The sequence below is a fragment of the Pavona decussata genome, unplaced genomic scaffold, assembly GCF_977016875.1.
Source record: "Pavona decussata unplaced genomic scaffold, jaPavDecu1.1 SCAFFOLD_84, whole genome shotgun sequence".
Taxonomy (NCBI): domain Eukaryota; kingdom Metazoa; phylum Cnidaria; class Anthozoa; order Scleractinia; family Agariciidae; genus Pavona; species Pavona decussata.
The window spans coordinates 1,196,018-1,315,268 of record NW_028145502.1 but is presented as its reverse complement, the minus strand read 5'-3'; the positions used below and the strand labels follow the sequence as shown (position 1 = coordinate 1,315,268).

Genomic DNA, 119,251 nt, shown 5'->3' with positions numbered 1-119,251 from the left:
TTTGCCAAAATCAAATATTCTTTTAAAAGCTTCCAATGGAATAAGTTTGTCCGAAAACCGCTTATGAATATTGGAAACAATAGAAACTTGTGAATGAGCAAAGGTGAGCCGGATTTTTAAAAATCATAGAGGTCGCTTTTTAACTTATTAATCAATTTCTATTGTTTCTTTATTCATAGGTGAATTTGCTCCTACAAAATGAGGATTTCTCCCACCGATTAACGCACATTGTATAGAGTATTAGGGCGTTTAACTTTGGTAAAAGTGTCAAGACTGGAGCTCTTTAAGGGCGGAGCAAATCGCCTATGAATATTGAAACAATAGAAATTTGTGAATGAGTAAAAGTGAGCCCGATTTTCAAAAATCGAAGAGGTCTCTTTTTAACTTGTTAACCAATTTCTATTGTTTCATTATTCATAGGTGAATTTGTCCTTCAAAAAGGGGATTTCTCGCACCAATTTACGCGCTGGGTCGAGCGCACTTTAATCTCGTACCCAGATCTCCCATGGGTACACTTCGAAACGTGCAATGAGATCTGGGTACGAGATTAAAGTGTGCTTGACTCCGTTTCGCTCCCCATCAAAGTTCGCTCTAAGCTGGGTGACTATTTCCTCGTTTACTTACTTACTCAACCGCCAACCGGTTAGCTCAGTTGGTAGAGTGCCGGACTACCATGCGGGATGTCGCGGGTTCAAACCCCGGCCGTACCACCACTCAGGATCTTTAAATAACTGAGGAGAAAGTGCTGCCTTTGCTCTGACATCTGCAAATGGTTAGACTTTCTAGTCTTCTCAGATAAGGACGATAAACCGTAGGCCCCGTTTCACAAACCTTGTTTGTAAATAACTCTGTGGGACGTTAAAAAAACCTACTCACTGTCCGCAAAGAGTAGGGGACGTAGTTCCCGGTGTCCCGTATTTCCCGGGTCCGCAGTAATTGGCCTTAGCTGTTGCGGTATCCTTGTACATGTCTATTGGACAAAGCCAATAACTGTAAATGTAAATGTACTTCTTTTAGTGGAGAGGAAAACTGTACCCAATAGGCCACTGTTCAAATGAAAATGTTTTTATTTATGTGCAAACGAAACTAATTTCACATGAAAAGTTTTGCACTCAGCCTCTCTTTCATGATGAGGATCAAGGCATCTCGGAAATGGACTATTTTAGACCAATATAATAAAATCTGTGAATCACTTTGAAGCCAAACCAGCTCAAAAATTGTATCCCTTGTGTCGGTACTTGTAGGCTCATGTCCCTTCTCCCTGGAAGCAGAAGACTCATTTATTCACTGTAATTCATTTCAACAAAGTTACATTTCTGTATAACTGCTCCCTTTTTTTCCAGATAGATGAAGGATTTAATAAAAAAAACAATACACAATAGTTTTATGTTGGCCAACGAGTTCAGTTTTAGAGACTTTTGAATTTCGCTTGGAGATATTTTGTACATATTGCCTCCTCTAAATGAAAAATGTGCAGGATCCAAGCAAGTAACTACCTGTTTCAGAATTTCTACATTTAAAACATCGATAAACAGTCTAGCACCTCTTAAGATTTCTTAACACAGCTTTCATTTGATTTTAAGAACATATCTACCAGTAATTATATCACTCTCTAGGCCGCTGTACCAGTTTTTTTCACAGTTTTTTTTCTTTTTCCCAAAATGTGACATTTTCCTTATCCTACTCCTCGTCGAATAGAACAGAAAATAACATGGAAAATGATTTGAGGCTTCTCAGCAATTTTTTATGAAAATTTTTATATACACAAAGCTTTAAAGGAATTATTCACAGTTTTCTCAATTTCAAAGCTTTTAGCAGATCTTTACGCAGATGCCAAAGACTAAATTTTGCGCCGTTGACTTTCACAAATCCAGTCAACATTTCAAGCTCTTCACAAATAGCATTTCGACGACAAGGGGCTTTTTTACTTTGTGCAAAGAAACTGAACGTTGTGGTGGCAAGATAGCTGTTTTCTGGCCAAACGTCTCCGAGATCATGAACAATATCTATGTCCGTTTCAACAAGTGGGAAAATGTTCCCAGCTTGTTCAAAGTTCATTTGTTTGCAAATGTCCTCGACCCAAATGTCTACTTCATCGTCAGCCATCACTGTCACAGCAGCTTGTGTTCCTGATCGCGACTCCTCTCTGCTGAGATCAACAATTACGTTAGAAGGAATGCATCCGGGCGGAAGGGAAACTTGGACTACAGTTTGACTGCTCGACTGTGAACCAGTGGCCAGCTTTTCAGCAGACAAGCCAAGCTCATCTTCTTCATTCTCCGAAGTGGATAATCTCGTTGGCGATACCTTCCACCGCGATTTCACCTGTCGGTAGAGCAATTTGGGTGATAGCCTGGCGACGTTGCTTTGGCAAGGTGATAACGTTTCACATGCACCAACAGGCTCTTCGTGGTCATCAAACCAATGGCATCGTTTGTACAACTCTTCCCTTGTCATTGGATATTGGCTGTGTTCAGGCTGGCGCACTGAAGCATCTGTTTTGGTATCCACTAATGTATATTCCACCAGTTCCTCATATTGTGCTATCAATTGCTCATTCAAGTGATCACTGTGCTCACGCAAGTGGGCCTGAGCACCATCCAAAGATCTGACACGATTCTGAATTTGGTGATCTGGTGAATGAGTGTTCTCTTGCTCATCGTGTACCACAGATGGGACGATTTGAAAAATATTATTGTTTGCCATGACTTAAGAGCAGTTCGTGAGCAATTACTCTATGAACTAAAACACAAACAAGACAGCGACGGAAAGAGAAACAGCAGTCCTAAAGTACAAATGTCACATGACGAAATAACTACCAATGAAAACTGCGGATATTTGAATATATCCTCAGATGGAAAATTTTGTTTGTAACGTTCAGTTCAGTTCAAAACAAATTCTTCGACAGAACAACATGTTGAATTACAATCAGGACGTATACAAATTAAGGAGAAATCTAATGCAGCGAAATTTAATTTAATTAATGACGACGTTTGTGCGCGTGAAAAATGCCGACTTTAAAATTTAACGTGTTTTGGCATGTTGAACTTCACTGTATGTAAAAAAAAAAGCGAACAAAAACTGATTCAGTTTGAAATTTGGTGTAAGAAATTATAAAAATGTTAAAAATCTGGAAATTTCAACTCTGCGTGTTCGCTTTCGAATATTGAGCTAATTATATCACTAAAACTGTTAAATGCTACTAATTAGAAAATTGGTCATGTAATTATAAGCGGCACAGAACAAAGGCGGTACCACACAGGTTACAAAAAGGGGGATTTGCAACCAAAATGTCATTAAGGAAATGTTTTGACCAAACACGAATTGAGTTGACTTCAAAACATAAAAAAAACCAACCTTTATTACTACTCCAGTCATGTATAGACCACAGTTCCCAGAAACAGTTAGAATTAAAGCGATATTTGCCTAGAAAAATGTTTACATGAAGAAATTTATTGTATATACAGTTGTTTTCAAATTGATCACCATATTTCACGCAGGTGTGGTGATCGTCGGCTTCGTAAACTTGAATTTTTGATCGTTGGTTGTGCCAATTCATCGATATTAATTAATTTACTAAGCGAAGTAATAAAACATTTGTAGAACATGTAATATCTGAAAACGTTTCTCAATACTAATAGTAATAATAATAATAATAATAATAATAATAATAATAATAATAATAATAAATAAAATAATGATAATAAAATTTATACAGGGTAACCACTTCAGGTCTAAAAATTGTTATCAGTGAACTCTGCAAAAAAAAAGTACAACATTGTTAACTTGTGATGAATGGAGCCATGTTGCTAGGACATTTTTGTGGTTCGAGTTACCGTAGCGAAAATGCCAATTTCGGTTACGTTAGGTTTGTACGGTCTTCTAAATGATTGCGAACAAAATACTTCGTTTTGATTGGTTCTCATAATTCCATTGACAAATCTTCGTGATGATTGGTTAGGATCGTGTTTGACTCTCTTACGGCTTCGATGAAAAGACCCAACAAGAACTCTTAATCAAAGGTAAAAAAATATTCTTTTGTAGATGTGAAAGTTGAACATAATCATAACTAAAAATAACATAATTTCGCAATATATTATCGCTATACTACAAAAATAGCAAGCAGGTCTTGAGCTCCGAATTGGTTTGGACAGCAAATCGTTTCGAACAACAGCAAGATGAATAGAAGATCCAACAGAGGTGTATGTGGTACTGGTTCCCGAGATGAGCACAGTTCTTTGGTAAGCGATCACCAGGAAGCGAGCAACGACGAGGTTCGAGTTTTGAGCGAGGGAGAAGCAGAGAGTGGCGAATTCGAAAGCAAAGATGGTGTATTCAAACGATTACGTAGGAAGCTATCTTCGTTCTCCGGTCATTTTTCCAAGGGCACATCTCTTGTGAGTACAATTAACTTGGATCCCGTGGAAGTAAGAAAAAATGGCATCATAATAGTACAATTACAAAGAAAGCCACTTTATCGATGCGTGCCTCTTCCTCCTGGTTACATTCCATCAGAGGCAATACAGATAGCAGAGAACCAAAATATGGCGTCTCCAGTTACAGAATATCAAGTTGCACAAAGGCCAAGAATCAAGAAACAAGAATCGAGAACCAAGAATCGAGAAAAATATCAACGTGAAACAGCGGTACCCAGAAGAACCTCAGACGGTGCGTGTATGGACGACAGTGGACAACACGATGTGTTATTGGATGTTTTGTATAATAACTGGGTGTATCCAGAGTTTTGATACTGTGTACATTTAAAGTAGAAGGCGGCATGGTGGGTAACAGCAGCAGACCGTAATGTATAATACGCATGAAAATATATGAGAGTTTTGCTTAGGAACCGTGGCGTTTGCAATAGTTCCTTTTACATTTGCTGTGACTAGTTGACTGTAGGCATTATAAATTTAAATCCACTTTGTACATTGCTATTTCAACGGCTAGGATTGATGATTTTCTGAAAAAGTGTCTTATAACAGAGAACTGAATGCTAAATACCAATTTTTTTTATAGTTAATTATTTTAAGAAGTTTTACATATATAGCACTAACTTTTGGTAATCATGAGCCTCAATGTTCGTGTTCCAAAAAGTGACGCAGAATAGAGTACTATTTGAGCCAAAGGTACACTCGTGCATAGAAAATTGTTTTGAACATTAATATTAAACGCTAAGCTGGAAGAAAAATTAGTTGTCTTTACCGCCTATTACTCGTTACTACGCTTCTCAATAGACCTTTTTCATAAATGGCAGCTGATTTATTATTCTTTTCAATATATGTTAATTAGCCCTACTAACCTCATTCCAGACTTGAAATTCTTTTGAATTTTGCACATGCTGACGAGGCTAGTAGGGCTAATTTTCATGAAAACAAAAGAATAATTTATCGGCCGCCATTTATGAAAAAGGTCTATAACAAACGGACTCTGAACTTCAACCCCAACTTACGATTTGCATATTTACTGCCGTCCATCATAATTACTCTGACAACCGACTGACCACAAAAATACAGAAAAGGAGAAGCGGATCGAAATCCGCCTTCCACAGCGCACGAACATGACCTTTTGACTTTGTTGATCCAAATGTTATTGTTTTCTAGGAGGATCGTTGCAGTGATTGGCAGTGAAAAGCGTAACGATTGGGTGAATTTTGAACGTCAGAGTCTGCATGTTATTGAAACGGGCGCAGTAAATCAAGAATGTTATCCTCTATATACAAGTTTTGCTGCAATATTGAAAGCAACTGTACTTGGTACACTACCTTTGAACGTAGTTTCCGCAGCCTTTTGAGGCAATTGTCAAGGTTAGTGTAAATAGTCCCTTTGAGAGGAAGCAAGGCTGCAATAGGCCATTTCCGAATTGCTTTCAACCTCGTTATGAAAGCGAGGCCTCTTTGCATAGTTTTTATTATAAAAGGAAGTTTTCATTCATATGCAAACAAAGCTAATTTTCACATGAAAAAAGCTTTGCCTTGCACTCACTTATGTACAGAAATGCACCTAACCCTGATTTTGGGTACTTTATATTAGACAGACCTTTTTGTCGTTTTCACATGACTTCATGTTTGACCGAATTAATTGTGTTTTAGTAAGAATTTAGGGTAGGGGACACTTTGTGATGTCTCTTATACAATTCCTGCATCTCATTAGCGTGCATTTCTGGACACATCTCCGCGCACTTAGCCTCGCTTTCAGAATGAGGTTCAAAACAACTCGGAAACGGCCTATTGACTTTGTTTTGATAAAAACCTCAATCTTTTCTTATGTAAATACAAACTATTTGGCCTACATATGAAACACATGATTGAGAGAAAGTCAACTTCAGCCTCGCTTTTGCACAAAGGCCAGGTCACAAAGCACACAACTGTAACGTGAAACATTCCCCAGTTATCAGAATCTGCGATCCGTGATCACGTGTTCCTCTAGCTACTGTGTTCCAGACGAGAAATATCCTGAACAAGTATAAAAAGCAAGAACATATTCTTATTAATAATTAATAATAACAAATTAATAATTTTACTTCAAAATAATATGATGAAATTCATAAATATAATTAACTGCCATTATATGTAGTTGATTCAATCGGCTATTTCCGAGTAGTTCTGAATCTCCTTATGAAAGCGAGGCTATTAAAGTGCAAATCGTTTCATATGGAAGTTAGTTTTGTTTGCACGTGAATAAAAACAATGCACGAAGCCTCGCTTCTATAATGAGGTTGGGGCCTTAAAATCTGACAACGTTTATTTTAATAGCTGTATAAATGTTCATGAAAGTGAACGCGAATTTCAAAAGTTCACGTCAATTTCGATTGTGTTTATTTCTTCGGAGCGATAATATTTCCATGACCTTAACGATGAAGACTCTCAAGGAATTTTTTAAGAAACAGAGTACAAAGCCATTAGTTAGTTTTACTGTAATTGTTTTCCGTCAATCCTGTTTCTGCTGTATAATTTGTAAAAAATTTAATTTGATTTATTTTGTAATTGTAATTATTGTAATTTAACAGGGAAGAGCCACCCAGTGGATCTGTTAATAAACCATTATTATTATTATTATTATTATTATTATTATTATTATTATTATTATTATTATGTGCAACGGTAAACACAAATTTCTGTGACGCTCATTTCGATATTTTTTTATTCCAAATGCTCGATCTTATTTTTAAATATTGGCAGTTGAAAAACTTAATAAAAGCTCTATTTGTTTAGTAAAACGCGATAATTGAATATATCGCTAACAACACTTCAGTATGTCTCTTTCAAAGAAGTCTTTCTCAACTTCCATGTTTTCAGGATGAAATGCCATTGGAAAAATCACCGTACTTTACGTTACTTTTCCTCTACAAAATATGACATCCCCACAATCGTGCTGGACTTGGAAAATTTTCGTTCTCATTCGCACTAACTTTTGTCATTCTCCTTCAATTCGAATTATTTCGAAATACCGTATGCGTAATAAACACAAGCGTTTCAGTTTCAGTTTATTTTTTTTGCCATTATTCTTGCACATCGTTACAAGATAAATATATATTAAAAAGAGAGAGAAACATATGGCGAGAAACCATCGGGGCTTATACGACCTACAGAATCCTCACAAAATTACAACTTTGAAATCAGGATTTTAGGTGTAGCTTATTAAACTTATCAATACATTTAGCTTAAAAAGCAAGGACACAATCAAACACACACAGGCAGCAAAACATAAAACAGCACGTTCGAAACAGGAGTAGTCCATTTAGCGTTAATTTCGTATAATAATGTACAATACGTGAACTAAACAAACCTGAATTTTTGTGCACAAAAACACAGAAGATTACAAGCATGAGGATTCCGACCGTAAAGAAAGCAACAGTCAAGCTGAGTAGTATGATAACTAATCCTGTTCCTACAAGACATAAAACGTACATAAGAGGAAACATTTGAGCGATTTTCGCCGGACCTTTAGCGTGCGGTCAAATGTGACGTCACACATCGGGAGGAAGCGCCCAGCGAGGTCAGTCCCAAGCCTCGAAACACAAAGCTCGGCTAATTCAAACAGCGCGATGAGGTCTGAGAACGAGGCTGTCTATGTACATTTGTAGGGAGGAGGGGAGGGGTGGGGCAAGAGAGGGAGGTTATGAACGTTCCTCCTTCACTTCCGGTTACCAACCCTTTCCTTTGCAGCTATTGGTATTGCCACGAAATGGCCAAATTTTTTTAAAATTTCTCAGCCTTAATGCTGTTTTACCCATTTTCTCCGTAAGCTTTTTTTAGCAAATCAAAAGACCAACCCAGCCTCATACCCACGCGTTAAAACGACAATCAAATAACGATAATCAAACGATATAGAGCGTTTTCATTCACGTGACTACCGGCTATATTGGTTTACTAAAACAAAAGAAAGTATTTGCATAAAAATAGAGTTCAATTCCCAGAGGTTTAGTTTGGGACACCAACATGGCCGCCATTTCTTTGTTTTGGGACGCCAACGTGGCCGCCGTGACGTCATGTGGAAACACTCTATAGAGTATTGTTATGTCGGCCATGTTGCAGGAGCTTAACAATAAGAGTATTTGCATAAAAAAAAAAATCTCGCAAAGGGAAATCATTCTATTGTTTCACTCCTCCAGTATGGCCGCCTTGAACAAACTCTATGACGATAATCAAGTTACTCACGTTTGGATTTTTGCGCGGCGTTTGTTCCGACTTCCTTGTTTCTTCTCTTAGTCCCTACACAAAGACAAACAAACGTAATCTTGGTAGGGGTACATTATCTCGCAGTAAGTCAGTGGTGAGAGTTGGGGGAGAAATAATTTCTCATTAAATAAGTTTTTAAAAATTTTTGTACACTGGATTCGCTTGAGATGACATAAAGCTTTCGGTTAGGCCTTTAATCCTGATCAATAAGTAACCTCGCCTCTGGAAACGAGGGTAGTAGATGCGTGAGTGAGATCCCTTGGCCCGAAGGGTCTTGATCCCCCTCTCCCCTCCCCCGCCCGTGCTCTGAGGAGACTGCTCCAAATCGGTGGGAGGTTGTATCTTATTCTATCCCCACACCGATCAAGGCTGGGACGTCTCGTCTGGATAAAGATTGCCTCCCTTACTCCTCTTTCAAACCACTTCGGTTCCACCGACAAGATCTTTGTCGTATTGAAATTAATGCTATGATTCGAACAGGCGGCGTTTATGTGTTGTGAAATCTCCTAGTAATGTAGCTTGGTCTCCGATGTTCATCGACTTGAATCGTGTTTAAACGACCGCTCTGTTTCTCCCCAACATAGCTTGTATCGCATGATTCACATAGAATGCAATATACAAAACTGACCACCCTTTCTTTTACAACAGAATCTCTTGTAATACAGTGAACAGAAGGTACCAAATAACCTACCTTTTACTTCCAGCTCGGCAGTTCGTGACGTAACCTGGCCTGCGACGCCGTTGTCTGCAAGACAGTAGTAATTCCCTCCATCGCCTTGCGTCACGTTGGTGAGATTCAGAATGGAACCCCATGGAAATGCCTCTTCACTCTCATTAAGTTTTACCCAGGTGATGTTCGGGTCCGGGTGGCTTGATTCTACAACACATCTTAACGAAACTGCTTTCCCTTCGGTTGTGGTATGATCTTTAGGATAGTTTGGATTCAGCTGTGGTGGATCTGGATTTAAGACGAAGAGATTGCTAAAAGATTGTTAGAATTCACAGCCACACGTAATTTATCACCTTCGAGTTACCACAGCCAGGAAAGCAATTTTACTTCTCAAGCATTCAAACCTTCGGCCAACATTTCGATTCTACTCAATATTTTATTCAATAGACCATTTCCAAGTTGCTTTGAACCTCATTATCAAAGCGAGGCTAAGTGCAAAGTTTTTGTTATAAAAATTGGTTTTCATTCATATGCAAACAAAACTAATTTTCATATGGAAAGTTTTGCACTTAGCCTCGCTTTCATAGTGAGGTTCACAGCAACTTGGAAATGGCCTATTTGTCTCCCCTCGGCGTAAGGTTATGGTATAATTCCTTTCATCAGGCTTGACTCCTTTTAACCAAGCCACAATGTCTACTTTTATCCCTGTTAGATATTTCTCATGGTGTTTTTTTTTCTGTGTAGACAGTAGCTTTTTCTTAGACACTTTCTTAAAATACGGCCACTGCTTCTTTCCAAGTTGGAAAAAGCAGCTTTTGGAATTTTTCAATAGCTAACAAACTGAAGCTACTCAGTTTGGAGGTTTTTGAGCAATTCAAAACGCTCGAAATTTATTGATTAGCACTTTTTAGGACTGATGCTTCGCTTAGAGTTGAGGAGTTTGCCAACAATAAAGAAAACAAGCTAGAACAAACAATCTACTCGTTCCATAAAATGGAAATTAGACGAGTTTAAATAGAAATTTTAGCCAGTGCTTGAAATTTATTTTTAAATGAGCAATTCTTCAGCATGTCCTGGAGATATACAGTAAACTCCTGACATCGTCCTCTCTGGCCTATGATTGGGTAGCCTGTGGTATTTAATGAGCATTTTTTGTGAGGAAAACAACAGGCTACTTACACTGCACGTCAACAGTACTCATCCGGGAAATCACAGCTGCACCGATGCCATTTGTAGCGACACAATAGTATCTTCCCGCATGAAATCTCGACACACTTCTAAATGCCAAACTGTAGCCGCTAGAGATCTCCGTGAGTTTTGCTGTCGCATTGTACCATGTAATGTTGGGTTGAGGATTTCCTGCTAACACTACACATTGTAGAACAAGGTCTTTGCCTTCAATAATTGTGTGATTGCGAGGGAAGTTCACATCCAAGGATAATGGATCTGTCAAAAACAACAAGGACAAGTGGTATTCAATCTTCTTTATGAATGACTTTACTTTAGTGTCTAAAGTGTTTAGCTTCTAGATCCATTAAAAACCTTCCAGTCCCTGAACACCCCCCTTTTTTCCTGGTCTAGATAGGGTCAAGTGATTGGCTTAGCCATATTAGGCTACCTGGTCTTCATAACTATTATGATCACGTGTCTACGTCGTTGTCTGAACTAACGGCAACCTCGAACCTTGAAAAACATTAGCCTAATATTTTTCAAGTTTCAATCCATACCGGGCTACTCTGTGTCTGGCCAGAGGCACTAATCAACGGTTTTATTGCACTGGGGTGATAATTTACAACAAACTTGACAATTATTTCGTTGTTTCTGCTGGCAGACAAACATTTTTGGGTGTTGAAATGACAGCAAATTTGCGTGATACTTCCCCTTTAAGGGCACCAAGGCTCGCCAAAAGCTTGACGTTTGGGTAACTGGAGCTCACAAGGAGAATAATGACTAGATGGCTGGCTCGCGGACCTTCAGATCAGAATGTGAGTATGAGATAGAGAACGGGTACAACTTTTAAATTTCAAATCAGTCACATCCCCAAAACTCTCGCTCCTTTCCGTTGTTTACCAGCAGATAAGGAGACCCTAGAAACAAGATTGGTGTGACAAGCGGTTCAGAGCGGAAAAACGCAAAAAGCATGCGCGAACTCTGCGTGAGGGCTGGGCACCAAAAGTTTAAAAAATGGAGGCAATTTTAATTTTCTTATTTTCAACAATTTACTATGCTACCGCAGATATCTCGGTAAGTAGCGATAATTATCCCACACAAGAAGATAGCTGCAGATGTAACCTTGCTGTGGTTCGATTTTCTTAGGGCTTCTTAGACTTTAAGAAAGATTTTCAAACCTTCATTGTTCCCGCGGCGTGTAAACAAATCGCCTCCAAGTGTCTGTTATTGTCATGGACCTTTTTACAAAAAGCGACTATATAAGCAAACCCCTGAATATTTAAGGTCGAGAGCTCAACTCTAAGAAGAAAAATAGTTAATCGTTAATTCCTGAGTTTGCCAAAGTATATAATTGTTTGCCAGAGTGGATTTTTAATTTTTTTCGCAAGGATCTAATTATCGGTGTCGAGGGAGCAATTTCATGCGATGCATCTAATACTTTCGATCTCTTAGTATATTGTACTGTTTTATTTCCTTTAGTTTAGTTTATGTCTCTTCAATATATTGTATATTTCTTTTTGTCTTTCACTGCCCGCCACGATTAGCTTTCGCTACTTGCGGTCCAGTGTAATCAGCTAAAAGTTGATTATGATAAACACAATAAAAAAGTTTGTTTTTGACACGGTGTGTGTTCATCTATCTAGTAGGCTCAGGTCAATTACACAATTCAGATGTGCAACAATATTTATCTGTACAGGTCAACTGAAGGCAGGAAAAATATCTTTAGTTACGGAAACTTCGCAAATAATCCTTTTTGTCATAGTGCCTAGCGGGGATTTTGAATTTGTTTCACAAAGCCTTCCGTAGTCGCACTCTTGCCATCATTCACTCGTCGCGCAATTTGTTTTAGAAACGAAAAAATAAATAAATGCCTCCAGTGAGCAGAGGTTGACCAGCTGTAACTTTTTAAATAGAATTTTATTTCAATTTCAGTTGTGCTGACGCCAAATATGAATTGTCTTGTAACGGAGAAACATAGAGAATTAAATAGAGATGAAGCTCGTGTAGCATAGTTACAAAAGAAGTGTCCCTTTGCTGTGTTTATAGTCATGTACCGGAACCTGAACCGCAAGTCCAGTTTTCGTTCTTGTCCTTACACGGTGTTGGTAAAATGCCCGGTCCGATTTTATAGCATATTTGATGAAATTGGACAAAACGTAGATGGTAAAATGTATTTTTACCACAAAAGCCACCGCTCAACGATACAACAGAATCGAACGGCAGCGTTTTCAGTTTACTTGCGCCCGCGAACGGATATGCGCAGAAAAATTGCGCAGAACGTTTTTCCGCTCTGAAGACAAGCGGTTATCTTAACCATGTAAACTAGATTTGAAAAGTTGTACTCGTACTCAACTGGGCCGGGTTGTTTAACGTGAGCTTTGATTCAAGTTTAATTACTAATCGGTAAAGATTCTTTCAAAAGATTTTTGGCCCTCAGTTTTGACTTAGACTTTTCTTTACCTTTAGCTTGAAGTTAGGCTTTAAAACCACTTTTAAAGAGCGAAATGAAAACCTCGAGTAACTTTTAATCATAGATTAACGTTAATCGGCTTTCGAACAACTCGGCCCTGGCTCGTACTCGTAGTCAACTATGAAGGTTCCTATTATCAAAGCAGGCAAAATCCTTTTCTTTTATCACAAACCGTTAAACCATGCCACTTATCACAGATCTGTCAAGTTATATATCAAACATTCGAAAGTGTGTTTCATCAGATATCCAAACACTGAGAAGAAGGTTGAAAAAACGAGGCGCAGCCGAGTTTTTTTTAAACGACTTCGAGGTGTTTGGATATCTGATGAAACACACTTTCGAAAGTTTGATATGGCTTCTCAAATGATCAAAAATTCTTGAAGAAATTCAAGGCTAAAGTTGGCAAAATTTTATGGTAATTAGGAACATATATCCAAACGATGGTCACAGTAGTGATTTTCTTTGTTTTCTCTTGATGAATTATTAACGAGTCTGAGAAACACAAATAAAGGTCACAGTCACTTTCTATCGTCGTTCCCGTGTGTTGTGACTTCTGCTCGCAAAGGACTGTGTGGCCATGCACCTAACTTCGTTCCCAGGAGAGACCCTGGGAACGACGTTGACAATGCACCCTAAAATACGACACTCGGAAACAACGTTAATTAGGTGCGATACTTACATAATACATCAACTGTAGAAATTCTTGATATGGTGGCTTGTCCGCCGCCGTTCTCAGCAACACAATAATATTGTCCTGCATCAGACCTTAAAATATTTTGAAAAGTAAAGTTTTCTCCCGTGGCTAGGGCTGTGCTGTTTGAGGAAGCATTATACCACGTGATGTTTGACGGTGGATTGGCAGCTGTCAATTTACAACGAAGAGTAAGATTCGTGCCTTCTACCACAGTGTGATCACGTGGGTAGCTAGCATTCAGAGAGGGTGAATCTGCAAAAACAAGAGTAATCAAAGTGTTCGATATTATGCTAAAATCTGTGAATATGATAGGCCAAACCAACTCTTTCGAGGCCTTTGAAGAATTTTCATTCAGTTGGTAACAAATAAAGAGGAAATAGGCCATTTCCGAGTTGCTTTGATCCTCCTTAAGAAAGCGAGGCTAAGTGCAAAGCTTTTATTATGAAAATTAATTTTCATTCATATGCAAACAAAACTAATTTTCATATGAAAAGCTTTGCACTTAGCCTCGCTTTCATCATGAGGTTCACAGCAACTCGGAAATATGGCCTATTGAATTAGTCACCTCCTATACTAATCTCCCTTTGACATTAAAACTGTCTCTAATATTATATCAGTAAAATATTTAGTGCCTTTTCGCTTCAAAACAATCAGGGCGCACTACAAAAGAGACTAGGTTCTTCCACACAGTATACATTTTAGTTTTGTATGTCGAGAAGTTTGAACTTTGTATAACTACCAAAGATTTGGCTACTGTAAGCCAAAGATTTACTCTAATAGACCTTTATCACACGGCGGCCATGTTGAGTCTCAAGAGAATAAAAAGCTTTGATTTTGCACGGCAAGCCTCGCACTGAATTCGCGTCTGGCCGAGGCTTGCAGTGCGAAAACAAAGCTTTTGATTCCCCCGAGACTAAACATGGCCGCCGAGTGATAAGGGTTTTTTTTTTTTTTAAGAAAACGTATTGATTTAACATGATTTAAACAAATGCTGTTTGCTCCGACAAATATGTCCAGGAATAAGGTTGAATTTCGAGGGCTTGCCAACGTTAGCGTAAACATGCACTTTAATTTAAATTATTAAAGATTTTTCCCTTCTTTTGATTGCTTCCTAAGAATTTGAAATCAAAAACATTTATTTATATGCTGTTAAAGGCAAAATCTTTGTTACTTAATTTGCTACCTTCTTAATAAAAAAAACAGCCAAAAATAGCATAGAAATAAAATTTAGCAAAAGTAACAAGGATCTTGCCTTTAATGTCATAACTGCACTTGGAGTCTGTAACTGTAGCCTGTGCAGGAGATCGTCACTTATCAGCAATGAAGTAAATAACGGTTGAATTAATAAGGGCAGCCTCACATATTCTTTACAATAAAAGGTTAATGTTCACCAACATAAATTACTTACATTGTACATCAACAGTACTGATCCTGGAGGTCACAGCTTTACCAATTCCACTTCTAACAACACAGTAATATTTTCCCGCATCAGATCTCGAGACGTTTATAAAAGTTAAGTTGGCTCCATAGGACAGCGCTGTATTGTTTGTTGTATCACTGTACCACGTGATGTTGGGCTCAGGATTGGCAGCTGTCACTCTACATTCAAGAGTGAGGTTCTCTCCTTCACCAATAGTGTGGTTGCGAGGATAGATGGGATCTAGTGATGGAGGATCTAAAAGAAATGGGAATCATTTTCAAGATCAGTCTACAGTACTCTACTGCACGAATGTGCTTGTTTTGTTTCTCCTCAAAATTTTAATCTCGAATCAGTTTTTAAAAGTTTTGCATTTCAGTTACATTAACGGACTTACACTGTACGTTAACTGTGCTGTCTTCTGATCTTACATCTTTACCAACTCCATTTCGTACAGCACAGAAGTATTTCCCCGCATCAGATCTCGAGATATTTACAAAAGTCAAGTTGGCTCCATAAGACAGCGCTGTATTGTTTGTTGTATTACTGTACCACGTGATGTTGGGCTCAGGATTGGCAGCTGTCACTCTACATTCAAGAGTGAGGTTCTCTCGTTCAACAATAGTGTGGTTGCGAGGATAGATGGGATCTAGTGATGGAGGATCTAAAAGAAATGGGAATCATTTTCAAGATCATTCTACTGTACTCTGCTGCATGAATGTGCTTGTTTTGTTTCTCCTCTTTAATCTCGCATCAGTTTTTAAAAGTTTTACATTTCAGTTACATTAACTGTCTTACACTGTACGTTAACTGTGCTGTCTTCTGATTTGACATCTTTACCAACTCCATTGGCAACAACACAGAAGTATTTCCCCGCATCAGATCTCGAGATGTTTATAAATGTCAAGTTGGCTCCATAAGACAGCGCTGTATTGTTTGTTGTATCACTGTACCACGTGATGTTGGGCTCAGGATTGGCAGCTGTCACTCTACATTCAAGAGTGAGGTTCTCTCGTTCAACAATAGCGTGATTACGAGGAAAGATGGGATCTAGTGATGGAGGATCTAAAAGAAATGGGAATCATTTTCAAGATCAGTCTACAGTAACCGCTTCTTTTTGTTTCTCCTCTTTAATCTCGCATCAGTTTTTAAAAGTTTTACATTTCAGTTACATTAACTGTCTTACACTGTACGTTAACTGTGCTGTCTTCTGATTTGACATCTTTACCAACTCCATTGGCAACAACACAGAAGTATTTCCCCACATCAGATCTCGAGATATTTACAAAAGTCAAGTTGGCTCCATAAGACAATACTGTGCTGCTTGCTGTGTCCCTGTACCACGTGACGTTGGGCTCAGGATTGGCAGCTGTCACTCTACATTGAAGAGTGAGGTTCTCTCCTTCAACAATAGCGTGGTTGTGAGGATAGATGGGATCTAGTGACGGAGGATCTAAAAGAAATGGGTAAAATTTTTAAGATCAGTCTACAGTACTCTGCTGCACGAATGTGCTTTTCTTAGTTTCTCCTCAAAATTTTAATCTCGAATCGGTTTGCAAAGTTTTGCATTTCAGTTACATTAAGTGTCTTACATTGTACGTTAACTGTGCTGTCTTTTGATCTGACATCTTTACCGACTCCATTTCCTACAACACAGTAATATTTTCCCGCATCAGATCTCGAGATGTTTATAAATGTCAAGTTGGCTCCATAAGACAGCGCTGTATTGTTTATTGTATCACTATACCACGTGATGTTGGGCTCAGGATTGGCAGCTGTCACTCTACATTGAAGAGTGAGGTCCTCTCCTTCAACAATAGCGTGGTTGCGAGGATAGATGGGATCTGGTGATGGAGAATCTAAAAGAAATGGGTAAAATTTTTAAGATCAGTCTACAGTACTCTGCTGCACGAATGTGCTTTTTTGTTTCTCCTCAAAATTTTAATCTTGAATTAGGTTTGCAAAGTTTTGCATTTCAGTTACATTGAGTGTCTTACACTGTACGTTAACTGTGCTGTCTTCTGATTTGACATCTTTACCGACTCCATTCCCTACAACACAGAAGTATTTCCCTGCATCAGATCTCGAGATGTTTATAAATGTCAAGTTGGCTCCATAAAACAGCGCTGTATCGTTTGTTGTATCAATGTACCACGTGATGTTGGGCTCAGGATTGGCAGCTGTCACTCTACATTGAAGAGTGAAGTTCTCTCCTTCAACAATAGTGTGATTACGAGGAAAGATAGGATCTAGTGACGGAGGATCTAAAAATGAACAAATAAATGACTTGAGTTTGAAAATTGTCCTTTTCTACCGAGATGCAGTTTATAGTATTTTATGGTAAATTTCCAGACGCTTGGGCTACTGTACACATCCACTCAATAAATTGTGCGGCAAGGGCAAAACGAGGCGACAAGGCAAAAAATGATTTTTAGGATAGTGCATATCACACTTCAGGCTTTTGGTGCAAGAAGCAACCTACTTAGAATTAGTAGCAAGAGAATCTCTTGTCAAGAAATAATCAGAAATTGGAGTCAATCACAAGAAAGATCACATTAAAAATTAGTCAGTAAACCAAGTTGGAGGTTCTGTCGTTAGATTACAACCATGAAAAAGGCTTTCAAAAATCGAAAAATTACAGACTTTGTATGGATTTGCCCGTGGGAGGGGGGGGGAGGGAGACCAGGGCCGGTTTTTGTTCGAAAGCCGATTAACGCTTAACTACGATTAAAAGTTAATCGAGGTTTTCATCCCGTTCGTTAAAAATGGTTCTGAAGGCTAATTTCAAGCTAAAAGTAAATAAAAGTCTAAGTCAAAACTGACGGCCAAAACTCTTTTGGAAGAATCTTTATTGATTAGTAATTAAACTCGATCAAAGTTTACGTTAATCCAGGATTAGTTTAATGGGGCTTTGAACAACTGGGCCCAGAACTGAAAACGGGTATGAATTTTAAAGGCTAGGTCTCAAAAAGGGTACCAGAAAATTACATATTCTGGTCTGAAAATAGTGTCAGGGTTTGGAGAACCGAGCTGCACACCCTTACCAAAAACTCCGACCCCCTCCCCTCTCCGGGATGACAGTACACCACAGGATCACTCCCAGCAATTGTGAGTAGAGGAGAGGGGAGGAGAAAAACGGGAGAAATTAAAGGGAGAAGGAGGTAGACGATGGCACGCTGTCGAAGTAGAAAAAGTTTGGCCGTACTTACACTGAACATCAACTCTGCTGATTGTTGACACTGCAGCTTGGCCGATCCCATTGTCAGCAACACACTGGTATTTGCCTGCTTGAGATCGTGAGATACTGAGAAATGTCAAACTGTCTTTATATGATATCACTGTCGTATTGGTGGAAACATTGTACCACGTGATGTTTGCCTCAGGATTGGCACCTGTCACTTTACACTGCAGAGTGAAATTGGAGCCTTCGGCAACTGTGTATTTACGAGGATGAGTGGCATCTAGTGACGGTGGATCTGCAGAAACGAAAATAATTTATTTTTCCATTTTTTTACCATAATTGCCTTTTTTTAGTATTTAGTCTTGTATACAAAAGATGTTTGATATCTTTTAAGCCAACACCCCAAAAATGTGATCAAAGTGTTCATGGATATGTTTCCTTATTCAGACAGGTTGCTTAATAACCAAATAAAGTCGTGACACCAAGATGCACAGAGTTGAGTCAGAGCGCTGTAACACCTTTAAATGTCTTGTGTGCGTTTGCCTTTTGCAGTCACCCAACCCTCCATATAGTCACCCTTACCTTACCATAAATTATATGCCCTTAACTTGACTTACGTTTGTGACAGATGAATAACTGTAGTGCCTGAAAAAAACCCTCAGAGCCAGGTTTGAACCAAAATGACGTGTAATTCAGAAAATATCTATACCCCCTTTCCATGGAAGGAATTTTTCTCTAGCCACCCCTCCACCTCCCCCCCCCTCTCCCCCCACCTCCTAACCCAACTCCAATTCCTCTGAGATGAGGATTTCCACCCTCTAAAACTCTGGATATTTTAATCCCTTATGTGGGGAGGGTGGATCATATTTATTTTCTTGAACTACATAGACAACTTCCAATTAACTCAGTGACCCACATGAATAAGTTCGTTATTTGAAGCCGTGCTTGACTGGTATGAGGCGAGGCCTGCTATCACTGCACTGTTCTTGTTCTCAATTAGCTAGAATAGGCCATTTCCGAGTTACTGTGAACCTCATTTGGAAAGCGAGGCTAAGAGCAAAGCCTTTCATATAAAAATTAATTTTCAAATGAATGCAAACTAATTTTCATAATAAAAACTTTCCACTTAACCTCGCTTTCATAATGAGGTTCAAAGGAACTGGAAAATGGCCTATTACTGCAGTACTCACATACTTACACAACACAGCAACATACACAGCAGGTGATTTAACGGACTCCACACCATTGGTCACTATGCAGTGATATTCGCCTGCATCAAATCTTGTGGCGTTGATGGTGAGGTTTACAGAAACCGGAAATGACGTGTTACTTCCACTGTTCGTTATCCAAGTGACGTTGAATTTGCCGGTATTCCCCAGAGGACGACATTGAAGAGTGAACGGGTTTCCCTCTCTAACTGTTTTGTTTCGAGGGAAACGGTTGTCCAGGGCTGGTAATTCTGACAGAAAGGAAAAAGTATGGCAGATCGAACTGAATGGGCTTTGGTTTGACATCAAAATAATTATGTTCACAAAAACTTCACAAGGAAACCCTGGACTTTCTCGTCTAACTCGGGAACGAATCCGAAGTGCGCTCTTAAGGGCCTGGGAATAGATCAGGTGTCTCTTGAGAACTCATTAGGCCTTATCACGGTTTTCAACGCCATTTTGACGAGTAGGCAAACACGTCTTGGTAAACAACAGTGTTTGTATGGAAATCCAATGACAAATAATTTTCATAAAACATCGCTTCTGAAAAATTCATGAATTGGAAACTTTTGGCACTAGAAAAAGGATTTTAAGAAAAAAATGTGGATGGATGTAGCTGTGCCAGAAAGCGTCCAGCCGTGTTTTGAACTTTCCATACATTTCCCTGTATTTTTTTCCCCTTAACTATTTTTAGTAGCATGCAGTTCAGGGCTGCTTCGGTATACAAACAAATGTGTTTGCCTTCTCGTCAAAATGGCGTCGAAAACCATGATAAGGCCTATTCCCCTCTTTGTATGCTATCTACATTTTCCTTGTATTCTCCGATACACTTTTTATCGGATGCCGTGTTAATTTGAACGCAATTTCATACGTGCCTACACAAAAACAAGTTGTATATAAACTCTTGTATATGGCTATAAGAACATAAACGACGTCTGCGTTTTCGATAGAGACAGGAAAAGTATATTCGAGATACAGTACCAGGGCCCCACTCTCGATCGAGATAGTGTTTAAAAACTACCAGCGGTTTTTTTTTAACATTTTGTCACGTGACTCAAACCACCTCAAGTCGCGTGACAAAAATTAACATTTTACTACTTGAAAAAGATTCCGCGAAAGAGTCAAAAGTTTGTACGCTACAATGTGTTTTTGGATCCTGAAAGCTAACTTGTTTTCTAAAGGAAAATACGTCATATACCTTGAGCAGGCAACCAATCAGATTGCTGAATTCTGTACATGAGAGTATATTAGAAAGGTTCTTAATGCGGTGTTACCCCTTAGCTAGTAGTAGTAGTAGCAGCAGCAGCAGCAGCAGCAGCAGCAGCAGTAGTAGTAGTAGTAGTAGTAGTAGTAGTAGTAGTAGTAGTAGTAGTAGTAGTAGTAGTAGTAGTAGTAGTAGTAGTAGCAGTAGTAGTAGTAGTAGTGGTGGTGGTGGTGGTAGTAGTAGTAGTAGTAGTGGTAAACAATAATAATAATTATAACAACATAAATAGTACCTCTTCCGTAGATCTCCACTCTTAAACACGGCCAAGTGGAGAACGTCAACGGATAAAGGCGGATGAATCTGGCGACGAAACTTGAGCTGTCGTTCAGTTTATTCCGTACCACAGAGCCACCATCAGCATTTCCTGGGAAAACCTACAATGAGTTGCAACTAAGGTTGTTCCACTTAACGGAAAAACATGACCAAGTTTGGTAACCACAAGACATGTTTTGGCGCCAAACATTTGAAGTTAACGTTTGACAGCAGGACGTTAAACGAGCTTTCGCATCCGCTGACGTAAGTGTTTGTAACTGAAGTTTAAATGAAACTGTGCTTATCCTTTGCTATGAGAAAGGTTTTCTTAACTCGATGAAAAAAATGTTTTTGTTAAAGCACCCGTTTCTGGAAAACAGTTTATATTTTGTACGAAAGTTTCCCGGATGTACATGTAAACTTGAGATGCTCTGTCATTAAAATGACAGAGCATGCCATATTTGTTACAGAATTTGGCTGTCTTCCTTTGTGACCTGACTGGTCAGATAAATATTGGTGTCATCGAATTTTATAATCCATGTCATCCGCGCGCTCTTATTGGACAAAACGTACCACGTGTTACAAAATCTACCAACGGTTATCAAGGGATACACCTCATCAGATTCGATATCCGTTGAATGATTTTATCTACGAGAACAAAACAAGCGAAGAAGTCATATTTTCGGTTTTGTTCTTCAAAGTGTAATGAAATAGAAAAGCAGAATGATGCAAGACATCTTACAATAGACAGACGAAAACGATACGAATTCGTTCGTGTAGACAAGAATATTATGCTACATTTTCGGCCAAAGGAAACCAGAGACTTACGTAAACGCTTACTTAAGGACGGTGCCTACTTTTGTTACTGCGCATACTTTCTGCGCATCTCGAGATATTCAGGTTTCCTATGGTTGGTGCCCATTAACACAGGGATATTTTTGCGTGGTTTAAAACAATGTGGAGAAAGCAGAAATTAGCAAGTGCTTTCGGCATCCAAAAGGAAAATTGGGGGTAACCATGCATTTTTCAGAGATAATAAAGCTTCAATTTGGAAAACAACGCCATACCGTGATTGCTTTATATTTTACTACTTTTTGGAATAATTGTTGCTTATTTATCTCTAAAAAAATGCCTGGTTACCCCCAATTTTCCTTTTGGATTTCAATAGCCCTTGCTAAGATCTGCTTTTCCCGCATAGTCATAAACCGCGCAAAAATATCCCTGTATTAGTAGGCACCGTCCTTAACAGTGCATCAATGTACATACCAAGACGGCTTTATTCTCCAGTGTCACATTGAACCAAGTCGAACCGTTCAAAGAATACGTAACCTGGTAACTAGAAACAAACCAAAACAGCGTGTGATGGCCTTGAGTTTCTACTGCGCAGACTCGGAAAGGCGTCGAGAGGTCGATTTGGATGAACTCGGAGCCAGCCGCAGCAGATGAAGGACACCACTCTTTGTTCCCGCGAATCTTTGCCATATATGGCTGGTTTAGCTTCGGATCGAGGACTGAAGACGCCTGAAAGTTACTGTTGGGCAGTGAAGCGGACAGAGGGACGTCGTACGGAGAGCAACCTAGAAATACATTGAACCAATCTTGTTCACAGTCATGCCTTTTGATCGCCGCAGTTTAAGGGATTTGCAAACATTGCTACTTAGCTCGCAATATGCGTAAATTGTCGGAAATTGGAAACTCTCTGCACAACTCCCAAGTTTCCAAACGCTGGCGACTAAAGCTTACGACTCCCGCAAAGTTTCTGATTTTTCAATATATTCGGATTTTGAATTAAGTACTGTAGAAGCTTTTAAAAAGGAATGATTTTACTGCTGATTAACACCTTGAGTTAACTTTAAAAAGAAAGTTAGTTTTCGAGGTATGGTTTCAAACCTTGGCACACTAAAAAAAGTGCTCATAGTGTTATTTCGAGGGATAGTTATATTAAATATATGTCATAATCATAGCAATCTAAGATTTTTTATTAAAGGTTGTCAAGAACTTATATGAGAACTCTAATTGGAGCAAAATGGCGGAGATTGAACAAGGCCAAAATTACTATCCAGCGCCGCTACACAAAGATTGTGAAATCGGTTCTTATATTAGAGCGGTTTCCAATTGAGTGTCGTAAAACCAAAACCAAAGTAATTACTCTGGCCAATCGCAACAGATGTAAACAACACAACGAGCCAATCAGAATTCGCAGCAAATACATGAAACTGGCACCAAGCGCGGGAAAACGCGTGCGGCGCCGTTAGTTGAGAAACTGGCGCGAGTTTTGTTAACCAATCACAGAGCGTAGCAATGCAAACCCAAAGCAAACGCGAAATTACTTTCGACACTCAACTGAAAACCGTTCTATTAATTGTTCCTTGACAGTCTAATCAAGAAAAGAATTTTGAGCTCCAGAGTACACAGGGACAAAACAAATGAAACTAAAGACAATGACTGTCGCAGGAGATGTACATGGCTGTACAATCTATGCGACGGACTCAACTTTAGATGATATCTCTCTCGTGAATGAAAACGAAAGTCAGTTACCCTCGGTTTATTTCCTTGTAGATACTAAAAGCTATCAAGCATTACTTTCTGTCGTGAGGTATTTATTACGCTACAAAATTAAAGGTTCTACCTTTTGAATTTTGTTTGTTTGAAACGTTTGAGCAACACTTTCCTGAGGTGCCGTTTAGTTATGCTGTATCAAGTGGTATGACCGTGATGTTTGTGTTCGACTGTGTGTATGATGTCGTGAGGTGTAAGCCTTCAGAACTATTTGAAGTAATCCATCAACACATTCGAGATTATTTTTTCCCAAACCCAGTGGGTTCTCACAATTAACCTAAGTGAAGGAGTAAAAGTGTTTTTATGGTGACCCAAACGTTTGGATTGCCGAGTAACTGACTACCTGGTTTATCAATCCCTGTGTCCTAATTGTGCGACAAAGTGTATCAACTGAATTTTTTTCATTTTGCGGCGAATTATCTCATCCAACTAACTGTAGACCATCTTCGATGTGCTAGCATCCACGACAAACTTCGAGGAGCAACTCTCGCAATGTAGTGAGTGGCACGAATGTTAATCGCTTCATAGTATGCAAACCATTCCGTTAATACTGGGGCATTGTGGCCTCCACTGGATTTGAGCTCAACGCTTAACGTTGTTATTCAAAAACAATGTTAAGGACAATGCTTTGCACCGTTCATACCGAAATGGATTGTTCAGTGCTGGCAACGACTGGAAGTTGAGTGTGCATAAACAAACTGTAAAGTCATACAGATGAGAGTTAATTAGCTCGATACCGTTCAATATCGAGCAAGAAATTCTTACCTTGATTTCTTTCAGCAATACAAAACATGTACAATGTCAGAATGATTACTGAAAACATGACGATGCAGTGGTCAGGAAATGAAGCTCAGTGTGAGTTTACAACCGCAATGAACAGGAAGATATCGGCAGTTCAAACGTTAGTGCCCGCGGTTTAATACCCTTTCTGTCTCAAGCAAAATTGTCGCGCGTCGTCTGTGTAAAATTAAGTTACGAAAATAAGAATATGCTCAAGGTGTTAATAGCGGTAATAATTTAAGAGAAAAAACAATGAATGCCTTTGGATCAAGTACCGCTTTTGTAATCTATAATAAAGACTAAGAAAGAAGACAAATTAAGAGTTCTTTTCACATGAAAATAATTGCCGTCATGTTTTATAACCCGACTGAACGCAATTAAACAAAGTATGGATAATGAACAAGGAAGAGAGAAGCTGAGAGGAGTTTTCCTAAGTGATGTTTTTTCCAGGAGTGAGGGAATTTCTGGCAAAAGTGATTCGGTTTGGCATAGCCGCGAAGTTGCTAATGCAAACTATAATTTAGCTTTATTTCATTAATTCAAAGGAATTTCAGTACCGTAACAACGATTTGTTAACGAACTGTCAGAACGAACACAAATTAGTACATAATCACCAGGCCCCAGTTGTTCAAAGAGCGGATAACTTTATCCAGTGGATAAGTTGTTGTCCAGCAGATAAAGTGTATTAGTTGGAGTACGTTTTATCCGCTGGATAGCGATTTATCCGCTGGATAAAGTTATCCGCTCTTTGGTCAACTGGGACCAGGGCCATGAAAGTCTCGCGTTGCACGATCGTCTTACGTCATTTATTTATCATTTCCATGGTTACGTAAAACATTGGCCGTGGTGCATCACAGCAAGGACCCTTTTTAAAACCCGTAAAGGAGGCCTTGTGCAAGCGCTCGCATAAAGCTAGCTCGTCCTGTCCGGCCACCCGAGCTTTAACGTTGGGAAAAAAGGTTCAATTATTGTCGTCTGGGCTGGAGTGCTTTTTGCGGGTACCATGACTTTCTTAACCACGTTTACTGAAAGTTTTCACAAACCTATTCTTCGAAAACCAACATGAATGATTTATGCAAAATGCAACAACTTAACATAAATCATAACATCATTTCTTTCCAATGATTCAAATCGCCCTTTTAGTTTGTTCAGCTTTGGTCTTCAACCAATGATTAATTTCTAATTATTAACGTTGTGTCATCTGTGTTTAAATTTTGCGTGAACTCATATCTTTTTATTACAAAACTGATTGCTTAGCTGTTAATATTTATTTGTTTTATGTTTCGGTAATGAATATACACAAGTCAAGGAGTTTATTAAGCTGGAAGACAGCGAGAACACAACACGGGGAATTGAACAGTTATGAAACCATCATTCGTCCTTTGTTGTTTTCTGTTTTTCTGGGCAGTTGCAGCTGGTAAGACATGTAACTAGAAAGAATAATTAACTTTCTCAAATTAATTTTCTCAAATTCTCAAAAACAGTACCATTAGAACCTCTCTTGAATGAATTGATAAAGAACTTTCATTTGAATGCTCACAATATAAAATTTCATCCACAGACTTAAAAATTAGAACCACCTTGTACAGCAGCGACAGCAAAATAAACTGCACCACAGGAAAGTACTGCTCAGTAGCTTTCAGTTGAATGGTCACACTTTAGGATTTCACCGATAGACTTAAAAATTAGAATCATCTTGTACAGCATAATAAACAGTACCACAGGGAAGTACTGCTCAGTAGCTTTCATTTGAATGGTCACACTTTGGGATTTCATCCACAGGCTTCCATATAGAACCGCCTTGTACAGTATTAACAGCACCACAGATTAGTACTGCTCAGTCGTAGCTTTCAATTGAATGGTCACACTTTGGGATTTCATCCACAGGCTCAAAATTTACAACCACCTTGTACAGTATTTGCATTTAAATCGCTGAATTTAAGGGTCCATCCACAGACTCAAACAACGCTACGAGGAAGTACTGTACTAGAGCTTTCACTCAATTCAAAGGCAACACCGTTGTAATTTCATCCACGTACTAAAAGATCAAAACCCATAATTTAGGTGGATATTACACTGAGATTTTAGTAAAATTATCGCCAAGAGATCACACCGGAGTCACGGAATGATCTATTGTTTCTGTTGAACAATTCCATAGTGAAATTAAAGTATAGCTGAGATTCAGTTGCTCGAATGATTCGAAACATTGGGATACATTAGCAGTAACTAACCACTACGAGCCACTAACGAATTTTTTAAATACTGTTTTCTGTTCTCAGAAGGAAAAAAAGGTATAAAGGACAACTTTCACTTGTTCTTATCTACAGCGGAAAACTTTGTAAAAAAAAAGCACGATAAAACATCCTATGATATAATAAAATATAAGATACGATATCATATGATATTAAACATGATATTTCATCTCAGTTTCGTTTGCCGACATCACGTGAAAACATCCGAAGAAACCGAAGTTGACTCTAGGCCACCAAAATATCCGAACATGAATCGAGGTCTTTCGAAAGTTCCCGAAGATGATTTGAAGTCCTCCGAACATAACCCGACTTATGTACATGACACCTTAAAGCTCCCCAAAAGCAGTGAGCCTCGAAAGTGAAGCAGTACTGAAAAGTCTGCTAATTCGAACGTTGTTATCTTGTGTAATCCGAACTCTACAGCACAGTCATGTAATTAACTGATCACTGATATTGATTTACAGGCGTAAATATTCCACCAGACCTAGCTCATGGATCGCGACACTGCATTCGGCTTGGCGGTGATGAAATTTGCAAGGTAAAATGCGACGAAGGCTTTAAGCCGGAAAGACCACATGCTAAGTCTTATGAATACAACAATGGAAAATGGATCACTGACCCACAGGACTATGAATTCCCCTGGGCGGACTGTGTTGCAGGTAAGGACAGCGGAGCTTCCGCACGAGGCTGTTGATTGTTTTGGTTTTGATTGAATGGGCCATCTCCGAGTTCTGTTGGCTTAGGGGAGCAGGGATGGCACAGTGGTGAGAGCACTCGCCTCTCACCAATGTGGCCTGGGTTCGATTCCCGGACTCGGCGTCATATGTGGGTTGAGTTTGTAGCTGGTTCTCGTCCTTGCTCCTAGAGGTTTTTCTCCGGGTACTCCGGTTTTCCCCTCTCCTCAAAAACCAACATTTCTTAATTCCAATTCGGTCTGGAAAATTTCCCCAATCAGTGCTCTGCGCTAAAAACATTGACATTTAAAAAAAGTGATTTGTTTATTTTGAACCTTATTACGAAAGCGAGGCTAAATGCAAGAGACTAAGTGCAAAGCTTTTCATGTCAAAATTAGTTATAAAAATCGATTTTCATAATGAAAACCATGCATAATACATAGTAAGGTTTAAAGCAACTCAGAAATGGCCCATTAGATAAAAGCACCTGACTTTGATATTACTGCATTTTATATGACAAACTTTTGTCGAGCGGTCGTAAATATCGTTTACATGAGAAACTTTGAAAATGTCGTGTTTTCTACATGACATTTTGAGACGTTGGTATGGCTGTGTTATACAAACATCTCTACCATTAATACAGCATGTTTTTAAATAATCCTTGAAGGTAGATTTTTATCCATTTTGCTTTTAAACGGCATTTCTTGGAAGACAGATAGATCCTTATCACTCGGCGGCCATGTTGAGTCTCGGGGGAATAAAGAGCTTTGTTTACACGGCAAGCCTCGGCCAGACGCGAATTCAGTGCGAGGCTTGCCGTGCAAAAACAAAGCTTTTTATTCTCCTGAGACTCAACATGGCCGCCGAGTGATAAAGGTCTATTAGCTACACCACAAAATGACGTAAATAAAAGAAAATAAAATGCCATGATAAAAAAAAAATTGTTTCTAAAAGATACTCTTTCAAATTCTTTGTTGCTTCTGTTCATAGGGTGAATTTGATAATTTTAATTACAACAATCTCGTTCCCAGATTCGAATGTTTGGTTTATCAACAGAGTTGATAACTAAAGGTAAATTACCCACCGTAAAGAGATTCGAGTGCTGACGTTTCGAGCGTTAGCCCTACCTCGGATTTGCTCTAACGAATGGCTAACGCTCGAAACGTCATCACTCGAATCTCTTTACGGTGGCCAATTTACCTTTAGTTATCAACTCTGTTGATAAACCAAACATTCGTTTCCACTCCCCACCGACGCAGCACCCCCGGGGGGGCTCTCCTATGAAAGGGGCGCGGATGCTAGCTGTCTCCCTTAGGGGTGTAAATTTCGGATTTTGGTCTCACTTAGGGTGTTCTGCAGTAAAACGCCATTATATTTAGCCGTGAAGGTCTCGTTTAGGGTTGAACGCGAAAAGTTACTGTATTTTTTATTTGTCTGTCTGTTTTTAAAATGGTCTCTTTTAGGGGGTCAAAAACGTTTGGGCCATGTCCAGGTTGGTCTCCTTTAGGGGTTTAATCAAAACTTCCGACGCCACTTTCATATCAGATTTCCCCCCCCCCCCCTACCCCCCGGGGAAGCACCGTAGCTTCTCTAGAAACTTATCCCCTTATCCATTGGTTCCCTGATTGTTTCAAGAATATAACGATATAACAAAAACAACAATGCCACTACAATAGTCGCGCGATTCAGTTTTGGGTGACAACTGGCGATAATTTAATATTCCAGTGAAGCGTATTGAATATTCTTTGATTTATACTTATTACTTTGTGTATAAACTTGATTGGTATTAGGTTTACGACAAGTACATTCATGCGTGACTGTTTATTATAATAATTATTTGTGATTTGTAAAAAGGGAGTGATGCTTTATCGATGTCTGGTTTTAATCACGAAATGTTGGCTATGTATTTGAATTGGCCCGGCATAAAATATCTATATTTGTTATGTTTTCTTTACAGTTAAAAAGTAAAGTGCCAAAAAGTCAAGACTACGATAGAAAGAAACAAGACACAAGAGAAGTTATCGTGAATGTAAAGTGACAGAGTGTTCCAGCGTGTAATAAAGCTTGAAAAGCGTCATCTGAAAGAAAAAGATCCTGTTTACTGCTCGCAAAGAAATTCCGAAATAATTTAGCACTTGAAGACTTAATCCTCAGTGCTGCCCAATAACTCTCATTTGTTACAATGTCCACACTTTACGATTTCGTCAACGGACTCAAAAGTTTGAAAATCTTGTACAGCATAATTAACAGCACCACAGGGAAGTACTGCTCAGTAGCTTTCATTTGAATGGTCAGATTTTAGGATTTCATCCACAGACTCGAAGTTAGAACCCCGTTAATTGTACAGCACCACAGGGAAGTACTGCTCAGTAGCTTTCTTTCGAGAGTCGCAGTTGAAGATTTTATTGACAACCTCAAAAGTAAGAACCACTTTGTGCAGCATAATAAACAGCACCACAGGGAAGTACTGCTCAGTAGCTTTCATTTGAATGGTCACACTTTAGGATTTCATCCACAGACTCAAAAGTAAGAACCACCTTGTACAGCATAATAAGCAGCACCACAGGAAAGTACTGCTCAGTCGCTTTTATTTGAATGATCACACTTTAGGATTTCATCCACAGACTCAAAAGTTAGAATCACCTTATACAGCATAATAAACAGCACCACAGGAAAGTATTGCTCAGTGGCTTTCATTTGAATGGTCACATTTTAGGATTTCATATGACTGAAAAAGTGAGTTCGATCCCGGGGAAAGGGGGACTCCCATATAAAAGTGACGGGGGTCATCTTGGTACCCTTTAGGGGTTACAATTTGTGGTTTGATATACCGTACGGTGCTAAAATCTAAAATGACTTCCGACAGAGGTATAGTGGTACCTTTTAGGGCATTGAGCCTAAACTTATGAGAGGAAGTAAATGCAGTCAACTGGTTTGGTCCTCTTGGGAGTAAAAAAACAGAATTCTGGTACCTTTTATTGATTCTTTTCAAAATTCCGATGATCATCCCCCCCACCCTGGGAGCTCGACATAGGTTACAGAGGTTAGGCTTGGAAATGTTTACTCTTATTTAAATTGTTCATGGTGACATCAATTATCATTTGATCAATTGAAGTTATTTTTCATTACAGAATTTCTATAGCAGCAGAGCGGAAAAGAATAATGAAACTTCATATTTTGATATAACGTTCTGCTTGAGTTGCTGGCTGATAAATCAAAGGCAACCGATCGATTAGCAAGTCAGTCAGTAATAATAATAATAATAATAATAATAATAATAATAATAATAATAATAATTTCTATAGCGCAAATTGAACTTAAGTTTTCAAATGCACTTTACAAATAGTATCAATGGTCGTTCAACCTACTGGCACTGGAAACGAGAATGATTCTTCAATTTTTGTTGCTTTATTATTCAACACATAAAGCACAGTTTTGTTGCAGAAAAACTGTGAACGATCTTCGTTTTGCCGTTTTTTTCTCCTCCACACACGAATTTACGTATATCGCTGGATATCTGTTGAGTACGGACGACGAATAGAGCGGTTTTCAATTGAGTGTCGAAAGTAATTTCGCGTTTGCTTTGGTTTTGCATTACTACGTACGCTCTGCATTGCATTACTACAAAACTTGCGCCACTTTCTCAACCAATGGGGATCCAAACCAAAACCAATCGTGTTTTCGCCATCCGCGCTTGACGCCAATTACATGTATTTGCCTTGAATCAATCAATCAATCAATCAATCAATCAATCAATAATCTTTATTTATACACGATAGATATTAAAGCGACGCTTCGCTTGTGGGGTCGTGTCTAAATTGGCTCGTTATGTTGTTTACATCGGTTGCAATTGGCCAGAGTAATTACTTTGGTTTTGGTTTAACGACACTCAATTGGAAACCGCTCTATCGACAGCACCATGATCACATTTGGCAATGTTACAATGCGTTGCATACTCCCGAAACCTTTACAGGTAAGAAGGGTCTTCAGCACTCACGAAATTAAAATCCGTCATCTCATGGACCAGATTTTATGAACAATGGACCTGCTGTTTTCTCAAATACCATCTACATACCTGAAAGAGGCTCAATATTTCTTGGTAGGCTAATGCTTCATATTTCTCAATCTGCGGGCTCTTGTGACGCAATCACGAGAGAGCAATAATAGCGTATTTTGTACCACTGCTTTAGCTAGAAAGAAAAGTTGCATAAATTAAGACACCTGTCCAGAGTGATTGCATTTATTATGCAAGAGTGGTCTTTGTACTACTCTAAAAGGGGATTGGCTAGCCATTTCTGAGGCAGTCAGTCAGTCGGTCAGTCAGTCAGTACTAGGCAGTCAGAATAGAATAGAATAGAATAGAAACTTTATTAACGTGTCAATGCCTTATAGCCTGGAAAAATCCCATACTTATTTGGGGACACAAAATAAATAGATACTAAAAAGTCAGCAGGTCAGCCAGACAGCCAGCCAGCCAGTCAGTCATTCAGTCAGCCAGTCAGCCAGCCAGCCAGCCAGCCAGCCAGTCAGTCAGTCAGTCAGTCAGTCAGTCAGTCAGTCAGTCAGTCAGTCAGTCAGTCAGTCAGTCAGACAATCAGCAAGTCAGTCAGTCAGTCAGTCAGTCAGTCAGACAGTCAACCAGTCAGTCAGTCAATCTTATCATGTGAGTTGAAAAGGTAATTTTACTCGTCAGGTCTGTCTGACAGTCAGCCAGTCAGTCAGTCAATCGATCTTATCATAGAAATAATTTAACAAACGTCTGTCTGCCAGACAGTCAATCTGTCAGAACTTGTCAGCCAGTCAATCAAAGACAATCAAACAACGTTAATCAGTCATCGATTGATCAATACACCAATCCGTCATTTATTTAAGTCCACAATGTAAACTTGTAGCTAATGAAAAATTTCTGTTTGCTTCAATTTCTCCCACCTGTCTTTATATTTAACACCGTCTTCTCGCTCTGTAAGTTGCTTGACTGTTGGCGTTAATTCATTTGCTTTTCTTGTCGCTGTTTTCCCAACCATTTTGCCATTACCAAATTTCCTTAGAACCAGCAGACAGGAAATAATTTCAAGACGATCACGACTTCTTTAATGTAGACATGCTTTGAATGAAAATTCATCTATCTTCAGTACAAGTAACAGAACCCGCTAGTGGGTGCAATAATAAGTGATATAATTGCAAGATGGATAGAATGGTGAGAATGATACAATAAGTGACACAGGCAAACTCGGAAAAAAAATCCGAGTGCTCCTATCAGGGGTCGAACCCAAGACCTTCCGATGACTAGTTCGGATGCTCTACCACTGAGCTACAGGGGACTCGTGGGAGGTAAGGCCATGAAACTAGGTTCATGGGACAAAAATCCTGCATACTGCTGGGATTAGATACAATGGTGTTAAGAATATAACTAATTACAACGTGTCAAGAAAACTAAAAAACGAAAAGGAAAAAATATACTGAGTAGACAAACAAAATAGGCAATAGTTAAATTTTTCATGTCAATCTTTCACTGGCTATTTAGTTTGTTTGTTAGTTGTGCCGAAGATGGATGAAGTTTTAAAAAAAGTCATGACCCTCTTGAAAATCATTTACTATTAACGTTAAAAATGACGATGGTCCTACCTCGTATATCTCTGACGTCGAGGTGAGTAATGATCAGCATCCAACTTCTCCTTAGAATATCCTACTTAATCAAAAATACAGGTTACGAGAATATGGCAAATGATCGCCAAAGGAAAAATAGTCCTGAGCTTTAAACGAATTATCTCAATTAGTACCGTACAGAATATATCGAAAAGGGAGAGGTTGATCTGCATGTTGATCCAGTGGTGCATGAATCACCGTTTGGCAATCCAAAGAATGGAAGACAGCTTCACACGTTGTTGTTAGTTATTGACCTGTACAGTGTAAATATGTCATAGAATCGTACATTTTTATTACTGTTGTTTGCTTAGCTGCTAGCATATATTTGTTTTGCTTCAGACTAATATGAGCAAAAGTTAATAAGCCAGAAGACAACGCAAAACCTAGAACTAAACTGCTTGAAGAGCTATGAAGCTATCCCTGATTCTTTGCACTTTGCTATTTTGCTGTTGCGTTGAAGCTGGTAAGACGTTCAACTTGGTCCAATGTTTTGCGAGATTCAAGATTTTGCGCATATGTCAGTGCTCTTTAAAGCCTGGTTTTCTCTAGCGACGCAAGCACAAGAATGCTTATTTCACCGTAAAAAAAGGCCTCGACGCAAGCATAAGCACAAGCAAAAAGCACAAGCACAAGGATCAAAATTTTTCCTTTTCTTGTGCTTGCGTCGCGTTCATTTTCACTTGACATAAAGCTCTTATGCTTGTGCTTAATTGAGCTTGCGCCCGTGAAAAATTTTGATCCTTGTGCTTGTGCGTATGCTTGAGTAGAGGCCGTTTTCACGGTGAAATAAGCACACTTATGCTTGCGCTTGCGTAGCTAGTGAAAACCACTGCCTAAACTGTTGTTTGTGACATGGGTAGAAAATTTCTTTCCTTATCCGAGGCCAGTATCGAAAGTTATTGCTCGACAGTCACGCGTGCGACATCCCTCACGGACCCGCCGTTTTATGCTCCGCTCCGCTTTTTTCCCCTTCGTGTTTCCCTTTTTCTCTTTTCATTCCGTGTTTTTTTTGATCTTCTGGTTTTCTCTAATTCTACTTGATAAGTTTCCAGGAAACGTTTATGGGTTTTCTTCGGCAAAAATTTGATTAGATTTTACTAATTTTAATACGTACGTATTCTAAGGTCTTTCTTCAGAGCTAAACCAACCGTTTCACAGCAACATTTCTTCCGGGCTAAGGCCCCATCCACGCTAATGCGTTTTCGTTTCAAAACGCATTTTTCACCTATCGTGGTCCGCACTAAAACGCTCAAAAACGATGAAACGACTGAGACCTGGGACTGCGCATGTGTTAACATCACAAGACCATCTGCCATCTTGGATAGATGCTTCGATTTGGACTGGAACCGATGGAATGTGACACTTGTTACGTCACCGTTTTCAAAAGTCTCCGTTTCCACTTGTCCGCTTTTGAAACCATTTTCGAAAGCCGCCGTTTTCATCTGCGTTAGTTGGGCGTTTTAGTGTGAATAGGTGAAGACGATACGAAACGCTCGTGTGGATGAAAGTGTTTTACTTCGTTTTCGCCGAAATGAAGACGGATACTTTTGAAAACGCATTAGTGTGGAAGGGCCTAAACCTCAGCGTAAAGAAAAGCGATGTCCATGTATATTTTCTACTCAGAAAAATGTATTTCGCAGGTGTACAAAAGCCACCAGCACCAAGCAATGGACGCCTAAGCTGCATTGATTTCGTTGGCGAAGAAATCTGTCTGGTGGCTTGTAAAGGGGGGTACAAGCCAGAAAAACCTCATGCCAACTCCTACACCTACTCCAACGGACAATGGAGCACTTCGCCAGACGGCTACGAGTTTCCTTGGGCGGACTGTGTCGCAGGTAAGGACACCCAACTTCATTTTAACAGATTCGTCCCCGTGACCTCTCTACATTCAAAATGGTGGCGCGTCTTTGAAACTTTTTGCAAGCAAAAGAAAGGACGAGGGAGTTCTTGGAGCGAGATTAAACGTGGTGTAGCTGAACATTTTCAAATAATAGCTTGTACCCTCGCTCACTCTTAACATTGATTCGTAGCTTTTTTTTATATTGAACTTAAGCAGCGATTTTTGGTATTGGGCGAAGGCGAAAACGTTTCCCACCTATAATGATTCATAATCACTGATCCTGCAGCGATATTAAGTGTCCCTGACATTGATACATAGAGCTATGTCATGCACTTGATCGATAGTTGAGTTTACCGAGGTTTAAATTTCATTCCTTCGGTCACCAGAACAAATTGTTTCTGACTTACACGGTCTGGGGTCTTTTTTGTGAGGCTCAAATTTTCCCCTTATTTTCGCATAAAAAAAAAAAGCCGAGAGACAAACCTGGTGGATTTGAGACCCACCATTTTTAGAATACTATTTGGACTTCATCACTTCGTCTTTGTCATAATAGATGTGAGGGCCCCCTTCGTATTACGGAGACTTTTTCGACAACTTAATTTCGTTTTTAGCGACGGATGGGAGTTGAAAAGAAAAATCGCGAAAAGACGCGACAGTAACTTGTTGCAAAAAGGGTTCTGTAATATATATCCAACAACTCAGTAGATTATGAGCTTGAAATTTCTATCGCGTGATAGTTGATGAGGGAGAAGCCCGAATCAACTAATACGCATAGAAATCGAGAGCGAATGATCTAATTGTTTTAGAATAGTTCTACTAGTCGTTCAGAACTTAACAACAAATCCTCTTCGCCGACACGAAAACGGGAAGAAGCGGCCTCCATTTTGTTGACAACGGCAAAGTGTTAGGCTACGCACTCTACTCACTATCTACAACAGAATAGATAGTGAGTAGCATAGCCAACAAGACAACAGCATTCGTGATAGAACTCTGGTAGATTTTATACTAATCAATTTTATTGGCCGAGCATAGGAATTTTATATCAATCACTATACTGGCCAAGCGTTTGTTATGTATCAATTACACTGACCGGGACAGATATTACAGGTTAGTTGTATTGGTTAAGCATACTTATTTCTTGTCTGTTTTCTTTACAGCAAGCAAGTAAAATGCCACGAAATCAAGAATGAGCTGAGTGCCTCAAACCTGAATCCCAGGAATCAAGAAACAAAAAAGATAACCATGTATGAAATCATGAATAAAGAATGTAAACAGCTGTAGGTTTTAGAAAATGTATTTGCTGCTTCATGGGTTGTATTTTTTAATTTTAATTTTTTTTTTTGGTGATTTGCACCACCGATTCCCATAATTTGTGATCCACGTCGCTGATTAAGAAAGCCGACGAATCACAATGCAAAGCATTTGACGTGCCAATCTCGTACCCAGAGTCCTCAGGCTCTTTGGCCAGCGGTTGGTCGCCGGAAGAGACTGAATAATTCGAAAAATGTTTTTGATTGGCTACAATGCAAGCCGTTATGGGCCAGTAAATCAAAAAATTTAATTTTTTTCGAATCCTTCAGACTCTCTCCAACCACTGGCCAAAGAGCCCGAGGACTCTGGCTACGAGATTGTTGACGAACAGGGACCCGCTTTGCCGTGTTGTAATTTTGTAAATAAAAGGAAAGGAAAATAGTGAGTCTTGCCATCTTTTTGTCGGGTTATCGTGTTGCATCCACAATGTCACCAACAGAAGATAGCATTATTTTTCGCCGGATGAGTTACTGAACTCGACGAAATCTCTGCCGAACTGAACCCTGAAGTCACGTGTTCCTTAATTGACGTCATGTCTCCTTTGTTACCGAGAAGAACCGAGGGAGGACTGAGGAAAATAAGCATCCAACATGGCGGCAAATGAAAGTTGTCAAAATGATTTTAAAATCTTATTCCAGGTGCAAAAGTAAAAACAAAGAGCAAAACAAAATAAAATTGGTTCTGGAGACTTAACGAAAATAAGTCCGGTTAATGACGCATTTTCGTTTTTATGAACGTAATTATAAAACGCGGCCAATGTTGACCTGTCGTCATCTTCCGAAAGAAAGCTGGGCCTCGCTTCAATGCAGAGTAAACAAACACAATTCAAATCAAGAAATAAATTTACAGAAAACTACTATTTGCACTAAAAATCGGCGGAACCTTAAGCCTTTTGTTCCTCGTTTACCTTCTGCGAGATCTTCCATTCCAAATGGTATGGCTAAATTCAACATATATTATGAACAATCCCGAATGATGCTTGGCAAAATTCGGGAAAAAATAAATTTCAAATTTCCCAAAACAGCAAAAGTGGAAAGGATGAATGAGTACATTTCATTTACAATCGAAAACGAGTTAGAATCACCTAGTACAGCATAACAAACAGTATTAATGGTTACAATTTAGGGTTTAACAGTTCATTGTCGCAAAACTTAGAGCCACCTTACCCTGATATTGTCCACTGTTTACTGTAACAGCAAAGTGTTGCTAAGTATCTTTTATTCAGTCAATGGTTACAGCGTTGGGTTTTACCCGCAAATTAACTCAAAAAGTTGCAACCACCTTGTGCAACATGATAAACTGCACTACAGGAAAGTACTGCTCAGTAGCTTTCATTTGAATGGTCACACTTCAGGATTTTATCCACGGACTCAAAAGTTATAACCACCTTGTACAGCATAATAAACAGTACCACAGCAAAGTACAGCTCAGTAGCTTAGCTTTCATTTGAATGGTCGCTCATTAAAAATTATATCCTCGCGCTCAAAGGTTTTAATCACCTAAGGTCAGTTGACGCAGGAAGACAGTGAAATCTTTTGAAATCCAGCTACAAAAATCAACAACCTTAGAAAACAGCAGGCGAACTTGCATTACACGAGAAGCCAATTTTTCTGACTTTAATACTTTGAAAGAAAGCAAACAAAAGTATCAATTGAAATGCAAAACTGAAAAAGGAAGTATCTGCTATTTTTTACACACACCTTTAGCGTTTTATTTGAAGTAATAATTACATGAGATTTACCTTTTGCATTCAAAATCAAGATCGCTTACAAAAATCCCTATACGTTCTAATTCCGGCTTCAAGTGTTAATAAAATTATAAACAAACATTCTTGAAAGGAGTTTTCCTGTAATAAATGTCACCCAACTGATACAACTTAAACAATCCACTGTGAAAGCTTTAATTAAAACTAAGCCACCTTGTATTTGACGCAAGGGGACACTTCATGCAGCTTTTGTGCGGTCCTAACTGCTGTGTTCAACTCTCAAAACACTTGTCTCAGAAACAAAAATGGCCGGCAAAATCTCGACCGCTAGCGACCCTATTTTCGACGCTTTACGAAATGATAGGATAACTATCAACGTTGGAGGTTTTCGACATAATACCTTTTTGACAACCTTGAAAAACGTTCCCGACACGCGGCTGTCGTGGATAGCAGAAAATCATCCGAACAGTCCCGATTATGACCCCGTCCTGGGCGAATATTTTTTCGACCGGCATCCGCGAATTTTCTCAGAGGTTTTGAATTATTATCGCATCGGAAAGCTCCACTGCCCCGTCGACGTTTGCTCGGCGCTATTTCAAGAGGAGTTGTCGTATTGGGGAATTAATGACCGCGATATTGAGCCATGTTGTTGGGTGTTATACAAGAGGCAAATCAATACGGAAGAAACGCTGAAAACGTTTCATCTCGACAACGCGAGGAAGGCTTCTGGTGACAATGGTAGCAAAAGAGAACGCAAACGCACTCTTGCGAGCTTTTTTGGATCAGAAACAGTGCTCAAACGAAACTATCGGAAAAGTTGGAAACGATTCCGACCGAAAGTGTGGGCTTTATTGGACGACCCACACTCGTCTCCGGCTGCAAAGGTAAACATGTGAGTTTTCTCCTTGCTATATAGCCAACAGAATTCCATATTGCAACAAATCTAAAACCGAACCAGCACCTGGCAAGAGTGCTACTCAATAGTTTCCCATTTGCTGATGCACCTTGCATGCAAAGTATAAGAAAAAGTACCGCTTGAACAAAAAACATATAGCCGCGAGGTTCAGTATAGCGGCCATTTGAATGTCAAGCTCTAGGATTTAATTTCCGGCATCCACAGACTCGAAAGATAGGAAAGAACACTTTGCGCTAAAGAACGTTTGACCGGTTTTACCAGTATTTCATTCACAACCTTGAAAAATGACGAAGATCCGCCGATTTTTAAGAATACAGCGTCCGTCGATCCAATGTTACAAACTTCAAGCAGATCTCGACAGAACATACTCGACCTAATGGTTGCCGAAAGCTCTTTACACATCAGGCAATTTTATTCCCATTTTAAGCTTAAATTTAAAGCCAAATCATTGATGTTTAATTTAATTTTTACGTTTTAAGGCACAACTAGAGTAAGAAGGCATGATTTGCCAAATATGAGCCATTGCAGGTTTGTTGACATTTCAAATAATAATCCTTTTTGTTGATGGAATGAGAACCATTACTATAAAGAGAAGATATAACGGATTTAGGAATGATAAGCTTGCTCTTCTGACACTATTTTTTATTAAGAACACTCACGTGTTTTCATACCCCAAAAATAATAATAATAAAATCAAAAAAATATGGAAAAACTGTTGACAAAAATTTCGCAAAAAAGGCAGTATCGTTATTTAGATGCTCCCCACAGCAAGCAACTTCTATTTTTCGAAAAGCCTATTTTTATGCTTTAAATTTGACTTGTCAAGAAAGGTGGTTTTATGGCAACTTCACCCCCGCAAAAACTATAATTAGTGGCTTCAAACAGATCCTGTTGTCTTAGTTTTACGCTCAAAGTTCATCGCAAGCGATCATTCGCATATAAACCAACAGATTAAAGGAAACCGTTGCAGGTGTTTTTTTTTCCAGAAAAAAAAAACATCTTTGCAACAAAACCTTTCCTAAAAACACCTGATCATTTTTAGCTCCAATTAAATTCGTGGAGTCGACGGTCAATTATTGCTCAATCTTTTTATAGAATCACGATTCAAAAGCTTTCGATTGAGAGCCTGATTTCAATAACTAAAATGTTCATTTAAAATTGATGAAAGCTTTGAAAGTACCGAGGTCTTATGTTATTCACAAACGTTCTTTTCTAATACCTGGCTTTCGCTGTTTTGATAGAATCAAATGCCCGCAAACGCATAATTAAATTTTGGCTTTTCGGCATACAGTCAACTTCTTTAATTGACATCCTCGGGACCGCGAGTTAATAGTGTCCTTAATAACGAGAATCCGTAACAGCAACAATTTGTTTCAGTCATACGTCTTAATTTATTTTTGCCGGAGATTTAGCTACTGTCCGTAATGGTGGAGTCCGGAAAGCGAGAGTTGACTGTATTCATGAATATTGTTTACATTTTGGAGTTGGCTGGTGATCACGGGGAACTCTCGAATGCTTTTTTTTTTTGGTAAACAAAATTTAGCATCCCGTCATGCAGGCAAATTTGATAAAAATTGACTTTCTAGCGAATTCACTTCTCGACTACAATTTCTCAGTAAGGAAGGTTTTAAGTTCGCTAAAGAACAAACTCTCAGAAAGCTACGATTAAAGCTGAGGCTTGTTTATACAGTTGGTGTTATTTGAATGCATATTTTATAAGTGTTGGCGCTGATCATTTGAAGCAATTAAAACATCATTATAGACTATTCTGCCTACGGCGAAGTGCGACTTTCCAGAATGTTTATACAAGTGTGAATAATATATCACAGCTTTTCATTGGCTGAACGTCAGAATTATATTTCACAGGTTTTCATTGGCTAAACGTCTGAATCATATTTCACAGGTTTTCATTGGCTAAACGTCTGAATTATATTTCACAGGTTTTCATTGGCTGAACGTCTGAATTATATTTCACAGGTTTTCATTGGCTTAACAAGTCTGTTCATCCTGATCTCCGTCACGCAATTCTGCCTGAGCACCGTGACATCCATCAAGGAACATCCAACAACAATGAGGATACTGCGAACTTTGGATTTCGTGACATCCCTTTGGTTCACAGTAGAGTTTCTCCTCCGTCTCACTTTTTGCCCGGAATTTAAGAGCTTCACTCGAAATCCTATGAACTGGATCGATCTTCTAGCTGTGCTACCATTTTATCTCTCACTTTACGATTTGGGAACAAGAACTTCCTGGCTGGTTGTCATGAGAACCCTTCGAATCTTCCGTATTTTCAGCCTGTCCTTTTCGTTTCAAATTTTATTCCACACGCTAATGTCCAGCAAGAACGAACTATTCCTGGTTTTTATAAGCCTGAGTGTTCCCATAATCCTATTCTCCAGCATGATTTACTTCGCAGAGAATGAAGCCAACAGAGAAATGTTTCCTAGCATCCCAGAATCCTTTTGGTGGGCTATCGTGACTGTCACTACTCTAGGATATGGTGACGTAGTTCCGGTGACCAAAGTAGGGAAGATAATCGGAGCCATGTGCGCTATATGCGGCGTCATAATCATCGCACTTCCGGTTTCAGTGATCGGCAGCAACTTCTCTTACTTTTACATGCAAGCACGCACGCGCATACAGCAGCCTCGACGCTCAACAAAGATGCCGACCCTGGCGCAAGTTCCCGCCAATTTGAGGTACAAGCGTTTTGCGCGCAGGCGCAGTGGATCGGCGTCCGAGATCAATGGGAGCGTTAATGCGAAGACGTTTGTAAGGCGCCGGTCGAGTGTGAAACGGAAATCTTCGTCACAGTATCGGAGAAGGCCGATCAGAAAGGCGGCGTACGAGACTTATGTTAGAGGACTGGAAATGTCAAGTATTCTTCAAAAAAATCATCAGGAAGCCTAAACTTTCTACTCTCAAAAGTATCTTAAATCATTATAACAGGCGAAAATGTTTTTAAAATGGTCAAACTTTAACTAGCTTGGTTGGAAGAAAGAATCAAGCCATAAAAATGAGAAAAGCCCTTTCACAAGGACTGTTTAGTTGATGTTTGAAAGCTAGGTCTCTACCTTGCCTACGAGTAGGCTAAAAGGAAATTAAAAAACAAACACAAATAGTGAAAGATTTTCAATTAGAAAGTGATGATCACTGGCGGCAGTTTCCTTCACACTGCAAAAGAGCTTTAGATGCTAGCAGCGACTATAATTTGTCTAACATAACGAGCGTTATTTTCGCGGACATGGCCACCTTCTAAAATCGCTCCATACCAGAGCACTAATTAAATATCTAATAACATTAACTCAAACGAAAGGAAAAAGATACCGCAAAAAGATAAAATGCGAATACCGTAACCTAGGTAACGGGCGGAATTGTTCTCGCGAAGGCAAAGTTTGCGATGCGTCACAGGCGCTGGAAGGAGAGGGAAGGCACGAAAGGAGATAAGAGACTCGCGAGTGTGAAGGACGAAACACGTCGCGCTTCGCGCCTCACGCGCGGTCAAATCTCCCGTCTTTCTTCCTTTCATACAACGAGAGCTAGATAGCCCGCGAGCAAGGTCTTTATTTGGTATCCTTTCGCGGCTAAGAACTATATTACGACTCAGAGAGAGTAAAAATATAAGTGTAAAGCACATCTTTAATGCCACTAGCTTTTAGAAATAAAACTATCTTGAAAGTAAAATAAACTATACAAGAGAATATTATTATAAACTGTATAATAAAGTAAAAAATAATAAATACGTATAAGAGTTTTATCGCGAAAATCACTCACAGTGATTATAACATGATATATATCCTTGGCTTGGATTTCTTTGTATTTAATGAACATAGACAGCCCTTGGACATGAACATTCGCGCCCGTTGACTGGTTCCTTCTAAACAATAACCTTCAACAACATCTTCTTACTAGAAGATGCTCGGCTTAAGATTCTTAACTGTCTCATCGAAAAGAAGTTCACACATACTGAGTGTGACTCGCTCGTTAGTTTTAAAAGATGTTTTTACAAAGGGATTTGTCATCTCGCTGTGCCAGGGGTGGATTCTTCAGAGATGGGAGGCAGGCCGCCTTTCTCCGGCTCTGGTAAGCGGCTGTTCTCGCCAAGAATTTGCGCCAAATCGCTGAACCTTAAAAGTACGGGAAAACTGGATTTAAGGCTTTGTTTACGCGTAAATGCTCTCAATAAAAACAGCGTTGCTGATGTTTTCCTACACCAGCGAATTTATCAGAAAAGGAGCAAAACTGAGGAGAAAGATGATGGATCAGAGTAGTAACTCCGCAGTGTATGTTAAAGTGCTAAAGTAAATCCATGAATTTCCGAGTGAGGGTTAGCCATAGTAAGGAAATGGGAGATTGCACGAGGCAAAGAAAAGAGATCTCCGGCCTCGGCGGAATCGTACCCACGACCGCATTCGATCGTTTGTTGATCCACTGACTGAGCTAGGAGGCCAGAGAGGAGGAGGAGACAGAGAACTAACGCCGGCAGAGTAAAAGTCTTTCTACGTACTTTCCCACTGAACAAGATGTCGGAAAGGGAAACAAATGGCAGAAAGGAGTCAAACCAATTCAACACTTTCAATACCATACTCTACTCACCTGGAGCCTTTGAGGAGATCCAAAAAACCATGAAACTGCCTGAATGATGCCTCGATGCTCTCCAATACACGATCATCTTCAAGAATTGTTCTTGCTCCTGAAAAAATAATTAGAAGAATAAACCGTCAATGGTAAAGAAAATTGACGTGGGTAAGATGTATCAAAAATTCAAAACGTACAAAATCATACAAACGTCTGCATCCTGAAGTTACAACACTACAACTTTGCTGTTCTAAAACTGGCCTTTTTACTTATTTTAAGGTGCTCTTTCCAGCAACGTCAATGGCTTTCGTTATCTGGCCTACATTAAAATTCTTACAGCGGTTAACAATAACACGCGACCTATCTCCTCCAAAAGACTCCGATAAAGTTGCGTTTAGGTGGACGTCAATCATAGAAAAGCCGTTGAAATTATTTTGAATTATGAGAACATTTCAAGGCAACAGAATCAAGAAATTGGCAGTTTTATCCGCTGACATGTGGTAAACTTTATGAAAGTTGATTTCCAAGCCAGTTTATCTAAAAGAATGGGCATTGTTTAGATGAAGCCGCACTGATTTTTTTAAACATTTTTAAAAATCGCTACCTGTACCCGTAATAATTTAGCAAAATCAGCGGTGCGTGCAAGTGAGCAAATTATCACGTGCAGTGAAAATTAAATTTTTGAATTCAAAAATACCTTTTATTTTCCCTTGATCTGGCTTGGAAATCAATTTAAATAAAGTTTACCTTCTCTTAGCGAGGTAAAATTTTTAGTTTCTTGCCGGGTTACCTTGGAATCTTGTCAGAATTCAAAATAATTTCAATGGCTTTTCTTTGATTGACGTCCACCAAAACATAACTTTATCCGACTCTTTTGAAGACGGTAGGTCGCGTGTTATTGGTAACTGCTGTAATTAACGTGGTAAAGGTCTATTGAAGAGGCCACTTGGAGTTTGAAAATGACTAAGACTTGTACCAAGAGTGGGAAACTGTTTTGTTCATGCCTGGGTTTTCCTTGTGAAGAAATCTTCTCCTAGCTCTGTGAGGACCCTACACGCACAGTACCCTAGTATGTTGCAATTACCTGCATTCTTTTGCTGATCAAACGTGGTGTTTAGTAAGGTGCCGTTCGCTGGAAAGGGTCGACTTGGAGGCAACTGTATAAGATCAGAAAAAAAAGAAACAATTAGCTATTGTAAGTGTAAAAAAAGTTTGGCTTCTAAGCTTAGATTCTTAGCAGCTTTTTGAAACACAATTTGCTGAATGCAATTCAAAAACAGATTTTCTAGGTCTCAAGGATACACCGCTTTGTCTTTCTTATTCAATAACAGTTGCAGCTAGAAGTTACTCACCGTCTGTTTGGTCTTCAGCAGCCGTATCTCCTGTTGCAGTCTTCTATTTTCGACTTCTAACTGAAACGTAAGTAGAAACAAATATTTTAGTTTTATGAAACGTTTATTGCTAACGGAAAAAGATAGGTGTACATGTAAAACCGTGTTTAATTTTTTTGGACAAAGAAGGGAGTCGGACAGTGATATAACTTACTTCGAGTATCCTTGAATCAGCAGTAGCCCTCGCTCGGCTTTCATCTTCAAGACGCCGTTTAAGCATCTCCATCTCAAACTACAAAAGTTCAAATAGCCAAGATGTAGTTTCATACATTTAGGAAATTTCCCAGACATTTGCATGGTGACGGGCAATTTACAAAGTTCTTAAACTTGGTTATTATAAGGCGCCGTCCACGCCTATCCGTTTACGTTTGAAAACGCAAAGATTTTTCCGGTTTTGCCTGCCTTCCACACGCATCCGATGAAAACAGTCACCGAAAACGGAACTGTTGCTGACGCTGACATTTCGAGCGTCAGCCCTTCGTCAGATTCGGTCTGACAAAGGGCTGAACCTAACGTTTATTCATAAATTGATGTAGTGATTTAACACAACACAGCTAAGAAGACTGAAAATGTTACCTGCATGTCCTTCAGCTTTTCACGATTGTCAACGGAACTCTCTGGAATGGAAACATAGATACATGTGATAGGTAATTATGTTGCCACGTCATGGAGATCGCGGAAAGTTCTTGTTATTAACCCTTTAAGTCCTAACAGTGATCAGCATGAAATTTCCCCTTGTAGTATCACTGCTTTTTCAACCCTCGAGGTCATGAGAATTAAGGATATGATCACCCCAGGAGAATTTTCTTGATATTTTAATAACTTTTCCCCAGTACTTTTATAAGAAAAGTATGGGCACAAGATAAGATAATTTGTTCTTTGATATTAGAGGTTAAAGGGTTAACCATACCGCCTACGGTGCTCGCTACTACTTCTTATTAGAAAACTTAGAAAACTGTAACAAGTTATTACTCCTGAGTCCTCCTTCTTTAAATAAAGTTATTGTATTGTACTATTAGCCATGACTAACTTCAGTATTAATTACCACCGATGTGGTTATTCGGAAAACTTTAATATATGTTCCCCTCCATAGAGCGGTTTTCAGTTGAGTGTGGTAAAACCAAAACCAAAGTAATTACTCTGGCCAATCACAACCGACGCAAACAGTGCAATGAACCAATCAGAATTCAAAGCAAATACATGTAACCGGCGCCAAGCGCGGGAAAACGCGTGCGAGCGAGGCACGATTGGTTTTGGTTTTACATCTTATTGGTTGAGAAAGTGGCGCGAGTTTTGTCAACCAATCACAGAGCGTAGTAATACAAAACCAAAGCAAAAACGCAATTGCTTTTGACACTCAATTGAAAACCGCTCTAATTAATACAGTTTATATTAAATTTTTTCTTATAGATTTTAGTTTTGGAGTTTTGGACTCCTAATATACATTCTTTCGACACTTTGAATTCCTCCTTCGTAGAGTCACTTCTGTGCTTCTGGCTGAATCGGAACAACGAATCAAAACAACCTGATAAGCGATAATTTATCTGTATCTCGGCATAACAGCTAACTTTCATTTGTAATTAGTAGAATTTTTGCTGATGGGTCCTACCCGTGATACTTGTACGATTGGTAGTTTGTTCATCTTCGCTTGCCAACGGAGAACTGGTAGCTCGTGGTTTACTAACAGCAGTCTTGACCTGTAAATGAAAGAACAAAGAAACGTTATCAGAAACAGTGAAATTATGCAACTTGGCCGGGTTGTTCGAAACCCGATTAAAAGTTAATCGAGGTTTTCATCCCGCTCGTTAAAAATTGTTTTAAAGGTTCATTTCAAGCTAAAGGTAAAGAAAGTGTAAGTCAAAACTGAGGGCCAGAAATCTTTTGGAAGAATCATTATTAATTAGTTATTAAACTCAAATCAAAGTCACGTTAATCCAGGATTAGCTTAATCGGGCTTTGAACAACTGAGCCCTGATGAGCCAAATCCTGCAAACATTAAAAGACACATCACAATAAAACCATAAGCTTTTCTCTAACAGATTCCCGGCTGTGGTATGTGTAGCAGGCCCAATGACATCGCGCCGTATAATTACTCAGACAAGCTCCTACTGCACAAACGATAATTTCGTATGAAAATGTATTTTTAACAGCCATGTCTTCAAACAAACAATCGACCTTTTTTTATTTCCAAAAGTAGCCTGCACTGTTTTTTCATTCCGGCGCGTATCTAGAATCACTAGAATCGTGATCGTATCATCGCATTTCACGTTTATGGCGCCGGTAAAACTGTTATAAGCCAACCCAGGGAAAGCAGGCAGGTTGATCCTGCATGGCCTTCTACAATGAGTAATGAGAGGTAAGAGCCATTGATAATGATTGGCCAATTGCAACAGATGTAAACAACACAACGAACCAATCAGAATTCGAAGCAAATACGTGTAACTGGCGCCAAGCGCGGGAAAACGCGTGTGGCGAAAACACAATTGGTTTGGGGTTTGCTTCTCATTGGTTGAGAAAGTGGCGCGTGTTGTGCTGGCCAATCACTGAGCGTAGTAAAGCAAAACCAAAGCAAACGCAAATTACTTTCGACACTCAATTGAAAACCGCTCTGTTCACGAGTAAATAATCATGTTTTACAAGGAACAAAACCAAGGGTCACAAGCTTACCTTCTTGTTAGCAGAAACACCTTCCTGTGCAACCTGTCGTCCGAGTTTGTGTCTAATAATGAAAGAAACAAGTAAAAAAAATGGAGAATTATCACGATAAATGTTTTTTTCAGAGCAGGCCATTCCGTGTTTTGACACTCTGGGTACCAGCCTCATTGCTAGATTATTAGATTAGGTTTTATTATCACTGGTGTAAATTTTTATTTCGATTTTCGTTTCAATACTATCGTATTGTAAAGCGCCATGAGCCATGGATATGGCGCTATATAAATCGTTTTATTATTATTATTTTATCAATGCTGAATGGACCGACCTACGTTTCTTTACTCTCGTTCTTTGAACAAGAGGCCGACTGAATCACACAAGACAGATGAACTCTCCAAAACTGCGTTCGTTTACATGTTGCTTTGTTTGATACCGGCAAAAAGTTATGGAAATATGGATTCTGACCTGTTTTTTCCAACTCTGGCAGCGGTTCTCCAAGGAATGAATCCAGCAGAAGACTTCTTTGATATGACAGACGCATTCTTGGAAATACCAGCTCTATGATATTAAAGGAGAGAATATAAAACAAAAAGACTGAATAACCCAAAATGGATCATGTGTCAAGTATGTTGGCCTAGGATAACCTCATATAACCATATTAAAATGAACAATAATAACAGCACAAATACATGTACTGGTGGTGTCACCATTCTCAGCCAACAGCACTGTCCTTTGCACTAATGCAGTCGTCACTCTACTTCCAATTTCCTTGAGGTTCTCTTCAAGCCGTTTTGGTTTTGTCCAGGCTAGACACCCAATGACAACTGGATCAATCTTCACCATTTTCATTTTCCATAATGCCTTTATCGCCATTATTAATATAATTATTAGTGAACCTCCTTTCCTTCACTTCGCGTTGTTGCATTAAACTTTTACGAGTGTTTTTGCCGAAAGTTTGTGCCTTTACTGAGAATAGTATTTCAATTAAACATTTAACTAACTTACACGCCTCGAACCGAGCCCAGACGAATGTATAGTCTATCAAACTTTATTGGGCAATACACACAGATATGAATGGTACATATAAATACATAATAAAATATTTAAAAAGTTGCCTAAAAGGGAAAGGCACGAACGGGAAACTCAGACCCTTGCAAGGCTTCCACCCAATATATACAGAACTAAGACAATCTCAAAATTAATCTATGTATGGTGACATGAACAATCCCGTGAAATGGACCACGAACAGATCAGGTACTTTAGTGTGTAGCGACTTGCAATTGTTTGACCAAGAAAAAAAATCCGTCGTGAGCAAATACTACTTGTATGCAAAGTTCACAAAAACAGATTCAATGAAAAAAATAAATAAATAAATAAATAAATAAATAAAACTCACCTTCCTCCTCGCTGTTGAATTGAAGCAGATTTCCCTTTGAATTGCCCTCCTCGTTTTCGTGGTCTTATTCGTCCTGGTTTTGGCTCTCGAATTACCAACCAGGGATACTATAAATAAAAAAAATTAATAATAAAACGCGCTTGGTAGACTAGGTATGCAGTAATAACCAAAGGCTGGTTTATAAGGGAAAAAAGATTCACTAAGGATCAGCTCAATCTGGTCACAAGAGTTTTAAACTCACTGATAAACACGTAGCAACATAAATCAAAATGCGTTTGAAATGACCAAATTCAAGGTTTTGTGGAGAACGTGAGCACACAACGGCGTATTTTTCATTCTGCTTCTTAACTCAAACAAGTGAACATTCTCCCATGTGGGGTATAGGGTGAAGACAAACATACATCGCTCCGCTCGCAGATTTTTCTTTTTGGCCTACACCCCACTTGAGAGCCTGTTCACAGGCTAACCAATAATAATGGTTCCTGGGTAGTTCGCCGTTTTTGTACAAGTTGAATGAGTTGAAATAATCGTGAAGTAGCACAAATACATGTATTATGAAGATATATTTTCAAGTGACATTTTCCAGTTCGTTTCCGTCGCCGTTGTCATTGCTTACATGTAAGTTCTCTATTGTTTTCAGAGCTTAATGTGAGGTGGGACTCCAGATGCAATGACATCAATCAAAACTTAAGAAACTATGATATACAGCTGCAGAAATGGATTATTCAATTCAGTGACCATAAGTCAAGTCAGTCAAAACATTTAGGCAGAGCTGCTATAAACTACAACTACCCCATACTTCTAATTCACTGTCTCCTGTGTTAATCATCAGCTGTTCCATCAGTGATCCAAACACTTCTCGTTCTGTGTATTGGAAATGAACACAGAGAAAGAATAAGAATTTATGTCTATAGAGTAAGAAAAATATTCAGGTTTGGAGTTCACTCTGCAAGTTCTCTATTCCTAAATGCTTGCAAGTGAATTCTGAGACCATAATTATTATTAATAGCAATGAAAAATTTACAGATGTTTGTATGACTGGGGGTATGACATATACTGTACCCCCAGTCATGTACAAACGTCTGTAAAATTTGTCAAATTTCATCTTAAATTTCCTAAGTCGATATAACACCAAATATGCTTAAGCTTTGCAAGGTTACTAAATTAAAGTCAGTCAAAACGTATGATGATTAATTTGTATTAGAAATTTAAATTTTAGCTAGTATGCCATTTGATGTTTTTTAATTTGTGTTAGTTATTTTAATCTTTTAGTGTGAAATACCTGTAAACTAGCTGGTGAGCCTAGCTTGCTGGTCTCACAAAAGCTAAGGGTATTTTCACAATAAACTGCCATCTTCTCTTATCTTATCTTATCTTATCTTATCTTTCCAGTGCTGGTATCAGTTTTTCATTCAGTTCAATTTTAACTGATTCAAATCTGTTGCCACCATTTTAGAGAAGGGTCTATTGCATGACCCACTTACCAATCAAAGGGTTAAGTCTAAGATCCAGTACAGTGATTGTAGTGTTAAATTTTAACACTGGTTGGAAAGCCATGGCTCCTTCAGTTGAGACACCACACTGCTGCATATCCAAAGCTATAAAGTGAAAAGAAAAGAAAGAAATTCATAGGAATTCAGACTTAAAGTGCATATGAAACAAAATACATTTTTGTGTAGTTATAAAATATAACATTTGAAATGTAAGATTCCAAAGTTTGAAATCCCTAGTGTGAAACTTTATGATTTTAAAAGCACCGAAAGTTGGACTATTTTACTTAGTAAGCTGAAAAATGATTGTTCAAATCGATGGTCAAAATACCATGTGACAAGTCATCTGTTGATGTAATGTTGGATACAATATGTCAGATAGAGTGAATAAGAAAGCTAGAGGAGGGAGATATTGCGTTGCTGGCACCCTTAACAATGAAAGTTGGAAAAACAGTGGGAAAACAAAGGGAGTTAGAATGCACCAGTTTCCCTCGTTCGAGAAGAGAGAAAAGATGGCTGTTTGACTTCTTTAGTGTGGCAAGTTTACAATAATTGTAAAAACATTATTATTTAAAACATTCATGAACACTTTGGTGCAAGTTATCGATTTACAGAAACTTTACCTTTGACCCAAAGATCATCTTTTAGTGCCTCGGCTATCAGCTCAGCTCCACGGTCATTAATGAGCGGATTTTTACAAATTGTTATTCGACGAAGTCCAGGCATTCTGTCCAGATCTGGACGGCGATAGCGCAGGCTATCTTGCCATGCTACACCGTGACGCCTTGTGGCTTGATGCTGATGATCAAGAAACAAGAGGTAAAGTGAGATATTTGAAGTAAAAAACCTATCATATGCACCTTGAATATTGACCGGAAAGTTGATATAATTGGAAAGAATAAGTTGGTATGCATGTACAATCAAACAGATTAAATCTAGAAACGAATGTTTGGTTTATCAACAGAGTTGATAACTAAAGGTAAATTAACCACTGTAAAGAGATTTGAGTGCTGATGTTTCAAGCATTAGCCCTCTGACGAAGGGCTTAAGCTCAAAACGTCAGCACTCAAATCTCTTTACGGTGGCCAATTTACCTTTAGTTATCAACTCTGTTGATAAACCAAACATTCGTTTCTACTCCCCACCGACGCAGCACCACAGTTTCTTTTAGAAACTAACCCCCTTATCCAGATTGAACCCAGGCTTGAACTACTGACCCTCAATCTTCTGATCATACAAGTTTGCACTTATTAAAAGTCCAAATGACATGAAATTACCACTAACCCACCAACATGTACACCACTGCACCTAAGGCTTCAAAGTTGATGAAACTCACTCTGATAACTTTAGCCAGTGCATCAGCTCCTTTCCATGTCAGACTGCAGCCGGTAAAGTTCACAGTAATCACTGATGTGTTGTTTTTAATAGCATTGCATAGGACTACAACAACAAAAATAAATTAAATTCAGTAAATTAATTTTAATTAATAAATATTTAATCTGAAACTAGTAATTGAATTTTAGAATTATACAGTTACTAAATGCACACCAGACAGGACAATCAAAATTAATTTCAAATAAGCACCACATCAGAATGTTCTTTCGCCTTTTTTCAACTTTCACCTTCTCATCAATATTCAAGTACCGTATTTAGTTTTGAAGTCATAAAATGAATCTTCCTTTTTCCCAATCTAAGTGAGATGCACTGAAGATTTTAAGGTAAATTTTTATGATCATTACATGTTGGAGCAAATGGACTGACTTCTTAAATGTAACCCTTAATCCAAAAAATTTTCAGACTAAATGATTGTGTGATTTTTCATACTTTTATTTGCCACTGATGCTCTTTTTACAGTATTTCTTTCAGAATAAACTTTTATTCATAATGGACCAGGGAGGAATCATCACTGAATAGAGGCAGACAAAGTTGAAAAGATCACCATTGTAGTCTGGTAGAATTATTTGATATCAGAATTATTTGCCACTTACTGTCAACACCACTGTCTCCAATTTGGCAGAATTCCAGAGATAAATGCTGTAGAGTTCTGTTTTTGGATATACCCTATTAACAAGAAAAGGGTTGGGAAATTGAGAAATGGGACAAAAATCCTGGAGGAAAGTAGCCTGCCGGGGTAGCAGTCTGAGCCTTTTTGCCCAATGCCCTCACGCGTCTTTCATGCTTGCCCGGCCCGCTTGGCTTAAAGGAAACGGAAACGACTGCTCCGCAGGCTAGGAGGAAAGTTTATTGCAAAATTGGTAATACATGAGAAAAGAGAAAACTTGCAAAGAGGTGAGGGGAGGTGGGGTGGGGGCACCAAGAAATAAGCAGGCAAGTAGGATAGGGAAGCAGGAATTTTAGACCTCCCTTCCCAATCCCACCTCCTAAATGGCACACATACAGTATTATGAATTTCTTTCAATGAGTTACCTTTGCCAAACAAGCCAGGTCTCTTTCTCTCAGAGGAATCCCTTGGAAAATCAGGGAATTCAAGCTCTCAGTGATGAATAAACATTCCTTGATTGTCCTGTAAATTCAAAGTTATTGGTTACAAATTCTTAATTGAAACATAATTTTAATTATTACAGTGAGAGTCAGTCAGTAAATTCTGAGCAGATGAAAAGCACCTTGAACAATAACATTAATTTTAATGTTTTATAAATATTTTATTTATTTTTTATACAGTATAATAAGAATATTCATTGTTTACCTGCACACCCGGTATGTAACATCCTTGCTGCGGATTGCTGGAGCTTTCTTCCGCAAGGCTTGCAAACGTTGCTCTGATACTTCTGTAGAAAACATAGAACCAAGGAATGTTATTTTCTGTTGCACACATTACATATAAAAGGAGTAAAAATTAATTCTACTGTAGCATTAACATGCATGAAGGTGCACTCATATCAGTAAGCTGGGTTGGTGGTTTTGACCTTTCTCAATGCGTTCAACTTTTTTTCTGCACTACCCCCCTCCCTCGCCTGAAGATTCATGACAGGCATCAGGCAGCTCTTCAAATGTTTGTTAGTACCTTTTCAAGAACAAAAAAATCAGAGGCTTCAGCTTTTGGTGGTTTCTTTAGACAAGAAACCTGCTATCCTCACTTTTTTAAACAAAAACTTGCTGTCTTCAAGGAGTGGGGGGATTGGCTCAGTTGGTAGAGCACTGGGCTCCCGTGCGGAAGGTTGCAGGTTCAAAAACCCCGGCCGGACCAACACTCAGGGTCTTTAATTAGTTGAGTAGAAAAGTGCTGCTTTTTTATGACATCTGCAAATGGTTAGACTTTCTAGTCTTCTCGGATAAGGACGATAAATCAGAGGTCCTGTCTCACAACCCTTGTTCATGATTACTTTGTGGGACATTAAAGAACCCACACAAGAGTAGGGGACGTAGTTCCCAGTGTTGTGCTCTGGCCTTCTGATCTCACCCCATAGAATTGTAAACCGCCATGAGACTTGGTGATATGTGCAGTATATAAGAATGTCATTCATTCATTTTATTCATTAAAAAAATGGAAAGTCCCCACTATGTTGCCGCCTCCAACAGAAGGTCCACTTAGGACATGAGAGAGTTAAAAATAGAAAGACATTGGGCAACATTTCTCAGTACAGTCCCTACATTAATTATGTACATGTATACATTTTGCAACTCAATTCTACTGTTAATCTGGGTTAGCTTAATACATGTACAGGAATGTCAGACAACTTGCCCCTCAGACAATTAGCCCCAGACTACACCCTCCGATATTTAGACAACTAGCCCCCCAATCTGTAGTCTGTGGAGGGGTGGGGGGGGGGGAGGGGGAATTGTCCAACACCATTATGCACTCAGTGCGACCATGCATGTCTGTGCGGAAATCTTTCCAGAACTTGCATTTATAGGTTGTGCTTAAACCCGCTTCTATGATACGGATCGATAAGCTTACCTCCATCTGGATATAGCGTTTGCTGCCAGTAGCTTCTAAAAGCCGCAAATTTCAAAGTCTTGTTGATCTTTAGCGCGTTCAAGATTGGTGTCCAGTCAGCGTGTCGAATTCGATCAGCATTGCAGTCAATAGTAAGCTCATCTAAATTTGCAGTGATCGATCCAAGAGGACAAGAGTTCTGTAAAGCGCAAAGGTTGTCGTAACAAGACGCAAAATCCGTGGAGTTTTTTTGCCGCTGGCGAACAGTTTCGATCATGGTCATATTTGGCGCCCTTTTCTTTTCCGCCAGTAGCGAAGAAAATCAAGCAAAGTGCGATCGTGTTAACCAGGATAGGTCATCCTTAAGGTTATCTGTTGTTCCGTAGGAAAATTTCCTCAAAACGAACAAAAACCTCTGTGTTTTGTGTGATCTTGACTGTAACGGTTGACTTTCACTTTCTCTTGGTTGCGGGCGCTGATTTTATAACAAACACAGCGCGGGCTCAAAATAGATCCGCAGTTTTCGCAGTCAGCGGAGGTACTGTTTAATTCAAGATGGCGCATCTTAGTACAGATCCTTCTTCAAAAGATAGGTTAAGATTTTGTCTTTTTCCCATGAAATGGTTTATTTCTTAATGTTTTAGCATATTTATATTCTTCTGTATGTTTTCCAAATCTCAGGTGGATCATAGTCTACCCAGCTTATTTGAATAGTCGAAGAACTGTTGAACAAGGCCGACGTGTTCCCAAAAATAAGGTACAGGAAAGCTTAAGTCCACGTAAGCTCGGAACTTTTAGTATGTCTGGCTTGCATATTCTTACGTTCTTCTGTTTTAGATTATGTTTTCAACTCTCTCAGATCTGTACTACCATAGACTATGTTTTAAGTAGTAATTTTGAGCAAATGTACTAGTGGCTGGAAATTTACCTTTTGAAAAGAGCTGTGTTTGATGGTTTCTTTGTTTAGGGAGCATATTGTATCATGTATAACCGCAAATCATAGCAGAAACTTAAAGATCTTCAACTGTTTGTACCCAATTATAAATCATACACTAAATATCGTGTGTGTGAATATCTTATTCATTTACAGGCAGCTGACAACCCAACAGTGTACGAAATAAGAGATGTATGCCAGAGTCAAGGGCTTAACTGTGAACTCGAGGTTAACTTTATTTTGTTTTTTATAAGAGAAAAATTAGGAAACAATTCTGTGTAACCCCTTACTCAATTATGCATTCAACTACTCTCAATGATACCATCAGAGGAGGTTGTACAGAAAACTTGCCAAAAATATCATGTTTTGTTTCTAGCAAAAGCAGTACACACAGATTATTGACAAGTTTTGAATGCAACCTCAAGTGTATATGTTGTGGTTCAATCTTATCCTTGGTTTAATTTTTATTTCCCTTTGTTTTAAACTCATTATCGTACATTACCATACCCCAAAACAAAGGGAAATAAAAATTAAACCAAGGATAAAATTGAGCCACAACATATATATGTGTATTTACATGTGAAGACTGTAAATAGATAAATAAATAAATAAATAAATAAATAAATAAATAAATAAATAAATAAATAAATAGTGTTTACTAGGTTTAATTGGAAGGGTGCCCAGGCATCCCGGTGATCCCGCAGATGCCCAGTTTTTGCAAAAAAAAAATCAAAGAAAATTCTCACAAGTTTTGTTTAAAACATGAACCCAAAAAAGTGCCTTGCAGACAGCCAGTTTTCAATTACTAGCTAAAAGCCAATGTGAAGATCACTTTACCTTGCACACAGTGAAGCTTATTGATTTGTCTTTTGACCTTTTTTTTTGTTTGGTGGGTAAAAAGTGGCTGTAATGATAAAGTGCTGTATTTCATGTGGCCATTATCTCTGGTAGTGTTCCACTTTTTATATAAAAAAATTAAGCACCTAGAAGCTATTGAAGCTGATCAATGTTAACTGCTGGACAGTGTTCTGTCATACTTAAAGTATACAAAGAATTGCTAGACGTACATTTGTGTGGTTGTCACAGTTACACTGTAGATCAACAAAACAGCGTTTTTCAAGACAAAAGATATTTTGGTCTCTCTCAATGCTGTAGTTGTGGTTGTCATTGCAATGAAATGCAAGATGTATTTTAATAATTATTATTACATTTAAAGAATCTTGTTGCATTTGTTTCTAGAATAAATATTATCCCAGGGACAGTGCTAAAGATGCCATGTGCCGAGGAAGAGTGCGAGTTCAACTAAAAAACAGTGACAACAGCTTCTTTAGTGAAAAATTCCAATCAAGTAAGAATGTGATTTCTATAATCGACAAAATCTTCTTGTAGGCCTTGTAGTCTTCTTGTGTGGGGGAGGAGTTCCCTTGTAAAATGGCAGAGTTGTGTCTGTACCTTTTTAAAAATTTTTGCCATTAGTTATTCTGGTACCTTCTAGGATATACCAACATTTCCATCGGCAAAACAAGGGCCACATCAGCCAATAGACTATGAAGTACTGTTTCACTTCAAAACTGTAACAAGTTTCAATTCAAATTCAAGCTACCACTGGAACGACTTTAACTTATAAGGAGTTTGATGCAAGTATCTCAAAGCAATTTGGTTTTAAGGCCATCCATGTATTGCTAAACCTAGTGCATGAGAAGTTAAAGTATCTTAGGCCCCTTTCATAGCCTCCTATGGTAGACGGTCTTTGGGTTCGTCACGCATTCCTCCCCATCCTATTCCTCCATGGGAGAGGGGAGAGGAATGCGTGACGAGCCCAAGGAGTATCTGCATAAGTAGGCTAACTGGGCCACTCATAACCTAGCCTGCGAAAGCAGACGTATTTTCGGCTGTCGCTTCTCTTCAGCAGAGAGAAGCGACAGCCGGAAAAACGTCGGCCATCACAGGCTACTCACAACCAATTTATAGATTGAAACCTGTTGACATACATACTTTAGATGGTCTATTGAGAGAAGGTGACTATTTTTTTTAGGAAAAGCGTTGTTTCTGTTCATTGGTGAAATGATCCCGAAGCTGAAGAGTCGTCAAAGCAAATCCTCTCAAAGTGACAGCTCCGGCCAACAGCAGGGAGGAGGAGCAAGCTCCAAGAAAAAGAAAGGAAAGAAGGGCAAAGGAAAATGAACTGATACATCCATGGATAGTAAACTAATAATATTTTGTTGAAACTAAAAGAATAAAAAATTTAAATTAACTTCAAGCTGAGAGTTGTTGTTGTTTCAGTAATTGAAGGGCCTTTGCTTCGCTCTGACGAAGGGCTAACGCTCAAAACGTCAGCACTTGAATCTCTTTACGATTGTCAAATTATATTCATTCATTTCCATTTCCCATCAACGCGGCACCACAGTTTCTTTAGAGACGAACCCCCTCATCTCATCTCAATCATCACTTTGATGATCTAAGTGATCATTGAGAGAAAAGCTGTGTCTACTTGAAAGCGCACAATCTTTGGCATGACCTACATAAATTTTTGTTGCAAAGGCAAAAAGTGTGCAATATCGAAGAATAGTTTGAGCTGCCAGGTACAGAAGTGGGGATTGCAGGGCCCGTGGAGCAGTTTTTCGGGTGGGGGCTAAAGCGAACGTCTTAGCGTGGGCACTTATGTCCAGGATCGACCTTGTTAGCACGAATTTGCTAGCAAATTAGTTTCGCAATTGTCGCAAAGAAAACGGCTATTAGAAAAGTATAGAAGAAATAGCAAAAATCGCAAAAGTAACAAGACATTTTCTTGCCATGAGAAAAGACTGAGTAACAAATATAGCAAAAATCGCAATAATAACAAATGTAACAAGATTCAACACTTAGAAGAACATGAAGGATAGAAGGGCCCCGAAATGTCCGCAAATATCGCAAACATCGCAAAAATAACAAGGATTTTTTCTTGCTAGCAAAAAGCATTCATTACAAATATCGCAAAAATCGCAAGAATAACAAATGTAGCAAGATTCAAGACTAAGAAGAAGATGAAGGCAAGAAGGGGCCCGAAATGTCCGCAAATATCGCAAACATCGCAAAAATAACAAGGATTTTTTCTTGCTAGCAAAAAGCGTTCATTACAAATATCGCAAAAATCGCAAGAATAACAAATGTCACAAGATTCAAGACTTAGGATAAGATGAAGGCAAGATAGGGCCCCGAAATGTCCGCAAATATCGCAAATATCGCAAAAGTAACAAGAATTTTTCTTGCTAGCAAAAACCATTTATTACAAATATCGCAAGAATCGCAAGAATAACAAATGTAACAAGATTCAAGACTTAGGATAAAATGAAGGCAAGAAGGGCCCCGAAATGTCCGCAAATATCGCAAAAGTAACAAGGATTTTTCTTGCTAGCAAAATCCGTTCATTACAAATATCGCAAGAATCGCAAGAATAACAAATGTAACAAGATTCAAGACTTAGGGGACGATGAAGGCAAGAAGGGCCCCGAAATGTCTGCAAATATCGCAAAAGTAACAAGGATTTTTCTTGCTAGCAAAATCCATTCATTACAAATATCGCAAGAATCGCAAGAATAACAAATGTAACAAGATTCAAGACTTAGGGGACGATGAAGGCAAGAAGGGCCCCGAAATGTCCGCAAATATCGCAAATATCGCAAAAGTAACAAGAATTTTTCTTGCTAGCAAAAACCCTTTATTACAAATATCGCAAGAATCGCAAGAATAACAAATGTTACAAGATTCAAGACTTAGGATAAGATGAAGGCAAGAAGGGCCCCGAAATGTCCGCAAATATCGCAAATATCGCAAAAGTAACAAGGATTTTTCTTGCTAGCAAAATCCGTTCATTACAAATATCGCAAGAATCGCAAGAATAACAAATGTAACAAGATTCAAGACTTAGGGGACGATGAAGGCAAGAAGGGCCCCGAAATGTCCGCAAATATCGCAAAACAGGACAATCTAGTTGAACAACAACCACCAAGTAAATATTATTAAGATGTGTATGCCCGTTCATTTATTTTAAATAACAATATCAGTTCAGACGTGAAGCTACCTTTAATTACGGTCAGTATCAAATACCGTAATATCAATCAGTGTATGCTTCGTTCTTAATTCCATCAACATGGAAATGAAAATGGGTCATCAGATCCACGCATTGTACATGTATGTTTCTGTCCAATACCCATGGTTTTAAAACAGGCATTGCCAGTAATCTGGTAATATTTATCTAGTTAAATTAAACTTATAGTTGAACAAAAAAACCACCAAGTGAATATTATTAATTACTGTCAGTAGCAAAATACCGTAATATCAATCAGTGTATGCTTCGTTCTTAATTCCATCAACATGGAAATGAAAATGGGTCATCAGATCAGGTACTTGTAGTAGTTCCGCCAAGTGAATTTCTTGGAGACGAAGAAGAACGGCAGATATCCGAGTGGCTACGGAAAGACAAAGGGCACTTCCTTCGCCAAAAATACCGTTCTACCGACAATCACATCTCCGAACAAGAGGAAAAAGAAATACAACAATGTATGACAATATTTCAACAACAGTCTGCCGCTGATGAGGAAGAAATTTTAAAAGAAGTAGCTGACATGGAGTACGAAGATATCGGGCCGAATTTCGACTTGAATTTGGACCTAATGTTTGATAAGTAACAATCAACTGTTGCAACACCCATGACAAGGACCCTGGACTATATTCAACATTACTTTCATTAGAACACAAAGTTTACCAATTGCACATTTTTGTAAATAGATTTTTATGTGCTTTCATTTTACCTGATTGTTTCATCGATTTTACTTGGTGTATTGATTTGTCAAAACAACCGCGGACGACCCGTAAATTATTGTTATATTTCTTATTATAAAATGAGTGAAGATACCTTAGGCGGAATGAACAATGCCCTTTCCCGACTGTGTTATGGTTTGTGATGAATTAGTTATATAGTAAAGATACATATTTATCAACGACTACCTATGGTGGCCTTTGGTTATTTTCGGCATTAGAGTAATTCTTCCCAAACCGCTTGTTTCAATCACCTTTTATTGTTACCACCCTTTTCAAAAATAATGAACTTATAACCGAATGTGACGTTTCAGGTCCTTACAAGTGTTCAAAGACCTTATCAGGAGTCAAAGCCATAAAATTTACTACTTTCCGTTACACGTAAAAAAACAAAAACGCTCAAGACAACGCGCGGTTTTTGGGGAAACTTTTACTCATTGCTATCAATATAAACATTATGCTTAAATAGTGCGGCTACAAAAAAATTTACTACAACAAAACGTAACCGGCAAATGTTTAGAGTACTTCAATTCTGTTAATCCTTAATCCTAGTGTCGGCAAGTTTAAAACTTCAAGGCCAAAGAAAGTTAATGATGGAAATACACATCTCATGACGATTGTATCTTATCAAGCAATTAAACTTCAGCGCCAAATAATTCGAAAAACTTTCTGTTGTCCTGTCGTGTGTGTTACAATCGGAAAATAAATACACAGTAGAAAGCAATGAGTAGATAATTATGAATAATAAACATTGCTTTGTGATCCGTGAACTCTGTTTAATTACTCTTTTTTAAGATCATTTTCCTAGGGCTCAGTTTATTATCTGTATAACAATGGAACCTCCTCTGTTGAAGCAACGCACCCTTGGGACCGAGACAAAAAAACCTTGTCTTTGACACGCCTGCCAGCCGACATTACACAAAAGAATCATTTATATCACACCTTAGCGGTAACGCGGTCTATTTCATTCCAAACAATACGGCATACGACCGACTCTTATTTAAGCATACATCCTTTTTTGGCCGGCGCATTTAACATTTGGCTGCCTATCGTGGTGGAAGGAATTGACTGTCACGGTACCCTGGACGATGGCGACCAACAATGTTTATGTCAATGGAGTGCTGAACGTTAAGGAACAACTGCAAAAATGCTGGATGGCAGATTTGAACTGGAGCCTTTTACCCGACATTTGCGGGGATTTTGGGGCCCCTCTTGCCTTCAAGTTCTTCTAAGTCTTGAATCTTGTTATATTTGTTATTCTTGCGATTTTTGCGATATTTGTAATGAACGATTTTAGCTAGCAAGGAAAATCCTTGTTACTTTTGCGATATTTGCGATATTTGCGGGGATTTCGGGGCCCCTCTTGCCTTCAAGTTCTTCTAAGTCTTGAATCTTGTTATATTTGTTATTCTTGCGATTTTTGCGATATTTGTAATGAACGATTTTAGCTAGCAAGGAAAATCCTTGTTACTTTTGCGATATTTGCGATATTTGCGGGGATTTCGGGGCCCCTCTTTCCTTCAAGTTCTTCTAAGTCTTGAATCTTGTTATATTTGTTATTCTTGCGATTCTAGCGATATTTGTAATGAACGGTTTTAGCTAGCAAGGAAAATCCTTGTTACTTTTGCGATATTTGCGATATTTGCGGGGATTTCGGGGCCCCTCTTGCCTTCAAGTTCTTCTAAGTCTTGAATCTCGTTATATTTGTTATTCTTGCGATTTTTGCGATATTTGTAATGAACGATTTTAGCTAGCAAGGAAAATCCTTGTTACTTTTGCGATATTTGCGATATTTGCGGGGATTTCGGGGCCCCTCTTGCCTCCAAGTTCTTCTAAGTCTTGTATCTTGTTATATTTCTTATTCTTGCGATTTTTGCGATATTTGTAATGAACGATTTTAGCTAGCAAGGAAAATCCTTGTTACTTTTGCGATATTTGCGGGGATTTCGGGGCCCCTCTTGCCTCCAAGTTCTTCTAAGTCTTGTATCTTGTTATATTTGTTATTCTTGCGATTCTTGCGATATTTGTAATGAACGGTTTTAGCTAGCAAGGAAAATCCTTGTTACTTTTGCGATATTTGCGATATTTGCGGGGATTTCGGGGCCCCTCTTGCCTCCAAGTTCTTCTAAGTCTTGAATCTTGTTATATTTGTTATTCTTGCGATTCTTGCGATATTTGTAATGAACGGTTTTAGCTAGCAAGGAAAATCCTTGTTACTTTTGCGATATTTGCGATATTTGCGGGGATCTTTCCTTCAAGTTCTTCTAAGTCTTGAATCTTGTTATATTTGTTATTCTTGCGATTCTTGCGATATTTGTAATGAACGGTTTAAGCTAGCAAGGAAAATCCTTGTTACTTTTGCGATATTTGCGATATTTGCGGTGATTTCGGGGCCCCTCTTGCCTCCAAGTTCTTCTAAGTCTTGAATCTTGTTATATTTGTTATTCTTGCGATTCTTGCGATATTTGTAATGAACGGTTTTAGCTAGCAAGGAAAATCCTTGTTACTTTTGCGATATTTGCGATATTTGCGGGAATTTCGGGGCCCCTCTTGCCTTCAAGTTCTTCTAAGTCTTGAATCTTGTTATATTTGTTATTCTTGCGATTCTTGCGATATTTGTAATGAACGGTTTTAGCTAGCAAGGAAAATCCTTGTTAGTTTTGCGATATTTGCGATATTTGCAGGGATTTCGGGGCCCCTCTTGCCTTCAAGTTCTTCTAAGTCTTGAATCTTGTTATATTTGTTATTCTTGCGATTCTTGCGATATTTGTAATGAACGATTTTAGCTAGCAAGGAAAATCCTTGTTACTTTTGCGATATTTGCGGGGATTTCGGGGCCCCTCTTGCCTTCAAGTTCTTCTAAGTCTTGAATCTTGTTATATTTGTTATTCTTGCGATTTTTGCGATATTTGTAATGAACGGTTTTAGCTAGCAAGGAAAATCCTTGTTACTTTTGCGATATTTGCGGGGATTTCGGGGCCCTTCTTGCCTTCAAGTTCCTTTAAGTCTTGAATCTTGTTACATTTGTTATTCTTGCGATTTTTGCGATATTTGTAATGAACGATTTTAGCTAGCAAGGAAAATCCTTGTTACTTTTGCGATATTTGCGATATTTGCGGGGATTTCGGGGCCCCTCTTTCCTTCAAGTTCTTCTAAGTCTTGAATCTTGTTATATTTGTTATTCTTGCGATTCTTGCGATATTTGTAGTGAACGGTTTTAGCTAGCAAGGAAAATCCTTGTTACTTTTGCGATATTTGCGATATTTGCGGGGATTTCGGGGCCCCTCTTGCCTTCAAGTTCTTCTAAGTCTTGAATCTTGTTATATTTGTTATTCTTGCGATTCTTGCGATATTTGTAATGAACGGTTTAAGCTAGCAAGGAAAATCCTTGTTACTTTTGCGATATTTGCGATATTTGCGGGAATTTCGGGGCCCCTCTTGCCTTCAAGTTCTTCTAAGTCTTGAATCTCGTTATATTTGTTATTCTTGCGATTCTTGCGATATTTGTAATGAACGGTTTTAGCTAGCAAGGAAAATCCTTGTTACTTTTGCGATATTTGCGATATTTGCGGGGATTTCGGGGCCCTTCTTGCCTTCAAGTTCCTTTAAGTCTTGAATCTTGCTACATTTGTTATTCTTGCGATTTTTGCGATATTTGTAATGAACGGTTTTAGCTAGCAAGGAAAATCCTTGTTACTTTTGCGATATTTGCGATATTTTCGGGGATTTCGGGGCCCCTCTTGCCTCCAAGTTCTTCTAAGTCTTGAATCTTGTTACATTTGTTATTCTTGCGATTCTTGCGATATTTGTAATGAACGGTTTTAGCTAGCAAGGAAAATCCTTGTTACTTTTGCGATATTTGCGATATTTGCGGAGATTTCGGGGCCCTTATTGCCTTCAAGTTCCTTTAAGTCTTGAATCTTGCTACATTTGTTATTCTTGCGATTTTTGCGATATTTGTAATGAACGGTTTTAGCTAGCAAGGAAAATCCTTGTTACTTTTGCGATATTTGCGGGGATTTCGGGGCCCCTCTTGCCTCCAAGTTCTTCTAAGTCTTGAATCTTGTTATATTTGTTATTCTTGCGATTCTTGCGATATTTGTAATGAACGGTTTAAGCTAGCAAGGAAAATCCTTGTTACTTTTGCGATATTTGCGATATTTGCGGGGATTTCGGGGCCCCTCTTTCCTTCAAGTTCTTCTAAGTCTTGAATCTTGTTATATTTGTTATTCTTGCGATTCTTGCGATATTTGTAATGAACGGTTTAAGCTAGCAAGGAAAATCCTTGTTACTTTTGCGATATTTGCGATATTTGCGGTGATTTCGGGGCCCCTCTTGCCTCCAAGTTCTTCTAAGTCTTGAATCTTGTTATATTTGTTATTCTTGCGATTCTTGCGATATTTGTAATGAACGGTTTTAGCTAGCAAGGAAAATCCTTGTTACTTTTGCGAAAATAATTTGCTAGCAAATTCTTGCTAACAAGGTCGATCCTGGACATATCTCAGCGTGGGACCACTAGGTGGGGTAGGTACATGCTCCCCCGGAAAAATTTTAAACTTAAGTCCTCTAAAATGGCTAGAAATGCGTCAAAAACTGTCAATACTGATGTAATTGTATCAACTAAGATATCAACTTATTGAAGGCCTTAGACATAGCCATATAGATCATGTCCACCTGTTTTCCGTCGTCTAGTAGGGAGCCCACGTGGTGCGGTTGGAGGTGCATGATTTCCCTACGGTGGCTCGAAGGAGATAGTTTCAGCTTTTGTCTGATCAAATTAAGGACGGTGCCTACTATTGTTACTGCGCATACGTTCTGCGCATCTCGAGATACTCGGGTTTCCTATGGGTGGTACCTACTAATACAGGGATAATTTTGCGCGGTTTAAAACTATGCGGAGAAAGCGGAACTTAGCAAGTGCTTTTGGTATCTCAAAAGAAAATTGGAGGTAGCCATGCATTTTTCAGAGATAATTAAGCCTCAAATTAGGAAAAAAATCCCATACATTCCTTTATATTTTGGCGCTTTTTAGAGATATTATTGCTTAATTATCTCTGAAAAATGCGTGGTTACCCCCAATTTTCTTTTTGGATTCCAAGAGGCCTTGCTAAGATCTGCTTTTCCCGCGTAGTCATAAGCCGCACTAAAATACTTCGGTATTAGTAGGCACCGTCCTTAAGTATGGCACCAGACATCCAAGGTATGGGATTCTGTCCCTTAAGCCTCTTGGTCTGTGCAATGTGTCTTTCCATTGATGCCAGTAAGTATTTATATCGTCATTGGCTATGATCGAAGAGAGGTTAATTGTTGACAGAGCCGTACGCAGACCCTCGAAGCCGCCTTTTGCATAATCGTAGACAAATCTCAGGGTTTTTGGTTGGGCTTTTATAAAAGCGTTAAACTGGAAAATAATGACGCTATGGTCTGTAAAAATCCCCGTACCTTTTCCAGACAATATGTCGGTTACATTGACACGGTTCGGCACGCTCGTGATTACAAGGTATAGTATGTTGTTTTTTATTGAAGTGTCAAGGGGTGGTCGTTAAAGGTTTTAACAAAGGCTAGTTCATTAACACCCGATGCACTGTCAATGGAGTCCCAGAGGATGTCTGGCAAATTAAAGTCACCCGAAATTACCATATTATCGAACTGCTCACAAACTTCATGCAGAAAATTATATTATCGAATACATCCATCCAACTTGGGTCTTCATTGGGTGGCCCACAGCAAAAACAGAACAAAATTCTTTGACCAGTAAGCGTAGTAATTTTTGCAAAAATGATCTCAAGCTGTTGCTGCTCGCCTTCCGATTCAGGTTTAAATTCTTTGACAGCTTTCAAGGAGGCTGTTGTAAAATTGTAAAGCCAGAATGCAATATTTCAGACTTGCTGATATTTTGGTTCAACCATGTCTCATTGACCCATGTAACGTCAGAGTTTTCGGCGTACACCAGGTCCTGGAGCGATGGAGGTTACACACGGATCGCCAGTTTGTTGTGCTGTCTTTGTGATAACTTTTTAAGCTTCTGGCATTCATCACGAGGCAATTGATCGTACCAGCAGTCGAAACAGAAACCAGTCCAGGGTTAGGATTGATGTCACCAGACATCAAGAGGCGAAAGTTAGCATCTGAGTTGTTGTAGAAACAGACGTGGCACATTTTCATTACATAGCACAGTAATAAGTGTTGACTAAATAGCCAAAAACAGAAAAAAAGCAACGGCTTTCACAGAGCTCTTCGAGTGACGACCTGATTCTCTTAACAATGTCAACAATCCATCGAAGGAGCAATCGTTTTCGGGAAAACGGTAATGGAAAATTGTAAGAATGAAATAAGGTAAAAGGCGTCTAAGACTAGCGGTACCTCCTAGACTACAGGTCGTTTGACCACGAGTCATCCTTCTGTCGTTTTAGCCCGTGCGCATGCTCAAACCTCAAAACGTACCACATGGAAGGCAAAATTACTACATTGTCATATATATACAAGGCTGAATCTCAGTTTAAGTCAGTAAGGTGGAACTGAGGTTCCAACGAAAGGGATCTGTCTCACATGGTCTAGGGGCCGACTTTTCTCTCCCTCACTGTCTTGTCGGGGACAAGGTATCGGAAAGCAGCGCAGAACCATCTCCAACTGGCATAAGCGAACCGCGGGCCGAAATCTCGTGGTGCATCGTCATGGTACAACGCTCCGGCACAGTGTCCAGAGGTACCGCTGTCGGCTGTATTTTTCTCTCTCTTTTTTTTTTTTTTGGAGCCATTTTGATATTAAAGCTGGCAAGTCGCCCGAAGGCATCGTAGGGAAAGAAGCGTTTCATTCATGTCCCTTCCCATGTCCTTGTCAAATTGTGGACGGGTATTGTGTACTATTCATAGCCTTTAAGCCAATTCTGCACATTAAACACGTTCCCTTGAAAATTTAATATCGATAAATACATTTACGCACAGGGTGGATTCCTTATTTCTAGCAAATTGATTGCATACACGCAAGTAATCTTTTTTCCATCAGATTTTTTTTTTCAGTGAAGAGCCTTTCAGTGTTTCGCCAGCAGAATGTTGAGTTGTAAATAAATAATAACTCAATCGTTTTGTGAAGTATAGGACAGCTTTAATTGTGTATAATAATCGCGTAATGTGAGTATGTGAGTCAGTACAGGAAATTAACGCTTTATGTTAAACCAGTTGTACTGACCTACACAGCTCAATGAACAGAATCCTTACAGCTCATACTCGGAAAGTGTCATCAGGTTTGGGAAGTGACTATTAACTAGCGTTGGAGAAACTGGTGCTTAGAGTCAGAGAACGTTATGGTCAGTCGCGAGTTTCATGCTTTTGGTTGTTAGGGGTCACCGTAAGAATCACAAAATGTTAATACCACAGGTGGCTACCAGAATTGCTCTGGTTTTAACTGATACATTTTCATATCATCAGTTCACGTCACAGAGGTAAATATAAATGTTTATTTCACGTGTATCTATAGTGACGAACAAATAATGCCAATGAAGACAATGTAAGGTTTCGGTAGCTAACATCAGCATTCTTGTTGCTAAGGTCCCAGCGATCCTAACGATCGAATTATTAACATTAATAATGATGATGATGATATGTTGTCGTAGAGGGATATTTTTGGACTTCACTAAAGATGAATCAGTCTTTTAAAGGGCCACCCTCATCCAATCACACCAGATGTACCGTTTCCATTAGTATTACAACGAAATTGTCGACGAGACATCTGACCAAGCATTTGGCAGATTAACCACAACTCTTTTATCAGGAGGGGCACTTGACCTAGAGATTGCAGCATTCTTGTATGGGATGGGTGACACAGGAGGAGAGTGCGTCTGCTCTTCTTTACCAGCAACTGGAGGATCTTTGAAGTGCACGTGAGGAGATGTTGGGCGAGGCTGTTGCACTACAACAAAATCAAACATTTTGAAATGTTTTAGACCCGTGCTGGTTGTTCTTCGGTGTTTATTTTAGGTGGTTACAGCTCCTGGATAAAGTGAGTTGTAGTTGTATCAAGAAAATATGTTCATTGATTACTTGTCATTGTGAATTCATCCAGCTGCACTTGGAAATGCCAGCTGTTCTACGGGAAGTCTAGGGCCTTTTGAGGAAATCTGGGCGGATATGTCAGTACAGCATAACCTAATTAAATCAAGTTTTAATTTGCCAGTAACGTTCTGAATCAAGAGCTTAACACATTTTCATACTTTACCTCCTCTGGTATCTCCTTTACTTTGGAAAAGTGCTGATGCACTGCCAACATTGTGATCACTAGTTTTAGCTGCCAAACTCTTCTGCCTGTTAGCCAGATTCTGCAGGCGTTCCCTCAGTTGATGACCAGCTGGAAGACCACTGGTAATTGCCTTTGAAACTGGAACAAAACCTCTGGATTTTGGTGCATGCTCTAGTTTTGCAGATGATTGAACTTGGACCTGTTGCTGGGGTTGTTGATGTTGTGGCAGTCCAATAGAAGTTTCTTGTTGTGTTTCTAAGCGAACCTGCTGTGACATCGTTGTAGGAGCACCGTCAGAAGGTGTAGGAACCCATTGTGAAACAATGCGTGTTGGCTCCATGGTCCTCAAGACTGGTTGATCTGGCTGTATGTTTTCTTTCATCTGTGCATAATTGGAAGATTGGGCTGCTAGATGATGAGGGTTGAACAAAGATGGAGTTGTGGATGTTGGTTGCCCCACTGTAATACCAAGTGCAGAGAGTGCGTCTCTTACTGGAGGAGCTGCAGATGTTGTTGATTCGTTTCTAAGTGGAAGAGCTGTGGATGTTGCTGAGTTTCCTACTATACTAGGTTTGGCTGGTTGGTCTCTCTCCAGAGGGACTGTGAATGGTGCTGGCTGACTTACTGAAGTACTAAGCAAGGTTGATTCATTCCTTACATGAGGAGCAGTAGACGCTGTAGATGTAGAGTACCCCACTACACTACTAAGTTGGGCTGTTTGGGTTTGTACTGGAGGAATGCTTAACTTACTACTAGCGACACCAGCTGTAGACATCTGGGACATTACTTTGTTCTCTACTTGTGTGAAAGGACCTTGACTAGGTGGATACATGAGAATGTTAGATCCTATCTGACCATGGCCACTCATCCCAAAGGTCTGTCCTCTAGCCAATCCAGAATCATGAGAAACTTCAAAATGTTGGAGACCATTCAAATTCCCAGTAGCAACAACATGCATATCTTGCTGGGTGAGGTGATTGCTGCCCAGTGGTTTAACAGATGCTTGGGTACCCTGTTGCAATGTTCCATTCATTCTATGGGAAGGAGAAAGTGGGACAGAAGATGGCTCGTTGTTGGCATCATTATAGGTGTACATTGGCTGAATACGTCTTTGGGAAACCTGTGCAGGTGATGCTGAATCCGCCCTCTGCATGCTAGAGTACTGTGGAATGCCTTGACCTTGGGATGTTGCAAGTGGTATAAAAGAAGGTATTGTTGTGAAATCACTTCTTGGGCCATTTGTAATTCTTTCGTTCTCCGTTCCTTGGTTTGCTTTAGAAATTGGGGCCCCAGGAAGGTACTCAAAGTTACGACTGTCATCCTGCTTTGGCTGTAGAGCATCAAAGGCCCCTTGCTTCAAAGCCACAGGGTTCAAACTATACAGTGTGTTGATACTACTGGATAATGCTTGGTACTCATGGCTTCTCAGTACCACAAACAGTTCTCTCTATAAAGGAAATAATGTTAAACTATTAATTTATAGTGTAAAGTTTATCTTAAGTTTTAAAACTCTACATTGGAACGTTCAACCTGACCAACTATGGATCATACAAATGTTGTCGTGGCACTGGTGCGTGGATTAAAGGACTCTTTTGATGATGACTGTCAGAACCGTTTTGGGAGAAAGAAGGCAGCCCTGATAATGACCTGGTGAAAACAACGGGTTGGTGTAACGGTTCTTCTATGTAGGGTTCAAAGTCTGAAACATTAATTTTGCGTTTTTGTGTAATAGTGATTGGAATATTACATTACCTTTAAATATTGCAGTTGCTCATCTGTGTTCTTCTTGTATTCAAGCAGCTCACGTTGCAAGGCCAGGCTTTGTTCTTGGGTATGAAGAATGTCCTAAAAGGAGATTGTTGAATTTCGACGTATCCATAATCATGTTGGAATCAAAACCAAGCGGACATACTACATTCCTTACACAATTTAGTTCTTGTACAAACTAACGAAAGAACACTAAATGTCAACCTGTGAAGAGTTTTTTAACTTACTGCCACCAATATATATCAGGGTAAGGGGCTTTCAGTACAAGATCAGAGTCTACATTATCAAGACCTCACTACTCTCGCATTCCTGCTTCTGATAAGAAGAGAAGAATACTCTAGGAGGGTGAATGCCGTGACAATCTGAAGCATGTGCAAAGTCCTACTCAATCTCACACTTCCAGTTAGATCTAAAGAGCCCATTGTTGCACAAAAAATATGTGATGTTTAAAACACGAGTAGCAGTGTTTCATCGGGATTTAAAACCACGAAAGCGCAGCCGAGTGGTTTGAGACCCGATAAAACACGTGCTGCGATTTTTTGAACGGCTTCAAAAACATTCCTGGAAAAGCGCGTGAACGTTGGAAATTAGCATACGAGAAAAACATTAAACACCGCATCTACATCTACATTTAACTAAGTCGGTAAAGTCGTAAGACATCACACCAATGTGATTAGTCATTGTATCCACAGCAAGTGGCCCTCATTCAAAACATTTTTAAAGGGGTCATCCGCAACAATCAACAACTCGAGGAAACACTCACATTCGTTAAGGCATCAACCAAAACTCTCTGTTCTTCAAATCCTTGGAGTACTTGCTCCCTCATGACTATCTCTGCTTTCCGTTGAATCTCACTCTATGTTGCAGAAAAAAAGAGAGGGCAGTTGAGAATGAGACTGTCAAGGAAGCCAAAGGAATCGAATGTGATCACTCAACAATGCAATACCTCCTTTAAGTAACTCATCAGTTTGGTGACCGCAGTGATAAGTGATGCAGTGTATCCACTAAAGTTATCAGACGCTGTAGGTACGCCAGTCTGTTGTCGACCTGTCTCAGATTCGTACGCTGCTATCTCATTTTCCAGTTCTTCCACCATCTAGTAAGTGAGGATTTTAAAAGCTCTTGAAATTGACACAATGACACTCGAGTAAGTCACATACAGTGTACACGTTCTTCGTATGGGGACATATTGGTCCATTGGTTAGTTATATTAGGACTAGGGGTTTCAATCACTTTTGAACTACACTTCGGAGCTAAGGCAAAGTAGCGGAAGTCTAAGGCAATTATCATAACAACTTATTTATTGACGAACCAACGCCAATTGGCAATACACCACCATTACCTACCTACCAATGAAACGGCTGGGTTAGGACCTTGGAGTTTTGATCTCAACACCAGTGGTTCAAGCACTGGTCTTGAGTGTTATTGTTGTATCACTTTCTCTGACAAGAAACTTTTATTCACCCCCCCTCCCTCCCATGCGCACACAAGCAAGTGGGAACCATCAAATCAGTAGGAAAAACAAAACAAAAAATACCGGTAATAACTCTTCACTAAACTACTATCCTATCCCAAGAGGTGGCAATTTTCTTTGTTCAAACCACATTACATGTAGGCTGGGGCCATGTTTGGTGTAGGCTGCCATTGACTAAAGCATGACTTTACCTTCACTATTATGTATACATAATAGAGGTCCATTGTATTCAATGTCAGGACACACTAAATATGAAACCTGTCACAATGTAACTCACCTTTTTCAAGTCATCAAGACTTCGTAGGCCACTTGAGGAAGAATTTGATGTTGGTTTGTGATTTTGTTTAGCGGTCCTCTTTGTTTTGCTTGACGCCTGTTGTTCTGCATCAGGATTTCTTTGGAAACAAGTGTAAAGAATTAAATCAACATCAAATAAATGACAACGTGTGGGAAATAGGATTGTTTCTTGCTGGAGTAAAAATTCTATGATGGTGAATGTCAAACAATTGTGTAGTATCCCATCAAAATAATGGCTCGGAAGGACGAACAATCACGGAAAACAGAAAACAATTCACATGAAAATCTGTAAATAAATATATTCTCAGAGATAGGCATTGTTGTGTTTGTAAACCCAATACTTAAAAAGCCCTGTGTTGGTTTAAGTAAAATAGTAGTAGGCTGTTGCCATTCTACCACTGAATACAATGTACTGTGATGATGATGATGATGATGATGATGATGATGATGATGATGATAATGATAATGACCAGTGAATACAATGTACCTGGATGATGATGATGATGATGATGATAATGCTGCTGATGATGATGATGATGGTGATGGTCTAAAATAACCTAGTAAACTGTTGTCATTCCGCCAATGACTGAAAACAATGTAACTGGATGATGATGATTATTATGACAATGACAATGATGATAATGATGACCAGTGAATACAATTTACCTCGATGATGATAATGATGATGATGGTCTAAAATAAACTGGTAAACTGTTGTCATTCTGCCAATGACTAACTACAATGTACCTGGATGATGGTCTGATGTTTGGTGGAATCATACTGCTTGCAGTTGTTTCTCCACTAGTCACTGACATTAGAAAATAGATACAATAATAAGCATTTTTTACTTAGAAAATTTATAATAAACTGAAAATACAGTACTTACAGGATGCTTAATTGCACCTAGTCAGAGAAAGTTCAAAGAGCAAATGTTAAATAGCATTTACAGAATTTCTTGCAAACAAGGCAGCTTTTCACATTTAGATCATCATTGTAGTAACACAGATTCTTTATAGTAAAATAGACAATGAGAAAACTTTTTCTTATTTCTCATCATTTCCTTTGCTTTAATTAATATAAACTAAAATTGTGATAGGTTTTCATTGTGTACCTGGCATCACAAAGTTGGGACCTCCTGCAATAATTTCTGCTGATTTTTGGCTTAGAAAAGATGATGGTTCACTAGCATGATCAGCTTCTGAAGCTATACTGCCCTGTGCAACCATGTGTTCAGAACCACGCTCACTTGAGAAAGCTCCAAGTCCACTGTCAATGACCCTGGCATCAGTTGAGGAAGGAACGGCAGTTTGCAAATGGGCATAAAGCTGCGATGCTTTTGGATACTCATCAGGGTTATCCTGAGGCCTGTCAAGTCCTGCTTGCATGCTGCCATGTGGTGCCACATGGTCAATGCCACGCCCATATGGTACCGCATGGTCAGGGCCACGCCCATTTTGAAGAGGTTGAGATTGGTTTTCCACATATCTGCTCTGTTCCTGAGTCACATACTGTTGAAATCTTTGAAGATCCAGCATTGGTTGGAAGGAAGAACTTGGGTGCTTCGTTTCATCATCAGTTGGTGTTCCTGGAGACAGTTCTTTGTGTAGAAACAACATGACAAGAAACAAAAATTATTTTGACATTTAGTAGTACTTCTTTAACAAGCAAGTTACTCAACAGCCAGGGCCCAGTTGTTCAAAGCCGGATAAAGCTAATCCTGGATTAACGTGAACTTTGGTTCGAGGTTAATTGCTAATCAATAAAGGTTCTTCAAAAAGATTTTTGGTCTTCAGTTTTCAGCTTAAAATTATCCTTTCAAACCATTTTTAACAAGCGGGATGAAAACCTAGATTAACTTTTAATTCTAGATTAGCGTTAATCGGCTTTCGAACAACCTGGCCCAGGATTTAAAGATTTGGAAGTTAATTTGTTAGTAGCTGGTCTCAAATCATTATCATGTTAATTCCATCTGCAAATATGATTCTACAAAGGAGGGGACATGAAAGACAATGCAAAGTGCACAAAAATGCAACGGTGGGTGGATGGGCTTGCAGTGTACAACCATAATTTTCAACATGTCCTTGGGTGAGTGGGGTGGATCCAAAAATTTAAGAAAGAGGGATAAGCAATGAGTATGAGTCTCTGGAGGCTCAGGGCATGTTCTACACCCCAAATCTTTTAAATGTAGATGAGGAAATAAGGCATATGTCCTGCAGCTTCAACTTGGCATGGTGGCAGTTGAAACCCCCAAAATCTTCCCTGGATCCACCCTGCATCCAGGGACTGGGTGGGGAATATTGCATTTTATTAAGGAAATCAGAGATATGTATGAGTGCCAGTTGGACAGCATGCTGCCTGGTAATTGAATTGAAAGAAGGCTCTCAGCCAAGCATTGAAAACTGGACATCCAGGGTGAATGTTGACCAAAAAAGTAGATATCCATAGAATGCCCAGACACCTCCTGAAAATATATCAATCAGGATTCAGGAATGGCTCATGTTCTGTACCCACCTTCTTTGTCATCTGAAAGCTCATTCAACGCCGGTGTTCTCATAACAGAATCACTCAACATCGACAGGTGAGTTGGAGTTTCAGGAGGTTCAGCCACTGGACCAACAACAAATCTAACAATAAATCGATTCTCAGTACAATGTGGTGACTGAATATTAAAGGTGTCAAACTGAATAAGTTGAGAGCAAGTGCAAAATAAAATTTTCACTAAACCGCTTTGCTATTAATTGTAAATTTAAAAACAAAATGCCTTTGCTGAAAACCAGGATGAATGGAGTGAGTAGACAACTAAATATCCTACTGTACCTCATCAATAATTTATTGCAGATCTTTGTTTGAACTCAGAGACACATTTCCAAAGCCTTGTGCATTAGTCTGAGGGACTAAGCAAATTTAAGCCTAAAGACTTACTATTTTGCATTGGTAACTAAACCAGAGAAAGCCCATGAAATGCTTCAACACCAGGATCAGGGAGATTGTACATAGTAATTTATATACTGTAATACAACTCAGTGGTCAGCAATTAGCCATGGAAGGTTGAAGGTTGGCAATATCTAAATAAATTTATGTGATCACAAACGATAGAAAATTGTGTTTGCTTTAATTAGTAAATACCTGTTTTCTTTCCCATGCAAACTTGGGGCAGCAGTGATATTTGGAAATCCCATGAATTTCTGTAAAAAATAAAAATAATTGATTTTAGCAAAATCATATTAAAGAGGTAGTGACTTGTCAGACAATAATATTACAACAAACTACCAAAAAAATATAATAATGATATACAGTAATAATTATTGTTACCTTTGGATCATCACCAAATAAATCTTTTACAACTGACATAGCTTTGTCTGACTCTGACAGGACATCCTGGAGCTGAAAGGAATTATGATTAATTAGTCTTTTTGTTCAATTTCCCACTACTGGAAATTATGCTCTCCCAAGCTAAATTTAAGACTGGTACAGTAGATGTGAACCTCAGTTAACACAGGCCCCAGTTGTTCAAAGGCCGGATAACTTTATCCGTTGGATAAGGCACTCTTCAGCGTCCAAAATATACTTCAGGTTAAATGTTGTCCAAGGTTTTCGTACACTCCCCAACTGAGCTCTGGTTAGACTGTTCATATTCACTTGTGAATAAGGAAATACTGAAATCTTTGCACAGATTGAAACTGTCGGATAATGACTTATCCACTGGATAAAGTTATCCACCCTTTGAACAACTGGGGCCAGGTATGTAAATGACCAAGGTCAAAGGTAAGGCTAATACAGAAGCTGATGTGAAAATCAAAATTGAAAGTGAAAAGGTGGGTAATGAGATCCACCAATTATAGCAGACAAACATAACCTTTGAGGTGCCTGTTCAGCCAAATTTCTTTGTTTTCTAAGATGTTTCCTACGATGATTGACAGCAGTGAGAATTCAGTTCTTGAAGTTCACAGTTTGCATATTATTGAAAGGTAGTAAAGCAGTTTTTGATACATGTATGTATTACCTTGTCATGACCATACAAAACTTCTTGAACAATAGCAAGTTTACGTCTTTCAACAGTATCTGGAGTCTGAATAGTGGACTCTGGCAAGCGTGAGAAAAAGAATGTGCATTCAGCCTGGTACTGTAAGTGGTAAAGAGATAATAAAAATTATCTGGTCTGTCTCAGAGTTAGCAAACTGTAAGACAGTCTACCTAACATGTACATTCAAGAAAAACTGAAAATGGTACACCTTACTGAGAGACATTGCCGGGTAAAATGGATAAACCATTCTTTCTGGCTGGGATTTGAAAAAGAGGTTTGCATTCCAAGAGACTGTTTACATAGAGGTTTGACAAGTAAGTCAATTGGAATTCCAAGCAAAAACAGTAAGACCTAATAATACAAATAACTTTATTGTTTTACTTTGGAGAGCTGAATACCAATATTTGATGGCACTTGCAATTTTGGGGGTGAAAATTTTAAATAAATTTAAGTAGTGACCTGGATATATTTCTATGATATATATGTGCATGGAAATTTGATAATCCCCTGACTTCATCACATCGTACCATTTATGGCTTTCACCCTTAACTCAACATGGTTAAACATCTTACCTAAACTCTGGTCTTTCAGTTGCCTTTGTAAATTAACTTTAGCTGCATTTTTGGATTTGTGAAGTTCATGTCTTTTGATCTTGAAAACAAATTAACAATGCATATAAATGTTAAACTAGGTTACTCATGTAAGTGTTGAATTTCCACTTACAAAGGCAATCCTTCAAACAGCACTATGGGTTACGGTAAGTTGTACTATATACTTATGTATTAGCTGGAAACACTTTTTTCCCTTACTAACTGCACAGAGCTAGTGGCCAACACGAAAGCCTTGCTCCTTTGGCCACTACCAACTTCTTCCCTAGAAGGTTAAATCACTTAAATATAATGCTCTGCATGTTTATTTTCTTACCATAAAACTATATTGTATTTTGAATAAGTGTGAATAAAATTGAATTGAATTGAATTGAATTGAATTGACCTTGGAGTAAGCAATTTATATTACATTAAAGACTAAAAATTATTTTCCACAACTGCTGTACCTCTTATTGATGTGGTGATCACTTAACAATGCTCAAAATGTGGTCACAAACAGGGTATCACTAGACAGTTTAATTGTGCAAAAATATTTCATGCTTGGTGTTAGCTGAGTTTTGCAATTTACAGTAAATGCGTATTTTTGAATGATGCAGTAACAAACTGATATAGATTGCGTGCCGCACATGGAATGTTCTGCTTTCTGAGCTTCGCACAAGCCACATCCCTCTAGCCTCATTTAAAAGTTTACTACTTCAATATTACAATAAACCTACAGGTACAACGTTGACGACATCAGAACCTGGAGAACAATCTGTCCCAGGTGCAACAAAGCAAGGACTCTACTGTGCCCGCAGACGTACTGGTTCTAGCAATATGAACTTCACTTTTTTTTTCTTTTTTTCCTCTTGGTTTTTCTTGTTTATATATTAGTAGCTTTAGTTTTTAAGTATGAAGTGGGATCCGCTGTAATTGGCTAGGCTTTAGTGGTCTCCCTGCCTAAAATTTTTTTTTACACATTCATACATATAGATCTGTATCTGTATTTTAGTTAGGCGAAGCTAAATAAATAAATTGTTAATTGCACTAAAGGAAAAAGCAAGGCTACCTCATATTCGACGGGGCAGCTAAAATCTGGTTTACACATGATACAACCAGGGTTTTCATTAATTTTTGTAGTAGGAGAGTTTTTATTGGTGAATAGATGGGCACTATTCATTAATCTGTCTTGTTTAGACTGGTTTTAAATCTCTCCAAAGGCTAACTTTGGTCCCGGCTTCTAATAAAACCACCGTACAATATGAGCATTTTTAAGGATAAATACCAGGTTGTTTTCACAAGCAATAAGTCAGTAAGTCAATGTACTTATCAATGTGAAGCCCAAGGGGGAGGGGGAGGGGAAGCCAGGCAGACAGCAATTGAAGGAGTGCATGGAATAAGGCCCTAAGTGACTTGTGATGTAAGGTCAAATTCCCCTTTTCTTTCACAAGTGAATACAAGGCAATTTGGAAGTCACTTAGGGCTTTTTACCAGGCACCCCTTCGATTATCTCACTGTGATGGCGACTTTTGATCATTTTAGTGGACTTCTTAAGAAGTGGGCCGTTTGAACTGAATATCTCAGTTAAGTTGTAATTTCCTGCCCTTACCTATCCTCCCCACCCTGATAAAATTTGACCACTTGTGCATATAAACAAAAGCTCTAAAACGCTAATTTACTATGCTTGTGCCTGCGTTTATGCTATCAGCTAGACTTTATAAAGATCAAACACTGTACATGTTTAATACTCGTGAGAAGTGGCTTAACGATTAAACACGTCCATTCAACATCATCGTCAAAAGTTGCATGAATAAAAACATTTAATTTGACCTAATCCTGTTTTATTAGCTATTACAATACCTGTTCTTCTTTGGTCGCCTTGTGAACATTCAGGTCATTAACCGTGCTCTGAAATTAAGTCACATGTAAGCTTAAAAAGAGTGCTTATGAAAGTTTTTAAAGAGCTTACTTTTAAATGGCTTACTGACAAAACATAAAATCGAACTTTATAAGGGCCAAATATAAAGCTTAAAATTTCATGATTGTGGTTTCCTAACTATTCCTATAACGTAAAATTCTACTTACATCCCATTCTGGCTTCTTCTTCTTTCTTTTGATTGATTTCGTAGCTTGTTTAGTAGCAACATATCTGACTGGGCGCCGAGGACGAATACTGTGATCTCCTACGAGAAAACCCTTCGTCGCCATATTTATTTTTTTATTTCCCGCCTTTCCAGTGGAACCCAGTCTCCGTTGGGTGTGATCACAAACGAGGCTACTTTGCGCACTGAAGCAAAGCGAAACGAAGCGAAACACAACTAGAACTGAACGCGAAGATCGACGTCTCAGATTTTAACTGTTCGCCGGCCCCATCATGTGAGAGCCAGGCACAGGCCAAGTTTTATGGATGCTTGGTTTTATCAACACAAGTCTATCAACTCAGCAGCCACAGTTTCTTCAGAAACTCTGGAAACTAGCCCCCTTATCCATAAGTTTTATGGAACAAACAAGTGATGCAAAAACTGAGCAAGACTGATTTCACGGTTAGAAATACCCTGAGGAAGAAAGGCCATGCCTTTCGAAATATTGGAATAATATATTCCCCTACCGTGAAATCAGACTTTGCATTCCTTTGCATTATTCAGTTGTTCTAGAATTTGTTGCTGATTAGATCCTTTACTACAGGATCCGGTGCTTTTATTTTGCCGCAGTGGTCCTTCCAAACACACTCACTTGTTTTTACTAAGTTTTATGGGTAAATCGGTAACACAATTCAAGTTGACCAAGCCTGTGTGGTGCAGCTTGACCGTAACATTTTAAGGTAGCTTTGGCCCTATTCGCCCAAACCCCTCATTTAAAAAAAATCTATTTTTGGCCTTCCAACAAATATTGCTTTACCATACCTCCCTGAATTCGCTAATGCAAGTGAAGTGTCTTCCCCTGACAGTGCAGCACTGGAGGAAAGGCCAGGAGGGGGCACATGCTCCTAAACTGCTTCCCATTATGCTCTATCATATGCACTCCGGTGTATCCAATAACAAATGCAATAATAAGGATTTCAATGGTTTTTACAGTTCATCTCCACACAAGTTGTTTCGTGAGCGTACTAAAGCGGGGGATTGACATCTTCAGGGACATTGCAGCTATGAAATAGAAGTGGGCGGGGCAGGTAGCCCAATATACTGACAAACATAATCATTGACATGCATCGAATGGCGACCTCAGGAATAGTCAGGATACAAAGAGAAGTTAAGAGAGACCATTGCGACGCTGGCGCGACGACATTACTAAAGCGGCCATGGTTAGACTTGATCGCGGCTTGTAAAGGAACAAATGTGCTGGAATAAACAGGCGGAGGGCTACAGTCGACTGTGGATGGAGACAGCCTAACTAACTAAATTGGACCTTTAACAAGAGCATCAGGGCCCATAAAAAAACATCTGTGTGGGCAAATCAGATTTGCAACTCAGACTTTGACGGAGCTCTGCATTGAGCATCTTTCTCGTTATAATTCTTTCACTAAACTGAAGTTGTCATAAAAATATAGTTGTCGAAAAAAACGGAAGGTTTAGACAAAACTGAGTGAAGATTTTGCAGATTGATTTATTCTTAGCACACATTCGTACAAGGACAAAAAAACTTTAATCTGATAAATAATGGTGACGTTGACGAGAGATATATTTACAATTTTTGTAGCAATGACTAAACAAGGTAAGTATGAAAGTCACACAAAAGCTTGCGGAGTGAAGGATCATTCTTTGGTTTCGATAACTGAAAGAAAGAACACAAGAAAAACAACGTTGTGAGTGAAACTTCTCTGCCGTCGCTAAAATCACACAAAGAAAGGACAATTATTTTATAGATCCCGTCCACACATCTACATTAGACCATTTTTATACTTGAAACTAGAGTTATTTCAAAGCGGGTTTTGGAATAGAGTTCTTTGTCAAGACGAGTGGATTTTCATTCGTTTTTGTTGTCCAAAGGATTGCATGAAAACTCTCGAAAACGCCAATTTCTAGTGACTTCTTCAAGATCATGATTTTCAAAAAACCTCCGCTTTGGCATTTTTTTAGAAGTTGAAGTATGGACAGAAAGCAAAAAAACTTCAATTTCATCCGTTTTTGACTTTCATGCGCAAAGGACAATTTCTAGCGACTTTCAAAAATATCCATTTTGTTATCGTCTTTCATCATCAGGTGAGTTTTTCGATCCACCAATGAGATTGCGAGTTTGGGAATGAAAACGAGGTTTTTAAATTTTCATTTAATCACAAATTGGAGTCCATCACAAGAAAGATTAAAATTAGTCAGTTTCCCAAGTTTGAGGTTCTGTTGTTTGATTGCAACCATGTAGAAAACTTTCAAAAATCGAAAACTTAGAGACTTTGTATGGATTTGGGGGACGCCATTTCAGAATTAGAGACATTTGTATGCAATTTGGGCGATCTTTGACAGGTCACAGCCTGGTTACTACGCAATGAAACAGAATCTAACTTGGTCAACTCATAATTTTTATGTGATCTTTCTGGCGATGGGGTTCATTTCTTCATATGACGCAATTTGAGCAATGTGTTAACTAGGGCCTAGCCCCTTTATGAACTTCCCAACGGGCAATAAATAAATAATGGAATAGACCCTTCTCCAAAATGGCGGCCGAAAATTCAAATAAGTTAAAATTAAAAACGTATACCAGCACTTGAAAGAGCACTTTTACTCTAGTAACCCTGCAAAGTTTCAGCATATCAGGTGTAATATCAGCTGAGAAAATGTAAGTTGACAAATGAAAAATTTACAGACGTTTGTATGACAGGCCTAGGGAGTATGACGTATACCCCGAGTCGTACAAACGTCTGTAAATTTGTCAAATTTCATCTTACATTTCCTAAGCTGACATAACACCGAATATACTGAAACTTTGCAAGGTTACTAAAGTAAAAGTGCTCTTTCCAGTGCTGGTATCAGTTTTTCATTCAGTTTAATTTTAACTCATTCAAATCTGTTCCCGCCATTTTGGAGAAGGGTCTATTAGCGCCCAAGATATGCTCACCTCCTGGAATGTTGACTTTGTTCGACACCAGGACATCAGCTTGAATGGCCGTCATGTTTACGTACATGGTGTCTGGATGCGACTAGACGTAAGAAAATAAAAAGAAAGATTAGGGAGCTTAAGCGACGGCAACGGCAACGAAAACGTCACCTGAAAATATAACTTTATTTCACTTGTGCTACTTCGCGATTATATCAACTGGCTCAATTTTTACAAAAATGGGGAACTATCCAGGAACCAAATTGGTAGGAGTGGCGTACGTGTTAAGAAACAAAATGAAAACTTCACCGTCCTGCGTTTACGTTCTCCACACAATCTTAAATGTGGTCATTTCATGTTGTTGCTTTGCAGAGGACGGCAAAGAAATGCACCAAAATGTTTCTTTTTTTTTGGTTGTTGTTAAAACAAACATAACTAAACTGAAGTCATGTTAAAACAAATCCTCATGTAAAGCGCATTGGAACATTCCGTCATGTAACATGCGCTGTATAAGCCATAAACACAGATACTATCAAAAGAACCGCATTACAGCCCGCTAACAATTTATTCAACTGGGAGTGAAATATATATGTGAACTGCAGATGACATTTCATATATTTCACTTTCATTTATTCACCTGCCTATAGGGGTGTATATACGACACACAAAATGACCAGCTCTCAGTTGGCTTGACAGATGAGTTGATAAAGCATTGCACGGTATCACAGAAATCATGGGTCGGACTCCTTTTCCTTTGTTGTTGTTGTTGTTGTTGTTTTTGTAGTTGATGTTGTTGTTGTTGTTGTTGTTGATGATGTTATTGTTGTTGCTGTTGTTGTTGTTTGGTCACGATTTCTGTTCGTAAGTGCTTTTACAACGCTTAAAAGCGTTCACAACTGCGATGGGCTCTTTTCATGTATTTTTAAATTTCCAATGGTTTTATCTCATTTGTTATATTACAGTTAACCTTAAAGGAGAACACAATACATATTTTGACACAACACTAAGGCTGCGTTCGATTGGCCGTATTCTGGAATAAGAATAAGCAGAATAGCTGTTAGATTTCTCTTTTTAAGTAACTTTGGGAAGACATTTCTGCAAACTTTGGCTGACAAATGGTAATTTAAAAACCGTTTTGTACTCCAGTAATTTCAAAAACGTCTTATGACGGATTTCTTGATATGTATTCCTATTCCGAAATAGGGTCAATCGAACGCACCCCAAGTATCTCGACAAATGCATTTTTCAGGCGCGCAGTCAGATTTGGCAATTTATTTATTGATTGATTTTATTTATTTACTGGGTAGGTCTGTCACTAAATAATAAATGAATAAATAAAATAAAATAAAAAAAGGTCAGTAGATGTTAAAAATTGCATTTTTAAATGCAGCCAGTGAACTGGACGATACAATTTTCCTTGGGAGATTATTCCATTCAGAAATTGTCCTTGGATAGAAAGAGTACTTATAATAATCTCTGGTAGCTATCGGCTGCTTGTAAGGCATACTCTTTGGAGCGAATTGAGTACAAATGATCTACTGGTTGGAGTTTGATATCTTCGTAGAAGACAAGCTTGTTTCGCATTTTATACAGCATTTAATACAGGTCCCTTTGATTACAGATATAATTGATATCAGAAACAGGCACTTTTGGTCAGAAATATCCAGTTACTCTTACTAGTGGCTCACTATATATCAGCTTCTACCTGGCCACAACTTCCAGTTACCATTTATCCGAACTGAACGATTCAAAAGGACTTTGTACAATATATACTTAGCGTTGTTTTAAATTAGTGAAATACATTCTGTCGTACATTTTAGATATATGATTGTATTCTTACACATGGTTGTACATTTGAACGTATGCCTCAAATGAAGATTTACAATAAAGACTTTTAACATTCGCGGCAATCGCTTTCACTCAACATTCCCACTCTGGGATAAAAAAAAAAAAACAATCAACTCCTCACTCTCAAAATCCCGATTGTTAAAATGTTTAATGCATCCTCTTGGATAATTATCCAAGGTTCGAAAATCACTGCTGCACGGGCGGTGAATGTAATGCAAATGTTAACAGTATCTGTTGGCAGACAAACAGCTCGCCAGTACACGCAGTTCCTGGTCTTTCAAGTCAGCTCTCCTGATAAAACTCTAGAGCTTTTACGGTTTATTTTTCGCGGGTTCCTTCTCAGGAATCTTCTTTCCACGAGGAACTGTTCCGTACACCATGTATGCCGCCAGTTCGTATTGCCTCTGGTACATGTCTTCCTCCACAGCCATCTTCCAGTATTTTTCCAACATCTCTTCGGTTAGATAACGATATTGGGGTTTTGTTTCCTTTTTCTCTTGACCTCCAGTTTTTTCTTCCTTCTTCACCGGATTTGATGTACCTGCCTTCTCCGGAGTAGCATCAAACACGCGATCCATATTGGAGAATCCGTCCAAAACCGTGCGTTTAACAGGTCTAAACGGAGTACCCATACGACCTGATGGACTACCAACTGGTTATACCTTTATACAATAATCCAAGGCACATGTAAGATTTCGTTAAATACCCATCAAAAGATTTCACGTCATTCAACGTTAAGGCGTGGTCGGCACCGTTTTCAATAACATGCACCATTTACACACACATGTACGATTTCATTTAATACAAGCGAAGACAACAACCAGCCAGATTCCAAGGCGTGGTCGAGTTTTCAGTACACAAACAACCTTCAAAGCCACCGGCCGATTGGGGATTTGACCGCTCACCTTTCGTTTGGCCTGTCACAATGACAGATTAAAACGAACATGTTAATCCTTTATAGTTAAGACTGTTAAGGGCGACTGAAGGCCGATTTAGACGGTACAACTTTTGCTTACCACTGTCGCATGCGATTTCTAGAGCTCGCGCTGCTCCCGTCATACAAAAAGTCGCACACAACTCTCATCATTCAACATTACCTATACCTACGATCGTATCGTGGTATTTTGAAACATGTTTTAAAATCCTACGACATCTTTTGTGACGTACACGACAGTCGTAAGCGAGTTGTAGGTTGATTTACACGAAGCAATTCGTGTCGTAGGCCTGTCGTAAGCTTGTCGCATGCGACGAAGTCGTACCGTGTAAATCGGCCTCGCCGCTTACGACTGTCGCGTACGTCACAAGAAAATGTCGTAGGATTTCAAAACATGTTTTAAAATCCTACAACAATCGTAGGTATAGGCAATGTTGAGTGACGAGAGTTGTGTGCGATGTTTTGCATGACAACGCAGTTATACGCACAATACTTTAGAAACAACAAGTTATTTGCGCCAAGAAAAGACCTCACTTTTCCCAAGTCACAACATGCTTGTGTTTTGGCCTGCTTGCGTGAGCAAATCACATTTGCGACTCAGACTTTGACGGAGCTCTGCATTGAGCATCTTTCTCGTTATAATTCTTTCACTAAACTGACATTGTCATAAAAATATCGTTGTCGAAAAAAAACGGAAGGTTTAGAGAAAAGTGAGTGAAAATTTTGCAGATTGATTTATTCTTAACACACATTCGTACAAGGAAAAAAACTTTAATCTGATAAATAATGGTGGCGTTGACGAGAGATATATTTACAATTTTTGTAGCAATGACTAAACAAGGTAAGTATGAAAGTCACACAAAAGCTTGCGGAGTGAAGTGATCATTCTTTGGTTTCGATAACTGAAAGAAAGAACACAAGAAAAACGTTGTGAGTGAAATTTCTCTGCCGTCGCTAAAATCACTCAAAGAAAGAAGAATTACGTTACAGATCCCGTCCACACATCTACATTTTAGACCATTTTTATGCTTGAAACTAGGGTTATTTCAAAGCGGGTTTTGGAATAGAGTTCTTTGTCAAGACGAGTGGATTTTCATTCGTTTTTATTGTCCAAAGGATTGCATGAAAACTCTCGAAAACGCCAATTTCTAGTGACTTCGTCAAGATCATGATTTTCAAAAAAACCTCCGCTTTGACATTTTTTTAGAAGTTGAAGTATGGACAGAAGGCAAAAAATCTTCACTTTTATCCGTTTTCGACTTTCATGCGCAAGGGGCAATTTCTAGCGACTTTCAAAAATATCCATTATGTTATCGTTTTGTTATCAGGTGAGTTTTTCGATCCACGAATGACACTGCAAGTTTGGGAATGAAGACGAGGCTCTTCACTGGAAAGTCTCTGGTATTACAGAGCGAAAACGTAAGATGAATTGCCCGTTCCGGAGTTGGAATGAAGACCGGGGACGAGTTTTTAAATTTTCATGTAATCACAAATTGGAGAAAGATCACATTAAAATTAGTCAGTTTACCAAGTTTGAGGTTCTGTCGTTAGATTGCAACCACGTAGAAAACTTTCAAAAATCGGGGAAAAAAATAGAGACTGTGTATTGACTCGGGGGACGCCATCTCAGAATTAGAGAAATTTGCATGGAATTTGGGCGACCTTTGACAGGTCACAGCCTGGTTACTACGCAATGGAACAGAACCTAACTTGGTAAACTTACTAATTTTTATGTGATCTTTCTGGCGATGGGGTTCATTTCTTCATATGACGCAATTAGAACAATGTGTGAACTAGGGCCTAGCCCCTTTCTGAACTTCCCAACGAGCAATAATGGAAAGCACCCAGGATATACCCACCTCCTGGAATATTGACTTTGTTCGACACCAGGACATCAGCTTGAATGGCCGTCATGTTCACGTACATGGTGTCTGGATGCGACTACATGCAAGAAAATAAAAAGAAAGATTGAATTTGAACCACGCCAACGAAACAAGATTCCGGTACCTTTAAGGACGGTGCCTACTAATACAGAAGTATTTTTGTGTGGTTTATGACTATGCGGGAAAAGCAGATCTTAGCTAGGGCTCTTGAAGCTTTATTATCTCTGAAAAATGCACGGTTACCCCAAATTTTCTTTTTGGATACCAAGAGAACTTGCTAAGTTCTGCTTTCTCAGCATAGGTTTAAACCGCGCAAAAATATCCGTGTATTAGTAGGCACCACCCATAGGAAACTTGAGTATCGTGTTGTTCACAAATTTCCAACGATCAGCACAATCATTTTTTTATGAGTTCCACCCCCTCCCCCCTCCCCTACACACACCCACCCACTCCTACCACAAGAATCATACTCAGTGTCCCATCTCAGGCTTCGCACGAACAACGAGAAGAAAGCAAGCATGGGCACCTGGATGTTCTGAAACATTTCAGATTTTCGTTGCTGTTGACATTGTTTTTTTGTTTTTATGGGTTTTTTTTTGGTTGTTGTTAAAACAAACATAACTTAACTGAAGTCATGTTAAAACAAATCCTCGTGTAAAGCTCATTGGAACATTCCATCATGTAACATGCGCTATATAAGCCATAAATACAGATATAACAAGAAGCGCATCACAGCCCGCTAACAATTTATTCAACTGGGAGTGAAATATATATGTGAACTGAGGATGACATTTCATATATTTCTGACTTTCACTTAAATTTATCTTTCACGAATATAGTCACGAATTCACAAAATGACCAGCTCCCAGTTGGCTTGATAGCTCAGTTGGTAGAGCACTGCACCGGTATCACAGAGGTCATGGGTTGGACTCCTTCTCAAGCCTGATATTGTTGTTGTTGTTGTTGTTGTTGTTGTTGTTGATGATGATGTTGTTGTTGTTGTTGGTGGTGATGATGTTGTTATTGATGTTGTTGTTGTTGTTGTTGTTGTTGTTGTTGTTTGGTCATGATTTCTGTTCGTAAGTGCTTAGGCGTTCACGACTGTGATGGGCTCTTTCATATATTTTTAAATTTCCAATGGTTTTATCTAATTTGTTATATTACAGTTAACATTAAAGCAGAACACAATACATATTTTGATACAACACTAAGGTTGCGTTCGATTGGCCGTATCCTGGAATAAGAATAAGCAGAATAGCTGTTAGATTTTTCTTTTTAAATAAACTTGGGAAGACATTTCTGCAAACTTTGGCTTACACATGATAATTTAAGAGCCATTTTGTACTCCAGTAAGTTCAAAATCGTCTTATGATGGATTTCTTGACATTATTGTATGTATTCCTATTCCGAAATAGGGTCAATCGAACGCACCCTAATTATCTTGGCCCGATAGATGCATTTTTCGGGCGCGCAGTCAGATTTATTATATTTATTATATTTTAGGTCTGTCACTCAACACCGAGCATTTTAAACCGCTCAAAATAATAAATAAATAAATAAATAAATAAATAAAATTAAAAATTAAAATTAAAAAAGGTCCGTAGATGTTAAAAATTGCATTTCTAAATGCAGCCAGTGAACTTGACAAATACAATTTCCATTGGGAGATTGTTCCATGGATAGAAAGAGTACTTATAATAATCTCTTGTAGCTATTGGCTGCTTGTAAGGCATACTCTTTGGAGCGAGTTGAGTGTAAATGATCTACTGGTTGCAGTTTGATATCTTCGTAGAAGACAAGCTTGTTTTGCATTTTATAGAGCATTTAATACAGGTCCCTTTGATTACAGATATAATTGATATCAGAAACAGGCAGCTTTGGTCAGAAATATCCAGTTACCCTAGTGGCTCACTATATATCAGCTTCTACCTGGCCACAACTTCCAGTTGCCACATATCCGCACTGAACGATTCAAAAAGACTTTGTACAATATATACTTAGCGTTGTTTTAAATTAGTGAAATACATTCTGTCGTACATTTTAGATATATGATTGTATTCTTACACATGGTTGTACATTTGAACGTATGCTTCAAATGAAGATTTACAATAAAGACTTTTAACATTCGCGGCAATCGCTTTCACTCAACATTCCCACTCTGGGATAAAAAAAAAAAACAATCAACTACTCACTCTCAAAATCCCGATTGTTAAAATGTTTAATGCATCCTCTTGGATAATTATCCAAGGTTCGAAAATCACTGCTGCATGGGCGGTGAATGTGATGCAAATGTTAACAGTGTCTGTTGGCAGACAAACAGCTCGCCAGTACACGTAGTTCCTGGTCTCTCAAGTCAGCTCTCCTGATAAAACTCTAGAGCTTTTACGGTTTATTTTTCGCGGGTTCCTTCACAGGAATCTTCTTCCCAGGAGGAACTGTTCCGTACACCATGTATGCCGCCAGTTCGTATTGCCTCTGGTACATGTCTTCCTCCACAGCCATCTTCCAGTATTTTTCTAACATCTCTTCGGTTAGATAACGATATTGGGGTTTTGTTTCCTTTTTCTCTTGACCTCCAGTTTTTTCTTCCTTCTTCACCGGATTTGATGTACCTGCCTTCTCCGGAGTAGCATCAAACATGCGATCCATATTGGAGAATCCGTCCAAAACCGTGCTTTTAACAGGTCTAAATGGAGTACCCATACGACCTGATGGACTACCAACTGGTTATACCTTTATACAATAATCCAAGGCACATGTAAGATTTCGTTAAATACCCATCAAAAGATTTCACGTCATTCAACGTTAAGGCGTGGTCGCCACCATTTTCAATAACATGTTCCATTCACACACACATGTACGATTTCATTTAATACAAGCGAAGACAACAACAAGCCAGATTCCAAGGCGTGGTCGAGTTTTCAGTACACAAACAACCTTCAAAGCCACCGGCCGATTGGGGATTTGACCGTTCACCTTTCGTTTGGCCAGTCACAATAACAGATTAAAACGAACATGTTAATCCTTTATAGTTAAGACTGTTAAGGGCGACTGAAGGCCGATTTAGACGATACAACTTTTGCTTACCACTGTCGCATGCGATTTCTAGAGCTCGCGCTGCTCCCGCCATACAAAAAGTCGCACACAATTCTCATCATTCAACATTACCTATACCTACGATCGCCGTAGTATTTTGAAACATGTTTTAAAATCCTACGACATCTTTTGTGACGTACACGACAGTCGTAAGCGAGTTGTAGGTTGATTTACACGAAGCAATTCGTGTCGTAGGCCTGTCGTAAGCTTGTCGCATGCGACGAAGTCGTACCGTGTAAATCTGCCTCGCCGCTTACGACTGTCGTGTACGTCACAAGAAAATGTCGTAGGATTTCAAAACATGTTTTAAAATCCTACAACAATCGTAGGTATAGGCAATGTTGAGTGACGAGAGTTGTGTGCGATATTTTGCATGACAACGCAGTTATACGCACAATACTTTAAAAACAACAAGTTATTTGCGCCAAGAAAAGACCTCACTTTTCCCAAGTCACAACATGCTTGTGTTTTGGCCTGCTTGCACAATACTTTAGAAACAACAGGCTATTTACGCCAAGAAAAACTTCACTTTTCACAAATCATAACGTGCTTGTGTTTATACCTGATAAACCAGTGTACTAAACTGAGGGAAGCATTCCTGTTTGTAAAAATTCATTCGATCGGCGAAAATATGTTGTGCAAGTTTTAATTCGACAGCAGTTTTGTACGAAAAAAGGAGTTACTTTAGCGATACGGGGTGCGGGGGAAGGGGGAAGCTGGCGTTAATATTTAACAATTAGATTATGAGCTTGAGATTTCTATCGCGTGATAGCTGATGAGAGTGCAGCCCGAATCAGCCATCATACATAGAAATCGAGAGCGAATAATCTAATTGTTTTAGTATAAATCTACTAGTCGTTCAAAACTTAACAAGTAAATTATGTATATCCTCATTGCAGACACTTCGAAAACGTGAGGAAGCGGCCGCCATTTTGTTGAAAACCGCTACTCACTATCTATCACAGAATAGATAGCGAGTAGCGTAGCCAATCAGAGAACGGCATTCGTGATAGAACACTAGTAGATTTATACTCATGTGTATTAGAGGAACATTTAGTGCACGTTACATTTGATCGGCCAGAAACGAGGTATGTCTGAGCTAAAATTTACATGGCCGGCTTGACCGGCGACCATGAGACAGTATTTTCAGCCTTGGCGTACGTTTCTCTAACTCCCGTAAAGATTTCGGACCCGAAAACTATTTTATGTGCACAAAATTAATTCCCAAAAATTCAATTTTTCATAATCATGTTTGAATGCAAAATCATTTTAAGTTCTCCAAGATTAAGAAACGCAACCGCCAATCTGTAGAGAAAGTGAGAAGTGATCATCGCAGTGAATTTTCCAATTTATGCAATTGGAAATTAGAAGCCTGAAAAAAATTCAGGCTTCAACGGGATTCGAACCCGTGACCTCCGCGTTACCGGTGCGATGCTCTACCAACTGAGCTATGAAGCCACACATTGGGAGCGAGGTCAATTGTAGGTTCCCTGTAGAGAAGGGCTAAGAAAATTAGTTTTCGGGTATGAAAGCTCTTATTGAGCTTTGAGAAACGCACATTAGTTGCTTAGTGTAATTGCTCAACACAAAAGGTTCAATTTATTGCCGGATCCACCCAACCTTGCACAATTCTGACGAAAAACATCTCCTAATTTGGCATCAAACGGAGCACGATCGTCATCCAAACTTTCGCAATCTATATCCAGCAGTGCTCATTTCCCATAACCTCGGGCATTAGTCGGGCTTTTTTTTTTCACTTTGTCCGTTCCAAGAGTCGGGCATTTGTCTAACTCCCCCCCCTTGGTGGTATTTACCGGTTTGCCTATTGCTAATGCTAAGGCGTTTGCTTGGGGAGGAGTGGGGAAATGGTGTCATAAAGAAATCAGTTTGCTTCATCGCAGACGTGTTTTCAATGGATTGCTATTGTTTCCAAGTAACTGAATGTTAATGACATTTATCCGAGCCACAGTTTCATGTCAACTTCAGTAACAAGCAATTAACTTTAAGCGATAACAAAACAATGTCATGTTTGAAACCAAATTTGGTCATTCTTCTTCGTGATGTGTTACGGCTAGATGTAACGACGGTATTAGGTAAAAAACAACAACATGTCCAGTTATTACAGCGTGTTCACGCTTCCGTCACAAACAGTTGCCGCAGTCATCGCTATTATCTTTTTCTAATAACGTAATTGCTAAGCACCTGCAAGATTTCATTTTTTACACCCAGTTGTTAGGCGTTGCCCAGTTTTTACGCCATAAACGATCCTCAAAGACAGCGCCAGCAACGTGCAAGAGTTTCATGTCAAACAAGTCCAAATAAGGACAACCGACAGCAACAACACACCAGGTCGTAAGGTTAAGGTCAAGGTTTTAAACCGTAAGTGATTTTTTACCTCCATTTCTAAAGGGGAACTGTTATGGATGTTTTGCCTTTTTGGTGAAAATGGTGCAACGCTACCCTCACTAAGTTACAAAATTCCAGCACATTTTAGAAACGAAAATGCGAGAACTTGAAGAAACTTTTGCCTAACGTTTTCTCAAGTTGCGACTTATTCCTACCCGTTCGTCTGTGGCCAGAGACAATCATCAACAGTTTTACCACACTGATGTCAGTGATAATTTAAACAAAACTGCACCATTATTTCTATGTTTCTGTTGATAGAAGAACTACTGCACTCATCAAAGAATTAATTTCAACAACAACAAACAACGCTGTATTAGGTGTGGTCGCGGTTACGTCACAAAATGATTTTCAAAGTTAATAACTTCCTTTTTCCGAGTTTACCTGTGTTACTCACTGAATAACTCACCATTCTCACTCATTCACCAGGCTAAAAAATATATCATCACATTTATTCCATTGTGCATATCCCACACACTGACATTCATATTCTAGCAGTATGCTGGATGTTTGTCCCATGAACCTAGTTTAATGGCCTTAGCCCCCACGAGTCTCCTGTAGCTCAGAGCATCCGAACTAGTAATCGGTAGGTCTTAGGTTCGACTCCTAATAGGAGCACTCGGATTTCCTTATCTGAGGTTGCCTGTGTCACTCACTGAATAGCTCACCATTGCCGTTAATAGCATTGTTAATAAAACCAACTTATCAAAGAATTTTAAAATTTAATACAGAAAAAAAAGGAACAAACAACGCGGTTTTTGGGCGTGGTCGCGGTTCACGTCACAATTTAATACAGAAAATCAACAACAACAAAAAGAAACAAACAACGTTGTTTTTAAGTGTGGTCGCGGTTCACATCACAATTCAATACAGAAAAACAACAACACAAACAAACAACGTTTTTTTTAGGCGTGGTCGCGGTTCACACCACAAAATGATTTTCAAAGTTGATGACATTGTTAATAACACCAACGCGAAGCATTTGCACGATTTCATTTAACACACACACAAACAAACCCAGTCTGCAACACTCTGTTAAGAGTGAAGACTTAATTGGTAAATAAATAACCCAGCTTATTACGGTGAGGTGACGTTTCAATAAAGTATATACCTTTTCATGCCTTTTTCAGCAGAGAGATACTTTAAGTTTTATCTTAACAATGCAAGGCAATTAGCCAAACCTACCTAGACTCTCCTTAATGTTTCAAATCCTTGCGGAATTTGACAGCCACAAGTTTACAAACCGGGAAACTTTATTGCGCAACGGAATACTGTCTGACTCTCAATATTTACACCGTTTAAGTACACTGTGAAATCAGACTTACCATAAACTCTTCGTAAAATGTATCGCCAAGAGCCTCACGTACTCGGTCATTTACCAGGGGAAATGAACGGACAAAGAACTAAGAACAAATCAAAACAGGGAACTTAAACAGCGACGACGGCAAAGCCAAAGAAAAACGTCACTTGAAAATAACAACATTATTATTTTCTTTATGCTACTTCGCCATTGTTTCAACTCGTTCAACTTTTACAGAAATGGCGAACTACCCAGGAACCAAATTAGTTGGAGTCGCGTTCAAGTTAAGAAAGGGAATGAAAAATCCCGGGGGGGGGGGGGGGGGCGGTTACTCCTCGGAATTCTCGGTAGGGGTGTGCCGTCCGGTTCTCCAAATTGTGACCCCATTTCTGACCAAAACATACCATTTTCCACACCCGTTTTCAGACCTGGCTTGTAGCGTAATTAAGCTTTACATCAGTGCCGAAGTCAAGAATTGGTAAAATTCACCCGAAAATTCAGCTCGAATGATATATTTTGGATACTTCTCTTTCTCTACTACTCATTTGGAGTTGAAAAGTCAAACACCCTTATACGCTCTCGTGGTTTCCTCGAAAACCATACCCGATTTAAGTAATAACGGTCAAAATCTTTACCCCTTTTCGGACCAAAACGGCTAAAAAACCATACCCTTTGGGGCGACACATACCTGTATACTATTACTATATACTATATACCAATTACTTGAAACGAGGCTTTTCTTACAGTGGGGCCATGTTATGGAATAACTTGTCCAAAAGCTTAAAAAATCCTTCATCCGTTGAGCATTTTAAGCGAAATATCAAGAAGTTAGCTGATATATCGGATTCCCACACAGCAATCTTGTAAAGCAGTTGTAATTAGTTTTAGTTTTTAACTTAAGCTTAACTGATGATTTTCCGTGTATAAATAAAGATTATATAGCTTATATAAGGGAGTACCCCCCCCCCCCCCGGGAGAAAAATTCACCGTCGTGTGTTCACGTTCTCCACAAAACCTTGAATTTGGTCATTTCACGTTGTTAGGGACCTTAAGCAGAGACGGCGACAACGCCAACGAAAACGAAACTTAAAAGTTACATTCGCGTTTTCTGAATAAATTTGTGATAATTTCTACTCATTCACTTTGTGTAATGTGGCCGAACTATCCAGGAGATAACATCGTAGGGGCGGCTTTTAAGTTCAGAAAGAGAAATGAAAATTAACTATCATGCGTTCACGTTCTCCATAAAGGCTGGTTTCCATATGATCGCGGATCGCAGATCGCAATAAGGTCTGCGATCATCGCAGACGATCGCAGAAGATAGAACCATGTTCTATCTAAAGGCTGGTTTCCATATGATCGCGGATCGCAGATCGCAGATCGCAGATCGCAATAAGGTCTGCGATCGTCTGCGATCATATGGAAACTACTTCTGCGATCGTCTGCGATCCTGCGATCGTGATCGCAGACGATCGCAGAAGATAGAACCATGTTCTATCTCCTGCGATCAATTGCGATTGTTTGCGATCTGCGATCGTCTGCGATCATATGGAAACCAGCCTTTAGATAGAGCATGGTTCTATCTTCTGCGATCGTCAGCGACCACGATCGCAGGATCGCAGACGATCGCAGAAGTAGTTTCCATATGATCGCAGACGATCGCAGACCTAATTGCGATCTGCGATCCGCGATCATATGGAAAACAGCCTTTAACATTGAATGTGATCATTTCACGTTGTTGTTTTGCGAAGGACGGCAAAGAAATGCACCAAAGTTTATAACGCACGTGCAAAGCCAGTGTTTTACTAATTAAAACTATTGTTTCCTGACTTTTTCGTCACCGTCGTCGTCGTGGCTGCTTAAGCTCCCTTTTGTTGTATTTATCACCGCGTTATTCCGTTACGTTTTCTGGGTTACATTCCGCACGCCTTCACTTTCGCGCCTTATGTTAATTTGTTTCGTTTTTAATTCAACTTGTAAGTAGTTTCAGATTCATTTCAAGTTTTGCCAGCTTCCTCAGCGCATCAACATTGGTAAGCCTTTTAGATTTTTCTCTTGCTTTCGTATATTTTTCCTTTTTCGGTTCTCCGTTTAGTTATTGACCCTAACTTAAAACGGGCGACACACCTGGCGATTTTCTACGCCGATCGTGGCGAATTTGATCGCCAGCAAAAATCGCAAGCGATTTTCGCCACCGATTGATGCGGAAACTCCTGGTGATTTTTTTTTCACCGATCGAGGCGATGTGGCACTTCAACATTGTTCATGTGATAAAATCGCCCAACCTGATCGATTGAAATCGCGAGAAAGGGCACACTTGGCGAATGCCGGCGAATTTAACTGACATACCAGATATCGGCGATATTATACGCCGATCGCAGCGATCGGCGTATAAAATGGTTAGGTGTGTCGCCGGCTTAAGGTAGGTATTTACTTCACAAGAATGGTATTCCAAATACAATGCTGATTTCAAATTGTACATTTCGTTCGCCCTCGCGCCGAAACAAGTACTTTTCACTTCATTCTGCTTATTTGGCTGTACCAGGCGGTCGATTGAGAATAAAATCTTGAAGTAACTAACCAAATGAAAGCTACTAAGCAGTACTTTCCTGTGGTGCAGTTTGTTATAGTGTATATGGTGATTCTAACTTTTGAGTCTGTGGATGAAATCCTAAAGTGTGACCATTCGATGAAAGCTACTGAGCAGTACTTTCCTGTGGTGCTGTTTGTTATACTGTATAAGGTGGTTCAAACTTTGGAGTCTGTCGATGAAATTCTAAAGTGTGACCATTCAGATGAAATTTTCTGAATAGTACTTTCCTGTGGTGTTGTTTATTATGCTAAACAAGGTGGTTCTAACTTTTGAGTCTGTGGATGAAATCCTAAAGTGTGTGACCATTCAAATGAAAGCTACTGAGCAGTACCTTCCTGTGGTGCTGTTTATTACGCTGTACAAGGTGGTTCTAACTTTTGAGTCTGTGAATGAAATCCCAAAGTGTGACCATTCAAATGAAAGCTACTGTGCAGTACTTTCCTGTGGTGCTGTTTATTGTGCTGTACAAGGCGGTATTAAACTTTTAGGTGTAGATAAAATCCTAAAGTGTGGCCATTCAAGCAGTACTTGTTTCCCAGTACTGTTAAAAGGCTAATTATTGTTTACCATCTCCGCTCATTTTCAGACTGAGATGAGCTGCTGCTGTCAGATTGACTGCATTGATGGATCAGTGATTGCTGCTTACGATAAGACTGCCTCTGTTTAATCTAAATCAACGACGCTACATGACAATGACACAAGGTTTGTTAATATTTATCTACATCTCAGCTGTATACATGTAATAATATGGTACTGTTCATTTTCTTTCACATGGGAATTTGAGAACTTTTGGAGAATTTATCTTCTTGTTGGTACAGTACATATATACTCTTACATGAAGGAGTTTATGATCAGTAGCGAATTTCTTCTTGTATTATATCATTATTTGACTAAACAATGAAAGATAAGAACTGTGGAAAGAATTTGTATGCTGATCAGCTTAAAGGACCAAAGACCCATGCAACACGTACCTCTAAAGCGATTCCTGACTGCCTTTGACTGTCAGCATGCAAAGTGTTTCCCATGGCAAAGAGGAGTCCATGAACAGCTCGTAACTGCAATGAAGTAAAATTATGATGATTTGTGATAGAGCCTGTTTTAATTGAGTGTCGAAAGTAATTGCGTTTTGCTTTGGTTTTGCATTACTACGCTCTGTGATTGGTTGATAAAGCTCGCGCCACTTTCTCAACCAATAAGATGTAAAACCAAAACCAATCGTGCCTAGCTTACACGGTTTTCCACCGCTTGGCGCCAGTTACATGTATTTGCTTTGAATCCTGATTGGTTTATTGCGCTGTTTACATCTGTTGTGATTGGTCAGGGTAATAACGTTGGTTTTGGTTTTACGACACTTGATTGATAACTGCTCTAACTTAAGGTTATTTTCTCCTACAAACAAGCACTGTAACCTATCTTTTTAATCACGAGTGAAATAATGAGGAGCGCAGGGAATGATGGGAAGGGGAATAAAAAAGGGGGTTCCCCTTTTCTCGCTCATCCTGTCGTGCTCTGCGCCAATTTTTCTCCATTACGATTTTTCACTCCCATTTTTTATACGCGAGCCTCTGAGGAGGAAAGAGGGACTCAAGCTTATGAGACAAATCCCACTCCTAGAGCAGCAAGAATTTTGGCTAAGACTTGTAAAATTAAGATAAAGTTTGCCTAGCTGACATACATTTCACTTAGCAATAAAGCAATTTTTGTAGCTTTGAACAAAACTCCAGACTTATTTCCATTTTTTGCAGACTTTGTCTTTATTTAAGATACTTTTTCTAGGTCTGGAAAACTAGTTTGCGTGTTTCCACACTTTTGTAAGAATTCCTGTCCATTTCTCAAGAGATATTAAAATGACATATTTGTTTAATTTACCTGGACAAGACTTTCTGCTGTTTTAGCTGACTCTTTGGCCAAAATGCTAAATAAAAAGAAAGAAGAAACAATGATATATATATTATTATTGTCAAAAGAAACTCCATGAAATGTGGGAACATTAGAACTGCACATTTCTTAACATGTACATGTAGTATAATGTTAAAGTCAAAATTGTAAATTATTAATTTTGACTAACACTGCAAAATCCTGTTAAAATTCAAGAAGCTTTGAAACACCTTATTAGGTGAAAAGTTTGCAGAAGAAAATAAATTTTAAACAAGCAAAAATTAGCTGGTATCTTACAGTTTCAAAGGATGCTTCGTCAACACAGCAGATAATTTGGTAAAAAGATTCATCAAGGTCTGAAAAGTGCCAAACTTTGCTGACAGAGACACTTCTGCAGTACTTTTGCAATGTCAGTTGAAGTTGTGAAGTTCAAGAAGACTAGCTGTTTTAACCAACTATGGATCTCACCAAACAGAAAAAAAAGTTGAAAAGTAGTCCACAAATAGTAATAATAATAATAATAATAATAATAATAATAATAATAATATGATGATGATGATGATGATGATGATGATGATAACTGTCTCACCCAATCATTTTGGCTGCAGCACCTTGCTGTACAAACACAGGGAGTGGGGCCTGGAGCTGAGGTGCATCAGGATCTGAAAAATCAAGAAAGAGCAAATTATTTTACTTTTTGGGGAAGAAATATGAACGTACTCGTGGTATAAAATGAAATACATAAGTCAGATTTATATTGCATCCACTTGGCTGTGAGAAATTAAAATTCAGGGTATCTTCAAGAGGATAAATTATCATCAGAAGGGATATAAAATGTGGAAAAAACATGGGGAAGTACAGTATAAGGTATTCTTGGATTATAGAGTGTAAATATGGGAGTACTAATTTTTTGAAATGGAGTTTCCCAATGGAGTACCCCCGGGGATAAAAGCAAACATTATGTAACCCATAATGTTATTTATGTCGCGACATGATGCCTGCGTGATAACCCGTTGAGGTTATCGGTGCTAGGTACCAAGATTGCGTAAAGTCTAACCAATGAGGTCTTAGGGCCTCTGACTAGGTCTATAGTCAAGATTCCTTGTTAAAAGCAACCTTCCTTCCCTTGCCATCAGTCCGGGGTACATGTAAATATAGGGATACTCTTTGGACGGGGGGGGGTATAGGAGTACCTCTGAGGTAAATATAAAGCAGAATCTGTGGTTGTAAATTTACCTGAGTTCTTGCTTGGGGATAATTAATTTTAGGAGTATTCCTGTGAATCATTACGCAAACAGTGTAGGAGTGTGGTGGAACATATATACAAAAGGAAAAAAATTTCCTAGGGAATAAATCCGGAGGTCATGGGTTCAATTCTCTCCAAGGCTGGGGATTTTTCTCTGCCTTGTGCAATATACCCTTTCCTTACTAGGGCTAATGCTCAGTTGGGGAGATTCATGGGTTTACTTTATCAATTTAACATACACTGCAAAGTTAATAATTTGATCCATCATTTGTGTCCTTAGTGCTAGCATCACAACATTTTTGTACCCTTTATAAATTCACAAACCTGATAAAGTGGTCTCTGAGCTATCCTTGATGTCATCCTTAGTGGGTTTGAGCAGTCCAACCATGCCTTTTAGCAGTGAGTTTTGTACATCATACTGCATCAGGTCTTTGATTAGTTCGCAGGCCTCGTACTGCACTTCAAGATGCAGAGATCTAAGCAGCATCAACACTGGTTCCACTATTGTAGGGTTTGCTGTTCCAACTATGGGCTGTTTACAAGAAAGTAAGAACAAAATCATTCAGACACGTAATATGTCAAACACAAGAAAGCATGTTTCATAAGATATCCAAACACTGAGAAGTAGGTTGAAAAAACGATGCAGCTGACGAATTTTTTTTCTTTAAATGACTTCAAGTGTTTGATATAGCTTCTCAAATGATCAATAATTCTTGGACAAATTCAAGGCTAAAGTTGGCAAATTTTTATGGTGATTAGGAACACATATCCAACCAAGGTCACAGTATTAATTTTCTTTGTTTTCTCTTGATGAACTATTAATGAGTTTGAGAAAAAGTATTAATGATAAATAAAAGTTCTAAATAAATTAACAGCACAACTACTGAACATTATTAGAGGCTAATATGTAAAAAGGTCAAGAAAACTAATGTGTCATCCAGTCGTCATTGGAGCTCTGCAATCTTGCATTTAATTGTGTAATGTCAGCAAATGATATGGGGTCTATGGTCTGTACATGCAGGTGGTGCTACAGTGCAAATAGTTCCAAGGATAAGGATATTCTTACTTCAAGTTGGTGACTATTAATAATAATAATAATAATAATAATAATAATAATAATAATAATAATAATAATTTATAATAATAATAATAATAACAGCTTGATGCTCTGGGGAAACAAGGCCACCTATACAAACTTATGATGTGAGACATGAACAAATAATAATAATAATAATAATAATTTTTCTGTACAGGAGTTAGTCTAATTTGTACCAACCTGCACGATTCTCAAGGTCTGTGCTGCCATTTGTTGAGCTTTTGGAGACACACACTTTAACAGAGCAATCAATGCCTTGTAGACTTGGCCCTCGTACTTTGGGTTTCCCTGAAAAAACAAAAATCATCATCACAATCATCATCATCATCAATCTTTATTTACCCTCGGATTGTAGAGTAGCTTAATGCAGCTAATGTCTCTGAGCATTTTCCCACCCAACCATGATAATATACACACAAAGACCAGACCACAACACCGGGAACTACATCTTCTACTCTTTGCGAACAGTGAGTGGGTTCTTTAACGTCCCACAGAGTTATTTACAAACAAGGTTTGTGAGACGGGGCCTATGGTTTATCGTCCTTATCCGAGAAGACTAGAAAGTCTAACCATTTGCAGCTGTCAGAGCAAAGGCAGCACTTTCTCCTCAGTTATTTAAAGACCCTGGGTGGTGGTCCAGCCGGGATCATCACTTTCAAGTTCAGTTTTATTAAATACTTATGGAATCAGCAAAGTACTTATAGCAGAGAACAGTCAGTTATAATGTATTAAGTACAGCGCACATGTATTAAGCAAAGGGCACAAGTTTTTCCAAAGCAAAACTACAAAAACACTCTTAGAAGCAGAAAAAGTATCGTCACAACTACAATTGATGAAATTGTATCTATAATAAATAATTTATTATTTATTGTGTACTTTATTAATATGTACTTTACTAATGAAGTATACTCAAATTTTTACTACTTGAAAAAGTTACTGTAACTTTGTGAAACAAAATTTTATGATATCTAGTAAAAAGATGAAGGAACAAATGTCTCACACTTGAAAGTTGTTGCAGCAAATTTCTTGCACAATCCTGTGTCTCCTCAGAATTCGACTTAGCCAGGCATTCTGCAACAGCTCTGATACCTTTAAAAAACAGTTTAAAGGAAGTTAACAAAATAATTAATGAATACTGACATTTACCAATTATTAAGGACACCCAAACTTCTACAACTATGCTCCAATTAGGAAAACAAGCCATGTTGAGGACTTTATTAATTACCCTTGTCCAGAGTTAACATGTCAATAAAAATATTGTACTGTTAAAGGCCTAGATCCTAAGTTCGACCATGTCACTCCTGTGTGTTATAACCTCCACTGGTTGCCAGTGAGCTTCCAAATTTCTTGAAAGGTTATTTTAATAATTTACAAGATGCCTATTCTGGCATTTACGCGTGATGCTGTGGCTGATTTATTTGCATTGTACGCTTTGCAGATTTTTAAAGCTATCCTCCCTACGCAATTGAATTATTGCGTTACGGTACTCGAGATCATACCGGAAATATCTTTCTGAAAATGTCATGACAGGGCCAGATACATATCTGACTCACCCACCAAGATTTAGGGCTATTTATATTTCCTATTTATCCATTTGCATTACATTATTCGAGATCATACCGTAAATTGTTTTCAGAAAACGTCATGACCCGGACAAGATCATGACTCAGAAGACAGAAGACAACATTATTCTTGAAGACAAAAATTAAAGACAGACAAAACATTTTCCAAAATGAACACAAAAACTTTAAGTAGAAATTGACAATCAAACCTTCAACTTTTTTTATGAAGTGGATTCCCAGTAACATTTAGACAACAGTTCGACAAAGCCCGTGACAGCGCAGGTAAGGTTTTAAGCTTGACCTTTTGTCTCTACATTGCAAAACACCAGCTGGCCTCTCAATACCAAATTTCTTTGCCGCAAGCTGTCCATTTTCCACCGTTTTAACTGTCGAGTGCTTCTTAGAAGCTATTCTTTCGATTCACCGCTTCAAAAGGGTTAATTTTCCTTTTGAAAACGGCATAGTTGAGTCTACAACATGTAAACAATATGGCTGGCACAAAAAAAAAAAGATAGGGAACCCACTTTTAGATGTGGTATGCCCTCAGGGCAACCTGTGTAATAAGACTTTACTTGGTCAGTCACCTCTGTCAATACATGTATATCAATAATTTAATATCAATAAGGAAACAATCATTCTGCCTATCACTTAATATGCTCAGATGATGGAATTTTACTAGACTTCCCTCATGGGAAAATGTTGTGATCATTTAGTGATAGGTTTTTGGCTGTTGCGGCTTCCACATTGTGGAATGCTTTCCCTCTTGTGACATGGAAAACTAGATCACTTCACCATTTTAAATCCACACTAAATTAGCTTTCGGTGCCTAGTAATGTATAATACTTTAGTTTTCATGCTGAAATGCACCTTTGATCACTCTATGTTATGTTATTAATTATTATTAATTATTAAAGAAACAAAAATGTGCAAAAATACCAACTGCAGCTGTCTGCTGAATGTCTCATTTCAGTTGAACATTGTACAGTACAATTATATTAACAATAATCCAAGAAATACTCAGGACCCAGTTATCTCAGTCAGTAATCAAAAGAATTAACTGATCAAAAACAATGCTTATTGCAACACTTACCAAAGCTCTCACAAATCAGTTCCTTGTATCTTCTTCCTGAGTTTGACACACACATTAGCAGTTTTAGGGCTTGAGCTTTGTCCTCCTAAACAAAACAACAACAACAACAACAACACAAGCAGTGAAACTGTCAAAGGACACAGTGCATTCATGTAACCGACCTATATGGTGTATGCCACATTTCAGATTGGTTTTTTTCTTTTATTGTTGTTGTTTAAGCTCAGATTCACCAGAGTTTTGGTATGTGGCCTTAAATTCCTTCAGGAGATGTTGCCCCAATGTTTTATCCACTGCTTTGCACTTCATTTTGTGATTATAGTATTTAAGCTAGCTTTTGCACGTCTTCAAAAAGCTAGTTTTTTGAACAGCTTCAAAAACATTCCTGGAAAAGTGTGTGTCAAAGAGAGTTCATAACAATGATGCTTTTGTGAATGTTGGAAATGAGCATACGAGAAAAAGATTTAACACCCCATACTAATAAGTAGGAGGTTTTATCAGGTTTTAAAAACACTGTACGTGATGTTTAATCAACATTTGATAGGTCAATGGGCTTATGAAATATTTAATAAATGAGTTTTTGAAGTTATTATCATGCATAAATAAAGACTGTCTGTCTGCCTGTCTGTCTATTTAGACTCTGCAAGTCTCTGGCCTTGATATAAAAGGTTAGCAAACATGAAAATTACAAGTAAGCTGGACATTAAGAAAACACTTTATTAATCTGTTATTTACCTCTTTTGCCTGCTTAAGACCAAGAATTTCGAGGACAGTGAGGACACCACCAACTTCTAAAAACTCTGCCAGAAACTTATGCCTGAAATAGAGATCATCACAAAAGAATGATGAACAAGTTCAATATTCTCACATTTCACAGGTGGCAAAGAAAGACTCACCCACTGGATGACCCAACGAATATAGTGATGGCCTGAAGTTGCAGTTGAACACATGTCCCAAGCATATATCTTTATTGTGTAAGAGTTCAGCCAGTCAAGGTATTTTTCCGTCTCATACAAAGATCACGGTCACAGTCACAAATCATTGTTTAGCTGTTCCAGCTCTCAGTGTACTGCAGGAGATGAGAAGGGTAAGAGGAATGAAAATGAGAGGGGACTTCATTCCTCTCGCACATTCATTTGCATCTCCTGTGGTACACCAAGAGCTGGAACAGGCTAAATATCACTGCTTAGCCTGTAAGAAAACAGAAAATCTTATACTTATTTAGGCTATAAGAACAAAATATGTGTGAAATAACTGTTGATAAGGTGCTGCAAGTGACATGTCCCCTAATTTAGACCTTCCCAAGACAGATTACCTGCGAACATGTTAGCTAAAAAAAATGTCAATCAATCCCTGGTTGACCAACTGCTGACCAAAAAGCCTGAGGACTCTGGGTATGAGATTGTGTACCGATACACTTTTTGTTACATACTGCAATCTCGTACCCAGAGTCCTCAGGCTCTTTGGCCAGCAGTTGGTTGCCAGGAGAGACTCTGGAGAATTAAAAAAAATAACATTTTGTTGATTGGTTGCCCTGTAATGGCTTGCATTGTTTAACTGTAGAAATCCTGTGGTAATAAAATACATGTACCAATATCCCAATCTCGTAACCAGAGTCCTCTGGCTTTTTGGTCAGCGGATGGGCACCAGTAAAGACTCTGGAGAACTCGAAAAATTTTAAATTTTTTTATTAGCTGCAACGTAACAATTTGCATTGTTTTACTGCAGAAATCCTGCGGTAATAAAATTCCAGTACCCCAGAGTCTCTCCTGGCAACAAACTGCTGGCCAAAGAGCCTGAGGACTCTGGGTACAAGATTGTGCACACTGCAGTCAGCTGACTTTCAGCCATAACACATGTCATATATGATAACATCTTGTCTGATTGACTGCTTTTTTTAGTGTGGGGGGGGGGGGGGCGGTGGGAGAGGGGGAAGATGGGTTGTTCTTTGTAATATTATTATTCGCAACACGTTGACATTAACTGGCTATTTATAGTCTGTCAAATATTTAGTAAAACTTAAACTAAGGCAAGCTTACTGAAAAGGATACGTAAGTCGTAACCAAGCAGTCAGTCTTGTAAGAAACAAGCTCGCTGCGTGAGCAAATTCAAGTTCCAACTCTGGACCAGTTTTACCTTGGTTTACGGCGATAAAATCCTGAAGAATCTTTGATCGAACGCTCTTCGAACCATGGTCCCATTGCTGCAGTAATTTTGTCACAGCCGCCTGGTCGCTTTTCATTCTGAAAATACAAGTTAACGTTTTACACATCTGTTTTATGACTGGCCAAATTATTTATTAGCTCAAGTTACGCTCAGTTACTTACTTTTAATGGCTCGGTCACAGAGTCAAAATAGAACTGAGATTGACGAAAATTACCCTTAAATGGCTCTACTACGAACCAAAGTTTAAAAAGTACCAATTAATTAAGTATGTTACCTCCTGTACAGCGGTTAAAGAGATCAAAATAAGGCAAATTATGGCTCGTTTTGAGTTTCATCAGCCGCCATATTTGTTGACAATGGTAACTACAAGCAATACCGATGACCAAACTGATTTGCGGCTCAACACCCACCCCAGTTCCCGCGCTTGTAGTTTCACAGGACACCCACGTTAGCGAGGATTTCCCAGCCTTTCCGATCGAGAAACTGGATTTTTACCGGTTTTTTACTGCAACACAGTCCTTAACATGTTTTGTGAGCCCTCTCGATGTCTGGTGCAGCTTATATGTCAGTCAATTCCAGTACAGCAGTGTTTAATAGCCGGGGATTTTAAACATTGCCCGTCCACGCGATCCGATCTGCCGTTAGTCTATCCCCGAGCATTTGAGGGACTCGCAATGCTGTCGCTTCGTTTCAATGTAAAGTTCACCAGCGTGTAGCAAAGACAATAAAAACTTGATGAATTACGTCTGAGGAGGACTTAATGACATGGTAGATCCACTGAACGAACGATCACTGCCATAACACTGAGAAATAGGGCTTAACCGAGACTTGTTTGCCACGAATAAACCCCTTTTAGGTCTTATTAGAATAAAGGTAAGCTCAGAGGTGAAGAAATCAACGCCTCTTTTCATTCAACCGTGGAAGCATTTGACCAGCTTGTTTGTCTCGGCCGTGGGTATTTGCCAGTTTTCAATAAGATCACGGCTTTTTTTTTTTTTTTTTTTTTTTTTTTTTTTTTTTTTTAATGTAGACATGTTTCGGATTAAACTTTATCCATCTTCTGTACAAGTAACAGAGCCCGTTATAGAGCGTGTGATATAAATGCCAGAAGGATAAAATAGTGTTAATAACATAGCAATTTACAACGTGACAATAAATGTAGAGAATATAGCATAGCTAATTACAACGTGACAAGAAAAGTAAAATATATAGCTAATCAGCGCGTGACGACAATAAAGAAAGGGAATAGAAAATATATACTGAGTAGACAAACAAATAGCCAGTGAAAGACTGATATGAAAAAATTGCCGCCAATAGATTTCAGGGTTTTTTCCAATGAATTTACAGCGCCCCCTTGATTTTAAGCTGGAAGGGGGTTGGAGGCGGTGTGCAAGATGGAAAAACAATCTACACAACATAAAGCTTGGCAGTTTACCGAATCTTAAATGTGGGAATTCTTGTCATTAGAACGGGCTCTTCCAGATTCGTGTAGCGAGATACCGGTTTTGTCGGCGAGACTAGCCGGCATCACACTACACGAATAATTAGGAAAAAATACAAAAGAGTTGACAATTACTTTCTAAGAAAAACTTCCTTACGTCTTTGGTTGTCGGACTGTTTGAAGTTTGAATTGAAAATGCTATTGTCCATTAAAGGAAATATATTCAGCTTCCCTCCTCCGGAAGCTTTTTATAAAACTTCGCCGGCTAAAATGGCCTTGACTGAGAAACAGAGGGTATTGTTGTATGGCGTTAATGACTTCCACCGCGGATAATTACTTTTTTCCGCTGTTGGCAGAGCGCTTTCAAAAATGCAGTGCAAGGGATTAACAACGAATGATTAATTATCCTCTCATCGAGTTCATGTTAATATTTACTCTCCTACCCATCAGTAACACAAAATAGAAACCCGAGAAGCACTCTACGTATGCTGCATGAAAGAGTTTTTTTTTTAAGAATATGAATTTATTTGTCTTTTTTTAAAGCGTTGACAGCTGTTGTCACTTCCCTATTTTTGTGCCAAAGATACTACTACTGTTACCTTATGGCATGGCAATTTTTTCCATTCAATTTTTACGATTTCTTGATACATTAAAAAGCAGATACTGAAAAAATACTGTAGTCGTTGAAATATTTCCGCAAAAATTTACTGCGTGCTATATCATTGTACAGTTATCATTAGCCCCAACAGTGAGCAGCATCAAATTTCTCCTTGTAATATCAATGCTTATGCAACCACTGAAGTCATGAGAATAAAAGAAATATGATCACCCAAGATGATTTTTCTTGACATTTTAATAACTTCTCCCAAGTACTTTTATAAGAAAAGTATGGGGACAAGATAGGAGAATCTGTTCTTTGATATTAGGGGTTAAAGGGTCAAAACAAGATGGTATACCTGTAGTTGCAAAAAGTCACCAAATGCAATTTTTGCTTTGCTCTCGGTGAAACCTAGATGTTGTTTTTCCCATATAAAAACAGAAAGACAAAAACAAAGAGAGGTCAATTAATCTGAAAACACAAAAACCAATTATCGTGCAAAATTTAACAAAATGGTCAGTGAGTCTTGTCGGATTTGTACTCTCTATAAAAATGAAAACATTTTGCTTTTTTCAAGAATTCAGCTTAATCAAGTCGGCTTCTACTGAAAACAAAGCAAAACTAATTAGTGAAAATATAAGTTTATTTGATGTGGGCCGTGCAATAGTCTCCCCCTCATTTCCTTTCCCTACAAATCCGTCAAAACTTGATGAGGTGTATATAAATTATCTAATTTATCATTGCGTGTCCATTTTTGCTAGAAAATTTCACAAGAAGACAAAACTGCATTCGATTAACGCGATTTGTCTCGATTTTGTCATGATTTAAAAGCATGAACCTAAGATCTGACGAATTCAAATGGCAAGTTTACAAATTCAATTGCAATGTTTTCTCTCCTGGCGAACCCATGTTTTCAGACATAAATTTAAATATTTGCAACATACTAATAAAACTAATCGAGTACTGACCAAAGCTGACGTATCTTGCTAGGTGTTTTCGATAAAATGTCAGTAATATTGCCTAAACTTGAAAAAAAAATAATTGAGAGGAAAGATAATTTCTCAGTTCAAATTTGCTTAGATTTATTTTTTAATTATTCTTTCTTTTTTTGTTCAGAGTAATATTGAAATTTCACAGTAAAATAGAAAAACAAGAAAACAATTTTGGTATATTCACAACGCGTACATATCGTATGACATTTGACATAAGAAAATTTGCATGTAAAAGACGGTTATTGAACGAGAAGCAAGGGTATATCATATTTGACATGTGCTATTTGCCAACAAGCCGAGGATGGTTAGTCAACATTGGCTGTTCTTCGCCTTCGCATTTCATATTCATTGCGCAAGGGAAGCGTGCAACACCAGAGAAACTTATAACATCATCAAGGATACGGAAAAACACAATCCTATTCGCGGGTTTAGCACACAATGAAGGTTTTGAATATGACTATTATGAAGGCAGATCAAATCGGGTTTTTTGTCGCCTACCTCAACACCTGCGAATTGAAAATTGACAGGTGGCGATCATACAAGAGATTAATATCCTACACTGCGCAGGAGCTTATGAACCTTGACGTCCGCGTTTGTCTCGACTAAAACAAGCTTCTCGTGTGTAATCGTCAGTGTATGTCTTGGCACAACACAAGAAAATTTAACTGCAACGTAGGCGAACCGTTTTAACGCTCAAAATAATCAAAAAAGGTTTTCTCTGAAAAGTGGGCGAGCAGGATTTCGTGTTTCCTTGCATTAGTGACTACCGTGTTTTCGCTTCTATGGATACCGCGGCGGACAGAATCGTAATCAACGTTGGTGGAAAGCGCCATGAGACTTATGCAAGTACACTTCAAACCATCCCAGACACCAGGCTTGCTTGGATTGCGGAGAGTTTTCTCACAAGCGGAAACAAGCAGGAGTATTTTTTCGATCGAAACCCTGAGATATTTGGCATCATTTTGAACTATTATCGTACAGGACAATTGCACGCTCCTAGAGATTTCTGTGGTCCGCTTTTCGAGGCGGAATTGGCGTTCTGGGGGATTGAGGAAAAAGAGATGGAAGCGTGCTGTTGGCCTTCCTATACTCAACACAGAGATGCAGAGAAGAATTTAAAAGATTTTGTCGGACCCGAGTTTGAAGATACAGACGATGAAGAAGACGACTCTTCCCCGGATCTGGAATCCTCATCTTTTCGGCAAGTCGCATCGTATTCGCGCTGGACGATTTATAAACCGAAAGTTTGGGCTATTCTCGATGATGCGCATTCATCAAGTAAAGCAAAGGTAAGCTTAACGACGCTTAAAATTGTTCTTTGATCAAATGAGAACCTTTCTAAAATCTCTTTTCTGAGGTGAACTCAAGCCTAATCACATACTCAACACTTTCATAAGCAATATTATGATTTACACTGCCTCTGATTCTACATATTTAAAGGTAAACACGATAAACTCTTCATATTATTTTCTTCTCAAAACTGGATATCCTAATGTCTTCTAACCCAATAACAGCGGTCTGTTATTATTCCGTATTTCATAGTGGTTCAGTTAGTTTTTGTAGTATTTACGGTTTTAAAATTTATTGTGATCGGAATCCTCGACGCTTTAACAAATACAGAGAAATCTGTCGCTTTCTTAAGTAAATACAGTTCTTTCAACGATAGGAAAAGTCGGACATAGAATTGAAAACCAACATTAAATAAAGGCGATACTGATTAACTTAGAATATTAAAATAAAACTGATATAAGTCAGCTTTAAAACGCGCATAGATCCCATAACTGTTCGCTTAGGAACTATATACAAAGTTCTGAATCAAAGTTAAGTCCAAGCTGGGAATTGTTTTCCCCATTTTCTTTCTTTTTCTCGCCAATTGATAACGTTGCTATGATTTCTGTGTATTTGTATATACAAACAGGCACAGACGTGTCTGGTAATCTTGTAAGCCAGTTCAGCCAGGTGAAAAAGCTTTTTTACGGCAAATCATTTGATAGGGAAATAAAGCGCACCACCGCAGGTTGCTGCAATTAAAGCGTAGCTTGTGTATTGCGGTCAAATGTTTAATAAAAAATAAGTGTGATTTTATTAATATTTTTGCATTACCTTAAACTCAAAACATCTTCCACCGCTCCCGTCAACACGACTGTTTTATTGCACACTCATACATGTTCATGAAAGCTAATTGATTGAGAAAATATAGATATGAAAAAGAAAAAAACGGTAAGTATATAAATGACACAACCCTCCGAACTTGTATATTATAGCTGTTTGAATATAACCTTGCTGCTAAGTAAATACGCTTGGGTGCAAATTTTCAACCGACTAATTAAACAAAAACTAAAAAATGAATATTAAATGATCGGACGAGCTCTCAGCTTAGCCTATAGCATTTCAGCTGGATTTCTTCCTGCGGAAAAGCAATTTCAGCTAATTATTTAGTTTTGTTCACTGTTTAACCTTAACCCACAAACCTTACCCCATGAGATAACATCGAATTGAAAAAAGGGGCAATGTTATTGCGACGTTGCATGACAGGCCAAAAATAAAACACTAAGCTCAGTTAAGAAGTTTAAAGCACACATTTCATAATTTTACAAGACAATGTAATTTGAATGAGTTGTAAGTCGCTTTTTTAATTCCCATGCCACGTTTAGCATATCAACTGAAATTACGATTACATTAACGCCGCTTCTTAAATTAACTATTAAAATTAGCCATACATAGTCAGCCTTAAATAAAAGCCAGTTATGCATAAAGGAATGAAATTTTCACCTGGGCATTAACAAAGTAATCTTGCATTAAAACATATGGAAATTGCAAGACATGCGCAGTAATTGGTTGGAAGAAAAAACAACAAAAACAACAACTTTCGGCTTTTACAATACTGCATGAAAATGGCTCACTCAATTACTTCAACTTTAAGATGATATGATAAGTGTGTTGTATTGTCACTCCGTTTAACTTCTTCCCAGGTGTAAATAAATTCAGTTATTTTTTTGTCATATTAAAAATTCAAAGGTTGGAAATTAGAAAAAAGACCAACTCAAAGTTTATCTAAAATTTCCGCTTGGCCCTGAGGTAAAACCGCTGATAGCACAGGAAATTTCACTCCAAAACTGACCATGATTTCAGATAAAACGGTCGCTTTCGCTTTTGAGGCGACCGTGAAATAAAGGTAAAAATTGCACAAAATATTTTAAAAAGTACGGAGTTTTGAAACGGACATTGCTCTTAGAGAAACGCTAGTAAATATATCAAGGCCCAGTCGTCCGAAACCCGATTAAGCTAATCCTAGATTAACGTGAACTTCGATTCGAGTTTAATTACTAATCAATAAAGATTCTTCCAAAAGATTTTTGTCCCTCAGTTTTGAGTTAGACTTTTCTTTATCTTTAGCTTGAAATCAGCCTTTACTAAAGGCAAATTTTCAAGCTAAAGATAAAGAAAAGTCTGGATGAAACCCTCGTTTAACTTTTAATCCTGAATTAACATTAATCGGCTTTCGATCAACCTGGCTCAAGTGTTCTCTCCAAGAGGGAATAAACATAATCCGTATTTAGTGATTCTCCAAAATCCATGGGAAAAACTTGAAAATATTGGCCAATATTTTCAAGTTAACGTAAATAATTATCTTTACTAAAGGCAAATTTTCAAGCTAAAGATAAAGAAAAGTCTGGATGAAACCCTCGTTTAACTTTTAATCCTGGATTAACATTAATCGGCTTTCGATCAACCTGGCTCAAGTGTTCTCTCCAAGAGGGAATAAACATAATCCGTATTTAGTGATTCTCCAAAATCCATGGGAAAAACTTGAAAATATTGGCCAATATTTTCAAGTTAACGTAAATAATTATCTTAGCCATGTGCATTCGAATGCCTTTTCTGGGAGCCTCTGCATGGAATAGGCAAAATATAAATAAATAAATAAAAAAGCTAGCGGTCACCTTGGAAAAGGAAACCACAGGCGTATGCTTCAACAAGTGTACCCTAAAATTTCTTTCACAAATAATCAGGATGTGGCCAATTGGCCTTGGATTGGAAGCGAGGCTGGGGTGACCTTGTTTTGATACAAACCTCCCTGCTTTTCATATGTAAGCGAAAAGTAGTTATCATAAGAACAGCATGATCTACATCAAAACAAGGTCACCCCCAGCCTCGCTTCCAATCCAACGCCAGGTCACTTAGCACACACAATCCTCTCTTGACACACAACTGTAAAATGGGTTATTCGTCTTTTGCAGGTCTCCCAGCACACTACGTATGTGTATCCAGATGCATGTATACGGCTTTGTAATGATCATTCAATCCATGTTCGTCTTACTGGCCAACACGGCCAGTGCTAGGTCAGAGTAACCAAAACCCTTCACATTCACATTGCTAAATTACCACCATACTCTCCCACGACTTTCTCCCATCTGGCCTCGTGGGGCAGTCGGATCAAGGCCGGAGGTCGTGGGTTCGATTCTCTCTGAAGTCAAAGATATTTTTCCTTTGCCTCGTGCGGTCTCCCATTTGGTTACCATGGCTAACACTCAGCGGGAAATTCACGGGTTCAGTTATCACTACAACATACACTGCAGAGTTAATTCTCTGATCCATCACTTAAGCCTACCGTCGAACCTCCCGTAAGCCACCACCCGTAATGTCAAGGATATGTGGTCGCTTACGAGAGGTTCCATCTATAGTGATTTGACTTGAAAACTTTTGGTTTTTTGGGAAAGTGGTCGCTAATGAGAGGTGGTCGCTTACGAGGGGCAGTCGCAAAGGGAGGTTCGACTGTACTTTTGTGATTGTTTGCTTGGTACCCTGGCCTTAAGTGAAAGCGCGTGGATCTGGGTTTGACTTTGTTGTTCTTATGCAAATTAGTTTGCATTTACACAGGAAATTCACCGAGGTTTGTATCGTTTTCACACAAAGGCCAGGTCACTAAATCAGCCTCGCTCTTTTTTTTTGCGTTATGTGTTCCACAATTTGTTGCTGATTTGATCTTTTACTACAGGATCCGGTACTAATTTTATTTTGTCGTGGTGGTCCTTATAAACACAGTTACTGGTTTTCACTACATACAAATCCTGAAAATTAACTATTATAAATCTGAGGAAAAGAGAAAACAAAATGACATTACAGAGACCTTGAACCGCTAACCCTCTCACCTTCCGAGACAAGTCTTGACCGAAAGCCGATGAGCCGACGCGACCAAAAGTCGACTCGCCCAACTGCTTCAACTTACACGCCTTTACAATCGCGTGCTTAACTGAAAAACTGTCAAATTGTTTACGTGAATATACTTTTGTTTTTCAGGTGTACGCGTTAGTTTCCTTGTTCATGATCCTGGCTTCTGTAGCGTCCATGTGTGCATCATCGGTTCTTGTGGAAGAAGATGATTACGTCCGCGCTTTTGAATACACTTTCTGCGCTTGGTTCACTCTGGAATTCGTTGCACGGTTCATTTTCTGCCCGGACAAGATTGCCTTCTTTAAAGAGATAATGACATGGGTGGACCTCATATCTTTGCTTCCTTTTTATGGCAAAATGATCCTTGGAAATAACACTTTAGACTTCCTAAGGGCAGTAAGGCTTATTCGCGTATTTCGGGCCCTAAAAGCCTTCGCCTTTACAAGTGGATTGCAGATTATCGTGCAGTCACTGAAAGCAAGTTTCAGAGAGCTGATTCTGCTTGTGATAATCCTCCTGATACCCGTGGTCGTATTTTCCAGTATTGTGTACGAGATCGAAAACAACGCGCCTGATCAACCATACTTTAAGAATATACCACAAGCCTTTTGGTGGGCAGTTATCACCATGACAACCGTAGGGTACGGTGACATGGTGCCAAAAACAATTTGGGGAAGGCTTATTGGCGGAATATGCGCCATTTTTGGAGTACTTATCGTAGCTTTGCCGGTCTCTGTGATAGGAAATAACTTTTCCACTTATTACACGCATGCTCAGGCTAGGCTCAGTCTCCCGAAGAAAAAGCGACGTCTGATATGCGCAGCTAACCTGCGCTTGAATATTATGAAAGACCAATCAGCTTCCAGCAACGCTTCATTACGTCATAATGACGGACAGGAGGGTGTAACTACGGATGTATCACGGGAAAGCTCAGCAAAGAAATTCAGGCGATATCACAGGAGATCTCGAAACACGCTGTTTGCTCATGGTGATGTGTATATTGGCCCTAACAGGTTGGAAAGAAACAAAATAAAGCGGGGTGACACGTGGAATGAGGAAAACGAAATTGAAAATGAACAAGAAAACGAAACTGGGAGCGAAACTAAAAGTGAATGTACTACTACGAAAGAGACAATTAGTAGCGGAGATATGGATAGAAAGTCGGAGATGACGGTAAACTTGAGCTCTGCAGATGGCAGCAGTGAACTGCCCTCCATCACTTCTTTACCGAGAAACTTTACACTTATTAACTCGACACACGAAAGTGAAGAGATAATTGAAGAAGATACAAGACCCTCTTCTGTTCTTTCCGAACGCCTCAACGGTGTGAACAAGAAACGAAATAGATCTCTCGCTGTTTCGGCATCTCGTAGAAAAAAGTCGAACAGCTCTCTTGCTAAATCTTCGGTTGAAAGAAAACGCGAACACTCCCCGGTTGAAAAGAGCCGGCCGCAAAGCTCGAGGTCGCTTAAAACACGCGTGGCACCGGCGGGCACGCGCGGAAGTTATCAAAATCACGTGGACGGGAGTTTATCCCCCTCGCGTTCATATCGTTCCGTTCCTTCATTTAAACTAGACATGGAGAATACTAGATTGGATAGAGCTGCCTTGGCAAACATGGCAGAACAGGAGAGTAAAAAGACTACAAATAATAGTATTTTAATGGAGGCATTCCAAAGAACAGGGAAAACATCAGATAGTGATATTGCGAACGGGTACACTGCTTAACGTTTTACTCTAAAGAGCTAGTTTGAAATCTCAGTGTATTTTACCAAATGAAGTTGCTCCCTGCTCGCATATTTCCAATTCCTTCGTATTGGGTACACAAAGAGGAAGAAAGAAAAGAGGATTCCGTCTTGGCTTGTAACTTACTGCGCCTTTCAATAGCATACAGACTCTGAACTTCAACTCCAACTAACGGTTTGCTTGTTTTACTGCTGTCAATCATAATTACGGCGAAAACCGGCTGACCACAAAAATGCAGAAACCGACAAAGTGGATCTAAATGCACCAATCACAACGCACGGACATGACCTTTGACCCCGATGGGCCAAACATTCGTCCGCAGGTTCGCTGTAGGGATTGACAGCAGTGAAAAGCGTAACGGTTGGTTGAATCTTAAACTCCAGGGTCAATCTCGTACCCAGAGTCCTCAAGCTTCTTGGTCAGCGGTTGGTCGCCAGGAGAGACTCTGGGGTACTGGAATTTTATTACCGCAGAAATCCTGCGTTAAAACAATGCAAGCCCTTACTGGGCAGCCTATCAAAATATTTAAACTTCTTCGAATTCTCCAGAGTCTCTCCTGGCGACCAACCTCTGGCCAAAGAGCCTGAGGACTCTGGGTAGGGGATTGCTCCAGTGTCCGCATGTTCGTGAAAAGCGCAGTAAAGTACTGTCAGGCCTTGTTACAGTTTTGTGTTTTGTTTCTCTTTTATCAGAGGAGAGAGAGGAAACAAAGGGATTGCCCCAACGTACATTTATATTGAAGAATAAAATGCAAGGAACCGCAAACGAAAATGCTGCAGGTATACTCGCGTTGGTTGTTCTACTTTTTACTGTGCTACACCGTGCTGACGAGAGCATTTTTGATTCTCGGTTTGGTCTCTATCATGCTGCTGTCATGATAAGTTTTCTACGCAGTCAGATCGGCCTTGCAGTTATTTGAGCTATTTATTTTGAGCAACCATTCACCTCCAAATTAATATACTAAGCCCCTTTGGACCAATCCTCCTCAAACTCCTCAATAATTCATGCAAAACAACAACAACAGCAACAAAACAAACAAACAAAGGAAATCACTGCCTTGAAGAAGGTTTGGATATGATCCTAATTACATACCATACCATTGGCTTTCGATTTTTCTTTGGATTATTTATGTTTAACAAGTTATATCAAATTTGAAGGAGTATTTTATTAGATATTCAAACACCTTGAAGTTGGTTTAAAAAACTCCTTATTTTTCCGACTATCATCTCGGTGTTTGGATATCCCATAAACCACTGCTCTCCCTCGTACTTGATATATTACGTCACAAGCGAAGTTATGTTATGGTATGAGCCAATCAGGATTTACCACCGGCCATGACGTCAATCTTTGTTCTAGACCGGAATGCATTGCAAGGCAAGAAGTGTTCACATTCACGTAGCCCTCCTAAGTTTATATATATAAATATATATTCTTAGAATTTTTCCTTAACAATACTCTATTAATTGATATTCCAAGTATATACCATAATTTAGGATAGCTTGGTGAATCTGACCCCGGAATCTGACTCTTTTCAGCATTGGGTCTTTCCCGTCTTCCTCTATGGGAGAAATGTCAGAGAAAGTTTGATCACCGTTTACTCGTATTGATACCTATTGAGTATGCGCTAAGCCCGTAATTCTACTATACTGTATATATACCAGCAACATGTATACTCGTTACGCATGAGCAAGTCTAACGAAGGTTAACTTAGACGATGATTCAAACGATTGTAACGGAGATTTCTCCGTAAAAAAACAAAGGTTATCTCCAGGATACCTGCTCAATCTGAAAAACTTTATTGGGAGGAGGAAATACACATGATGGATGGATGGATGGATGGGTGGATGGGTGGATGGATGGATGGATGGATGGATGAATGGATGGATGGATGGATGGATGGATGGATGGATGGATGGATGGATGGATGGATGGGCGGATGGACAGACGTATGGATGGATGGATGGATGGATGGATGGATGGATGGATGGATGGATGGATGGATGGATGGATGGATGGATGGATGGACGGACAGACGGAAGGACGGACGGACGGACAGACGGATGGATGGTGGATGGATGGACGGACGGACAGACGGAAGAACGGACGGACGGACGGATGGACCGATGGATGGATGGATGAGTGGATGATTGAATGATTGATGTGTTGACTGAATCGATTGTAAAATAAAGAAACACACACAAAAAAAAAAACAAATAAATAAATATATTGATACATAAATAAGTAGTTGCACATTTATAGAGCGGCTCTCTGTTCACCGTTTCCTGGCCGAACTGGAATTTTGAAATGTTTTTTTTATGAACGCGATGCTAAGTGCAAAGTTTTTCATATGAAGATTAGTTTGTTTGCATATGAATGAAAACTAATTTTCATTAAAAAAAAAACTTTGCACTAAGCCTCGCTTTCAAAATGAGGTTCAAAGCGACATAGAAATGGCCTATTATTCTACATGCGATTGTTGGATATAGGATGATGATAACCAAAGGAGAGACGCGTATCTATCATCTCATTTCCATCCCAACGCGTTCATGGAATAATTGTTAATTATTTATCACGTTCTTAAAAACTTTTCATTCTGAAGACAGAAGAGATGAAAGAGAGTGAGAATTTGCTCTAGAAGGTTCTGGGTAATTTTACACTTTTATGGTTGTCTTTACGTTGTGGTTTAATTGAAGAAAATGACAGCTTAGTGTCAACTTGTCATCCATTCGTTGATACTGTTGAAAAAATGTTGTCAGATTTATTGACAGAAAAAATGACATCAAAATAGATGGTGATAGGCTCAATCTATATGGAAGACATTAGAGAAGGGGAGACTAATTGAAAAAAAACAACGTTTTTCTAAATCATTTATGAACTTATTTGCCGATGGAGAGGATATCATGAAACATTGGAGCATACTGGTTTTAGATGACCACTAAGTCAACGGTATGGGAGCTTACATCATCTAAATTTTGTGTCTGATTCTTTTTTCCTCTTTTAAACGAGCAATAGATCGAGAGAGACACTTTATATTCATGACTGCCAATTTTGATTGTTTAAAAAGGCGACGTGGAAAATCAAAATAAATATTGATTGATTACGGAGCTGAAAAACTGTTCATTGAAAAATAAAAAAGGGTAAAAGCTGCAAATCCCGATCCGATTTTTTTTTTTCATATTTCAGATTGGCTAGTAAAGGAAAGATGATAACAGTAAAAATTACAGCTACATTAATCATACATGTACACAAGGTGAAAAAATTAGTCTTCAATGCAAATTTCACCCAGAAACGTGTTTAGATTTTCTACCTTCGTCAAACAATAGCATAAAGTACTTTTTATAACAGTGTGTCTTGATAAAGAGTCAATAAAGACCATTAAGAGGCGTCAGTATTTGCTACATGTTTCCGTTTCTGTTGTGTTTCTCCTCTTAAGATAAAATTTTGCGCTCTAAAACACGGGTACCGCCTCCTGAAAAGTCCAAAAGCATATTCGTATCGTTGGAAGCCTAAACAGAATCAATGAAGTTTTGTCACAGGCACTAACTATTAGATTTACAAACATGTACGGAAACTGAGAATGATGCATTAGTCAGTGAGTGACACAGAAAAACTCGGGAAAAGGAAATCCGAGTTCTCATAACACGAGTCGAACCTAAGACCTTCCGATTACTGGTTCGGATGCTCTACCACTTAGCTACAGGAGAGTCGTGGGAGCTAAGGCCATCAAACTAGGTTCATGGGACAAACATCCTGCACACTGCTAGGATTTATACGGGAATTATTCATGAGTGTAATCGGCTAGGAATGGCGAGTGTGGAAGTGAACTCCAACTTTTTTCAGGTTATTCCATTGTTGCTTTTGGCTGGCTTTTCATTTGCGAATTCATCTCAAATCGTCCGCCTCAATTTAGGTGGTCTATCATACCTCTGCTCATACTTGGATTGTGGATTTTTTGTTAAACGACTTTAAGAGTGAGAAGGCATGTTGATAGATTATGACGTAAATATGGCGTACAATGGAAAATGACGTCACTACTGTCCGAAAATCCGCCATTTTGGATCCGCTATGCGTCTAGCAGTATCGATATACCAATTACTCACCGTAGAACATATGCTTTAAAAGATTTTTAATGCATTTGTTTCTTCAAAGATGACAAGCCAACAGATAATGACAAACTCCTGAGATATACTGAAAATTGTCCATAGTTAACAACAGCGTCAAAGAGAGCGGTGCATTGACAATTTCACTTAACTCTTGACCATTTAATTTAATCTTAAAATTTAGAGATTTGTAACACTTTTTGGCCATTATGAAAAGAAAGCGTTTTTAATTCCAAAAAGTTTGTTTTTTGAAGTGCTTTAAAATTCGTGCTGAGTAAGCAACCTTAAAAATTCACGTTCAATTTCCGCCCGAATGATGTTGTTTGAAATACGTTTAAATATTTTAAGCTGTGAACAAACAACGTACTTATATATGAAGTTTTGTTCTTAGAAAATACAATACCAGGCTTACTTCTAAATCAACCTATCACATCAACGCCATCAAAACAACCTATGGTAAATTCAACATTCGCTTTGCAGCTGTAAAAGTTTGGAAACACCTTGACGGAAGCATTAAACACCTCCCCCTTAAAACGTTTAAAAACAAAGTCAAGTTAAACATCTTACAGTCTTACTGTTCATGAGTTTTCAACCGGTATTTATTTATTTTTATTCTTTTCCTCTTCTTTTTTTAATGATTAACCAATTGCTTTGCTCAAGGTTTAGTGCCAACCTACCTTCTATATTTAAACATTATTTAGTTTTACTCAGCTCGATTAGCTTTTTATTTATTCTGGGTAAATGTTACCTCTTTTGTTTTAATATATTTATGTTGTAAATTAAGTTTAACTTTGTTATTTTTTAATTTGGTAACAAAGCCTGTTGTTGTAGAAAAGGGACGGGCACAACACAAGAGAAGTAACAAATTTATGA

At 38.8% G+C, this 119,251-nt stretch overlaps 8 protein-coding genes across 10 annotated transcripts; 4 read left to right on the top strand and 4 right to left on the bottom strand.

The window, feature by feature from the left end:
• Positions 1–6,180: 6,180 nt before the first annotated feature.
• LOC146475334 (cell adhesion molecule CEACAM5-like) lies at positions 6,181–32,978 on the bottom strand. 2 transcript variants are annotated; one of them, XM_085115734.1, is made up of 14 exons: positions 32,198–32,331; positions 31,344–31,458; positions 22,270–22,580; positions 20,984–21,125; positions 19,478–19,738; positions 18,308–18,574; positions 15,496–15,762; positions 15,090–15,356; positions 13,667–13,933; positions 10,527–10,793; positions 9,369–9,635; positions 8,657–8,710; positions 7,785–7,886; positions 6,181–6,451 (listed from the first exon to the last, which is right to left on the bottom strand). In XM_085115734.1, exons 3-14 carry the CDS (start codon positions 22,483–22,485, stop codon positions 6,426–6,428), a joined length of 2,403 nt encoding a protein of 800 aa, XP_084971860.1. In that variant the 5' UTR covers positions 22,486–22,580; positions 31,344–31,458; positions 32,198–32,331; the 3' UTR covers positions 6,181–6,425. The 2 variants fall into 2 exon arrangements, with proteins under 2 accessions (XP_084971860.1, XP_084971861.1); XM_085115735.1 differs by lacking the exons at positions 10,527–10,793; positions 32,198–32,331 and adding an exon at positions 32,894–32,978.
• Positions 25,648–29,381, top strand: LOC146475335 (uncharacterized). The gene is made up of 3 exons (XM_085115584.1): positions 25,648–25,759; positions 27,059–27,253; positions 29,226–29,381. Exons 1-3 carry the CDS (start codon positions 25,705–25,707, stop codon positions 29,234–29,236), a joined length of 261 nt encoding a protein of 86 aa, XP_084971710.1. The 5' UTR covers positions 25,648–25,704; the 3' UTR covers positions 29,237–29,381.
• A 4,871-nt stretch (positions 32,979–37,849) lies between the features above and the next one.
• On the top strand, positions 37,850–41,641 carry LOC146475333 (voltage-gated potassium channel KCNC1-like). Its single transcript, XM_085115542.1, has 2 exons — positions 37,850–38,654; positions 40,664–41,641. Exons 1-2 carry the CDS (start codon positions 38,076–38,078, stop codon positions 41,594–41,596), a joined length of 1,512 nt encoding a protein of 503 aa, XP_084971668.1. The 5' UTR covers positions 37,850–38,075; the 3' UTR covers positions 41,597–41,641.
• A 661-nt stretch (positions 41,642–42,302) lies between these two features.
• Positions 42,303–54,381, bottom strand: LOC146475332 (centrosomal protein of 78 kDa-like). Its single transcript, XM_085115736.1, has 18 exons — positions 54,113–54,381; positions 52,901–52,982; positions 52,621–52,717; positions 52,182–52,254; positions 51,530–51,633; positions 50,817–50,991; positions 50,188–50,301; positions 49,503–49,567; positions 48,704–48,810; positions 47,773–47,865; positions 47,323–47,374; positions 46,265–46,352; positions 45,232–45,272; positions 44,810–44,887; positions 44,617–44,676; positions 44,349–44,421; positions 43,283–43,379; positions 42,303–42,813 (listed from the first exon to the last, which is right to left on the bottom strand). The coding sequence occupies exons 1-18, from the start codon at positions 54,372–54,374 to the stop codon at positions 42,705–42,707; spliced, it is 1,770 nt and encodes a 589-aa protein (XP_084971862.1). The 5' UTR covers positions 54,375–54,381; the 3' UTR covers positions 42,303–42,704.
• A 167-nt stretch (positions 54,382–54,548) lies between these two features.
• LOC146475331 (signal recognition particle 19 kDa protein-like) lies at positions 54,549–57,285 on the top strand. The gene is made up of 5 exons (XM_085115738.1): positions 54,549–54,684; positions 54,773–54,848; positions 55,182–55,253; positions 56,265–56,373; positions 57,061–57,285. The coding sequence occupies exons 1-5, from the start codon at positions 54,647–54,649 to the stop codon at positions 57,207–57,209; spliced, it is 444 nt and encodes a 147-aa protein (XP_084971864.1). The 5' UTR covers positions 54,549–54,646; the 3' UTR covers positions 57,210–57,285.
• Positions 57,286–65,359: 8,074 nt separating this feature from the next.
• LOC146475330 (uncharacterized) lies at positions 65,360–78,424 on the bottom strand. Its single transcript, XM_085115724.1, has 15 exons — positions 78,292–78,424; positions 78,067–78,114; positions 76,192–76,270; positions 75,599–75,678; positions 74,908–74,979; positions 74,722–74,780; positions 74,107–74,219; positions 72,707–73,192; positions 72,343–72,403; positions 71,576–71,693; positions 70,771–70,920; positions 70,588–70,680; positions 69,810–69,902; positions 68,037–69,504; positions 65,360–67,730 (listed from the first exon to the last, which is right to left on the bottom strand). The coding sequence occupies exons 1-15, from the start codon at positions 78,412–78,414 to the stop codon at positions 67,525–67,527; spliced, it is 3,249 nt and encodes a 1,082-aa protein (XP_084971850.1). The 5' UTR covers positions 78,415–78,424; the 3' UTR covers positions 65,360–67,524.
• Positions 78,425–79,791: 1,367 nt separating this feature from the next.
• Positions 79,792–104,724, bottom strand: LOC146475329 (armadillo-like helical domain containing protein 1). Of its 2 annotated transcripts, XM_085115722.1 has the most exons (15): positions 104,601–104,724; positions 104,212–104,403; positions 103,057–103,125; positions 102,896–102,977; positions 102,164–102,248; positions 100,512–100,600; positions 99,692–99,799; positions 98,740–98,947; positions 97,759–97,831; positions 97,161–97,206; positions 96,263–96,346; positions 92,724–92,801; positions 85,876–85,957; positions 81,256–84,918; positions 79,792–79,977 (listed from the first exon to the last, which is right to left on the bottom strand). In XM_085115722.1, exons 2-14 carry the CDS (start codon positions 104,400–104,402, stop codon positions 84,899–84,901), a joined length of 1,215 nt encoding a protein of 404 aa, XP_084971848.1. In that variant the 5' UTR covers position 104,403; positions 104,601–104,724; the 3' UTR covers positions 79,792–79,977; positions 81,256–84,898. The 2 variants fall into 2 exon arrangements, with proteins under 2 accessions (XP_084971848.1, XP_084971849.1); XM_085115723.1 differs by lacking the exon at positions 81,256–84,918.
• A 2,995-nt stretch (positions 104,725–107,719) lies between these two features.
• LOC146475328 (voltage-gated potassium channel KCNC1-like) lies at positions 107,720–116,097 on the top strand. Its single transcript, XM_085115721.1, has 2 exons — positions 107,720–108,646; positions 112,659–116,097. The coding sequence occupies exons 1-2, from the start codon at positions 108,140–108,142 to the stop codon at positions 114,258–114,260; spliced, it is 2,109 nt and encodes a 702-aa protein (XP_084971847.1). The 5' UTR covers positions 107,720–108,139; the 3' UTR covers positions 114,261–116,097.
• The last annotated feature ends 3,154 nt before the right edge of the window (positions 116,098–119,251 follow it).

Bases quoted from the DNA above. Each gene is read 5' to 3' on its own strand.
- LOC146475330 (XM_085115724.1), bottom strand. From the start codon at position 78,414: ATGGCGACGAAGGGTTTTCTCGTAGGAGATCACAGTATTCGTCCTCGG. The intron at 75,679-76,191 runs GTAAGATGTTTA...CACGCTTGCCAG, and splicing joins ACTGAAAGACCAGAGTTTAG to AGTCCACTATTCAGACTCCA. The intron at 74,980-75,598 runs GTAATACATACA...AATTCCTTTCAG, and splicing joins TTTTGTATGGTCATGACAAG to CTCCAGGATGTCCTGTCAGA.
- LOC146475334 (XM_085115734.1), bottom strand. From the start codon at position 22,485: ATGGCAAAGATTCGCGGGAACAAAGAGTGGTGTCCTTCATCTGCTGCG. The intron at 15,357-15,495 runs GTAAGTCCGTTA...CATTTCTTTTAG, and splicing joins CAGCACAGTTAACGTACAGT to ATCCTCCATCACTAGATCCC. The intron at 9,636-10,526 runs GTAAGTAGCCTG...TCTTAAATCCAG, and splicing joins GAGTACTGTTGACGTGCAGT to ATCCACCACAGCTGAATCCA.
- LOC146475333 (XM_085115542.1), top strand. From the start codon at position 38,076: ATGGCCGGCAAAATCTCGACCGCTAGCGACCCTATTTTCGACGCTTTA. The intron at 38,655-40,663 runs GTAAACATGTGA...TATATTTCACAG, and splicing joins ACTCGTCTCCGGCTGCAAAG to GTTTTCATTGGCTTAACAAG.
- LOC146475331 (XM_085115738.1), top strand. From the start codon at position 54,647: ATGGCGCATCTTAGTACAGATCCTTCTTCAAAAGATAG. The intron at 54,685-54,772 runs GTTAAGATTTTG...TCCAAATCTCAG, and splicing joins GATCCTTCTTCAAAAGATAG to GTGGATCATAGTCTACCCAG. The intron at 54,849-55,181 runs GTACAGGAAAGC...ATTCATTTACAG, and splicing joins GACGTGTTCCCAAAAATAAG to GCAGCTGACAACCCAACAGT.
- LOC146475335 (XM_085115584.1), top strand. From the start codon at position 25,705: ATGAAACCATCATTCGTCCTTTGTTGTTTTCTGTTTTTCTGGGCAGTT. The intron at 25,760-27,058 runs GTAAGACATGTA...ATTGATTTACAG, and splicing joins TTTCTGGGCAGTTGCAGCTG to GCGTAAATATTCCACCAGAC.
- LOC146475328 (XM_085115721.1), top strand. From the start codon at position 108,140: ATGGATACCGCGGCGGACAGAATCGTAATCAACGTTGGTGGAAAGCGC. The intron at 108,647-112,658 runs GTAAGCTTAACG...TTTGTTTTTCAG, and splicing joins ATTCATCAAGTAAAGCAAAG to GTGTACGCGTTAGTTTCCTT.
- LOC146475329 (XM_085115722.1), bottom strand. From the start codon at position 104,402: ATGAAAAGCGACCAGGCGGCTGTGACAAAATTACTGCAGCAATGGGAC. The intron at 103,126-104,211 runs GTATCCTTTTCA...TACACAATAAAG, and splicing joins ACTGCTTGGTTACGACTTAC to ATATATGCTTGGGACATGTG. The intron at 84,919-85,875 runs GTGGGTATATCC...TCTTTCTTTCAG, and splicing joins CAAAGTCAATATTCCAGGAG to TTATCGAAACCAAAGAATGA.
- LOC146475332 (XM_085115736.1), bottom strand. From the start codon at position 54,374: ATGACCATGATCGAAACTGTTCGCCAGCGGCAAAAAAACTCCACGGAT. The intron at 47,866-48,703 runs GTGAGTTTTATT...TTAATATCATAG, and splicing joins ATTCAACAGCGAGGAGGAAG to AGCTGGTATTTCCAAGAATG. The intron at 47,375-47,772 runs GTCAGAATCCAT...TTTCATTATTAG, and splicing joins GCCAGAGTTGGAAAAAACAG to ACACAAACTCGGACGACAGG.